Source organism: Uloborus diversus, chromosome 7 (genome assembly GCF_026930045.1).
Source record: "Uloborus diversus isolate 005 chromosome 7, Udiv.v.3.1, whole genome shotgun sequence".
Lineage (NCBI taxonomy): Eukaryota > Metazoa > Arthropoda > Arachnida > Araneae > Uloboridae > Uloborus > Uloborus diversus.
The window spans coordinates 52,222,219-52,366,397 of record NC_072737.1 but is presented as its reverse complement, the minus strand read 5'-3'; the positions used below and the strand labels follow the sequence as shown (position 1 = coordinate 52,366,397).

The 144,179-nt window shown below is 34.4% G+C and overlaps 3 protein-coding genes across 6 annotated transcripts; 2 read left to right on the top strand and 1 right to left on the bottom strand.

The window, feature by feature from the left end:
- Positions 1-25,178: 25,178 nt before the first annotated feature.
- On the top strand, positions 25,179-90,507 carry LOC129225608 (uncharacterized). Of its 3 annotated transcripts, XM_054860072.1 has the most exons (7): positions 25,194-25,265; positions 27,983-28,062; positions 62,619-62,948; positions 64,585-64,714; positions 69,291-69,402; positions 74,464-74,751; positions 86,818-90,507. In XM_054860072.1, the coding sequence occupies exons 3-7, from the start codon at positions 62,675-62,677 to the stop codon at positions 87,190-87,192; spliced, it is 1,179 nt and encodes a 392-aa protein (XP_054716047.1). In that variant the 5' UTR covers positions 25,194-25,265; positions 27,983-28,062; positions 62,619-62,674; the 3' UTR covers positions 87,193-90,507. The 3 variants fall into 3 exon arrangements, with proteins under 3 accessions (XP_054716045.1, XP_054716047.1, XP_054716044.1); XM_054860070.1 differs by lacking the exon at positions 27,983-28,062 and having other exon boundaries at positions 25,179-25,265; XM_054860069.1 differs by lacking the exons at positions 25,194-25,265; positions 27,983-28,062 and adding an exon at positions 56,534-56,679.
- Positions 90,508-91,827: 1,320 nt separating this feature from the next.
- Positions 91,828-124,686, top strand: LOC129225590 (uncharacterized). Its single transcript, XM_054860045.1, has 4 exons — positions 91,828-91,900; positions 118,726-118,823; positions 122,243-122,624; positions 124,076-124,686. The coding sequence occupies exons 2-4, from the start codon at positions 118,742-118,744 to the stop codon at positions 124,278-124,280; spliced, it is 669 nt and encodes a 222-aa protein (XP_054716020.1). The 5' UTR covers positions 91,828-91,900; positions 118,726-118,741; the 3' UTR covers positions 124,281-124,686.
- On the bottom strand, positions 124,682-143,403 carry LOC129225588 (opsin Rh3-like). Of its 2 annotated transcripts, none has more exons than XM_054860044.1 (5): positions 143,294-143,403; positions 131,424-131,671; positions 130,732-130,862; positions 127,925-128,316; positions 124,682-126,286 (listed from the first exon to the last, which is right to left on the bottom strand). In XM_054860044.1, the coding sequence occupies exons 2-5, from the start codon at positions 131,657-131,659 to the stop codon at positions 125,894-125,896; spliced, it is 1,152 nt and encodes a 383-aa protein (XP_054716019.1). In that variant the 5' UTR covers positions 131,660-131,671; positions 143,294-143,403; the 3' UTR covers positions 124,682-125,893. The 2 variants fall into 2 exon arrangements, with proteins under 2 accessions (XP_054716019.1, XP_054716018.1); XM_054860043.1 differs by lacking the exon at positions 143,294-143,403 and adding an exon at positions 143,125-143,213.
- Between the last annotated feature and the right edge of the window lie 776 nt (positions 143,404-144,179).

Genomic DNA, 144,179 nt, shown 5'->3' with positions numbered 1-144,179 from the left:
TAAAAAAAAAAAAACCTTCTGTTTTACGGTACAAAACATTTCGGGTTTCGGGGGGGGGGGGGGGGGGCCCGGGCCCGTCAGGCCCCCCCTCTGGATACGGCCCTGGTTCAAGTTACTCTAGTAACAAAAATACGCTGATACCAATGATTAAAATTTAGTAGCATCTAAAAGACACTTCAATATGTTACGTAAAAAAATTTGAGTAAATTTAGAGCATTCCCTCATCTTCAAAGTAACATCTGAAACAGAGGAAAAAATGAAATTTTTGGAAATTTTCGATTTTTTAAAGTACAATTTCGTCATCAAGAAATTCATAAACAATTACTAAATTAGAGCAGAAAGTTAGTTATAGATAGTTTTTCAATCTGAATCATTTTTACTGTTATTTTTTCATTAAAAGAGCTAGAAGAGTGATTTAAAATCTGAAGTAAATTGACAAAATTTCAATCTTTGTTAATATCTCAGATTCAAAAAAAGCTCCGAATAAATTTTACTTTGCTCTTTCTCAAGAGAGAATTGTTTATAGAATGCGGAAATATTTATTTTTTAAGTGTGCGTTTATAACTTATGGAATTATTGAGTCACAAACTGGTAGCAATGGACTCTGAAAATTTAGGCTTAGCGTAAGCATCAACTTCTAATTTCAATAACAAAGCAACAAACAGTTTTTAAACTTCCATATTTTGCATTCCCTCATAGATATGTATGGTTTACCTAAATAAAAAATTTCATTGAAATCTGTGACATGTCAGCCACAGCTGATTTGCTCATTTCGCATGGAATGACCCTTATGGTTTGTTATTAATTACAATACAGAAATAGAAGTTTGATTATCAGATATCATTAAAACTATTGTGCGAAGCCTAAAAAAAAGTACTTTATATGTTTTTTTTCTTCTTTTGCTTATTTCATTGGTTACACCCAATATCCAGTAAACCAATTTCAAATCCAGTTTTCCTTTTTTTTTTTTTTTTCTTTTCTTTTCTTTTTTTTTTTTTTTTTTTTTTGACTCAGGTTATCTACCTGAGGTTCTTTCACAGTAATTATTTCAACACTAAGGATCTGTAATTAAATCTTTAAAATAAAACAGAAAATTGGTAAAAACACTGAAAAAAAAAAAAAACCTGATGTGGTCTCCAAACTACTTGTACATGTTACGAGCAAAGTTTGAAATCCGGCATCCAAAATAATCCTTAGGTGTTGTACGCAGGGTGTTCTCGTTTAACCTGCAAGACTTCTATTTTGCAAAAGTTAGTCCTTATGTACCTAGATGCTTATGTACCTAGTTAAGATGTTGAAAGTTTGAAGCGAAAAAAAAAGGGTTCCTCTTAACTTACAGTTAGAGACAGGGCCGTAACTAGACATTTGTTTCGGAGGGGGTTTTACCAAACACATTTTTTGAAACATGTATATGGTCTATCAAATTTGGTTTTAAGTGTATTCTATTGAATTTTGTTACAATAAATTATCTAAATGGAGGGAGGGGATGTTCTTGCAAAACGTCATATTGTTACATAATAAATGAATTTCTCAATAACTACCATAAACTACCATGTTCACACAATAAGTTTGTACAATTTTTCGGTTATACTAATTTCATTTCACAAATAAAATTGAAATAATAATAATAACAACAATATTATTTTTGTCACCAAAATATAAATAAATAAATAAAATAAATAAATAATGGGAAGCATTCCTTTGGATGAAAAATTTCGGAGGGGGTTTGAACGCTATAAACTACCCCCTTGCGTACGGCCCTGGTTAGAGAAATAATATCCATTGAAAAATATTACTAACACAAAAAAAAAAGACATTTGTGCGACCGAAATTCAAGGGGATATTCGAGTTCAAAGTTTTAAGGAACGATGCAGAAGGTGAGATTGAAACTTGTTGCCCTTTCAGAAGAATGACAAGGTGAAGAAGAAAAAAAAACATTAATTTGAATTTTGGCATTTGGAATTCAAATTATGTTTTTCGCAATCACGAGAGTGTGTGTGTATGTAGGCATGTGTGTTTGTGTCTGTGTGCAGGCATGAGTGTGTGGGTATGTGTGTGTATGTGTATGTGTGTGTATGTGTATGTGTGTGTATGTGTATGTGTGTGTGTAGGTGTGTTATGTATGCGTGTGTGTTTAGGATATGGACGCAACCTGGTGACGGTTTTCGCTAGACGAGCAGCATCGGGAGGGGTCGGTCGACGATGGTGCTGCAGAGGGAGGCGGGGGAAAAATAAAATCATATGAATTCAAAACGGTCAAATGAGAACAATAAGTAATGTGATTGCTCAAAAAAAAAAAGAATTTATATTTTTTCATTGCTAAAGTAAATGCAAATGTTATGCCATTGCCATGACAGGCAAAATCACACTACAAAAGTTGTACAGTTTGAAAAAAACGTAGTCTATGCAATCATGATTTAAAACTCTTGTTAGTAGCTATTTCCCCCCCCCCCAAAAAAAGGTGGTATTGACGGCGAGTGTCAAGTAGTGTATGTCACAAAATGCTGCGTTTCATATCTAGGTGAATATTGGTAAGTACTAATGTTAAACGTTTTGTGTGAGAATTACGTATAGTCCAATGGAGATTATTTCCCTAAATATAAGATAGGGGACTTTAGGGTCCGTATAAAAAGTTAAATTTTATACATTTCTTGGCTCCTTTTTTCCCCCGCTTCAAGCTTCATATAGCTTAACTCTGCATCTGATTTCGAACATTTTTGAAAATGGAAGTATGCATCTAGGATTAACGGTTGCGAAAATAGATGTATTTCCAGGGTAAACGGGAACACCCTGTATATTCATGGAAATTTGGATCAGAATTCTTCTTTAGAAAATTAGTCATTATAATATTTTTTCCTGCCCCCCCGTTGGGGAATCGATCTCACAACCTTCTCATTATTGGTACGATTCTCTAACTAACCGTGTAGCTGGATCTCCAGTTCAAGATGCTTTGCATTAAACCAATTCGTAATTTTAAAAGAAAAAAAATGTATCAGTTTTCGGCAAAAAAGCCAAATTGTGGTTGTCTCTTTATTTTTCGCCGAAAGCGGTGAAAAAAAAATCCTCAAATGACTCCCTACTGATGAAGTTTGATAGTATTGAGGGAGTTATGGAGTTGTCACAAAAAATTACCTTTGAGAAATAATGTATGGTATGATAGTTGGACGTGCTGTTGCACACAAACTGAAAATTGAAAAAGTTGCAAACTTTTGAATAGTATCATAAAATTCATAGAAACTTATTTTTTGTATTGAATAAATTTTAAAGCATTTGTTTTTTTTTTTTTTTTTTTTTCAATATCAAGTCAATTGAACAAAATAAGTTTATTTTTGAGTTATAGTATGAGAAAGAGAAAGGTATTCTCATTGGATATTGTGAAATTTAGTGTCTGTGGGTTTCAACAGTGATTGGCATTTCTTAACTGTATTGAACGTATTCCTTAAAAAGTTCAAATTTTCTATTGCTGCGACTGTGTAATATTTATGTTAATCTGCAATTTTCTAGTATTTTGCTTTATCACTTCCTTCTTAAATACCAAAGTTTAAGTAGGCTTTCTTCATTATTTTTGACCATGATAAGTAATCTTCTTTCTTAAATACCAAAGTTTTCTAGTAGGAGAATGTGGGGCAAAGTGAAATAGAGAGACAAAGTGAAATGGTGAGATATTTATTCCGCTTTTAGTGCCACTTACCTTAATTTTGTAGTAACATATGGGTAATTCCACGTCAAATCAATGAAAAAAAAAAAGTTTTTGACCTCACCATTTTCGATTTTAACGACAATTGGTGGAGGGACACATGTGACAAGATAAGTAATCCTGCCAATTTTTAGAATTTTACTTTGGAAATTTTACGAAATACAGGGCTGTTAAAAAATTGAAAAAGTAGAAAAAAAAACGAAAAGTTGTGACCTTCAAATGACTGTAACTTCTCTCCTAATTATTGTAGAATAAAAATTCAAGAACCATTGTGATGCTAAAAAATAGGGCTTTCTATTTATATAAAACATGACTTTCATACGACAGGTTTAAGTTTCAAGGTCAATCACTGTGATTTTTGACCTTGAATATCTCAAAACATGCTCCCTTAGAATTTCTTCAAAGAAATATATTTTATAGCTCCAACACTATTCTTCCACAACACCAAAACTTAGACTGGGATCGCAATGGCAAGGGACTGCGAAAAAAAATCAGGAATATTTACATATTTTTGTTGCATGTTTTACTTTAATTCTGTCCAATTATTATTGTTTTAATACTTTTTACGTATTCTTCAAAAGTGCATATTTTGAAAAATCAACAGATTTCTTAAATAAGAGCTAGAATATGACAGAACTTTTATTTGATAGCCATAATTTTTATCCGTAATATGTAGTCTGCAGTCCATATATAGTCTGCTCCAGTCAAGAAAAAATTACAACTGAAAATCAATGCATATGACAATACAAGCAATTTTCAGAAATTGATACTCAAATTGTAGTAATTTGTTGTCAATAAAAATTATTTTGATATTATAAAATGATAAATTTCTTGTTATTAACATTTAAAGCATTAATTGGAACCTTCTAATATTCGCAGTAATATAGTAGTGTTTATTTAGTTAATATAAGGTCTTTTTTTACTTTTAATATTTTTCACAACTAGTCAAGTGCATGCGGGGCGAAGTGAAATAGTTCATTTCGTTTACTCATTCAATTATTTACTAAATCTCTTACGTATTCATTTATTAACTAATTTATTTACATTCCTTCCTTTAATAATTCACTTATATTAATTCATTCTTTCACTTATTTTCTTATTCATTCACTATTTTATTTACTCATTTACTTTTCCTCGTGTATTAACTAATAAATTAAATAATTTATTAGTTTATTGTGTCATTATGTTTACATTTATACAATTATCCTTATATTTGTTCATTATTTTGTTCAAAAATATTTTTCACTATCGGGGAAAAAATATTTTATTCCAAAAATACTTTATTTTTCACTTTGCCCCATGAAAAAAAAAAGTGAACATTTTCAACTTTTTTTGAAGGCGTAGTTTTACTGCCAAAAAAAAAAAAAAAAAGTTTCAATTTAAGTTTTATTATAAAATTAAATGTTCGTTCTTTATATACTGTAATTTTCAAAACAAATTTCTAATTTGCTCATTTCGAAAAAGCTCTTTATCTTAACTATTTCACTTTGCCCCACATTCCCCTACTTTGCTTCATCACTTCCTTCTGTAAAAACAACGTTTAAGTAGGCTTTTTTCTGTATAAGTAGAATGAATGACACATAATGACACATGACCGTGATAAGTAGAAGGAATGACACATTCAGTCTCCAGTGGAATTGTTTAGTTTGGCAATTTGTGTTCTTTGAAATAATCTTCTCGGAACGAAACGAAGGAAGAAGCCTAAAAGTCGTACCACGTTGAATCTTGTTTCTGATTTTTTCTGCTATATCACACCTTATTACATTGTTTCCCAATGAAGTAAATTTGATTGAAAAATTAGTGTTGAATAGACACATGTGGTTATTATATTGTAGTATCCAACGCTGTACTTCTTATAGATTCATGTATAGATAAGGGCAGGGCCGTCCAAAGAGCTGACGGCGCCCGGGACGAAAGTTTCGTGGCACCCCCCCCCCCCCCCCCTATACACACAGAAAAATCAAGTTAGTTATAACATCAATCAGGGGCGGCACTTCAGTATTTCATTTGGGGGGTCAAGTTTCTTAAATATACTACCACAGTGCGGTACCAAGCACACATTAGCTAACAGGAAGTGGTCATAAAATCGGTTTAATATGAATAAAAATTGGTGATTAGAAATAATTAAAATTTAGATTCATTTTCTAATCTTAATATTTAAAAATCTTTTGTGCGGACGTTTGTCACCATAAGGCTTTTAAACGGCTGGACCGATTTTGATCAAATTTTCTGTGTATAATTAAGTTGTGGCAAGCATGGTTTCGAAGCGCGATGGATCGAATCGGAAACGTTTTTGTTAATTAACTAATTTAAACTTTGGATGGTTATATCTCCCAAATGATTAATATTTATTTTAACCTATTGTTGAGCGAGAACTGAAATAAATATTCAACCCGTTGCCAAACAACAATACGAAAGCCATCTCGGCTTTCATAATGAAATTCCCTTCTGTGATATGTCAATTGAGAATAGATAAAACGTGAAGAGAGAGTGAAGCCTTCATTTCTTGAAGGCAACGATTTTAGGTTCCGTGTTATATTTTAAAGTAAAGTACTGGAAGATTCACGCAAAACGTGTGATCTGTCATCGTAGTTGAACCATGTGACTGGATCGGTGATTTAGGTTTTCCTAACCAAATGATCAGAAAGTACCGTACCTAGCAACATTTGTTTCTCAGCTGAAATCCATGTGAGTTTTGGCACCAATGTCAAGAATACTTTAGGGATACTAATCAGTACATTATTAAAGAAAAAGATGATAGAATTTAAAGACGAAACAAATTTTATTTCGCCCAGATAAATTACAACAGTGTAGTTCTGTACACAAAAGATCAGTGCAGTGGAAGATCTTTATCTTTGGTGGAAAGAACAAATTAGGCAATATATGAAGTTTAAAAAGTTTTCGTTCAAAAGATCGGACTGCTAATCGGTTGGAGTTGGCTTCGCGCACTGATCGGCTGGATTACAGTAACGTGGTGGCTTGGTGACTTTGGCTATAAACAATAGAGTTGCGTGATCATTTGTTTACACTTTAAAGCTACTGTTAAAGTAATTTATTGTATTATTTGTTTATTTGATGAAATATTTCAAATTGCAAAGAATTATTTTTTGTTTTTAAAGTGTTTTTAGTCATTTTCGTTGAAGAATGTGTTTATTTTACATCAGAAGGGGGGATAAGTGATTTTCGATTATTCAGAGAACTGTTTTTACCTTTATCTTTTTTGTAAACAATATTCTTTCGATTGTTTTATTCTTTTTCATATGGGGGATGTTACAGCGGTATTTTCCGTTTGTTCTAGATGGGTAGTTAATTTTTTACACTTAATATCTGAGAACGCTTTTAATCCTTTGAGTATGACTGAAAGAACAAACCATCCAGTACGGGAGAAAAAATTGTTAATAAAACAACTGCTCAGTGGGCATTAGATAAATTAAGTTGTAATAAATATACACATTCTGACACACAGCAGCTTAAAACATTTTCTTTTTACTTATTTTTTTCCAAAAAAAAAAAAAAAAAAAAAAACGGTTCAAACACTTGATAGTTTACTGAAATTTTTTAACTTTTCAATTTACAAAGTTTGAACAGAACAACGTCTGTCATGAGAAAATGTCTTCTTTAGTTAAAATTAACCATGGTTCTCTATCAGTTTTCGATGTTCTGAAAAGGCCGGAAAATACTTCATGAATTCCTAAGTCATAATCTAAATAACGAAAAACACTTTTTATACTCCAGTTATGTGTCGAGTTTCATCAAATAATTACTGAGAACCAGCAAGATTTTTTTTTAATGAACATTGATTTCCGACTTACATAAATTGAATTCACCCATTTTCTATCATTCTGCGCAAAAAATTCCTCATATAGGTTAGATATTTCATACTTGTGTGTGCCTAGTGTAATGATGGTATGTTCAATATGAGAGGCTCGTGCAAAGTGGTGTGGCTGCATGATTTTCACAAGAAAATTCCTTGATATTTTACATTCACTTTATGCTCATGTTTTAAGTGTATATTTATTTGATGAGTGTTCATCGCTTTCTTCTGCTAGAAAAACGTTTCAGCTACTCAATGCACTATACGCTTTCAAAGAAACTTCTTAAAAATGCATGTGATTATTGAATAAAAAAAAACATATCAACGAATACTTGTTATGGGTGTAATTATGCAATCTCGGAGTGACAGTGACACAAAATGGTTTTCAAGAGTTAAAACCATAAAAACATTTCTCTATAACTTCAAAGCAGTGGTTTGACGACTGGAAGAATTATTACAAAACGATTCTTTAAATGGTGAAAAAGCTCATGCCTTTTAGCATGTTTGACTTCGTTTGAACTTTTATTCAATTTGTTTGTACTGAGGAAAGCTTTTGTGAAAAATATTTTACTCTATCAAAACATCTTCAATCCGCTACCCTTAATTTTCCGACTATTCAAGCCACAGTTCAATCTACAACTGATCTGTGCACCATACTACCATAGTTCAATCTACAATTGAAACTGAAAATAGATTTTATATAGATGTATGTTTCAATCAAGCGTAAAACTTTTCAAAAAAAAAAAAAAGACAAAAATTCACATGATGGTGTGAAGTCAAGCATTGATTTTTCAAATTTTGTATGAAGTAATAGATTCAGTTTCGAATGAAATTAACACAAGATTTGATGATAATTATTTTTCTTTATGGTTGGCTCTATATTATCTGGATTGGATTTTTGAAACGAAAAATAAAATGTTTCAATTATGAGTAAACTTTTTAGCACGAGGCAAGAAAATTACAAGCAATATACCGACAGAGCAATTATCACACCCAGAGACTGCAGTTTCGTCATTGTTATGGACTCATCAGTCTGGAATAGTGAACAACAGAACTCGAGGCAGACGACATCTCATTGAAGCTGAGAGCGCTGACAAGACTAGATTATTCAATGATGAAAAATTAAGCCCCTCACAAATTTTTTGAAGTTGCCTGGGTGATTTTGAAGAGCAAAATATAAAAAGTGTTTTTATGCATCCCTTTTTTACTCCAATTATCTTAGCTAGTAGAGAAAGATTTTTTTATGTCTCAGGAGATTAAAGAATTATTTTCGAAGCACAATGGGCAAAATATTCAGACGAAGTCATACATGCTAAAGGTCATGAGCTATATTTAGCTGTACTGGCAAAAAGCACGACACTGGGCACTGATAGATTAGGAACATGATTCCCTGCTCTTCCGAATTCCAAAAATCATGCATTGAAACATTTCCAAAAGGTATAAAAACTTGAGTATCGAGATGTTTGATATAACTTACTAGAGGACCCGACAGACGTTGTTCTGTTCAAACTTTGTAAATTGAAAAGTTAAAAAATTTCAGTAAACTATCAAGTGTTTGAACCGTTTTTTTTTTTTTTTTTGGAAAAAAATAAGTAAAAAGAAAATGTTTTAAGCTGCTGTGTGTCAGAATGTGTATATTTATTACAACTTAATTTATCTAATGCCCACTGAGCAGTTGTTTTATTAACAATTTTTTCTCCCGTGCTGGATGGTTTGTTCTTTCAGTCATACTCAAAGGATTAAAAGCGTTCTCAGATATTTAGTGTAAAAAATTAACTACCCATCTAGAACAAACGGAAAATACCGCTGTAACATCCCCCATATGAAAAAGAATAAAACAATCGAAAGGATATTGTTTACGAAAAAGATAAAGTTAAAAACAGTTCTCTGAATAATCGAAAATCACTTATCCCCCCTTCTGATGTAAAATAAACACATTCTTCAACGAAAATGACTAAAAACACTTTAAAAACAAAAAATAATTCTTTGCAATTTGAAATATTTCATCAAATAAACAAATAATACAATAAATTACTTTAACAGTAGCTTTAAAGTGTAAACAAATGATCACGCAACTCTATTGTTTATAGCCAAAGTCACCAAGCCACCACGTTACTGTAATCCAGCCGATCAGTGCGCGAAGCCAACTCCAACCGATTAGCAGTCCGATCTTTTGAACGAAAACTTTTTAAACTTCATATATTGCCTAATTTGTTCTTTCCACCAAAGATAAAGATCTTCCACTGCACTGATCTTTTGTGTACAGAACTACACTGTTGTAATTTATCTGGGCGAAAATAAAATTTGTTTCGTCTTTAAATTCTATCATCTTTTTCTTTAATAATGTACTGATTAGTATCCCTAAAGTATTCTTGACATTGGTGCTAAAACTCACATGGATTTCAGCTGAGAAACAAATGTTGCTAGGTACGGTACTTTCTGATCATTTGGTTAGGAAAACCTAAATCACCGATCCAGTCACATGGTTCAACTACGATGACAGATCACACGTTTTGCGTGAATCTTCCAGTACTTTACTTTAAAATATAACACGGAACCTAAAATCGTTGCCTTCAAGAAATGAAGGCTTCACTCTCTCTTCACGTTTTATCTATTCTCAATTGACATATCACAGAAGGGAATTTCATTATGAAAGCCGAGATGGCTTTCTTATTGTTGTTTGGCAACGGGTTGAATATTTATTTCAGTTCTCGCTCAACAGTAGGTTAAAATAAATATTAATCATTTGGGAGATATAACCATCCAAAGTTTAAATTAGTTAATTAACAAAAACGTTTCCGATTCGATCCATCGCGCTTCGAAACCATGCTTGCCACAACTTAATTATACACAGAAAATTTGATCAAAATCGGTCCAGCCGTTTAAAAGCCTTATGGTGACAAACGTCCGCACAAAAGATTTTTATATATTAAGATTAGAAAATGAATCTAAATTTTAATTATTTCTAATCACCAATTTTTAATCATATTAAACCGATTTTATGACCACTTCCTGTTAGCTAATGTGTGCTTGGTACCGCACTGTGGTAGTACATATTTAAGAAACTTGACCCCCCCCCCCAAATGAAATACTGAAATGCCGCCCCTGCTGATAGCCCCTGAATGTAAAACATTGCTTAAATTTTTTGAACCATAATTTTGAACAATTTTCTTGGGAAATGCTTCAGATCCTCCTACCCATGAAATCTTCAAAGTTTGTCTAAAGTTGCGGTTTTGAAACTTCAATTTCGAAAACTTGCAGAAGGAGAAGGAATTGATTTCAATCTACTTTAAAAGATAATCGATCCGAAACAGTCTCTGAGCTCCCATCCTCTCCTTAAAGTCAATAAACATGGCCTATAATCGTGTTTTTAAGGCTAAAATTGCGTTCTTAAAACTAAAAGTTTCAAAAGTTGGACCGGACAGCTTTTGACCTTTTTTCCTATGCAAACATTTTTTTTTTTTTTTTGAATGTGCTCTCTTAAACCTTTTTCTGGTTACGTCACTGCACGCAGGGGCAAAATTCAAGAAAATTTGGTGAGAACTAGACAAAGGAGAAGTGCCTTTTGTTTGATTCTGAACAGTTATATTCTCAGAAATTTTATCTGTTTCAATGATACAAAGGAAACGAATGTTTTGGAGACTTAGAGAGAGAAATATTTTCGTGCCCTAGGAAAAAATAGAGAATCATTGCAATGATTCTCTATTTCGTGTGTCAATGACTTTTCACTCCAGAGTTCCCCGTACCTACCACTACTTGTGTATCTTTGATACACGAAATGAGGGGGCGCCGCAAGGCGTACCACGTGAAAATGTCGTTTTCGTTTGAATGTCGTCCATCGAAAAGAGGGGCGCCTTACGGCGCCCCCTCATTCGGTGGCGCCCGGGGCGATTGCCCCGCTCACCCCCCCCCCCTTGGGACGACCTTGGGTAAGGGCATGTTTCAGCTGAGCAGGTAAAATATTTTTTCTAGACGAAAATTTTAAGGCTTACTTTAAAACTTTGAAATGAAGTACATTTATTACTTAAGTAACAATTAGCTGAAATTAAAAACATAAAAAAACGATTGTGTGTGTGTGTGAGTCGCGAATGTGGAATCCAGAGGGGAAAATGAAGATCCTTTTAAAAGCCTTTTCTTTTAAAAATCAATTACAAGTACTTAATTTGTTTACAAATATAAACTGGAAACAGATAAACATTTTAAATCATTGCGTTTTCTTTCCTTGTCGACTAACAATGAGTTCGGTTAACACTCGCGTGAATGAAAGCTAAATCTGCTTTAAAAAAGACGTTTAATTTGAATTCTATACCTATTATAACATGGAAGTTCCAAACATATTCTATCAGAAGCAGAAAAAATTACTTTTCATTTTAATACACAATTTTTAAATTTTTAAATACGTTTTCTCTGCAAAAATTGCAAATGCCTTTTAGAGGTTTTTAACTAATATCATTCGAAGACACAAACAAGTTAAGAAAACTCTCGATCAACGCGCCTTTCGAACATTTTTTTTTTTTTTTTTTTCAAAATCGATCCATCCGTTTAGGCGATAGAGTGCCACTGACAAATACACAGACACACAAATACTTGATATAAAATTTTAAAATAATTTATGTACATTAAATGGAGCATTCATCTAAGAGTTGTTCTCTTCAGTCAAGAGGCACCAGATCTGGTGGCCTCAATCGTTTGGACTTTTGATAGGTTAAAAAGCTCCATGGACGCGAAAACAACAACAACAATGAAGCATAGATTAAAGAAATTGGCATCTGTTTTTGTCATTTAAAAAAGTCAAAAATATTTTTCACAGTATTATGAAACGTAATTCAAACAGATGCCAATATAAAATTTGAACATAGAGTTCATTAATCTTTTAAATGAAAATTTAATAATTTAAAGAATATTTTGAGTTAACTGAAGCACATATATGCTACAATATTTAGGAAAAAAACTGTATTCCAGTTCCAGTTTTTTTCGTACATTTAATACTGGAGGGAGGGGGTGAAGGGGGGAATTTCTCCCCTAGTTGTACAATAAGTTGTACATAATGAGCGAAAGCACTTTACGCATATTTATATTCAGATTGCATTTTTGCGCTCGTAAAATTTACATCCTAAGACAAATTCTGCTAGTCCATTAACCTTAAGGAGCGCTGTACTTTTTTCCTATTTGAACAATTATGACTCCATAGGATATCATTACTCCCATAGTAGTCAAAATAAAACTACGGTTAATGTTAAACATCTTCCAACCTGTGAACGATATTTGGGATCCATTAAGAACAGAAGCTAATATTAGATATGAACTGCTGATATTGTTGCTAAAAATACTGATACTTTCCTGCTCATTAATCAGTCTTTCTGCCAATTTGTGCAGAGATCTCTTCACATCCTCGGAAACTTCAGTGACCTTTGATGCAGTCAATGTCACCACCAAAAACGCAACCGTCGTCAGTAGGAAAACGATCAAATTGTGGAGTCCAGTTGTAATACTGTAAGGCTCTGTGTCTTTTGAAATCAGCACAGTCAATGTGTAGAATTGTCCACTGACCATTAACCCGTACATCAGCAGGACACAAGGTGAAAGGACTTCGTCAATCTCGGCAACAGTTCCACTAATGCGATTGTAGAACCTGAGGTAGAATGAAATAATTTGGGTATCAAATTTTCCCGATTCGTTCTGATACTTGACTTGCTCGTTTAGGGCGATGATAATACGCTTAGCTACCGTAAAAACAGTGCAGCAGAAAATGAGTATCATAACTGATATGCCATAAGCAAAATACATTTTGACAGGAACAAGCACCAGGAACATGTGGTACATCCATTTCTGGTGTTTTCTTTCGGTGTCATTCAATTTGATGAGGAACTGAATCGAATGCTCACCTTTTGCTTGTTCAACCTGAATTCGATGACCTTCCAGAGTAGATGCCATCGCAGTAAGAAGCAGCGTGGTGAAGCAACTTAAAAGGATGAAGGTTTTCAGAGACTGGTGGCTTTTCCTCCAGGTTATTTCTCCATAAAGCTGGATGAGGTTCTTCGCCATGGGTGCGATGTGTCTTCTGGACGCGAACATCACGAATCTCACCAATATCGCCAGAAATATTGTCAAGCTGGTTGAGAAATGTAACGTGACCGAACTGTATCTTCGTTGCCAGAAGAATATGTTGACGATCATGACGAAGATGGCAGCCAAATTGATGATGGCCTCAAATAGCTTGGCCAAAATTTTGAAACGCTGTTTTTCCTCGTTAAATGGTGGGAACACTAGTCCAGCTATGAAAAGAATTTTGAAAAGCAAGTTGAAGTCGTCAGAAATGTCCCTGGTCTTCGTGGGATAGATGTTACCTGTATTTGCTTCACGAACACGAACCATTCTACGCCTGTTTGTCATTCTGTTATCTATCTTTCTGTCAAAGAACAATTACTTTATACAGTAATTTTTAATCGAGAAGTCTTTAAAGCACAACTTTAGTTTCGGTCTTCCTGTATTTTTTAGTATCTTCTTGTACCCTTGATTTCTTTAATGCACTATGAAAAATAATAACCATAAATATTACTTGCTCTGCATTGCCACTAATAATTTTCATTTGTCATATTGTTGATAATATTGTCAACCATATTGTTCGAAGAATTTACATATGTCCTTTGTAATATTACCAGAAAATTAACGGCATGATTAGTTTTTTATTACATAGATTACATCTTTGTTTATAGTCGTTATAATGCAGCATTTATGTAAATCTTGCGAAACAAATCTTGAATTAGAGGAACATGGGAATGAAACAAAAGCTCCCAATTTTCCAATGTCATGGCAAAAATATTCAAATGTTACTATTTTTTTTAAACGGATTTATAATCTAGTAAGATTTCTTAAGAGTGTAAAAATTTTAAAGCTGGAAATCAGCTTAGCTTCATTCGATCGACCACTTAGAAAAATTGACTGTGTAATTGGCAATGAGATATCTTGACTTTTATTTTCAAAATCGAAAGAAAGCACTCACCCCTTTAAACTCTAACATTAATTATGGGAACAGTCTACGGGAGCTAAGAAATTGTTTGCTTTTCCAACATCAAACAGTTTGAACGTTTTCGGTCAATTAAAAATTCTATTTCGAGTGACAATTTTCTGCTAACTTTGATTATAAACCTGGAATTCAAATACCTGACAAACTACCGAGTTTTGTTTCCTGAACTCTTTCCTCCAAATTTTAACAGGTATTTATATATTATTTCAGAATGGATTTAACATTGATCCATGTATTTCTTTCATATATCCGGGGAATCGAAAACTACTTCAGAACAAAAATATGTCTCAGTTGGAGATTCTTCCGTTCGCAAGTTCTATGGAACCATCGGGTGATGTAGAAAAGAAAGCTAGTGGTAAGTGGCTCTTAAAATCCTCGGGGGTTCTGACGCAACAATGACGCATCTATTCTTGAATGATATTTATTCATTTGTTTGCACGAAAGAACGTTTCATGGGACAAAGACCTATTAATGCATTTTACGGGAAAAGGAAAATGCATAAAATATAGGCTTATCACTCAAAGTGAACTTGAAAGTATTATCCTGAATTTCATTTGCTTTAAAGTTTAATATATTTGCATTCGTCTTAATGCACTTGCACAGCCTGTACGGTTTTTCTGACATGAAGGTTTCTTAGTATCACACTTTAATAAAAGAGAAAATGAAATTTAAAGTTTCATTTTTTTTAGTTTTGTTTTAAAAAATTTTTTTTTATTTTATTTTTGTCAAAGCCCGATAGAGTGGTGTACTGCCGGGAAAAGGTTAAGGCCAGTAACTGCAAATTCTTCACTTTTCTTCTTTGTGCATTTTTGTCCTTCATTGTAGTACATTAGCTTTATTGTACAAAATTGCTTATTTGGTTTTCGCGAGAAATAAAGCACGGAAATAACGCTAAATTCTAACATTTTCCTATTGTTGGCATGGAATCCAAAACTCGTTTCTTCAAATATCTAAAACCTCATTTCTGCAAATACTGCTCTTTACCTTACCACGTGAGTGCAGTGGTTAGGCGTTGGTTGCGTTCAAAGGCGCTTGTCTGAGCCTGACTTCAACCAGTGAATTGTCTAAATACAAAATATCGTCAGCGTCTATGTATGGTTATACAACACGTAAAAGATCATTCGAGTATTCGTTTCACTTTGAATACACTTGGTAAAATAAAATATCTAGTGCAGTTCCGCGTCAAAGAGAACCTAGGTGTCTCCATCTGGTGGGGAAACTGGGCGTCAAAGTTCTCGTAGCCACATGAATGAATGGTTGCCTGCTTCAGGGGAATGCACTAGGTATGCAAATGGTAAAAGTAGCCACTACGCAGCCCCGTTAAAAAGAACACAAAGCAAGAATTTTGTTCTTGCCTCAGTTGGAATCGAAGGTGATCACAGCTGTGGCACCTGGGTGGAAATTGCACTGTATCAGTTGCATTGGTTTATTTTCTAATCATCGAATTGACTATGTTTTACATTGAAGAAACTAACATTTTGAACAGTCTGCCATATTTTTTATTTCTATAACTAGAAAGTCGCCCGTAATGGTATGACGGGTGAAAATTTGCTACTCTTCTGCGTTTGAACGCAGCCATCGCCTTGTTTGGTGATATTTTGGTGGTTTTAAGTTTTAACCCTAACTCCAGTGGATTAACCCTTAACTCCAGTAGATAGCGGTGATTATTGACCATTTTTTCGTTTCTTCATTCTCCTGAAATGACACAGTCTTACCAGAAAAACAGTTAAGTCACCGGATCGAGTTCAGCCTTGTCAAAATAAAGCATTCCCATGCATGTTAAAGTCTACCAAAACATATTATCAAATTATCATGCCGTGGCGCGAGTTTCATTGTTAAAACACGCGGGTTACTTTATCATCGATTATTATTTATATGAAGATGCTTCAGTACTTGGAATTTGGCCTCTTATAAATTTTGTTTTGCTTGACACAGGCCACAATTGGTGCACCTACCCTATCCTAGTTCCAATCACTAGAGTAGTCCTAATTTTCACTTTTGGGGAGATTTCAAGCTGTCCTTGTATTTATTCATATTAACATACAAAGTTCGACAATAAAGCTTAGAACAAGTGGGTTTGGAGGAATTAACCCCCTTTAACTCTCGCTGCTCCCCTGAGCTCAAAAGTTCTAAGAATCTATTTAAAGTTGTAAAGCTCGAAAACTACTGCTTTTGTCAGCAAATATAAAATGTTTAGTTCAACTCAAAAACTCCAGGCTTTTAGTACTTTTGTGCAAGTGGGTGAAGGCTACAAATAAATAATTCTGAACTCATTACATGTATTGCATATAATCTACTTGACGCAGATAGAGAAAGAGAACTAAACATTCTGAATGTCTAAAGAACTTGACAAGACCACTGCTTCAAGTCTCAAAATCCATATTTGGCTTTTGTGGCTTAACGGGGGAAACGACTATTTTAAACATAGGTTGTTCACCTCCGAATCGATTTGAAAATTCTGTATAGAATTCAATAATTGTACTGTTGACTTTTATAGATTAGAAAGTTGATGTTTACTGTTCTTAAAACATTTTATAGGTCACAGCATCAGGCAATCTAGAAAATGGCAAGAAAATTCAATAAAACGTATCGATTGCACAGTTAACAAATGTAAAACGCGTGAAAGGAAAAAAAGAAATGATTAAGCATAGTTGCTCTTTTCATTGATCAAAATTTCGTTAAAAGCAATTTTTTATGAATTTTAAAAATATATACAACAATATCACGGCAACTTCTGGCGCCGTCTCACTCTCGACGTTAAGTGTTTTCTAAGTAGAAGCAAAATTATGTCCTAATGTACTTAAACTCTACATTTTTTAATATTCGCTACATCATATTTCTTTTTATCTTGAAACGCAAGGAGCTCTGAAGTGCGTTGAATATCTTACGTGCGTTTAGTTATTCTTAACTAATCACTAGAACGAAGAGATTACAGTAATGTATAACTTTAAATGAACTTCGTGCAATGATTTGTTATTTTTATTAATTTGGATGTACTTCACATGCTTAAAGAAACCATGATGAAATTTTCCGTTTTCAAAGTGGCATATTCCACTAATTTTGTGAGAATTCATTATTATTGAACAACTATAGACTTTTAAATCGAATTATTTTAACTAAATTCACTTTTCACGGAAAATCATAGAATAATTCTGTTCTTTGAACCAAGCTTATTGAATTAAGCATATTTTAACTACATACTTATAAAGGAACCAAAAGATTTCTGAGACTACTTGGGATGCATAAACATCTGAACTCTTCCCATAGTCAAGAAGAATTATTATTAGAAAAAAAAGGCAGTAATTAGAAAGTGAATTTGAAAAACTTGAAAATCACATGTCAATGCAAATATTTATTGCCGACCAATTAAATGTAAAAAGTAGTTTTTGACTTGGTTTTATTTGAAACTTAGGTCAGGAGTCAAATGAAGATTAGAAGAAGATCTTTGGGCTGACGAAAATCAAATTATATTTCTTATTGAAATTATGACTCTAAAAAGCGTCCACATTATTTCAGTAACAATGGAAAATTATGCTGTTAATAAAAATCAAAAAAATAAGTCAGAGGCAAAAGATGCACCCCTCAATAAATTTAAATGTACTCAGCGAAAGACTGGAAAATATCGTTCCTTACTGATGGCTTTTTCCTATCTCGGTTTACATTTCGAATTGAACGTGAGTAAGAAGAAAATGGTGCAAGCTTTAAATGCTTTAAACATTGTACTTGGCATAATACATCTTTCGAACTTTAGTTATAGTATCCTGGTAAACTCAAAAAGATTGCTAGATTCAGTAATTTTATCTACTGCTGTGTCGAGTATTTTAGTGATCTTTGTAAAAATTTCATTGTTCTGCAAAAGAAAAGAGATTTCAGAATTTCTACATGCTTTGTCTAATGTACAATTTGAGACAAACGTAAGGAATAGGTATTTCCATCGCTTTACTTCATTCGTTTGTTTCATCTTCTTCTGTTTTCAAGTTGTTCGGTATGTCTTTATTTATTCCAGCTTCTTGCATCAACGGGAAAGTTTTTTGAAGAACTACTTGCAAACTGTTTTCCCGATGTTTCCTGTTTCATCCATGCCATTTTATTCATTAGTGATTCTTGCTGTTCTCGATTTCTTGATATATTTAACTTTTACTCCGGTATTTTGCTACTTCATGCTCCTGTATGCAATGCTCTGCAGAGAAATTTGCTACATTTTAAGAAATTTACGAGAAAAATTCAAAAACGCAAGAGACTTCATTGACTTTTCGACTGCATTTAGTCGCGTTTGTGAACTAGTTTCAGTCATGGATCAATGCCTGTCATTTCCTTTGTTCCTGAATCTTTGCTGCTGGGTTAATCTCATGTTCCTTTCAATTCACTGGATGATCAAAGAATCGTCAACAAGCGAAAGTCAATCAATTCTAATTTACATGCTTCTAACTCTCTTTGAATCTACTGTGGCTTTCTTTTTCTCCACATTCCAAGCGGCGAACGTTCACAAAGAAATGCAAGAGGTAAGGTGGCAAATTCGACAGATACGACCTGATTTCAAAGATGACGCCTCCGTTTTGCATCAAATATGGACAGTTATTAATGTTGATGGCAATCCTAATAATTGCTTGACTGTTTGGGGATCGCTTTGTATAACTAGAAACTTCATTTTCACTGCTTTTGGGGCCATTTTGACTTACGGTGTGCTGTTGTCTTCATTAACAAAATAACCTCTATGAAGCTTTAACTATACCAAGTGTTGTACAGTTTACAGTCCTAAAATTCGAACATCCAAAATTCGGGAAGTTCTAAAATTCGTGCGTTTTTATAATCGATATCATTCAAGTTTCGAAACATATTTTTTCAAAAAAGATTTTTTTTTTTAATGTTAAAATTATATTTTTACGTCAAAAAAATTACAAAAACTGGCTGAATCTATATTGGAATCAATCACTCAGCCGGAATTCACAGAATATAAATATATCATCATAAAAATTTCATAACCACCACATGTCACAGAATCTTCATTCATTACAAGCTGGGTTCACAGTCATATGCGCTGCTCCACCTCATATCTTCTCCTCAAATTCATAAATTTCTACTGGTTTTGAGGACGAAAAACGAATTTGCGCTTGAGTTTAAACTGCTTCTGAGTCGTACAGAGGAAGATAACTTGCCTACAAATCATCTGTTCAAAAAAAAGCTCTTTTTTTTAAATGATTTTTCGTAAAATTTTTCTTTGTGTTTTATTTTCTCTTAATTTTGTTCGCTACATTACATTTATTTTTCGAAAAAGGCCGGAAGTCAACTTGATCTTCAGTTTTCTTTTGTATCGTAGAAATTGAACATAAAATAGTAATGTCCCGAAATTGGTTTCGAAATTTCAGACTTTATACTGTATTTGCAAATAGGCAAAAAACGCTTTGCATAACAATGGAATAGTTGTTATTACTGTACTGTATAACATTAAGCTTGAAATAATATTTTCAATCTTTCAAAGAGTTGGAAAGTTCAAATACTTATATTTATGTTTCCAATGTACATAGTGAGCTTACACTTTGCTGTAGGAACGCCTCATTATTTTATTGATTGTTAGCTAAGTTACAATAATCTTTTTACATCATAACTCAACAGGTATAATTTAGTTGTGTAAGATCTGGAGGACGATGGCGGGGGGGGGGGGGACACAAAGTAACTTAAGCAGTAAATATATAAAGTACAATAAATATATACAGCACATATATACAGTACTTATATTGAATATATAAAGGAAAAAAAAATGTGTGCGTAATGAACTAGCCTTCGAACCATAGTAAATGAAAAAAGAAGCAAACTATGGCAATTGATAATACATTTTATTTTAATGTCAAGTCACTACAGTGAAACAAAATGGACTTAGCCTATGTACTATATAACAGCGAATCTCAAGATGCGGCACACGGGCTACATCAAGGGCGGGTCCAGAAATTTTTTAAGGTAGGGGCGGCTGATTTTTCACATGCCATTTACTACGTATCCTTGCTTCCAAAAGTTCATCCCAAATGTTTCGGACTTCAATTCTAAAACGTTTCCGGGGAAGAGAGTCTCACAAACCTCTCTTCCCTTAACTCTAACATCATCAGAGATCGTCTAAAATTGCGTTTCTTGAACTTAAATATCGAAAATTTACCATTAGAGATTCCCTCAATGGAGGGGTGATCTTTCCCATCGCGCCTTTGCATCCGCTGTTGAGCTACATGCAATTTCGATCCAGTCGAAAAAAGGTTGCATTGACTTGAAATTGCCATTCTGTGGCAGATCCGGCATAAGGACTATATCACGCTATAGTGGTGTCCTGGACCTACAGTGGTGTCTTGGACCTGGAGTTCATGCGCCCCCCCCCCCCCCCCTCTCCCATCAAGGGTATGAATTTGTACCAACTGCAATACAATTTTAATGTATTATTATAAGAATTTTTTATGCAAATGTCGAACCTCCATATGCCGAACTTCGACATATCAAAATTTTCTATATATCGAAATTCCAGCAAATTTCTATGTTTATTACATAGAAAAACTTTCTATATATCGAAAAAATCTCTATAGATCGAAATTTTTTTTCGAGACATTCGTAGATTTTTTTTTTTTTCCACTTCAGACTGTTTGTCTCATGAAAAATTAAGGTTACGGGAGAAAAAAGGTTGCTACAAAACTCATAAGGAATCTGGGGTTGAGGGGTGTGTAGATAGGTCGTTGTTCCGTTCAGAAGTTCTTAAATTTCCTCAAGTTTATTTTAAATCTTAGTTGTAACCAGTAGCACTGTAAAATCAGTTTCAAGTTATCCCTTTTTTCTGTTGATTATCATTCCTAGTCTTTTTAGCTTCAGTGAAAATCATTCAAGTAAAGTAGATTGATTTTCTACTTTTCTTTCGATTACATTGTAAAACGAAAATCCCCTAATGTTGCCGATCAAGTTGAATTGCTGAAGAACGAAGGCGCAAAAATATAATTTCTGTTAATTTTTTAATTATTAATTTTCATTTAATCCGATGCTCATATAAATTAGAAACAGGGTTTCATACACGAAAATTAGCTTCAATATTAATGTTTTAGGAGATTTTTATGATAAAATAAGATTGTTTCCACATATCGAAATTTCTATACATCGAATTTTTTTCCGGCAATTTATACTTTGATTTATGGAGGTCCGACTGTATATGAAGTGTTAAATTTAAACAACAAATAAAAGAGAAATAATAATAACAAATAAGTCGGGATGGATGGCGTTTTGGGAAGGTGTAGGGCTTCTGCACCCGGGTTCTGACCTATGGTGGTCAATTGATGGATTTCCGAGACGCAGAAAGTCGTCAGCGGCCCTGTCGTATGATTATGCAACATGTGATCTCGGCAAAATTAAATCTCAAGTGCAGTTGTGCATCGAAGATAACCCGAGTGCTTCAGTGTGGTAAAATTATGTGCCATTGACATCCGCGTCTTAGTGGTGTCACTGACTGATTGCCATAACGGGGGGGGGGACGCACTAGGTCTGCAAAAGGTTAAGGGGTCCCATTAGAAAGACAAAAAAATACAGAGAAATAAACGAAGAATAAATAAAAATCATTTTAACCTATTTTGTTTTTAGTAATTTAAAATTTGAAATCTAACGAATGCAAATTCTATTACATACAATGTAACATAGAAAAAAAATGCTTCTGAATGTGGTCCCCTGGGCCTTAGGCCCATGCCTTACTCAGAGCCTGTCCGACACTGAATTTCGCACAGGAAAAATAAAACTGACTTTTATCCCTATTTTCTCAATTTTTTTTCATTGCATTCCATACGTCACTTTTATTTTAGTAAAAAGGTTTTTGTTCAACATTAATTGATTTCTCATCTTTTTCTTTCTTTTTTTTTTTGTGTGTATATGTATAAATTAAATATGTCTGTTCGTTTCAATAACATTCATCATTAACTCCTGTAAATGAACTGCTTTTTTTTCCCCGAAATTATTCCTAAACTAAAAAATTGAAATTCACGTTAAAGAAATTTCATTTTTAAAGTGGTTTCCAATAATGTACCTGAAATGTTTTATTTCATGAAAGTGGCAATGTGACTATGCTCTCCTTCACTGTGGGTAATAAATTGCTTTTCTTTGTACAGAACAGCAATTATTAGCAGCAGTGAAAGAACAGCAATAGGGTTGTTTCCAAAAATTTTAAAAGTATTTTTTTCCGAAAGAGCATGCTTAAAAACATAGGATGCGACCATTTTTTAAATAATTTATTTAAGTTTAATATTTTTAAAAAATTACTTAAATCGGTGCGCTTGTTTTGTTTACACTTCTGTCGTGTGACATCACGAATGATGAAATGCCATTCTGTGTTGCCATTCACAGAACAAAATATTTAATTCGCATCTTTACTCACGTGTATTGGCAACGATATGGTTGATAGCAAGCGTAGAGCGCAATTTTAATTCGCTGCTTGATTATCCTAACGTGGAAACGTAGTAGAAAGATGCGCCAAATTGCATCATTTGTGACGTTATGAAGACCACGCCTTGTTTGAAAAATCGGACATTTAAAAAAATTAATTAAAAAAAAAACTGTTGTGATAATGAAAGTATTTTCTGGGTCCATGTAATTTTTTTTGCTCATTCTATCCATTTCAATGACTAAAAGTAGTACTTTTGACTGAAATAAACCACCCCATTACTACCCACAGGACAGTTGGTTAACAGTTGATTCGGACCTTTACCAACAGACTTACGAATTCTTCAGATTATACAACCTATAATGATATACGGAAAGATGTTTAGCTCCAGCGGATGATCTTGACGGCGTCTTTTTCCATCCTGACTTACCGGTTCAAGTGAATAAACAAACAGATCTTCCAGCCTATTTAAGACAAGTAGCTCTAGAGAGAATTGGAGAGATTCCAATTGACGCTATTCGAGTCTACACGGATGGCAGTAGGGACGATAATAAACACTCTGGTAGTGGAATTTACATCAAATCGCAAAACCTTGACTTGAGGATTCAGAGGAGAAACCCTGATTACTGCTCTGTGTTCCGTAGTGAACTAATAGCCATTGATGAAGCCCTAGACTCTCTGGAGCTTTTCCACCACGGAACCGAAATTTGGATTCTATCCGATAGCAGAAGTGCAATACAGCACCTGACCAGATGGCAAAGTGTGAGATATAGTGTAGGAGTTTCAATACTCACACACACAACCAACTAAAACAACTTTCCTTCTCTCATCAAATTCACATGCAGTGGATCCCTTCCTATGTGGAAATAGAGGGTAATGAGATCGCGGATACCTTGGCGAAAGCTGGTGCTGCTGAGGTCTCAGAGCCAACGGCATCACTCACCTTTCAGGAGATCCACACAAAGATTAAACACAGGGATAATATCACTTGGATTGTCCAGCCAGAACACCATTGGTACAAATGTTGACGACCTGGTGGCTCCCTGACCCCTGGGTTTGACAGACAGGAACAAACAACTCTTGCCCGTTTTCGTAGTGGACATCTTAAAACTTTAAAATTTTCGGAGGGGTCGAAGACCTTTCAGACTTGTTTCAAGTGTTCCGTTGAGCAGGCCTCGCCTGACCATATACTGTCGTGCCTGAGGCTCTCCAGGAGGGATCTGACTGGAGACTGATTTTTTGAGGGTAAACAAACTCATGGACCTGGTCTAGCTCTGCTGACCATGGGGGCATGCAACAACAACAACTATATTAGAATCGCTGTTCTAGTGGTCAAACACTTTCAGAAGAAACGGTCTCAAGAGCTATGGGATTCTGCGGCAGTTGATAATTCTTATATGCAGTTTTAAAGTTTGAATACGCCACTTTGCGGCGACTTAAGAAACTAACCGAAGACGTAAAACATTTCATCTTTGCGCGGACCTTATTGGACAGGTCATATCTTGCAAAAGCTGTTTTTACCTCTTTCAGTAGCCATTAGCCAGAGACTGCAGTGTCTCCTATAGTTTATTTGAATTGCGAAATGAATTATTCAAGAAACTGTAAACATTAACTATAAAATTTCGCATTTTACATTTGTAATTTTTCCAGTAAAATGTATTTTTTTCATATGGAACCTCTTGAAATAAATTTTATTCCAAGAACCGTAAAATTTGAACCAAAAGTAAATTCAGTATTTTTTTTAGATTAATTTGATTTTTTAATTAATTCACATTTTAAATGTTTTTTTTTTTTTTTTTTTTGAAATTTATTATTGCATGCATTTTTATGAATTTAAAAGCACAAGTATGATGCTTTTAATTTGAAAATAATTTGTAGCTTTTATTGCTCTTTAAAACTCATTTAGAAGTCATTCTTCGATCAACAAACTACTTGGTCTTAGTTATCAGAGATACTTGAGAAATCTGTGATATACGGCGAGATAAACTCTTTCTTTTGATAAAACTTTATTTTAATATCATGGTTTATTTTTGCTTGTATTTTTGACTGCAGTTGATCAACTAAATTTCGTGAAGGATAATAAATTTGAAAGCAAAACATTATATTTCAAGTAGACGAATTAACCAACACATACGCAAAATTACAAATAATATTAAAAGTTTTAGTCAAGTTGTCCCTCTTTCGTCAATAGATGGCGCTACAAATGAACCACTCGCAACATTTTGAACATGGCTTCCCAATTTTCGGAGGCAGAAGTTGTTTTGGTGTCAGATCGCACGTGCATTCTTTTTTTGCCGATTTCATAATCGAATTATGCGGGATCATTTGACGTTTCGAAGTAAGTTAGATACTTTCTAATATTTTTTTACTATTTCTAAAGATGATCCTTGAGCGAATGCTATCCTCATCAATGAACCTCAATTTTGAAGAATTCTAATTATTATTCGAATAGTATATTCTAATTATATGCTTGGAATAAAATACAATTTTGTTTTCAAAATTTTAATCTGATTACGGATATCGTCAAAAAGCATATTGATTAACTTTTCATCGCGTATAAAAGTTTTCGATGTAGCCTTAATAATTAAAAAAAATAATACTAAATTAAGTTTTACGAAAGCAGTTGGTATTTTTCTGAAGTTTAGTTAAAGATTTCGTACTGTCAACATTGTCAACATCGACGGATTTACCATGTTGCAAGTGTTGCAATTCGCATTTCAATTAAACTATGTGCGCGGAAGTCACTAGTCCCGGGTTAAAGGCGGGTTAAAAAAAAAAAAAAAAAAAAAAAAAAAAAAAATTAATCCAGCAATTTGCAACATAATGGTCCGTCTTTTAAAAGTTTCCCGGGGGGGGGTGAAGGATGTTTTATCAATGCATTTTCGCAGAAAAGATCAAAGTGCATGCAAAATTATATTGTGTTTTTAAAATTTAAGTGGGTCAATGGAACCTCCCCCCCTACCCCCCACCCCCACCCCGATCACCCAAATGACAACCCTGGCCACATGCTCGAAAGTTGAGTGAATGACGGCTTCCCATTAAAATCCTTTTGACTTGGATCTTTGAAGTCTTACGGATTTGTTACCTCTTTAGCAAATTTTACCTTTGGAATGTTTTACCTCTTATGCTGATTTCTTATATCTCCGCAAAAAAAGTGGCCTATTCTAACTCTATAGTTGAGGTAGATTTAACTAGATAGCGTAGTTGTGCTGCAAATAGGATATGCGTAGCCTTCACCTTGCTGACAGGATGGATTTGTCCCAACTATAGATATTATACAAAGGTCCGATAGATCAAATTTTTCTGGGAGGTGAAGGGTGGTGTGTTACTATTAATACACGCCCACTTATGTGTAAAAATCAGTAATTTTTCAAAGCTTTGTAAGATGGAGTATTGATTTAAAAAAATGGAATTATTATTTTATTCATTCACGAATGTACAGTTCAGATTTTAGGGACTGTTTATAAATGTTTTCATGTTTTTTGTCAACATTTTTGCCCCCCCTCCTCCTTCGTCACAAAGTGTTACACTTCACGTCACCCCTTCCCCCTATGTCATAGGTCATGATATTTTTTATAAATTCTCATAAAAAATGCGTGATATCACACTTCTTGCTTCCCAACTCCCACAGGCGGCTGGTGCAGCTAAAAAGTGGAGAGTCAAAAAAAAAAAAAAAAAAAAAAGAGGCTAGGAAGCGTGGTTCCTGAAGCTGTTTTTTTTTTTTTTTTTTTGCAAAAGTGCGCTACATTACTGGTTTTTAATATTTTTAATATTACTGCTTTGATAACTTCTAAAAATGTGGAATATGGCATCAAAAATTGCGGCACGGACGGCCACCGTAGACTTTCCCCTTCCATTTTAAAGTTCTATTCTTATTAAAAAAATTGAAAAAAGTTCATTTATTTGGGAATTTTTTTTATTTTACTTTCGTAAAACAAATCAATCCACCCTATAAAAATTTTCATCATTCATTAATTTTTAACTCTGAAAAGTGAGGGGGCAGTCGACCCCCTTGCCCACCGTTCGAGCAGCCTATGCCCTTCCCTCCTACAAACACACACAAACTGTCACGATTTCATGAATCTCTCCCCCCCCCCCCCACCTCCACCAAGCTGGACATCATTACTTGACAGTCCAGCCGCTCGTGTTATGTTGATTTTTTCGCAATCAGTTTTCCTCTCCAATTTTTCCATTCTTGCAATGAAAAAGTTGCCAAGCTTTTTTTTTCTCCGCAATTTTTTCCCCTGTAAGCCTTAAAATCTTTGACAGCTGAAAGTAACAAAGAGCAATCTGGCTCATTAGTGCGTATTTTATAGATCTTTAATAAGTATTGCATTTAGAAAGGCACGTAAAACGATACAATCACTGAAAACACAGTAACTATAAGAAACAACGTTAATTCAGAGGTGACTACCTTCATGGCACAGACAGCGCCATTTAAATATTTTAGGGGTTATTTTCTTTCTTTAGGGGGCTTTCACTCGCTCTGGGGAGCTCATGGTATTGGGGGTGCCCTGACGATTCTTGAGGGGGGGGGGGCACCCCTGCGTAAGTAATGCAAAATGGGGTCGTTTCCAATATTTTAAAAGTTTTTTTTTTTCTGAAAGAACATGCTTAAAAACATAGGATCTAACCATTTTTTAAATAATTTGTTTAAGTTTAATATTTTTAAAAAATTACTTAAATCGGTGCGCTTTTATTGTTTACATTTCTTGCCGATGACATCACAAAAAAAGAAATGCCATTCTGTGTTGCCATTCACAGAACAAAATATTTAATTCGCATCTTTACTCACGTGTATTGACAACGATATGGTTGATAGCAAGCGTAGAGCGCGATTTTAATTCGCTTCTTGATTATCATAACGTGGGAACGCGGTACAAAGATGCGCCGAAGAGCATCATTTGTGACGTCATCAAGACCACGCTTTGTTTGAAAAATGGGACATTTAAAAAAAAAATAATTAAAAAATAACTGTTGGGGAAAATAAAAGAATTTTCTGGGTCCATGTTTTTTTTTTTTTTTTTTTTTTTGTGCTTATTCTATCAATTTCAGTGACTAAAAGTACTACTTTTGACTGAAGGAAACAACCCCATTATCGGAAGAAGTTGCAGACACGTGTTTTGGAGATCTAGGTAAAACTCTTTTTCAGTACAGAAAATTAAGCTTTTTGATGTAGAGATATTATAAACGAGCTGATGTGTGCATCACATGACTTCCTTTTACTCCAATTTAATGTCATTTTCTCATTATTGGCAGTTTTAATATGACTCAATAGTTAACTCTCTAAATATCACCAACAGTGGATAAATTGAAACCAGATTTTAGAAAAAACTTTTTTAAAAAAATCGCAAAATTTGTCGTCAAGTTGGCGACAAAACTTGGCGACCAAAAGACTGGCAATATATTGCCAAGTGTCTGCCAAATTATAACACCACTTGAGTTTGCATCGAAATTAACAATGATTCCCCCCCCCCCCAAAAGGGGCAAAAGACCCCCTTTGGAGCATACGAATGCAACCAAAAAAAGAAGGTGCACAACTAGACCCCACTAGGAATCTACGTACCAAATTTCAACTTTCTAGGACATTCCGTTCTTGAGTTATGCGACATACATACACACATACACACATACGCACATACATACGTACATACAGACGTCACGAGAGAACTCGTTGTAATTAATTCGGGGATCGTCAAAATGGATATTTCGGATGTCTGTACGTTTCTAGGCACATATCCACGTGTGGTCAAGTTGAAAAAAAACTCAACATTCATTTGGGGGTGAGCAAAATGGAAATTAAGGCCGATTTTTGGGTGAAAATTTTTTCGCGAATACAATACTTCCTTTTTTGTAAAAGGAGGTAAAAAAAGTTCCTTGAAATTCCGAAACACGTGTCTGCAACTTCTTGCAACACTTGTGCATTAAGCACGTTCTTTCTCGTGGTTGCTTTATTGCACTAAGTACTAATTGATTCATAACTGAAAACACGCATACTGAAAACACGCATACCACGCACGAAGTATGTTCCCTGCCTCAAGTGCGTCATCTCTATCTTTGAATTTCCAGTAAATTGATTTAAGAGAGCTGAAAGTTTCTGTGGCTTATCACAAACGTTATAAATCTCCTCTCAGATTTCGCAGAAGAGAAATTCATAACTCTGTTTTATCGTGTTCTGTGAGTAGTTCAGATTGTTTTACGAGGATCTACATGATTACGAGGAAATCTATGCGAGTTTTATAAATAATTGGAAATTATTTGATAAAACATGATACATTTATATGCATTAATTTTAAAACATTGTCTAGTTTAAGAAAACACTCTTACAAATTTATGTTTGCATGGAATCAGTGTCGTACCTAGCATGGATGGCACCCGGGGCGGTAATTCGAGGCGTTACTCCCCTTTACACAGAAAAAAAAAAAAGTTTTTGTTCTATGCAAACATGAAATTCATACAATTTTCAGAAACGTCAAACATTTTTGTATTGCAACGACATTTTAAGTGCCCTAATGTACAAAATCCAATTTTTAGAAACAACTACATTTGAGTGGGCTGATGTGCAAAAAAAAAAAAAAAAAAAAAAACTATGAACGCTTTTTATGTAACTTGAGACCCATATGTGCGAGGCCGTCGCTATGTCAAAAAAGTAAGGGAAAGTAAGGTATGAAATTGATGACCCCTTTCAAACGTATCTGTAACACAATTAAAGATAACAGGGTTTAGATTTGATTACTAGGTCTAAGCATTGACAATATAAATCTTGAATATAATATTCACTCAATGATGTGGGTTGGGAGAGGGGAGATTTTTTAAATTTGTAGTCTTAAAAATGCATTTTAGCCTTATATTTTTCAAAACTTCCCCTTTGTGCCACACACACTAGGCCAGGCGGATGACACCCGGGGCCGAACGCCCCCCCCCCCCCCGTAGCGAAGCCACTGCTGGAATTATATGTGTAGTTATGTGTTACATTAAACACATCTACGTTGATGAAATGGAGTTATTTGTGAGTATGCATGTATATTTGTATGTACGCTTTGTACAAAGCTACACGACCGATTGGAATAAAATTTGACTCAAAATTCAGTCATGCAACGACAAAACTAAGACACACAAGGAGGTTAATTGAATCAATTTTTCGAAAAAGTTGCCCGTTAACAAGTTGACAATCGTTTTCCGCTGACTTTTCACCCGAGGCAACTTAGTTGTATCAACTTTTCTTCTAATAAGCCGAATTAATTCCCGCAGCTGCTTCACAACGCTGTTATAAATGATCCGAGTTGACTCAACTAGTTTACTCTCGTGTGTAGAGCGAACGCTTGGCAATGTCCCGATTAGTTGAATCAGCTAACAGTTTACTTTTATTCGGAACACATTTTTCCTGCCATTTCCGAGATATAATCGGACACCACAAAATTTGGCTCCCCCTTTAACCCGCCCCGCCCCCTCCAGGGTCGGGTACTTTCAGTATATTTACTTATTAATTACTTCTAACAAATTTCTTACTGAGGGAGTGCTGGTTTTCTGCACTTCCTCAGTTTACTTTGGGGCTGTCCATAAATAATGTTACACTTTTTTCAACAGTTGTGATCTCCTCCCCATTTGTCACAAAGTACTTTTCATAAACTAATTTTATAAACATATTCGTATTAAAAAATGCTTGATGTCACACTTATTGCTCTTTCCCTCCCTCTTGTCACAATTTTACGAACCTCGCCCCCCCCCCCCCCCCCACCCTCAACCCTTAAACATCATTTGTGTTGATGTAATCCACAAATACTTTTTTCTTGTTCATCAGGATTGTCGAATTCATTGAAGAAAGAGGAAGTGCGCGATCCTTTCGAGTTGGATTGAAATTTGTGAATGGCAAGTGTTCCATTTTTTGCGATGAAAGTGCGTGTTTGAAATTCTGTAACTTTTGATTGGTTGAACAAAATATAACACAATAGCATATCAAATTGAAGGAAATTTAAAGCTCTACAACTTTTTCATTGACACTTAGTCTAAAAGTGATTTGAAAACGAACTTCCATAGTGCATCGATTTATCAGAACATTGTCAATCTATCGTGTTTACAAAAGATGCCAAACTAAGCCGAACCTATTATATAAGGAAAGACTGAAACTGTCAGACATTTGACAAACTCAAAGCTTATTTACTCTACAACTATCAAACTGAAAGTTTTGTCAAAGTCGATCGAACATCAACAAAGAATAAAAACTGGGTTATTTTATTTTATTTATATTTTTTCATTTTATTTTATTTATTTATTTATTTATTTAATTTTTTATTTATTTATTTATTTATTTTTTGCATTAATTTTCCAGTTATCAGTTTAGTTTTTAGAAATATTTGTACTTCTACATTTTACAGTTATGTTTTTGTTCTTGTTGTGGACATAATTGCAAAATGTAGAAGTACAACTTCTACAATTACAGTCTTGGCTGGTTTTTATAGTGATTTAGTGGGTAATTATAAAAGCTAATAAATAAATGGTTACTAATTAAGAACCTAATACAATACCAATAATAAATTACTTAAGCATATATATTTACACATTTCATTTGAAACATGTTAATATTTGTGAGTTACCTAAGAAAGAAGAAACACTTGAAATGAGAATAAAAATTTGACCGTGATATTCACATGTACTTTTTATTGGTTTGGACTTTTTTCGAAAGTCGATCTTTTTTTTCTTTTTTTTTTTTTTTTGTCTTAACCTTGTTGTAAAAATGTTCACAAGCTAATCCGATGTCAGTTGTACGCGTCGAGGTGACAAATGCAAAAGTAATTATGCTAAATATCCCATCACGGTTAACTATTTTTACACTTTCTGCTCGCCTATAATCAAATTTATCATTTTCCGGGACATGAAGTAAACCGACCGGGACAATGGGATTTTATCTGAAAACCGGGACTGTCCCGGTTAAACCGGGACGTCTAGCAAGCCTACTCATAGTGAACTTAGCGTGTATTTTTACAGAAATACTGGCAGTAGTCATTTCTGGAAAATATATCATGAATCTGCTAACGACCAGCCCTGTCTTACTTATTTGATTTCACCATGTGAAGTCCAAATTGAAAGGCTTTCCCAAGCAAAGAATGACTTCATCAGTCACTTTTATTTATTCAAAAGCACTTAATGAACACCGTTCGTATGACTGTCACCAGAGAGAGCACTACCCTTTGGTTGAAGGTCGGAAGAAGGCAGAACTTGCGGTTGGGAAAAGCTCCTTTTGAAATGGCGCAGGTGATTCAATTGGGAAACTGTTTTCTCTTGTATTGGTATTCTTGTTAATGAGTATCTTTTCATCCAACTTCCTTGATGAAGGTTATTAAATACATATTACTAAACAGGTTTGCAAAGTATGGTTGAAAAACAATAGCCAAACGAAGAGTAGCATAACTACTAGCATTTTTACAGAATTTGAAATGAAAAAATATGTTTGTTATTTACATTTTAGAGTACAGTAGACCCTCATTTTACGCGGTTTCGATTATACGCGGTTTAAAATTTGACACCTTTATTTTATTTTACAAGGATGCGGCAATGCAAACAGATAAAATTTTCCCCTCTTTCAAAATCCAAACTCCTAAAGATTGCAGATTACGCGTAATCAACAGCATTTTGGCATGCTAATAATCGCGCTTGGGCCACTGGAGACATTTTATGCGATTGGTTCCAGAGCTCTTTCCAGAAGTAAAGTTATTGAACTCACACAGTTCAGAACTCATTGGATGAAGAGATTTTAGGAGTCACAAAGGAGACCAAAACCAACGAGGATACCGATGTCGTTGACGCACAAACAAAAACGTTCACATTGAAAATTTTGAGCCATTCGTAGACAATAGAAATGATTTTTCTGATTTGTTAGTGAAGGAAGATTCTGTCATGGAAATGACGCAAGTGATCATGGATGCGTTAATGCTCTGCAAAGAACAACAGAGACAAATTCTTAATGACTGCCAAAAGACTATCACAGCCACTCCTCTTTAGAAACGGAACACGAAATTAATGTTGTTTTTTTTATGCATGTTGTGCATAAAAGTCGATATAAGTACATATTAAACTTATTATGCAATTAGTCATCACTAGAATGAAGTATTTTGTTATCTACGGAACCAAACCCCTATTTTAACACTAGAATTAGGTCTCAATTTACGCGGTTCCGATTTATGCGGTATTTCGGTGGAACGTAACCCCCGCGTAAAACGAGGGTCTATCGTACTTAAATGCGGTCAAAAAAAATATGCAACTCTAAAATTCAAAAAAGAGTAAGAAATAAAAAATAACGAACTACCTTTGTGCAGAAGTGTAAAAGAAAAAAATTATTACAGAGTGAAATCACATATAAATTTGCAGAGCACTGCATGTACTTGTTTCGAGGTTACAAGGAACCCCTTTTTCAACTACAAAACAGGTGAGTTTACTGATGAAAAGATCTGACAAGAAAGACTTCCAACGGAGCTTTCGCATGTCTTTTCATCGTATTTTGCACTGACAAATTGGTTCCTTGTAACCCCGAAACACGTGAATGCAAATTTATGCGATTTAACGCTGTAATATTTACTCTTACAAAAAGGTGTAATTTTGCCCAATACAATTCCTTTTCAAGTTCTAAAATCAAGTATTTTTTGTTGCAAGTGATGTTCATGGCCCAATAGGGTCAGAAAAATGAGCAAAGAGGTCTTTTTTTTTTTTTCTTTCTGTTTTCTTGTTTTCTATTAATCTCTAATTTCGTGCGTTCAGAGCTTCAAACATAAATAAAAAGCTTTAAATATATTGAAAATATTTAGAAACAAATAGGGTAATGACGTTCACTTTAGGTGAAACGTGTAACTGGCAAATTTTGCACAAAAAAAAAAAAAAAAAAAAAAAAAAAATCCGTACATTTTTGTTTCCAATGAAGTGTAACTCTAATGCCAAAGAACAGTTTTCAGTCAACTGATTTGCACAAAAGTTTTTTATTTCTCTCTTTTTTTTAAATCGTTTATTTAATTACACCCTGCGTTGAACGGTAATGCACGACATGGTCCGAGACCCACGTGATAACAGGCCAGACAACTCCTTTCCCCCCCGCTTCGTTACGCCACCAGTCGTCGATCTATGAACTTGGCGCGAAACTTTGAAAGCAGTGCGTTTTACCAGTAAACAGTAGTGCTCTGGCTGAAATAGATGAAATAGGAAATATGTAACTTCGAATGCACATTTTTGAGTACAATACTGTTGTATTTATCTCATCCTTTCCTTGTACCGGAATGTAGAGGCAACTAAAAACATATATAATTAAGTATTGCAACTGTCTGCCGAAAGAAAGTGAGTCAGCGATTTCAGCTTCCGAACAACCTGCATGCGAAGAAAAAAGTTGGGCTTCTCATGAAATAAATTTTAAAGTTCGGAGGTAAGTACTTTTCTCAGATAAACAAATTTACATTTTATGCTTTTAAGTTCATGCAGTTAAGGTTACTTAATTTTTCCTCTATTACACAAACATTTGTCAGTTTCCTTTCTGATATCTTTGTCTGTAATTTGTAATTTCAGCGTACTGCTTTAATATTTGAAATGGTTAACTTGCAACTTTTTATTTCTTTATTTTTTCAACCTTGTGCACGCATTTATTCGAAATGGATTTTCCAAGCTGACAATATACATATGTCAAAATTTTCTGCAAATATACTTGTTGCTATCAGAAGCAACGTAACTTGGTGTTGATATTCAGTTAATATGTATGTAAACAAGTTTATTGAAACAGGCTTTTAACTGAACTAATCTTATATTTTCGGTTTCGATTAAATTGTTTCATACGCTAGCATGTGTTATTTTGATCAAAAAACATTCCTTGGTGGGCTTCCGTAGTTCTGAGGTAGAAGATTAGCTTTGAACGCCGGAGGTCATGGGTTCGATACTCAAACATTTCCCCCCAACTACGCCCCTGCAATGTTATTCAAACAAGCTGGTTCTGTGCGTAAATTTAAAAAAAATGTTTTTTTTCCACTGTTGTCTTTAAGTTTTATGATATTTATGCACAAATTGTGGTTGAGTTAAAGGTATTCATAATTTCTGGGCTTACGAAAGATTACTTTTGAGCAGTGGATACGCAACGTGTTTTTGCCAAATGCTCTATGCTTGTTTGTTTATGCTTAAAAAGGACAAAATGTCTTGAACTAAATATATTTTGAACTCCTTGGGTTTTCTGTTAATACGCTTTCAGGAACTCTGAAACTGTAACATAAATTGAATTAAGGGGCTGTCCATAAAGTGTGTTGCAAAATTTTGAACAAATGCCCGCCCCCCCCCTCCTCCTTGTTACACGTAACGCTGTTCAACATGAGCATATTGTTATAAACAACGCGTGATGTCATACTTCTTGTTATCCCCTCCCTTCCCCCTGTCACAAAACTGTCACACTGAATTCCTAAAAGAGCATACTCAGCAAAATGTTGATCTAAATTTAACATATATGAGGTTTTAAGTATTGAAGAAAGTTGCTAAAATGGTCATTCTATGAAAAGTTTTTTGAAAAAGGTTACTTTGTCATCAATTAATGCTTTTTAAAATAATTTTTCAAAAGCCTAAAATGATGAACTATTGAAGCCCCCCCCCCCCCCCCCCACACACAAGAATCATTAGCAGCAGAAAAAGCTGAAAATGGAAAAGTAGCCAAATTCCAAAAAAAAAAAAAAAGTCTGCTTAGATATTGAATACATTTTTTTGGATGTACAACATGCAGTATTCATGATGTTGTATAATTCCTTCTTTAATTAACGTTTTTCAAGTTGAATTCCTGTGTAATTTTTCGAGAGTGCCCACCGAAGGGGGGGGGGGGTTGGAATCATAGTCTTATATTAATGGTAGCTTTTCAACGGCTATAGTTAAATAACTGTGCCCTTGAAATTTTAAGGGAGATGGGGGAGATGTTTTTGGGGTATTTTTTGAAGTTTTCATAATTGAAGGGGGTAGGGCAGTGTTTACTTTGGGGGATGGCATTCAAGCATTCATGTCTTTTTAAAAGCATAAATTTGCTCAGCTAAGTTAACATTAATAATCTGGTATTATGTACTTTAATTTGATGTTATGTCTTTGAAACATATTGCAGTCATGTTTCCCATTTACTTAAGTAAAAATGTTTATTTATTTTTTAAAATTTCATTTAATTCTTATTCAAATACAATGGTAAAATTATTTTTTGTTTTGATGTAATTGTAAAATGAAAGTTCATTTATTTATTCGAATACTTCTTAAGAGTTAATGTTTCAATACAATATACAAGTAGTTGAAATGCGATTAGGTTTTAAAAAAAAATTCAAATGAAAAATATAACTGTTTATTTATCACTTCGTTTTAATATGATTGTAAAATAAAATCGTGCTTAGTTATTTGAATACTTTGTAAGACTTATAAATGTTTTTATGTAAAATACTATGAATTAAGCTCAGTGCATTTTTTAGTGTATGATTATCGGTTCCTTTTTATGTTTTCAAATGAAAAAGTAGAACTTTTAATGCTACTAAAATAATAGAAGACAATAATAAATAAACCAAATAGTTTAATTAAACCAAAATACTAATCGAAGTGCTCACTTTCCAATATCATTGTGGATCGACGAACGATGACGTCATTTGCTAGTTGGATGGCCTTCCTATCTCGAAGGCCTCGCATGGTCGCGAAACTGCGCTCAAAGTTTTAAGTACGTAGTTGTGTGGACTGATAAGACCCCTACGTATTGTGTGCGACCAGTACATGAGGCTTTACATGACCTTTCTCTACATATTGTAACCACATTACTGAGTACAGCGAAATCACTTTTCGTCATGTCTCCCTAGTTCTCCACGAAAACAGCAGATTTCTGTCGGCATATTCAATGGGGTTGTTTACTTCAGTCAAAAATAATACTTTTTGTCACTGAAATTGATAGAATAAGCAAAAAAAAAAATAACATGGACTCAGAAAATAGTTTTATTTTCCCAACAGTTATTTTTTAATTATTTTTTTAAAATATCCGATTCTTCAAACAAGGCGTGGTCTTTATGACGTCACAAATGATGCACTATGGCGCATCTTTCTACCGTATTTCCACGTTATGATAAATTGCGCTCTACGCTTGCTATCAACCATATCGTTGCCAATACACATGCGTAAAGATGCGAATTAAATATTTTGGACCGTGAATGGCATTTCATCATTTGTGCTGTCATCGGCAGAAGCGTTAAACGATGAAAGAGCACCGAGATTTAAGTAATTTTTTAAAAATATTAAACTTAAAGAAATGATTTAAAAAATGGTCAGATTCTATGTTTTTAACATGCTCTTTCAGAAAAAAAATACTTTTAAAATTTTGGAAACGACCCCATTCGATTGGAAACAAATCATCTGGATCATTATTATTATGATCACACCACAAAGACTCGTCAATGTATGCTGATTTCAATCACTTAGCTGGTGTCATATACTGTAAAAACATATTTTCGCGAGACTAATTTTCACAAGGCCTTTACAATCGCAAAAAATGTAAGTCTCACGTTTTTTTTTTTTTTTCCAACGTTTGATTCTGGTTTTATTGAAATTCGCGGAATTTTCAGCAGCGCAAAATCACCGATACCTTTATTTTCGCGAAAATTACGGCTCACGAAAGTAAGCGCTTTTACAGTCAACTCATCAGTTTGCGTGAGCGCCATTACTCTTCTTCGTCATGTTGGACTTGAATGGCGTAACAAAAGCACTGCAAAAATAAATAAAACATAAACATTCCTGCTAAAAGTACACTGGTGTGCAGAAATTAAGGACGAGACGGTTTTTTCAATATAACTTTGTACAAAAGCTTTCCAAATCAACACATTTAATACCGTAAGATCCCCAATACGTAAGGACATGTGTAATGTAAGCAACACTTACTAAAAGAGAAATCAGAGGGATAAAAAGAAGCTTTATTGAAAAAGTAGCATGGAGCGCAATGCGACTGAAGGCCGAAACATCCCTGCAGGGGCGGCAAATAGGGGGAGCACACTCTCAGAAATGGACTTTCAAATTTGACGAAATTTTCTTCGTTTTTGACGAAACCACTTCCAGGGATATGCTCCGAGCGAACATTTCGTCAAATTGAAGAAACTGCTTTTGTTAGTGGTTTGAGGATGCGAATTTCGTCAAATGTAACGAAATATTTCTTGATTCTAGTTTCATCAAATTAACAATCATTTTCGTAGTTTTGAGAGCATTAGTTTCGTCAAATTAATTTCGTCATATATGAGGATGTTAATTTCGTAAATTTTTAAGAAAATTTATTTCCTTTTTTTTTCTTGAGCACATTAGTTTTTATTTTTATTTTTTAGAATGCAGTCGAACCTCGTTAATTCGAACACGCTTAAAACAAATAACTGCTGAAATGAACTTTTTTGCAATCCTTGTCTTATTGTTTATTGTTTTTTGGATAAAGCGAACCACGTTTTATAATAATCGATTTTAATGCTCCCTTTAAGTTCGTTATAACGAGGTTCGACTGTATTTTATAAGATTTGTGTGCGTGTGATCAAATTCTAACTTCAGAATCTTACCACCGTAGTTTTCCACTTTATTGCGTATAGTCACTTTCACAGGCCCGTTATTTACGGGGTCAGGGGGTAAATTGACCCCCCCCCCCCCCCTCCGTCTTGATTTTTGAACATTCATGTTTTTACACTTGACTGTCCGTTATTTTAGTTGGTTTTCTGTAAAAATTTTATTGAGTACTGGATCTTTGTCATATTTGGGAAAAAACTGAAACATCGGGTCTGCAGCCACACCCCCCCCCCCCCATCAAAAAAAGACAAGTAATTGTTAAAAAAAGAGGCACATAAAATATGTCAAGCAAATTTTTATTTATGTAAAAATGCAAACAAACAACTTCTTGAAAAAGGTAAAACAAATCATTGCAAATTAAACTCCCCATGGTATCTAATTAAACCCCTCATAATGGGGGTTTTCCTTCAAAAAATCTAATTTTTGTCGGATATTTTCCAAATTAGGCACAGAGGTTCATTATTGGAGGCTCGGGAATTCACACAAGGTCGTTTATGTCCCTCTATGTAGGAGGCGGGGGGGGGGGGGGGGACAGACAACCTCGCATTGGGGGTTCTCCGTATTAAAAAAAGTTTTTGTCCGATTTTTTTAAATTTGCCATAGAGGTTCTTAGATGCTCAAGAATCACGCAAGGTAGTTTTCATCACTTTATAAAGGGAGGGGGAGGGGGGGGGGTTCCTTGAAAAAATTCAATTTTTGTCGGATCTTTCCAAAATTTGGCACATAGGTTCTTTGATGCACAGGGATTCACGCAGGGTAGTTTTCGACCCTCTATGGGGGGGGGGCAACCCCTATAGGTAGTTTTCCTACAAAAAATCCAGTTTTTGTTGGATCTTTCCGAATTTGGCACAGAGTTTCGTTATTTGATGCTCAGGAATTCTCATAGGGTGGTTTTCTTTCCGCTATGGGGGGAAACCCCCATACGGGAGGGGGGTTCTTATAAAAAATCAGTTTTTATCATATCTTTTCCAAATTTCGAACAGAGGTCCTCTGATGCTCGGGAATTCACACATGGTAGTTTTCAACCCTCCATGATGGGGGGTGGGGGGGAGCAACCCCGCATTGGGGGTTCTCCTTATATAAAAAAAAGTTTTTGTCCGATCTTTTCTAAATTTGCAATAGAGGTTCTTTGCTGCTCAGGAATTCAAGGAGGTTAGCTGTCGTCAATGTTGGGTGGGTGGAGAGGGGGGGGGGGCAAAACCGATGGGGGTTTTCCTTGAAAAAAAATTCATTTTTTGTCGGATCTTTCCAAAATTGTCACAGATGTCCTTTGACGCTCGGGAATTCCCGTTTTCGTCCCGCTATGGAGTGGGAAACCACGTGTGTGTGTGTGGGGGGGGGGGTCGTATAAGAACCCAGTTTTTGTCTGATCTGTTCCAAATTTGGTACATTTGTCTTTTGATGCTTAGGAATTTTCATAGTGTAGTTTTCGTTCCGCTATGTGTGGCAAACCCCATAGGAGTTTTCCTTATAAAAATCCAATTTTCGTCGGATCTTTTCCAGATTCGGCCTAGATGTCCTTTGATGCTGGAAATCCACATAGGATAGTTTCCCATGGGGTAGTATTCATATGGGGTTCTACCCCATGTGATTAAAGAACCTATGTGCCAAATTAGAAAAAGATCTGACAAAAGTCTGGATTTTTGAAAAGGAAAACTCCCCTAACGGGGGAGGGAGAGAGCTGCCCCTAAAGCGGAAAGAATATTTCAAACTGTTTGAACTATATCGCTACGTGGCGATGTAAGGATGGCGATGCATCACGATGTAGAAATTCCAACATCGCCCTACCCTACTGGGAATATAAAAGTGCTACTTCTTTAGCAGTCATTGGGTTCTGGAAAAATAAATCATGTGCCACTTTTATGCACAGTTAGATCGATATTATGCTAGAGAGAAAATTGCTGAGAAGTTTCTTCTTCATTGCATCGCATGAAAAAATTCCAGAAAAAAAAAAAAAAGATTTTTATCCAACTTATACCACAAATTTCAAAGAAAAAGTACAATAAAATGGGCAACTTTAAGTTAGTATATATTTGTTCTAAAATTGGATACAGAAAATAAAATTAGATAATCTTAAGAAAAGCTTACCTTTTTCTTTTTCCAATCAATTATTTGTTTTATTAATTTTGCTTGTATGTAGAATGTTTATTTGGCCAAATTTATGTTTAATGCAGGAACTTTATTATTGCATGCATTTCATACTTCATACATTGAAAACAATTCTCTGCCAAAATTGCATAAGGTATTTGAAAATATAAATCTTAAAAAAATGCAGATGCGAAATAAATCTTTTGGTAAAATTAATTTAGTGTAATGTTTGTTAAATAATTATAAAAATATACCTTTGCTTTTTACCCCTAAGTTTTTATTTTTATTTCCAAAGATGTGTAACATGAAATCAATGTATAATATACGAACATTTAGAATATAGTTATAATTATGAAAAAGTCTTCGTCTGTCCTTGTTCTGATTATCTTCGTGATGTTGGATCCATCCTAAAAAAGTTTAAAAAAGAGAATATATACATAATAAGTAAAGGTTTAAGTCCATGGGTGTATGCCCTCATGCACATGGATCTTTTTTCTATTTCGAGGAAAGTTTTACGATTAAATTCAGCAGTTTATTTCTGAAATAAAACATGTTTTCACGATTTCTTTCAAAATCTAAGTTTTTTTTTCTTAAGTTATAAAGCTACGATTCGCTTGTGACTTTGAAAAGCATCTGATTTAATTCTTATATTTTTCAAAATATATGATTATTTCGATGGTGACAGCTTTTTTTCAAGCAGATTGCAAGAATGAGTTATTTTTACAGCGGATGAACAAAATATTTATTTAGGCAGCTAGACCCTCATTTAGTTTCTGAAATTCATTTCTGAATAATATTCTAGAATTAGAGTTTCTTCAATTTATCGAGAATCACCATTATTTAGCCATTAAACGAGTTAATTATTTTGCACATCAAGTCGTGATTTTTTTTTTTTTTTTTTTTTTTTTTTTTTTTTTTTGAGCTATAAAAAAAAATCAAGGGTGCGAAAATTGTTGATCTGTGACTTTTTTTAAAGTTTATTTTTTGTTTTAACCAATAGCCAAAATACACCGGTTTTTTTTTCGATTTTCGTGTTCCGTTTTCTTTACGAATGTTTTCTGAAGTACTCCCCCCCTACCCAAATTAGTTCCAATAAAGTATTTATGAATTAAGTAGTACTGAAACTGGTGATTATGATTTTATTTGCACATTTTTCTGAGATTTTATTGTGCTATGTTATCAATAAACAACATTTACTTACCGAGCTTTACCTCCTTAAACCACTATCAAATTCGAGTCAAAAACCCAGGGCTCCAACACTCGAAGCCACACTCCATTTCATAAGTTAACTAGTAATTACATAAAGCTATCTTCTAGCTGATGGATAGGGATTTAGTAGAAAAAAAACTGATTTTTCTGCTATACTGGGGGTAGAGTACTTAAAAAATGGGGCGTAGCTTAAGGGCGTGTGTACTTTGGATTTTTTTACCTCAGCTGGTAATGATTTTAAGAGGGAATGCTGGCCAAGTAAAGTTGATAATTGATAGTATACTACCTTGAAATCTTTAAAAAATATTCGAACAAAATCATAAAATCATCAGAATCAATCACTAGTACAAAAATATTCAAACGTAGCTCTACTAGTTTGGGACGGAGACGAAGGGAGTATCACCTTTTAACTAAGCATATTTGATTTTTAAAATATGCAATTTTCACGCAGTAAATAAAAAAACGCCAAGGGAGAAGAGTTGCCAAAGATAGGGGAAACCCAATAACAAAATGCATTTTGTTGTTTGTTTGTGTCTTGAGAACTAATTGACTGATATCAATGGATTTTTTTTCAAAGGTATATAATGAAAATAGGGACTAGTGTGATGAGCAAAGCTTGTTACATATATAAAGCTTATCATATATTTTCATTATCCTTTTAATTTTTCATATATTTTCCTTATCCTTTTAATTTTTCATATATTTTCCTTATCCTTTCAATTTTTCAATTGATGTTTGGTTAAATTTTCAGACATTTTACTTTATATCCAGCAAAATCACAACTCCAACTAAAAGATTTGGATTTATTGGAAGTTCATCTATAAAATGCTTCTTAGTCTGATTTAATGTAGACCGGAATTTCTCACTTTTTGTTGATAATATCTTGAGGCGGCAAATATGGCAATAAAATTAATGCTGCATTTATTTTAGCTGTAGAAACTATGTATAATGGAAAAATTCATAATTATGACAAATCATGTAACACAAATTGACATAGAAAAACTTATAAATTTAGTGCATGAAGTCGGAAAATAAACAAAAAATGCTTATTATTGTTATTACAATTTTCAAACATGCTATACTAACTTTTCTTTTTTTCTTTTTAAATCGAGGTTAAACATTAAAAGTTCACTTCAATAATTTATTTTAATTTGTGGAAAAATTGAAAAAATATTGAAAATATTCTGCTGAAATATCAAGCACAAAGATAGAGTTCTTTATGGAAATTAATATTTCTCTATCTTAAAATGATTTTATCAAATTCATATTGACTTTACTTTATGTTTTATGCAAGTAAAAAAAAGGCTGCACAAATAACAAACATAAGCACTTATTGCTAGAAACATCTGCCGCAGGGAAAGAGATTATATAAACAACACGGAGTAAGCTGGTAAGCATATTGGGGGATTGGTGTATAGTATTTGTTTAAGAAAATAAAAATGCAGAATGAAACAAATTTGAACTATTAAACTAAAAAATACACTTCGTTTAACAGAATTATTTTCGTAAAATTCATAGAGAAGAATGAAAACACATTACCATGTAATATATTCCATGTTGAAATTAAAAGCTTCAAAGTTCTATGCCTTTTATAAAAGCGCTGTATTTATCATCTGTGTTAGTTAAGATACGGTGTAGGGTTTTTTTTGTAAGTTTAAATTCGTACAAACTCTTTAGTCATGTTTAATTTTTTTAACGAAATAAAGGAAGTACGCTTTTGAAAACAAATGTCAACGAACCAACATTTTCTTTTACAAATAAAAAAAAAACAAGCTAGCTAAGCCTAACGTGGAGATAACTCAATGTTAACACACACAGAATTCTAAACCTAATCGAACCGTTCGTTTTCAATTTTAATGTGTTTTAAATAGAACTATAAACACAACACTAAACAAAAATGTAACAATACATAAAAGAAGGCAAATTGCACATACAAATTTCAATAAATACTAACCTTTTTTATGAATCCTTTAGAATAATTGAGGTAAGATAATTTAACGAGCAAGTACAAGACTGTAACGAAAACTCCCAGAATGCACTGCAATGTGACGAAATCGGGACGAAATAATTTCGTGAAAAATTTGAGATTTCTGGTTTCGTCAAATATCACGTGATTCGGTGACGAAAGGATCGTCGAAAATAACGAAATAGTGCTCGAGGATTGCCGAATCGTCAAAATTGAACGTTTCATTTTTGACAGTGCAGGAGGGGGCGGTTGCACCCCCAAATATTTTGCGCAAAATATTAAGAAATCAGGAAATTCAATTTACCTAACGCGCAAATCAGTGATCATATGCAATAGGAAGTTAAAAAAAAAATCTGCAGATGATCTTTAGTAAAAGTTGATGAAACTGGAGAGCTGTCCATCCACGAGCAAGTGTTTTTCGCTATTTGGATAAAAACTTTGAAATTCATGAATCATTTTCAGAACTTTCATAATAAAAAAATAGATGGAGAATAAGTTTGTTTCAACTAGTGATGTAAAATACCTGGGTATTTATTTTTAGGGGTAAATACCCAGGGTATATACCCAGGTAAATACCCAAAAGGTATTTACCCGGGTATTTATTTCAAAAATTTATATTCAACTAAAATACTTTTCTGTCTATTCCACTATATATATAACCAACCATATACAAAACAATAAATTTTTGAATCACAAATTTAAAGAATTATTGTGTGAAACAACTTAGCAATCTAATATGATATTCACATTAAATGTGTTGGATATGCCTAATCAATGTCCCCATCTTTCTTTTTTGTTTTTCACTTTTCAAAGCAAAATTTAAAGTTTTACCAGTAAAAATACAAGGTGAGTGACAAACTAACGCCTCCTAAATACTAAATGCCTATCACGTTCTCCCTTTTAACATAGAGCAAAAAGATCCCAGTTAGCATATTTTCGGAGTTCTGGCTAGTGCCAACTATCGAAGATCAAAAGCATTAGAAATTAAAAGCGGAGAAAACAATTGGTTAACTTCTAAATTTAAATTTTAAAATTAACCAATTAACGTTTGGAATTGTTTGGATCCATCGTCATAGCAACACCATCCATGTATTGCCGTCAGGTAGTAGCGTTGTTTGTGTACTGGCGGAGGATCACTTTTAAACAAATGTGATTGGCATTTAGTATTTAGGAGGCTTTTTACAAACTGATTATAACTCAGAGCCAAAACTAACTAGTAGCATGATATTATGAAAAATCAAAGATGAAAAGTTGTGCTAGTGCCATCTATGTGGCAAAATTAAATTTATATTCCTTTGCTTTACCCCATAAAAAATTAAATTATCCTTCCATCCTATTTAAGTTTTAGAATAGTACATTCTAAATTCTGACAGTTTTTTTGATAAGATTTCATTACGCCTTTAATTAAAGAAATTATAATATATAAATTTTTATATTTTTAAACTTTCACTTTACAGTTAATGTTAAAGAAAATCATCAACTTTTGATACCACCTTAAGGTTTTTTTTTTTTTTTTTTTTTTGGCAAAATTCGCAATTACTAAGGGATTTACCCTGCCTTCTGATAAATACCCAAAAAAATATTTACCTTCCCACATCACTAATTGCGTGTATTAAAAATAGTTTGAATACATTTTCATCATGAAATACCAGGGAGCAAATGCAAATGAGCAAGGCAGCAGAAAACAATATTTTTTTTTTTTTTTTGCTTATTAATGTGAAAACTGTTTCTATATTTGCCACGTTATCATTTAAACAGCAATAAAATAAATAAATAAACAACATCATAGTCTTAATAACGTCTTAGTAAATTCTTCCAAGCATCCCTCATGCTTCTTTTTTTTTTTTTCATTTTGGATATAACTAACTTAGATTGTGATTTTGAAATCCTGAAGTTCATCATTGAATTGCTTATACTTGCCAATTATGACATTGAAAAGAAAGATTCTTTGGTTCACGATATGTTTCTTTCATAGTTTCATCAAGTCTTCCAATAAAAAAATATTTTCAACTGTGTAATACATAATGTATGTATCGATTTTACCAATTATTTCATATTTAGATTTTAAAAAAAAATCAGACTCACTTTTTGCATTTTTTTGTAAAATACCCAGTTTTTGGGTATTTACCCAGGCCTTGGGTAAATACCCGGGTAAATACCCAAAAAATATTTACCTACCCACTGGGTATTTACCCGATCCACATCACTAGTTTCAACCAGGGCTGTGGAGTCGGAGTCGGAGTCGAAGAGTCGGAGTCGGACTGATTTTGGAATAAAGGAGTCGGAGTCGGAGTCGTTGGAAAACATGCCGACTCCGACTCCGACTCCAGGCTTCTTTTTTTCTTTCCTTCTCACTGACTCTCCTTGCATTTTTTAAAAATTGATTACCAATTGGTTCGATTACATGTATAAAAAGATACTAATGAGAAAATAACTGCCATTATGGCAATCAGCTAGCTTGAATGCTTACCGAACTTTCTGTAGCCGTCCCCTAGTTTGCTTGCTTTTTAACTTAACTAATAGCAACTGTCAGCAAACGGTTTTGTTGAATAACATTTTCAAGTAATCACTTTCAAATAAAAATAGAAATATAGTGTTTTGTTCTATCTGAGTTTAAAATAGTAGAAGAAACGTAACAAATTAATAAGTCGACGCCTGTAGCTAAGGTTGAAACGTTTAAGTGTGATCGGCAAATTCAAAGAAGTTCTGGCTCGAAAGCACGAATCCAAAAGATTCGATGAAATAATCTAATGTTTTTTTCTTTATTAAGACTATTTCTGTAAGCTTGGTTCTCACTAAAAAGTATGGAACAAAATAAGTGTAAAAAATTTCTTGATTACAACACTCAAGAATTGCAGTTAATCTTAAAATCTTCATATTTAGGTTAATTCTAAAGCAGCCAATAAAATTTAAATTAAAAATTTAGCGAAGAAGAAATATAGGTATAGTAAAAGCTATTCGTACAAATTTGTATACCGCCGCGTTTTGTGTAAAATTAGCTCCTGACGCATATGTGCCCTATTTTCGTTGAAATTTTATTGATGAAATATAATTTAAAATATATTCGTGAAAATTTTCAGAGTTAAAGTATTTATATTTTGTATAAACTCTGAAATTAACTTTGGGTGTCATCTACTAGATGGATGTAACCAGGGGCAAACCACTCCCTCTCAAGAACTTGGATTTAGAAAAAAAAGTTTTTTTCTCTCAAGTTACAGCTTTCAAAAATCGAAAGCACACGATTTAATCAATATATATTTGTTAAACATTAAAGGGGGCAAATTACAGATAATCATTTTCAAAATTTTTAAAAGGGATTTTTAAGTCATCTCACTTTTTAACTCGTAACTATTGGAAAGTCTGATTTTTAAATTGAATTTCTAACGTTGTATGACGTCTTGGGTTTATAACGTTGTATGACGTCTTGGGTTTACAATAAAAAACAAAATGCTAAATTTTCATAAAAAGGAATTAATATTTCAATCTCTGTTAAGAGGTTTTCCCTCTTCCCTTGAATGGAGAGAGGGAGTTTAAAAAATACAATAAAAAAAAATAAAAAAATCCGGAGTCGGAGTCGGAGTTGGAGTCGGAGTCGGGCGTTTCAAAATCCAGGAGTCGGAGTCGGCCATTTTCCTTCCGACTCCGCAGCCCTGGTTTCAACTAAAGAAGAAATTTCCTCATATGGTTTAAATGCCTCATACTTGTAAGTGCAGTGTTAAGATGATGCTTCTGCTTCCAATGTGAAAGGGCAGTGCAGTGTGACTGGTCCGATTTTTACGAGAAGTTTCTTGGTATTTTGAGTTCATTGTTGCGCTCATATTTTAAATATACAGGGTGATTATAATTAAAGTTCCAATTTCAAAACGCTGTAAAAATAAAGCCACTGGTCAGAATGACGTCAAACTTCAACGGAATATTATCGAAGAAGGGGGAAAACGAATGGCAGAAGAAAAATAAACATTTGGAATTTTTAGCAATAGATGGCTCTGCAGGTGTCAAAATATGTAAATCAAAACACCTGTCATACGCACTACTCATTGAAGTTGCCATTTTCCTACAGCCAAAACATCCCGATCACCTGATCTTATACCGCATGACTTCTGGCTATGGGGCTATCTGAAAGCTGTTGTGTTCAATGCTCCGATTGCAAATTTTGCTGAGCTGAAGGCACGCATTGCGCAACACATTCTAAACTTGACCCCGGAAACACGTCGATCAGTTGTGGAACATGCTGTTTCTCGATTTCAACTTGTTACAGAAAACAAGCGGGGGACAGCATATTGAACATCTTTTGTGCCAGTCTCACGAAAATTAAAGACCGATTTGATTTTTACTGATGCTTTTTCTGCGGTTTTTGGCCTCAGGACAATTAAAAACCGATTTAATTAAATTATGATGCTTACAGCGCCATCTATTGCTAAAAATTCCAACTATTTATTTTTCTTCTGTCATACCCCTTCGTCTTCGATAATATTCCGTTGAAATTTGATGTCATTCTGACCAGTAGTTTTATTTTTACAGCGTTTTGAAAGTGGAACTTTAATTACAATCACCCTGTACGTTCAGTTAGTGAGTGAACATTGATTCCTCCTGTTAAAAAGCATATTTGAGCAGTTCAATACATTGTATACTTTCATGGAAACTTCTTACAAAAGACACGCTATTTTTGAAAAAAATTCGTGCATCAACAGATACTTTTGCAGGATGAGGTACAAAATGGTCTTCAAAAGTTAAAGCTAGAACTCTTGATCGAGCTCTTATTAAGAGCTTCTTGTTAATTTGGATTTATTGGACGTATTAAAAAATAAATAAATAAAAAAGTGACAAAAATCCACATGATGATGCAAAGTCAAATGATTGACTCAATACTTTGTATCAAATAATAGATTCATTCAGTTTCTAATGAAATTAACACAAGATTTAGTGATAAATCTAAGTTCAATATTATATGTGCAGGTTATTGAACAAGATAAATAAAATATTTCAGTTACAAGTAAAAGTTGTTGAACGAAGCAAAAAGAATTGTTTTGCGAAGAGCCAGTGTACTTCAATGATGAAAAATGAAGATTAGAGCACAAATTTTAAACTTGCATGTTTTTTTTTTTTTTTTTTTTTTTTTTTTTTTTTTTTTTTTTAAAGAGGAAAATTTTAAAGATGCGTTTTCTAATATAACTTTGTAGCTTCAATTATTTTTTTCACCGATTCCAATCAACTCAGCTAACTGTGAAAGATCATTTTCATATCTCAGAAGGTTAGAGAATTTTTTTTTTTTTTTTGGTGCATGATGGGACAAGCGAGACTTTCATCTTCAGCTATACTGCCAAGAGCGTGCCGCTGTATATTGACGGAATATAGTACCAAGATTTCCTCTTCTTCTGGATTCCAAAAATCGTGCATTAAACATTTACTTTAGAAACGGTAGTATTAAGATCTTTTCTGTTATAGCTGACTATAAAATAAATTAAACGTGTGGATATTAAAATTTGAATTTCTTTAATGACCTTACTTTTAAAAAAAATGTACTCGCATTTTATTCCACACTGAGAAAATTCATGTTTAAAAAACTCGACCCCCCAAATGAAATGTTGAAATGCCGCCCCTGCATCCCTGTGATGGGTGTCCAGCAAGAAACATCCGGTCTTTAGTAGGGGATATGATCTCCCCCGACTGCTAGGCAGATTTCACAGCGTCTGCCCATACTGAGAATGAGGGTGTCAATGAGTTGTTGAGGCATTGCTGCCCATTCGTCTTGCAGCGCCAATCGAAGCTCCCGAATGGTTACTGGTGGTAAGGTACGAGCTGCCAAGCGTCTGCCTAGAAAATCCCATACATGCTCGATGGGATTGAGATCCGGAGATCGTGCCGGCCAATCCATACGTTTAATATCCTCACTCTCTAAGAGCTGTTCGGCAGCTACTGTGCGATGACATGGTGCATTGTCGTCCATAAAAAGGAACTGCGGACCCATAGCGCCTCTAAAAAGACGCATATATGGAAGAAGAATCTCGTTACAATAACGGGTCCCGTTGACTGAACCTGCGTCGAAGATGTGAAGGTCTGTACGACTACCAAGCATGATGCCTCCCCAAACGAGAACACCGCGACCTCCATACCTGTCCCTTTCAATGATGTTCGAGGGATGATTGCGGCTTCCCCGCTCTCTCCAGATGAGTATTCGATGAGAATCGCTACTCAGACTGAATCTGCTCTCATCTGTCTCTCCAATTCCAATGTTCCCGGCACCACAGAGAACGCCTTCTCCGATGGGCAGGCGTTAGAGGTACACACCGTATAGGGCGTCGAGCAAACAGACCACCACCGTGCAGTCTTCTGGTCACGGTAAAACGCGATATCGGTCGTCCAGTCGCCTGTGTCGTGTGTCTAGCGATTTCTCCCGCTGTCTGCCGCCTGTTTCTTCTGGCCTGTCAATGATTTTGGAATGTACACTTGCCCCTGAAAACATTGAATGCCTCCCCAACGTTCTTAATTCTTTTGAATGTAATAATTATGTTTTCCCTTATATATTTGAAAGCATAAAAGCAATAAGTGAACCCAAATGATTATTAACGCAGCTTATTTTTAGCTTTCTATGTTCCTTATTTCACATCTTTTCACATTCATTTTCATTCCTTCATAATATTTGAAATTCACTGCAAATAAATTAGCCTCATCTATACTTTGAGTCTCATTTTCATTGGTAGAACTAATATGTGTTGTATTTTGTCAAAACATCTTTTGTTCATCAATAGATTCAATTTTTTTAAACAATGACAACTGGTCTTTCCTGTTATGGTATGATAAATTTCTAATGTCTTCAAAATAGTTTTCAATTCATAAAATTTTGTATCTATATGTTTTTGTCAATACAGTTATACACTTTATTTCCTCAGTATTCCTTATAGACACCTTTTTTTACTTAGTATCCTAGCTTGGAACAGTGTCCCAAGTTTGGAGGCGTATTTGGAATTTCTCAAAATTATGATAAATAGGTTCAATTGAATTAGTTGGGTGGAAATGAATTTGTCCAAATAAGGTGCGGTACATAACCGAGATGAATTGTGAAACAAATTTAAACTAATGCTGCTCAGTTAGCGTAGGTAACCAAAATTATTTCCATACTTAAAAATCGCATATTTTTTCGAAATTTTCAAAATCATAAAAATAACTAATAAAGCTGATACATCAGAGTTCAACTCACATAGCCTCAAGGGCGCCCATATGGGGGGATGGCAAGGGGTTTAAAGCCCCCCCCCCCTCTGAAATTAGAACTTCCTTGCTTTTAGTACTTTTTTCTTTGCAAAAATGTAAAAACATTTCTTCTCGAGCAATTAATGAATAAGTTATTAAAATTGTCAAATTTTAATATCTCTAATCTGTACTGAAATCGGTTTCTATGGGGAAAATATCTGAGCCCCCCCCCTTAAAATTTTGTATATGGGCGCCCTTGCATAGCCTGATAAGATAACTATTCATTTATTCTGCAACAACACTCATTTCTTACTGGTGAAATACCGGTTTGGTGTCGAAACTTCGCCGATGCATTACTTCGCGTGGTCAAACAAGTAAAAATGTCTTCTTTTTTTTGGAGGGGGGGGGGTAGTGTTCAATAACTTCCAGGAACGCATTAGACAAACACTGTATAAAAAACTATATTTTCATAATGAATTATTTGATTTCAAGTTAATTGTGTAAATCCTAAATGAATTTAAGTATAACAAGTTAATGAAGTAATAAATTGATATAAATTTGAAGATTAGATTCAAATTAATTGATCACTTTTCCTAAAACGATCAATTGGCTTTATAATAACAATTTAATGTTCTATAGCTAACTAACTGAAAAAAAATTTGATGATTAATAATTTTGTATTTCATTTTAATTTTTTTCATCATTTATTCCTAATTCTATTTTAAAACTAGTTTTTCAAAATTTGTGAGTAAAATTCAGAAGCGATCCCCCCCCCCCTCCTCTCCCAATTTGTTTTCCGCGGTGCTACTCATAATTCGCTCGCCTCTCCATTTGAACAAGGAACTCAATGATCGAAAAAAAAATTTAGAATTTTTAAATCCTAATTATGAGGAGAAGATGTCCTATGATATATGGATTCAGGAAAAAATAAAATAACAAATAAAATTTTAAATTACGAACTGCCATAAGAGAGATGAATTTTAGAAATTTGATGTTTTTTCGCAAAAGTAATCTTAAATAAATTTTAACATAGAGTATATAGGGATAAAGGGATTTTTACCACTAGTCGTTATAATGGAATGGACTTTATAATGTGTGATCCTTATAACGAGCGTCCACTGTTTATGTAATTTAAAGATTTTTTTCACATTAAAAATAAAATAATTTTATTTTAAGAAGTTTTATTTCAGATGCGAAAAGTAATCCACGCACGAAGTTTTGTTTGTGCAAAGTTTTGTACGCACGAAATTTTGACTACGCAAAGTTTTGTTCAGGCGAAGTTTTGGCCGCGAAGTATTGTCCGGCAAAGTTTCGGTCGCGAAGTTTTGACCCATTACCGAAATACCAACAGGTGTACCAGCCCTCAAAACTAAATTCGGCAAAATGTCCCAAGTTAGGGTACTGTTCCAACTGCGCACTTGACTTTATCAATTTACGATGATGTTTTCTACATGGCAGGACCAATTCCATTCTGTTTAGAGATATTTGGGGGCAAGCGAGATTGCTCTACTATCCACTGGACTCGTTTCTGAGTGGCAAATAATCATGAAAAAATTTCCACTATATTTTGCATTACTTGCGTTTTATGTCATACAAACTACATCTTAGCCAACTTAAGCGTCTACATACCATCCGTCAAAAGTACTACTTTTAGTCACTGAAATTGATAGAATAAGCAAAAAAAATAATAAATACCCAGAAAATATTTTTATTTTCCCCAACAGTTGTTTTTTAATTAATTTTTTTAAATGTACGATTTTGAAAACAAGGCGTGGTCTTGATGACGTCACAAATGATGCATTTTGGCGCATCTTTCTACCACGGTTCCACGTTATGATAATCAACAAGCGAATTAAAATTGCTCTCTGCGCTTGCTATCAACTATATCGTTGCCAATACACGTGAGTAAAGATGCGAATTAAATATTTTGGTCTGTAAATGGCAACACTGAATGGCATTTCATCATTTGTGATGTCATCAGGCAGAAAATTAAACAATGAAAGCGCACCGAGTTAAGTAATTTTTAAAAATATTAAACTTAAACAAATGATTTAAAAAATGGTCATATCCCATGTTTTTAAGCATACTCTTTCAGAAAAAAAAAAAAAATATTTTTAAAATTTCGGAAACGACCCCATTCTTTTATTCAAGTTATTATTTATTCTCTTATTTATTTATTTTTAGTTTATATTTTGATGGAAGATCGTTATTTGTACCTCGGTTATCTCTGACGTTTTAATCATACTTGCTGTAATTGGTTTTTGAATGACATGTTTGATAGTTAGGGTAATCAGTTCAAGATAACAAAAGGAAAACGTGGAAATAACCGCTTACTCACGCTATCTCTGATCAACCATGTTTTTTGTGACGAAGGAAAGATTATTTTGACATCAGGTAGACGTAATATAACTAAAACCTCAGCGCTGTTTCTTTAAAATGCCATTTGCTAAACACCTATAGTTAAATGTATCTTGCTTAACGTTTGTATGTATATCTTTGTGAGTGAATATGTGTGCACGTGTACATACAACAAAGACATACACTCACGTCTAAATAGTAATATATACGTATATATATATGTTACCGTTAAAGTATATAATGCAGTTCTTTTATAGAATACCTAGTTATTCCATGAAATAACTGATCGTGTCCGTTAAAGTGTTTAATATGTTATTATTTGACACTTTAGCTAGGTATAGAGCAAAATCCCGTAAGGATTTTAAATGCAAACGTTTCTCTATTTTTGCTTTCCATAAAACGACTATCTTTACTAGTATCATCGTTTTAAGCACCTTCATGTACATTCAGGAACATTGAAAATAGCACCCCAAGAAAGAAGAAAGATACAATCGCGAAATTTTGCATATGAGAAGAGTGACATCTGATATGCAAATGATCCAAGTTTGGTTTCAATGCGCATGACTGTTTTTAACCTACATTATCGGTGATATCGGGAAAAAGGTGTTATATAAACCAGCGCATAATTTAAGATTTGTAAATGTTACGATTACATGTCGGAGAACCTTAATGAGTGAAAGATGCCAGGTAGACGAGTTAGAAAACTCCCTTTAACACCAAAACATGGCAACTCCGTCTGCAATGGTGCGAAGTCAGAGCGATGTGGGATGTCACTGATTGGCAAAAGGTGGTGCTCATTGATGAATCTCAATTCGTTTTGAGGTCAGATGGTATCCGCGCACTGATGTGGAGGCGCCCTGGAGAAAGGTACCACTCCACTCATTCTATCACACGACACACTACCCGCACAGTGGGCATAGTGGTCTGGGAGGCTATAGCCTATGATAGCCAATACACTCTAGTTGTGGTACGTGGAACCTTAACGGGCCAGCGTTATGTTAATGACATTCTGCAACCACATCTAGGACCGTTCCTAAATGGCCTCCCAGGAGCAATTTTCCAGCAAGATAATGCCCGCCCGCAGACAGCTAGAGCTGCTCAAGATTTCTTACGTCCTTTTGAAACTCTTCTATGGCCAGCCCACTGCCCCGACTTGTCCCCTGTAGAGCATGTATGGGATCAGCTGAAGCGCCGGATGTCGCCGTGCTACTCTGTGCAAGATTTAGAAGTGGCTGTTCAAAGTTTTGGGGTTTATCTGTCTCAGAACGACATCAGACGTTTAATTAGCTCATTTTCGGATCGTATTGCAGCAAAAGGGGGGGGGGGGGAGGTCCAACGCGCTATTAAAGTAACCCTGTATTTATCTCATTTCTTAGCCTGTATAGTTTAATTGTCTAGATTTTCGCATCAAGTGTATCTCTCATCTGTATTATTCTGTACATTAAATTTCACTTCAATCCAATGGTTTCTTCTTGGGGCGCTATTTTCAATGTTCCTGAGTGTATATCTGCTAGGAGAGCAAGGAAAACTTTGTCTGGTTATGATGAACGGTATATTTACTATTCAAGAAAACAATAAAAATAGATTACATTTTTCTGACAATGAATTGGGGTTTTCATTGGATTTTTCGTTCGGGGTTTCAATGTTCATACGTTCAAAAATTGCGAAAATGCGTAAAAATTATAAGCCTTTTCGAAAACCATCACTAAATATTGAAACCCAGAAGATTGGCCAAAGTAGCCTGAATGCAATATTGGAACGCTTCTGTAAACTTAAGGAATGTGCTCGAAACCTTTAACTTACTAAAAGCTGTACTTTTTTTTTTCGAAAAAGAAAGCAATGACATTAGTTTTTATTTATGCTCTGTAGAAAGTGCCTGCTCGATGTCTTTGTCATCGTGAGGTTAATACAATAAATATGGATTTACCTAGGGGGGGGGGCTTTACCTAGAAAATTATGTTGGATGGATTAGCTGAGCAATCTTTAATATTCGACACGACTCTGAAAGAGGTGACAGAAACTCGGATGAAACACTAGATGACTCGCATGGCAGTGCTGTTAAGCACTGCCATGCGAGTCTGTGGTTAAGCTGTTCAAGTTTTTTGATTGTCTCTTTAAAGTGAGAGTTAAAATTAGCGAAATTATTCAAAGACTTTTAATGAGACTGAATCAATCAGCGTTCACCCCCTGCTGTAACGAATCAAATGACCAACGTTCATGAAGCAAAAAGGCAAATTAAATTGGATAGAGTAATACACAAATCAAACAGACATCGTTTTCGTCATAAATTTGAAGTTCTTCAGCAAAAACCTCTAACATGATCCCCAAAAGAAAAGATAAATCTAAATGGTGGTGAAGTTTTGGGAGATTTTTTTCTAAATGTCCACAATTATTTGACCTCGCAGTAAAACCAACAGCAGTAAAAGCCACATCACGCGTTTTCATCAAGCACATTATTTTTTGCACAAAAATCTTTTCCCATCCCATACAAGCGATGCTGCATAAAGACGCATTAGACTTTTTTAAAGTGCACTTTTGCGCACCAAACGGTAGTCGCTAATTGTGATGTAACTTTGTAGTACTCTACAATTGTTGTACGGAATTCAAGATAACGACTAATACATCCTAACAAAAACAGTCCTTCCTAAAAGCACAACTTTTTTTATTTGACATTTAACTTTTAGAAGAATAAAGTCGATTCCGCGGGATTGGCTCCTTACAATCCCGAAATCCCGCGGGACTGAAATTGGTACGCGATTGGAAACCTTAGTATACACACACATACACAATTTCTTGTGTGTCAATCCACACAAGTTCTTTAAAATATACGACTCATCAATAAACATCTTACAATCTGAATGCGTTCACCCGTACCTGGTTAGCTTACATACGAGTACAGAAAAAATAAATTTAAGCACTCTGCTTAAGAACTTATACTCTTTTGAAATCTTGAAAAGAAAGGTTAACTTTTATCACCGTCTTAAGGTAAAATGAGCGCGCTCTAAATCACTTTTCATCTTGACTTCTTTTCGAAACGTTCAAAAACAAGTTCATCTTTCATATCTCGAAGTCAGATTTTAAAAAATCTCTCCATTATCAGTGGTTGTTTTTTGCGCATGCACGACTACACAGAGCACCATACCTTTAGCCCTGTTATCATTCCTTTATCGGTGTGGATTTTTTTCTTTTTTTATTTTTGAACAGGAGTGGCATCTGACGACAAGTGTCTGCATTGCAAAATAACGAGAATTGCGCGATTTCTACAGCCAGCCGTACTGGATGATCAATTTTAAGCAAATTTGGTAAAACCGTAACAAGAAAGATGACTTGTGCGGAATGATATTGAAAATTTCGCCACCGTATGCCTCATAATTCTCAATAAACTAAGGTATTTGTGCTTATTTGTGTTTTTATGCAGTTAAAAATTGAAATTTCAGGCAGAGAGAAAAAGCTAGTTTGTATTTCTTTTTTCGTGCGAAAACCTCATTTCTAGGAGAGATAATGCAACAGATTGACAAAACGTAAAGCGACAGTTTAAAGATTTTTGAAAATGTTCTTTTTATTTGAGTGAATTGTTTAAAAATTAATTCTGTTCAATGTATCTAATCAGAATTAGCATAAATATTCCAAGGATCGCAGGTTATTAACCCTTAAGTGATGAGGTGGGGGGATCTTATGCCCCACAAGAATTGGACTGTTGCATTGAAACATTTTGTGATGTTTACATAGGATAAATGATGACTAGTTATGGGCATGCTTAAGGGTTTTTTTTTAAAATAATTTGGATAGAAATGTTACAGTTCTAGTTCATGGAAAAAACTAATTCTATCGGTATTAGAACTTAGAAATGGTACTTTTATAACTGTGATATTTTCATTGTTTTTGAAATAAGTTAGAATTAACTAAGTAAGGAACCATAACTGCTCTGTCAGTTATGGTCCCACTCGTTTAGTTACTGTTCTACCAACAACTAGCAATGGTCATTCTAGCTGAGTTCAATAACTTTCAGGAAATATAAAACAAAAAAAATATTAAACAACGTTAAGACATTTATTTTTCTTACAATATAATCACATTTCAAGTATCTTGACTTTCCAATTCGACAGGGGTGCCCCCCCCCCCCAAATATCGCACCCCCTCCAAAGCAAGAGCCTCCCCCAAAAAGGTGAAAATACCCCTCTAGACAACCCTCTCTTAAAAAATTGCAATGGTGCAGTCTGCGCCATGACCTCCCCCCCCCCAGGTGGGTAGCCATGAGTTCGAGCAACATCATGATTATGAAACGCATAACTGACAAGTCGCTTTTGAAAATTTCATCTGAACAGCAACAGAAATTAATGAATTAATAAAATTAATTTAATTATTCTACTGCTGCATTTTTTACTTATCGTTTGAGCAAAATTGAGCTAATGTTTTATCATCCATTCTAAATAATAATGTTGAGTAAGAATGGCCAAAAAATAAATTACGATCATATCTGCCCAAAACTAAAACTCTTACTTTTAAATGATTAGTTATTGGCACATTAATTTGAAACGATCTTAAATAGCTTAATTAATGGCGTAAATATCCGTATGTGAAGGGGAAAAAACTAAAGTATGAGTACATAACAATAAAACTGCGATCTGATGGGGGGGGGGAACAGCAATTTCAAGTCTTATCTTAAGAAAGAATCCCTTCAAAAATCTTAAATGCAAAGAGAATTCACTATTGGTGACTAAGAAGCATTAGCATTATAAATCATACTGTAGATAGAAACTTATGTTTGGAAAAAATGTTATGGGGGTGTTCTTGAACGATGTTATTTTGAAAATCCTCTGATGGTGTTCCTGGAATATATGTACAGTCGACTCCCGCTACAACGCGATTTGACTTACGCGAAATGGCTATAACGCGAATTTTTCAGGAGTTTTGAATTTTCGAGCTAACTCGAATTTTTCGTCCACAACACGATTTTTTAGAAGGAAGTATCGGCTTCGTTATTGGCTACTAAATATTGATTTCGGGAATGTTATTACATCCCTTTAAGCATCACTTACAGCGAAAGTTCTCACACCAAACTAGTCTTCGCATCGAGTTGTTAGCGCATCAAATAACCACTCAGCATCCTTCATTTATTTATTTTTTTCATTCTAATTATTAAAGTTGATGAAATATAATGGTACCTTATTGGCACCTTCATCTAAACTTTGTGAAGATCGGAAGAAAAAGTAAGCTTTTGATAGAATAATAATAAAAAAAAGCTAAGCTTCTCGAGATGCTGGAACAACTACAAAACGTCGACGGTAGCGCGACAATAAATATGAGTGAATCTTCCATATGTGCTATTAAAAGTCAAAACAAAAAGATATCCGTAAAAGTTCAGAACTTAGTTTCAATATTTAAGCTTGCAGTCTAGCGAAGTAAACATTATGAAAATTGAAGCTGCTCTTGTACTGTGTATTAAAAAGATCAGGAAGAGGGGCTGTTGCCACAAATTGAAACGTTGTAAAAGAAAAAGCGAAGCAACCGTATTTAAAAACGTATTAGACAAGATTAACGATCTGGTCATAGAGCATAAATTATCATTATCTTCATTTTTTTAAACCCATAAATATGTTACTGTATCTACTGAACAATACTATCATAGTGCAGCATTTTATTATTACTACATACTATGCGTACGTTGTTGTTTTATTTTATGTGTCCCCCCCCCCCATTGATCATTCATTTTGGGCATCTTAAAGTATTTCATGTTGAATAAACAGTTTTTTATATTTTTTTAAATACAGTAAAAATTCAGTTTTTTATGTTAGAAACTGAAGTGTATGGTTGAGGAATGCTTTAAAGCAGTTTAATGGGTGTTTATAAGTGTCTAAAAGAATTTGGTATGCTTCTAAAAAATTTGTATACATATATTTTCCACAACGCGAAATTGCAACTTACGCAAAGAGTCTTGGAACGCATCCCTCGCGTAAGTCGGGACTCGACTGTAGATTATTAACTTGATATTGACAATACAATTATTTGGATTTATATGGTCGACTCGGATGAGTACTATAAATGTTCCTGCAAATTTGGAAAAAATAGAATTTTTCACTTTTGTTAAAAAAATTAATTGGAAAGAAGACATATTTTTTTCTAATTAAATAAAATTTAGGAATAAGAGTTTAAAAAACATTGTCAAATCTTAACATTCTTCAAAAATCGTGATAACACTCGCACTTTTTTTTTTTTTTTTTTGATATTTCCTTCTTTACTTTGCTAAACCTTCGGAAGAACACGAGAATTTTTTGTTGGGGTTATATAAATGCCACCTCACCAATCACTTTACGAAAAAGAATCCTCACCGATTTAGGGTTAAGAAGAAATTAAAAAATTTAATCTGCTGTAGTGTCCATATTTATTTATTTATTTAAATACAATATTCAAGACCGACGAAAGGCCATGTCAGCAAAGTCGGAAACTAGGAGCCTGGCCCTTGAAAGGACCTGACTTAGAGTCAAAGTGGTATAAATTTTATAAGTTTTATGGAGGGAGGGGGCCTTGGCTTGGGGTCCAAGTGGTATAAATTTTATAAGTTCTATGGGGGGATGGAGGCCCGGCAGCCACAGTGACCGGCGGCCCTGACTATGTTATACACCAGGTTTCGTACGCTCCCTCAAAACTCCTCCAATACTCCTTCATTTAGGAAAAAATTTTGAAGGGCCCTTCAAACTCCGTCAAAACTCCTTCCTTTTTAGTTCAAAACTCCATAATCTTCCTCTATGACAGTAACTTAAAATACTTCGCTCGACAACTTAACTTCTCCACAAGGGCGAAGGTATGAGAGCGATTTCAATGCAGTAATTTCGTATATCTATTTTATTTATTTATTTATTTATTTATTCATAAAGATGTGATTTACAAATTGATCATAGAAGTCATAAAAGTTGAAGGTGAAAACATTATTAGATAACTAAGACATTTCATAAGTAAAGTAAAACATGCTTAAATGGTGCTTGGCTATTTTTTCAAGTTTTATGATAATTGTTTTTTCCTCCACCACACTCTCAGCAGCAAAAGTCAGTTTGTCTAATTATTATTTAACTATTTAAAAGTGCTTAAATGGGCGTACTATGTTAAGTGATAGTGTTTAAAAAAAAACAATTGTTTAGTAAATCGTAGTTATGATATTGTAAAAAGGGTTATCCACAAGTAATGCCATGCCTTGAGGGGAAGATAGGTTCATGAAATTGTGACAAGGGGAGTAGAGGGTGGAAAAAAGTGACATCACATTGTTATTATAGCAATATGTTTATAAAAAATATGACATGTGACAAGAGGAGGAGTAAGGTGAAGTGTGTCACTTTGTAAAAAAAAGGGGGAAAGGGGGTCAAATATGTTGAAATAAAGTGCGACATTGTTGGACAGCCCTTTTGTACGCCTTCAAAATCTCGTTTTACTCCTTCAAACCTCCTCCAGAACGCCTTCATTTTATTTCTGAAATTGAGTACGAACCCTGTAACACCTATTGGAGGAATGTAAATGTCTTAAAAATCCTTATGCATATGTAAATTAATTCACATACTAAGGGTGAGAATATGGCTTAAACTCGAGGATTCTGGCTGATCAATCCCCAACAACCCCGTGCTGCTGTTTGTGAACTATTTTCAAGTCACTTCCGCTTGAAAATTTACACAGGAAAAAAAATCAACAAAATATTTTTATATTTTTAAATAGCCATTTTTAATGCCAATTTGTGAATATTTTTCGTAAATTTGTTTCTTTTGAGTATTTTTGTGAGATTTTGTGTGTGTACAGATTTAGTTGTTTATGCATCATTTTCGAAATTTGCCGCCATTAAAAGAAGTGAAGTGAAGTTCCAAAAATAAGTCAATAAATGAGTCCATTTTTTTCGCAGTAAAATATAGATGTGGCTTTTTAATGAATTAGTGTTTAGACAGAAAAATGAAAATTGATTTTTGGATTTTTTATTACCCTCGAAATTTATGCATTTAAGTTTATCACAATATGAATCAAATGGATATTTAATACAAGTAATCATGTTCTCTTTCTGTAGTAAAGTTTTTTAAATTAAAAAATTAGTTTAGAGAAATTCCTTTGTCATACTTGTTGCCAACTTTGTCACTTTTTACTTCCTTTTACAAGAAAGGAAGTATTGTATTCGCAAAAAAATTTTCACTCAAAAATCGACCTTAATTTCCATTTTACTCACCCCCGAATGAATATTGAGTTTTTTTTTCGACTCGACCACACGTGGATAAGTGCCTAAGAATGTATAGACACGCGAAATATCCATAAGAACGATTCCCGAGATAATTACAACGAATTTTCTCGTGACGTCTGTATGTACGTATGTATGTATGTATGTGCGGATGTGCGTATGTATGTCGCATAACTCAAGAACGGTAAGTCCTAGAAAATTGAAATTTATACGTAGACTCCTAGTGGGGTCTAGTTGTACACCTCCCCTTTTGGTTGCATTCGGTTGTCTCTAATGGGGACTTTTGCCCCTTTTTGGGGGGAAATCATTGTTAATTTCGGTGTAAACTCAAGTGGTGTTATAATTTGGAGGGGACACTTGGCGATATATCGCCAGTCTTTTGTTCGCCAAGTTTTGTCGCCAACTTGGTGACAAATTTGGCGATTTTTTAAAAAAAAAATTGTTTTTATTTGGCCACTGTTGGTGATTTTTAGAGAGTAAACTATTGAATCACATTAAAATTGCCAGTAATGGGGAAATGACATTAAATTGGAGTAAAAAGAAGTCATGTGATCGACACATCAGCTCGTTTTTTTCTCGTTTAAATTCGATTGTTCCGAGATTTGTCTTTTATGTTTTTCCTTTAACTCTTGAAACTACCTCTTCAGCTAGGGTTTATTTTCTATGTTAGGAAAATCATAACTGGACAACACCTACTCCATATCTACGTGAAATAAGATACGATTTGACATTACTCCGTGGTTCCCACGAGAGCAAACTGCACGATTGAAATTTTTAAGGGGTGTTTTAAGGGGTAGTTTTCTTTTTGGGGGGAGAGGGGAGGCTCTCATTCTAGAGGGGAACTCCGTAGCAACTGAGAGGGGTAGCGCCATTGCTCTTGGGAGCATAAACATTCCTGCATTACTTGTAAACATTTTTGTTAAAGTTGTGATTTTTGATCAGTTCAAAAATAGGAGTATTTTGACGTCATTCCTAAAATCGTGGACTTTTCAGATGAAAAAAACAAAACAAAAATGAGAGAGTAAGGAATCTGCTGAAGTTAATTTTTACCACGAGTAATTAATTGTTGTACCTGAAAGAATCACCTAAACTTTTTGCTAATGTCAATTAATTAATTTCAGACTGCAGATTTGCAGGATGGATCTCTGAACAGCATCTCTAAGTCCACAACCCTGTCATGCGTCATCTTCTGTCATTATTTATATTTGCTTTCATCAGTCTTACAAGCGGCCAGCAGTATGCTGAACGTAATCCCATTCCCGCCGACACGTTGCCCATTTTGGACGATTACGATTACGATGCAACGGATGGATACGATTTCAATGACGAACAGGATATTTACCGGTGGAACATCAACGATTACCCCCATCCAAGAGAAAATCCACGGTATTGTAACCGGTTAAAGCCTTCCAATATTTGTGATCCAGATTCAGTGCTGGAAAAAGAACAAGGTTGGTATATTGGCTGATTTGATTGCAAAAAAATAAATAAATGGAAATAGTTAATGGCCACATTCACCAATTAGATTGGAGTCTTTTAGTTCGATACCTGAGCCGTCGATCAAAGCCTTCTTCAACCAATCAGAGAACTTCAATCGGCAGTTCGGGTGCCTGATTTATAGAGTTAGAAATAAGAGAGTTTTTTAGGATCTTAATTTTGTAGTCTGAGAGTTAGAAATAGTAAAGTTCAGATCTTAATTCTACGGTTTGACTCACTGAGTTAGGAATAGTATTGTATCATATAGCGCTATGGCCTGACAGATGCAACGCGACTGTTGAATACTGTCGTAAATGCTTGAAAGCTGCTATTGTATATCTAGTTAAGGTATGATTGTTTATTATTTGTTGAAACTATACTTGACAAGCTTTTATTGTCAAAAAATAAAGTAAAAGTTAATACGACTGCTTATTAAATTGAAAAAAAAAAAGGAAAATGTGTATATAAACTAAAAGATGCGCCTGAACATCGGTTCAATTAGATACAGCTATTTCGGTAAAAATTAGCAAGATATACCATGAAAATATTAATAGTAACCTTAGTGTAGTAGAGCCTCATGTGCCCCTCTTTTGTATTTTTTCAGTTCATGAAAAACATTCCTTCTTTAGTTTCCTTAAAATCTAATTTACCCACAGTGCCTATTATTCTGTATTGGAAATAAGGAATTTATAAATTCCTTTGAACTTTGATATTACACAAGGAAATGTTTTGTGAACGAACAGTTTAATTTTCCATGATAGATCATTAATTTTGTATCGTTTCAATTGATTTAAGGTAGGCGAACACTCTAATTTTCGAAAAAAGTCGATTTTGAGATTTTGATAAATTTAGAGAGCCCCAATGATATTCTTTCTATATGCAATTTATTTTAAATTTATATATCAATTATTGAGAAAACTAGAGGAAATTTACTATGCTCAAATGCAGCTTTTAATTGAAATTTGTTTTTTCTTTCTTGATTTTCACATAACCACGTTTTCGAAGTTTTTATTTACATCGAAAGCTCAAGAGAAAAAACTATAAATTCTATTCATTTGAAACTTAGCAAAAACGGTAATTGAACATATTTTTTTGATATAAACTATAAAAGCTAATGTAATATGTGGTAAATGCAATATGTGGTTTTGAAATAATGATCAATTAAAGTTATAGGACAAAAAGTACGTTTTTCGGGGGAAGTTTTCAAACATTTACTCATAAAACCTGTTTTTAGTTAATTATTTCCAAATTGGAGGTTCATATTGCTCTTTAGTATCTAACGAAGATATGGGCACAAATTTTTTTAAAAATCATGAAAAAGTGAATGCACTGGAAGTGTTAAGAAAATTGCAATTTTTGCTAAAAAATGTCTTTTTTACTAAAATAAAAACCTTTAGAAACAAAATTGTAAACGAATAAATAGTCAAATTTTGTTATTTAGCTCATATTTGATTATTGTTTAAAGTTTTAGAAATGGGCAATGAATATTGAAGGAAACAATATTTAGGGTGTTCGCCTACCTTAAAGAGTGTATTGGTATAGAATGCAACGATATTAGAAGTAAGTTCTTTTGCATTTTTCTTACAAAATTGATTTTTCTTGTAATTCCAGCGGACAGATTAGATTCATTCATTAAATCCCTATACCAGGAAACTCCTTGCATATGTGACACTTGTGAGCCAGGCGAAGGAGGAATAGTGATAGGCATCGCTTTGCTGAAACACATGTACCAGCCATACAAGTAAATTGCTTATGTTTTGTATTGTGACGATATTTTCTGTTCCATAACGTGCTATGTAAGATAAAATCTGACGTAGAATTTGAAAAAATATAATTTGCCGAAAATAAACAAAATTGTAAAAATTCTAATGATTGAAAAATAATCAAAATGACTATGAAAAAAAAAGACCTGTTGAAAGATCAAAATAGAGGGTGAAAAGCAAATGGGGAAATTCCAAAGAAGTAAAACCATTAAATGAATGGTTAAATGAATGAAATACCAACGTTTTGATACACAAAAATTCCAAATTAATGCAGACATGTGTTTCGATATTGCCAGGAACACATTTTTCAATGCAACGAAATGTGAGCTTTTTGATACAAATTGTCCCGCTCGCACCATCCATCGTCTCGGGCAGCCCTGATGTTACATGCGCACTCTCCAGAGAGTGTTACGATGTCTGGAGCATGTGCAAATGATGTCAGGGTGGCGTGAGATGGGAAAGAAACGTTTTCTGAAATTTCGAATAAGGTAAAAATCTAATTACTGAGGAGAAAGCGCTATAACCAAAGAAAAGATTTCAACCTTTTTCTTTCAGCGAAAATCCAAATGCACTGAGGCATTGTTTTTTATTTAATGACTCAGTGTTTCAGCTATAGCCCATTAGAGCGAGTTTGCAAAGTTTGTGCTAAACTAAGCTTCATGAAGAGTGAATGAAATCCCGATGACTCCCATCGTTTAATCCTCCCCTAACTAAAGAATTACCTCAATCCTCGTTTTTCACAATGGAAACTCAGGAACTTCCGTTCCGACTCCGAAACAAATGTGCTGCCTTTGAGCTACGAGACCGGACAGTGGAACACGAAGAACAATTACTCTTCTCAACAAAAAGCGATTTCTAATAAGGGAAGGATTGGGGCTGTGTATCTCTATTTTTTTAACAATGTCACTATAGATGCTATAGTGACGTTGCTCTAGAACACGATCCTGCTTTTGGAAAGAAGCTGTGTTCTAGATATCGGGACCAGTTACCGCCTAACACCCACCAAGTACATGTGACTTACTTGCTATAGTTGGAGCACACCTAACCTGGCAACTTCATAATGCTGTGATTACGATCAGTGTAGCCATCAGAACACTGCCAAGTTAGGTTTGCCCCAACTATAGTTTAATCTGCGGGTGCGAAAGTCCTGTGATCAATCTTGAGCAGTTACTACGAGTGCAGGATTTTTGGTTATTTTCCCTCCCTTTCAAAACTATGCTTGAATTGGGGAAGTGGCAATAGATAGTGTTGCCATCTTTCGATAGAGACCAAAGTCGAACTTCTGCCCTTATGGGAGGCTTTATACTCTCGGGAACATCAAACTTCCGCTCTAAATCATTTCGCTATGCGAAAGAGACTTGAATCTCCCCAAGTAGCATTAGTAACAACAACAACATTACCTTAGTAACTACACATATATATTTGCATCACTGACCCAGCCCAGGTAATGGATTATTCTTTGCTGCTGTTTTTCTTCCGTTTCACATAAAAAATCGCTCTGGCAGTACCCCCTGTAGATTCAATTTCACAAAAACCTAATATATTTTTCTGTTCGTACTAAAGGGAAAAAACTTCGTCTTTCAAGAAAATCAATACATTTTCATCACGCATTATGAAACACTTTCTTTCCGAGTTAAATTTGGACACTCACTTCATATTTATCAATGTCCTAGCGTTATTGGCAGTTATTGCATTTTGTGTCAAGTAAACTGGAATTACGGCATAAGGTGAAGTGATAAATAATAGATTTAATGCATATTTTAGTAAGTAGGTTTGTTTTAACCTTTTCTTTTAGTGAATAAATATTTTCTCCTGTGCTGTAATAATCAATATTTTTTTTTTCGTGTAAATGCATAAAAAATGCGATGTCATCAAAGGGCGGTGATGACGATATTTTTCACCCATTGCATTAAACAATTCAAGGATAAATGTATTTTTCGAAAGTTCACTTATCCGTTTCAGCGACATATTTCTTTTATTATTATATTTAACACTAGCGGCGGTACCCGCAAGGCTTTGCCCGTAGTAGAAAATTAAAAGGTCATTTGGTTCACCTGTATATTTACAAATAATGGATGATGAATTTCTTTCCAATTTTCTATATTAATCTGCTCGTCCACGTTATGGTAGTTTGCTCGTCCTTGTTATGATAATTTGCTCGGTAAAATGTTCTTAAAATTGGAATAGAAAAAGAACAAAATCGAATTTTTGAAAAATCTCTTCGAGGTGCACACCTCCAAGCTACAAACTAATTTTGTGCCAAATTTCATGAAAATCGGCCGAACGGTCTAGGCGCTATGCGTGTCGCAGCGATCCAGACATAGAGAGTTCCAGACTTTCAGCTTTATTATTAGTAAAGATATTTTAATCATTAAGTCCCTTTTGTTCTTGTACTTTTGTTGTTTAACCATCTTATGCATCTGTATTCGTCCCAAAGTGCCCCTTACCATAAAACCTCACCATAGTGCAATAATGGTTTTTTTTTTAATGAGTAGCAATTGAAAGAGCATAGTGTAACATGTTTTTTGACACATAAATCATTTGTCCTTGTGCCTTCGTGCCCCCGTTTGCGAAATATAAAGTCTTGAAGTTGGGTGACATTTTTAGAAAAGTCATCTAATTTAGCGCTGGAAACAATGATCAGGTTGTCGATATCTTTGAAAGCTAACGAAACTACAACGGCTGTTTACTAGTTCATTAAGTTGGTTCAAAAATACATGTAAAAAAAGTTTCTCTTGGATAACGGGCCACTCTCAATATTTTTAGACTTGAGGATAGTATTATACTGGAAGAATTTTAGCTTCCTATTTCAAGACAAAACGGGTGCTCAACCCCCTCCCCCAAACTTCATACGTATGGGGAGGGGGAGTGAAAAAATACACTGAACTGAAAAAACATGCAACATATTATACTATACACTAGTAATATGCATATAAATTGCAATAAAATAATTGTTTCAAAAAAAAAAAAAAAAAGCTGGGGAAATTAAATATTTCTATACTTGTGGCATTTTGATACTTCGGCTAATGTTAAATTAAGGGGTCATTAAGCGCCCTCTTATAATTTGAGTAAGAAGCTAAAACTTTTACAGCATAACACTATTAGTAAGTCTAAAAATTAGGGGGTGGCCGGACTTCAGCTCGAAAAAAAAAATTGAACCAACCTATTGTTCATGTTTAGCGAAATTTGGTGATTTTTTTTTTAATAACGCCAGACTTTAAGATCTTTTATAACCTCGTGCTTATATTACCCTTGTACCCCCATAACGGGGGGACGAGAGCAAATGATTCATGCGTCAAAAAAATGTTCCACTGCAGAATGCTTTCTTCATTGCTACTTATCTATTTTTTTTCCATCCTAACCTCAAGTCTTTTGCATTTCCTTGTAACCCTGAAACATGTGAAGACAGGGATGTGCTACTTCAGTGCGCTATTAATGTTGTTTTTAGCAATTTAGACTTAAGAAATCGGATTAAAAAATTTTAGCTCTTTTTTTCAACCTAACTTCAACCAGAGCTTTGTTTTTAGAAAATGTTGAACAACTATGCTCATTTTTTTTTTTTTTTTTCAGTTTGGGCGGATCATTAAAAATTGCTTAAGGGGTATTCTAGTCTAGAAGCTTAATTTTAAAGTGATTTTACAGGCGTAATAGAAAAAAAAATACAGCAGCTAATTTCACTATCCATTTTCATCAGTTTTTTATTAATACTTTAAAAGTATAAAAATGCATAACAGTTGAAAAAAAAACTCAAAATTGTAGTTGGAGGAGGCTGTCAAAGTGGGGACTCTAAAAAAAAGGAGGGGGGGGGGGCTCCTGGTTGACGTGATTCCAGTCCTCCAGGTCATCTGAAACATAAAGTCAAGGTTAATTCTTATTAAACAAGGATGTAGAATTGTCTGGACATAGCCGATTTAATTTTTTTTTTCTTCACAAAATGACGTCTTTTTGAAAAAAAAAAAGTTTATTTTTTGGCTCCTTTTTTGAACTTTGATATTTTTTTTAAATAATAAAAATCAAAAATTTAAAAAAAAAAAACCCTACGTGGGGACAATTTTGATAGTACTAAGAAAGTCTATACCAAATTTCAAGTTAATCGGTGTATTAGAACTTGAGATATCTTGTCAGCCGTATCGAAAAAACTAGTTTCGAGAAAAACGCTTTTCAAGTTTGCAGTCTCATTTAAGCAAAAGAGCTTATTTCAACAAAATTAACTGTAACTCCAAAAATAATTTGAATTTCCATAAATCCTCTTAGAAACTTATTCTTAAAGGTCTAAACTCTGAGAATATGAAGGGGAAAAAATCTATTTTTAATAATTTCTTGACTAGAATACCCCCTTAATGTGAGTGATCAGCTAGTGGAAAAAGAAGATATTATATGTTTAATTGAATTAGAGAATTAATAACATGCTTATAAGATACCTTTCAAAAATTTCCGTTTCTTAAAAAATGCCACAAAATGTATTCCTACAATAAATTTTTAAACTGCAGATGAAATAAAAAATGTTTATTCTTAGTCGTGAGATTTCACTCATCTTTTCGATTTCTTTTGCAGCGAGCATCCGTCAAAAATTATTCGTCGTTTTTCGGAAAGTTTAAGAGCCAAATGGAAACTTGGAAAATGCGACAACGATATCCTCATCGTAGTTGCGGTCACGGATAGATTGGTAAGAGGTGTTTTTTTTTTTGCAATAAGGCCGCTTATGTAAATCACTTGTAAAACAATTGAATATCTATTGGTAATATTATATTTTTAAGCTTGAAAGACCAATATTTTGCAATTTGTTTTGTAACCCTCCTTCCAGGGTTGTCCTATTTTGTCCACCCCGGAGAAAAACCTGGAAAAAGCCGTCCCGGACAAAATGTCATTTTGTCCCTTTTTTCGGTAAACTGAAAGTTTTTAGTTAAAATTTTGAAGTTTGAAAATACTAAATATTTATATAGATTCTTCCTATTCAAGTACTATTTTAATATAAAAATAGCATGCATAAATATATATATAAACAATTTGAAAAATATTTTAAAGTGAAAATAAAAAAAACTAAGATCAGTTGAAGTTTATGTAAGTGTAAAATAAATAAATAAAATGAGTGTTAATAAGTTATAATGCATGTAATAACATTTATAGAAACAAACACATCAGCTAGGCATTTCAAGATGTTTATCTGTGATGTGGAGTTTTATTGAAAATAATAAATGCATTTATAAAGTTAAAAAGTAGAAATAAAAAGTTTTTAACGGTTGGAGTCTCTCAAAACATTAAAATCATATTTAAAAAGAAAAAGTACTTGATATTAATAAAGGAAATGTTCAAATGAAGTGAAATCTGTTCTTGTAATACAAATACAAATGTGATGATCAGCAACAGGCTCTGAACCCAGCTAGGCTGTTCCTAGTCAATTTATTAGTCCCCAATGAAGATTAATGGTCATTTTAAAGCTATCCACCCTTTTGCTCATTATAGTCTCTTCCGGTACACTGTTCTGAGTACCCACAACCCTACAAAAGTAGTAATTTGTATGACATTAACATATCCATAAAAACATGCAGAGTACATAAATATTTTACTATGGGGTGACATCAATAAAAACTCAAAAAATATAACAATAAAATGTTTTTAGTCTATAAATCCTCGTTTTGCATGTATGTCTCCAAGCATTTCTTTTGACTTTTTCATTGAGTATAATTTCTACTGTTGTAATATATAATAGTGTAATCACGCTCAATAGCTTATTCACATTGTTATATTTTATTAATTTTAAGTAAATTATGATCTAAAATTAGTTGCACCAATGTGTAATAAAAATTTGTTTTGGATTTATTAAATTCTAAAGTTAACAATCATTCTATTACGATTAAATGATTAATTAATAATACATAATGTTTTTGAATTATATACTAATTTTATTACACCATAACAATAAATGTATGTGTGGATAATTAGTTGATTTTTCATTTCGTCCATTTTGTCCAAGTTCGTCCGACTTCCCAGACTTTTTACAAAAAAGTAGACAAAATAGCTACTCTGCCTCCTGCACACGAGGCAGCTGTGTTGAATCAACTTTCGAACAGTTAGTTATCAGGATGTGTAACCGGGTAGAAAAGAGGAGGAATCACCCAGAATCCTTCCCATATCAGACACCTCGTCAGGCTGGATGAGTTGAATCCTTAGAGCAGGAATTAAAATAGAGGGAGCAAGTCCAATTATTAGCTTGACAAGAGCTGACCCTAAGACCCCAAGTCACGTGACTCAACAACGACGAATGGTTGGCATGTTTTGCGTGAAACAAGCGAAAGACGCCTGATTTCTTCAAATGCTTTGCTTTAAAGTCTATCACGTGACTTGGGGTCTTCTTGCAAGGACGGATACAAGGGAGGGGCGATGGGGGCGATCGCCCCTCCCTTGAAGGACCCTAAGCTGGTAATTTTTCCGCACTGAATTCTAAAACAAAAGAGTAGGCCTGCTTTGATGACTTTAAGGAAAAGAATGGTGTTCAACCCCCCCCCCCCCCCTCCGGAAACTTATCGGAATTGGAATTTCAAAAAAGCATTAAAAATGCCTTTTAGACATTAAAATGCCTTTTAAGGCGATCTTTAGTGATGTTATGAGGAGGAGTTTGGAGACCTTCTCCCGGACATTTTACAAAATTTTAAGTTTTAAAGACGCGATTTCAGACATTTCATGTAGCTTTAGGGAAAAAAATGGATTCAGTGACTTTCCTCCGATAATTTTTCATAACTGAAGTTCCAAAAAGCCCAATTTTATACTAATACAAATGTGACGACCAGCAACAGGCTCTGAGCCCAGCTAGGCTGGTCCTAGTCGGTTTATAAGTCCCCAATGAAGATCAATGGCCCTCCCTCTTAAAGCTATCCACCCCCTTGTTCATTACCACCTCTTCCGATAAGCTGTTCCAAGTGCCCATAACCCTACTAATGTAGTAGTTTTTCCTTATTTCCAGGTTAGCCTGAGATTTTTGAATAGCTTAAAACAATGACCCCTCGTCCTGCTTTCGATGCAAAAATTTAATCCGTTAACATCATTCATTTTGATAAATTTAAACAACTGAATCCTGTCACCTCTGAACCTCCTTTGCTCCTCTTTTTAGACAACCTTTCCCTCGATATCATCACGAAGTTGAGTTTCTTATATGTAATTTTAAAATATCTCTTTCAACGGAAAAGGAAAACCTAAATTTCTGTATTTTAGTTGTTTTAAATAAAAATAATGAGGCAGCCCCACCCCCTCCCCCCAGCACGTGTAAATCAGATACGCAGTAAGAGGTAAGGTAAAAAGGAATCGCTCCCTCCTTGAAAGAATTCTGGATCCGCCCTTGGTGTCTTTTAGAGATGAGACGGGCTCAGCACGGGCCCGACAGCCCGAGCCCGGGCCCGAAGCGGGATCGGGCTCTAGAACCGAAAAAAGGTTTCGGGTTCAGGCGGGCTCGGGCTCAAGCACAGATATTCAATCGCCAATCTCCATACAAATTCAAAGCAAATAAACATTTTCCTACTGTGAGAAAATGAAAGGAACATTTAAATCAGTTCAATCAATGTCAAATTACTCCCCCCCCCAAAAAAAAACAAATTAATTAACGCTTATTTATAGTGTTTTTTTTTTTTTTTTTTTTTTTTTTTTTTTTTTTTTTTTTTTTTTTTTTTTTTTGCGATTACTATTGCAATATGTCATACCGTGATGCATTTGAAGTGGAGCATTTTGAGAAAATTTAGAAACTTCTCTCTGTTAAATGAAGAACATTTGACGTAACATTTTTCATTAACAGAGAGATCATGTCAGACTGTTGACGGCTCGGTTTTTGAAAGTTACCTTCGGGCTCGGGCGGGCTCGGATTTTGGTCCGAGACAATATCACTCGGGCTCGGTTACAAATTTTCGGGCTCGGGCGGGGCCGGGCTCTCAAAAATGAGCCCGAACTCATCTCTAGTGTCTTTACGAATGAAAAAGTCTTCACTCCCTCCATTTTATCTCATCTCAATGGTTAAATCAATTAAAATGACTTAATTAAGCTTTAACGCTTGGCAATGGTGTTCTACAACATTGCCAAGCGAGCTAGACATGAGTAAACTAGTTGAGTCAACTTGTTTCAGGTTTAACAGCGTTGTAGAAAATTCGGCTTAATCCAGTGGTGTGAGACATGAAATTCTTTTTTTTTTCCTACGTAGAGTTTTCTTTCGAGAGGAAAAGGTGATTCCACCAAGTTTAGAGACACCCCTGATAGTATTCCGTAGTACATCTTTTGTGCAAAAAAAATTAATCCAATACCGGGTCTTATTCTCGTGGTGACACTAGTTGTAAACACAATCTTTGAAAAAAAAAAGTTAGAAGTTTTTTTGACAGAGAACGTAATGGAATAAAAAAACATGAGAAATCGTGCCATTTTGAAAACATTACATACCACATAATTCCTGCTGATTTATGTAACAATAAAATCAAAACATACTCGTAATGAATATAATTTTAATCTAATATGAACTGACGGGATTATACGGGGCTGAACTCACATAAAACAATAGTTAAACAATAAGAAAGATGCTGAGTTGACACCACAATGCGAAAAGCTACCAATTGTGCATTGTTTCGAAAGTCTCAGTTCTTCTGTCTCGAAATTTCACTTTGCGAAGATTCCCTAAATTACGCTCATTTCGTACGCATTAGAGCGATTCATGACAACTTATATGTGGCATGGAAACTTCGCGCAGAACTGGTGGAGGCTAATTTCTATTCTGTAGCTTCCTATGAAATTTATATCAGGGGCTTTTGCGATTCGAAATTTCCGACATTTTCGAAACTTTTGGTCTGGCAACATTCTGAAACCAAAAAAAAAAAAATTAAATAAAAACTTTTAAAATGTTCTTTTTCAATGATTTTTGTATACATATTTGAAAAGTTTTTACGGAGGAGGGAGAAGGGGGGTCGTGCTTCCGAAAGTTTCAGTCTTCAGAAAATTTTACTTGAGTCCACTTGCACCCCTGATTTATATATACTGTTTAGAGTCTGGATTAACTTCAGATGTTCTTGGCAATGATGACTTCTTATTAAAACAGCAATTTTATTTACAAATATTTACCACGAAATCTGTTCAATGGGGTTGTTTCCGAAATTTTAAAAGTTTTTTTTTTTCCTGAAAGAGAAATCCTTAAAAACGTAGGATTTAACCATTTTTGAAATAACTTGACAAAGTTTGATATTTTTTAGCAATTATTTTAATTGGTCGCAAATTGAAGTTAATTTTTTACGCTTCTGCCCATGACATCACAAGTGATGAAATGCAATTCACTGATAAAATTAACGCACAGTGCAAATTATCATAACCTTGCAACGTGGTTGACAGTAAAGTGTAAACATTTAGTGCGGCAATGTTGTAGCGCGCCAAAGTGCATCACGGATGACGTCATAATGACCACGCCTTATTTCCAAATCAGACAGTTAAAAAAAATATAAAAAATAACTGTTGCGAAAATAAAAGTTTTTTTCTGTCTTCACGTTTTTTTTTTTTTTTTTTTTGCTTATTCTATCAATTTCTGTGACTAAAAGAAGTACTTTTGACTGAAACAGACAACCTCATTGCTAAATGCTTCCATCAAATATCAATGAACAGCTTAAATACTACGCTAATACATTGTCAAGGTCATAGCTCAACTTACCAGAGCCGCACTAAATATGTTTTGGTTTCATATTCCACAATTTACTCTCTGTTTACTTCGCAGTCGTACACCGATGTGGGCAAAGCCACTTCCTCCTACGTGTCGCTGAACGAGGCTCACCGCATCTTCCTGGAGAACAAGGCCCACTTCACCGCGGGCCACTTCTTCGAGGGCCTGAGGGCGATGCTCGCCGACTATCACGAGAGCACCAGGGACATGAAGAGGCCCGTCGAGAAGGGGCTGGACATCGCCCTCATATCCGGCTCCATCATCGGGGCCGTGGTGCTGCTGGGGGTGGTGCTGTTCATCGCGTTCATCGTCTACAGGCGATGCAAGATGGAGAAGCCCGAGGTGAGTACATTCCAGTCCAAAGCGTAGGGAATATTGACCTTAAGAGTCATTTTTTTTTAACGTTGGACACTTGTGATGGTTGATGTCTTCAATTTTCGTAAAAATTTCAGGATATGTTAGTGGTACTATGATAAGAAAAATGGAATTTTCTTTTTCTAAAAATACTGATTTGTTTGTTCTTGAGTAGAGGTCAAAGTTTAAGGTCGTGAAAAAAAAAAGAGCTAATATATGATTGTTTTACTGCAAAAGCAATGAGTGAACCAACTCAATTTTTTCAGTGTGGATGATACTTGATACTAGGCACATGCGAGTATAAATATTTTGGTGGCACATTCATGGCTTTGAGGGCAAAGGTCAATTGAAAATGTTTTTTTTTTTTTTTTTTACTTTTTTTGCCTTGTTTGGACCCGGATATCTGCTAAAGCCGTGAGTAACCCTCTGAAATAAGTATATGATTAACTACTCATCACAGTATAGTACCAATAAAAACATGAAATAGCATGAGTTGCTCTTGGCTTTAGTAGTTAAACGGTCTCAAAGTCGATGATTTTTTAAAATGGCCAAGTTTAGAGGTCAATAACTGCGCACGACAGGTCAACAGCTGTAGTTATAGTCCGAGTGGCGGAGGCACACAAATAAGAAATAAGCCGTGTGAGCAAGAGCTGGGGAACCAAGTTCTGTATTGAATTCAGTAGCAAGCGCTCCGGTAGTTCTTATCGTCCATAGCCGATTGGAAGAAAAGTACCAACTAAGCGTATTATTTCACCTCAGAATGCATCTGGCTGCTAGTTGGCAAGGGCCACTGCGGCCTGGTTGGTAAAGCGATGAACTCGCAACTGGGGTGTGGCGGGTTCGGTGCTTGCAGGTAGAAGATCCTCCTTGTACGCTAATGGTGACTGGTATACTTTAAGTCTGGGAGAGCGGGGCCACAAAATCATCCAAGTTCCCATTCCATATCAGCAGGGTAACAGAAATTTTTGAGTATCACCAGGGGCCGATACAGACTACCACTTTAGGGGAGTATGGAAAAGAATGCCTAATCCCTCCCTCCTTCCTTACGAACGAAGCTACGGTTTTAAATGCGAAAATTTTGCTTGGGTTTAAACGAAGACAGAACGAAATAATAAAAAAAGAACCAAATTGGCCCGGAATAATGAACCTAATCAGGCAAAAGCGGTACTAGGTAATTTCATAAGCAATGAAAAGAAGTAGTACTTGAAATGTTTACTTTTAAAAAATATTAATGAATCAAAACGATCACTGCAATCGTTTACATTTTATTCATAAATTGTTTGGACACAATGTGGATGTATAGTAATGTCGACGGTTTGAGGGGCGAAAAAGGGAATGATGACCCTCCCCGTGTTTCCGTCCCTGGATCTCACAGCAGTTGCGGAATTGGATCTTTTCATCTGATTGCAGCAAATTATTAAGGCTTTCCTCCTAACTACAGTTTGGGCAAACCTAACCTGGCAGCATTGTGAAGGCTACGCAGATCCTAATCACAGCATTACAACGACGCTGCCAGGTTAGGATTGCCCCAACTATAGAGAAAAACACAAATCTCGACCGCACTAAAACGAAGTCCGCTACCACGATTCAAATTTGGAAAAAGTGATGTAACAATGCAGCCCACATGTTTGAAATGACTCCGTTTTGCGGTATGTATAAAAAAGGAATTGGTCTTTTTGTAATATAACTTTGTATCGAAATATTATTTTTAAATTTTGGCAGCAACCTTTAAAATAAAACTGCAAATCGCGGCAAACTGTAAATATTTTAACATTTCACATTGACCCGTTATTTCACTTTCCTCCACTTTCCCGTATTGCTTTATCGTAAAGGCAAGTGCATATGTACTGGTTTAAGATAGGTCATGAAGTGATTGACCTTGAAAATAGATCTCATTTTAACGAGATGATTAAAAATAAACATCATCTTTTAATTAAAAAAAAGTCACATGAAACTAAAAATTTACTTTTTTCTTTTTTTTTTTTTTAACTGTACAAAAACAAAAAGAAAATTTCCCCTTCCTCCCCTAAGCTGCTAGATATTCAGCGCTGAGAATGAGTTGTTAATACTTGACCTCAGTTCAACCCTGAAAAATCGAAGCAGCGTTGTTGTGGTGTTTACTATTTTTCAAAATCCAAGTTTCAACAACAAAATTGACCTTCCATTGTTTTCAAAAACCATTTTATGTTACTTAATTGTACGCCTGACTCACGCAATAAGCAACTGAATTTTCCTTATTATCAGTATTTTTTGACTCATTCCATGCTTTACATCAGTCCCTTAAAATGTACCGTTTCGAACTTTAAACCAACAAATAGATAAACATATAAGAACATACCCACGCGAACACTCTAAATTTAACGTGTTCCAGTACTCCTAGTCGCAATGGCAGTGGCGGAACTAATTGGGGTTAAATGAAATGTCAGGCCATCATTGTTTCTCCCTTATCAATCTCGTGAATCTTGCCTGCAAAGGATGTCAAAACAAAATTTTGCTTTGAGTCATCGGGGCTATATTTGTTGGCGCACGTTTTTCGCAGGACATGAAATGGTGCACCAGTAACCCTACCGAGGGTTACTGGTGCATCATTTCTTGCTTTTTTTTCCCAGCACATTATTTGGTGTAACCTCGTTTAGTATGGTTATAATGAGGATTTTTTTTACGTCTATTCGGTGTTGATTGCGTGTACATAGAACGCTTATTTTAAATACGTGAAATGCCATCATTTAAAATATGAGTACAGTAAACTCCCGATTATCCGCGGAATAGGGTGGCATGGTAGCCGCGGATAACCGAAAACCGCGGATAATCCGAATAATAGTTAAAATACGGTGCTACTGTATACAATAGCTAAAAAATATGAATAACACTTACACATAAATTTGAATTTTTACTAAAAACATTGCTGCATTGCATCTACTATCATTGAATGTAAAAAATATACATATGTAAAAGCTAAAAGCGAACAAAAACACAATCATAAGTTTAAAAAACATTTAATGACCGTTAAAAAAAATAGTGAAAAGACCCGCGGATAATCCGAGCCGCGGATAAACCGACCGCCGATAATCGGGAGTTTACTGTATGTAGGTGATCTGTGACATTTTAATGATCATTTTGTGTTATTAGGGGCCATTCATTAATTACATAAGGATGATTTTGGAAATTTTTGACCTCCTTCCCCCCATGTAAGGGTACGTAAGAGTTTTCAACCCCCCCCCCCCCCCCCATTCTTACGTAAGATTCCATTTCGTTTTTCGAAATAATAAAATAACGAATCTTACATCACTGGAATCGTTATTCAATTCACTTTTATTAAATTAAACCTTTTTGTGCAAAGAAATATTTACTAAAAAGTTAGAATCTAGACTGCATGTTTTTTGATATTTTTACTTTCTTCTATATCTAATATATAGAAGAAAGTATTGGATTCGTGCAAATTTTCGAATTTCGAATTTTGACGGATTCGAACGTTTTGAGGTGTGCTGAGTCCATTTCGACCATTTTTGGAAAATGTCTGTCTGTCTGTGTGTGTGTGTATGTGTGTATGTGTGTGTGTGTGTATGTATGTGTTTCACGTCTGTGTGTGACCAGTTTTTTGCGGCCGCTCTACAACAAAAACTACCGCATGAAATCGAACGAAATTTAGTACACATATGTGCCCCTATGTGAACTTGTGCCCATTAGTTTTTGGCGCGAATTCCTCCAAGGGGGGTGGAGCAATGGGACGTTTTTCGAGTTACGCGTGCTTGCTATTCCTCAAGAAGTAACTGGCGCAATCAAACAAAATTTGGTCCATATGTTGGTATTAACAGGAACAGGTGCTGATTCAATTTTGGTGTCAATAACTCAAACGGGGGTTGAGCTATAGAACGTTTTTTGTCGTCAATTGTGAGTGCTGTATCTCCAGAAATAATGAACGGAATGAAAGAAAAATTTATCGGCAAGTAGCCCTTAGTGGGTATAAGAACTGATTTTATTTTTGTGTCAACAGCTAAAAAGGGGGTAGCGCAATCACCCGTTCTTTTTTTCCATTTTGAGTGCCCTATCTCAAGAAGTAATGCTACATTCTGGTTGAAATTTGGAATATATGTGAATCCATATGTAAACAGGCTTTGGTTCAATTTTGACGCCGATCGCTCCAAGAGGTGTTGATTTTTTTTTTTTTTTTTTTTCCCCGAATAAAAATAGTTTTATTAATGCAACAATAAGAAAGATAAATCGTAATAGATTGTCGTCTGCGTATTTCTCGTGATTTTAATTGTATGGAAATGATCGGAAATATTATCTCAATGATTTAAAATTTTTAACTGTTGCCATCTTATGTTTGTTAATAAATAAAATATTTGTAATTAATTCAAGCAAGGCTTTTAAAGTAACTTTCAGTTTTCGCTCTTTGTTTTGTTTTTACAGTAATTCAGACATTGGGATGGTCGTCAAGTTTTTGCATGTGTAATTTTGTTTTTGTTAGGAATATTGCTTCCTCGTCAAGCATGGGGAGGGATCAGAAAAAGGAAAAATATAGAAGAAAGTTTCGTGATGGCCACAACATACTAGTTTCGTATTGATGCGATACTAATTAAAAATAAAACATGCCATACATAGTGCGATTCGTTTATTATATTTTTCACTATTCATTCTTTATAAAATAAATAAAAAACAGCTAATCCTAATACGTTTTTTACCTTTCAGACGCAAATGAAATATGATCCCCGCCAAACCACTTGACCGCGCGATTTCTAATGTAAAATATTGACTCGGAAAATATTACGTAAGAATGGGTTTGACCCCCCCCCCCCTAAAGTAAAGGTATGTAGAGATTTTTCCACCTTCCCCCTCCCCCTTGAGATCCTTACGTAATTAATGAATGACCCCTTAGAGCATTGCTTCGCAGTTGATTTTAATTTCCAACATTTTTTTTTTGCTTCTTATGACGTTATACAAATAATTGCGTAAAAACGGCAATTTTGTTTATAACTGCATAATACTGTATTTTTCCTTCGTGTTAAAAAACAAAAAATCACAAAAGAAAGATTACGGTGGGTTTTTCTCTGGTTGCTCAGATTTTTTGTGCATAATATTAATGCATACGATTTTTTTTTTTTGTGCATATCATCACCAAACATTAAAATTTGTCACCCAAAATATAAAAAACGCGAGAACAGACGACTGTGTCATTTCATATCTGAAGAGATATGAAATCTTCTATTTATGTAAGAGTAAAACTTTTTAATGCATGTTTTTTGAGTTTTTAATGCACATTTTAATGGTTATTAGCACATATTTTCATGCATATTTTGATAATTTTCTGTGCATATAATCTATAATAGAAATAAAGAATATTTTTCCAAATGCCTTCATCGGAATAATGGTTGTGACATCATCTAAAAGATAGTTAAAACAAAAGAGGAAGGGAAAAAAACTGCAATTCATTTTCTTGCAAACATTTCATAATACTCATTTTTCCCTTCTAAACATAGTGACAAAGTAGATAAATCCTATTATCGGTGAAGAAACTGTTTGTAAATTGACATTTCAAGCTGTTTTTCCTGTGGATTTTCACCACCATCAATATTATTTTCCTTAATTAATTTTTTTTCTCACTCACACGTGTTAATTCTGTTCTTTTATTTAGAAAGCGAAGCTATTTCCAGTGTATTTATAGACCCTTGTTTGTCTTGTCAATGTTTGACGGATTTACCACGCGACTGGTTTCTTGTTCTTTTGTCTTTTGTTGCTGTTTGTTTCGTCTCAATGTTTCAAAATCACTTTATTGGTTTATTTTCAGAAAACGTTGTATGAAAGTTAATTTCAGTTCAGTAGTTTATTTTTGCTTATGGTCTTAATTACTGTGTTGTTTTTTAGGAGGTTTCACAACCGGTTATTGTGTCACGCACACTGAGGAAGATTTTCATTGACTTATGAGAAAGTAGCACGTTTTGTGTTGTGTTTGAAATTTCTTGGAGGTATTCAAAACCGGCAACCACATTTCTACCTCACTAATCTTTATTGGCAAGCGTTTAGATACTTTCCACAAACTTCTCCAACTCTAATTTTGGTATATCTGGTTATTTTTAATAAAATTCCATTTGGTTTTCAAATGAAGCAGTGAGACGCACTTACATTTCTTTGCTTCTCACTGCCCCAATGCCTTGTTATTTGGTTCTATTTAGTTTTGCTCTTTTAGGTATCATGATTTCAAGTCCTTTATTGATTAATTATTTGTATGTCATAAAGGAAGGGGGCCTTTTTTTTTTTGAAAGTAAAAAATTTTTCGGTCTTACTCTGTTATTTCATTCCATTTTGAGGAAAAAAAAACAGCAAAAAAGTTCAGTCCATTAAAAAAGATTTTAGAGATTGCTTTTCTTATCGTTTATAAACTCATTCAGCATAGTCTCTTGCTATAAACTTACTTCACTTTTTTTTTATTTAAGTTTCGCTGATTAATTGGTGAAAATAATCCGATTTGCCGATTAATCGGTGAATCTCCAATAATGAAGTAGCTGCAAGTTTTGCATCAACTATCCATTTTATGGTGACTTTAAATTACTAAACGAATACCCAGATCATTCAGTCATGCATACCGACATTCCCGCGATCCCTGAAACTAAAAAATCCTCTTTAGAATAATTATGTCCGAAGAGCTTGTTTCAACAGATGTAACGTGCCCCGTTTTTGGAAACGACTATGCAAAAAGCTCAATGTAAAAAGTCCAAACAATTATCGAAAACGTTGCTTCTATCAATCTTAAATCTTACAAAGTGGAAGGTCTCAAGGATTATGCTGCCGGAAGACCATTCATTGTAATTTTTAACTGATAGAAATTCCAGCTAGATACCTTGAGGCCGATCCACTTGAACGGAAAGATGGATAAGATTTCTTTCAAGCTTCAAAAACCGTGAAATCTACGGCAGTTTTAAATGTTATTCCAGAGTTCAATGAATTTTTAATAAAATAACGATTTTCTTTTAGCTAAAATTCCGAATGCTAGCGGTTGAGGGGCACTGGCGTACATATCCAGACGGTCATTAAGGTAAACGTTAGGCTCAGACGCATCTGAGATTGAACAATATTTCTTGAGCAATCACAGATTGATTGCTTATTGCTGTTCTCACTTGACCTGAGTTGATGTTGCTTTGATCTTTCAGATTACCAAGCATGGCAACGAAAATAAGTCTAGCTCGTTGTTGTAATATTTATCAAGAGGGCGATATTTATAGCCATGGTTACAAATTGTTTACGTTCATTCAAGGTTTAACGAAAGCATAAAACTTAACTCTGCAAACCCCACTGTCCACCTGTCTCCGCGAGCGGGATCACTCCTGGGCGGTGGCGTCTATGCCCTATGCACGCAAACACACATGCCTACACGTCTACACACACGCGTCTACATAAACTCACACAAACACAACTATACACATACTAGTGATGTTCCGAATATTCGTATCCGTATCCGCGGATATCCGAGGGAAAATTAAGATCTGTATCCGTATCCGTTACTTTTTTGACGGATCTTAAACGGATCATTTCTATTCTAAAAAATTTTAAATATTTAAATTAAAGACTCTTAAATTCCGTTTAAATTAGGTTTTATTCCCTATTTAGATTATAAGGTATCATTTCAGAAGCCAATTTGTACCCCCCCCCCCCTCCCCATTGCAAAAGGGAAGGGGAAATAAGTTTTAAAAGTGTGTATCAGTGTATCTTTTTGTGGCATCGTAGCTCCTAAACAGATGATTACCAGAGATATTAATTAAAAACCGACTTAACATTTTTCACAATTATGGTAGTAAAAATTTACCCGTACGTTAAAAATTTTGGCCCTAATTGAAAGAACGAAGTTTTCTGCGTTTGATATTTATTTGAAACTTCTAACTGATATACATACAGTAGGAGCTATAATCTTGTTAAGTAAATTTTAAATGCAATCCTTAGCCTTACGCGTGATTACTAGCGATTTCATAGTCGGAAAATAAGGAGAAAAAGCTCATTGATTTAAAATTTTTACCTGCTGTCAGTTCATATTTGTTAACAAATGTGTGTTCTGACCCGCGAAATTCATCTTAGTTCTTAATATGAGGTCGGCTCTCTGGGACATGTTTTGTTTTTTTAATTTTTAATTTAATATTAGTTTTCGTTATTGATTTGGGGTTTCTGTTATTCTTCATTTTTGTTTCTCTTGGCCTCCTTCAAAAAAAGTGAGACTAAATTCTCTATTTACTGTTTGTAAAGGTGTTCCCGGATCTATATTTTGTCGGTTGGAGTAAGTTCGGTGGAATTGGTCAGCGCTGCATTTATGCTGAAATAAAATGCGAAAAAATATTTCTAGCCTGTCCAGTAGCAGCTTTGCACTCTTGCTCCTGCATCCTACATCTACCGAGTAAGCTAGAAATAATTTTTCACATTCCATCTAAGCATTAATGCAGCGCTGGCCGATTCCTTCCAACTCTCCCTCAATTTTAACGGGGATTTCTTTAAAGAATAAATGATAGTCTTGATTATATTTTTGTCGCAGTTGACATTTTTTGAAGAAACTACCATTATTCTGACGGGAATACCTTCCGTAACAAATTTTACACTTGGATAGTTGGAATTGGGTAAAAAAAATGAAATCCGTATCCGCGGATCTTGACACTAATGATCCGGATCCGGATCCGCGGATCTACTTTATTAACGATCAGGCACATCACTAACACATACACGCACGCTCTTACATACACACACAACTACATACACACAAACACACACACTCGTGCTTGCGAAAAACATAATTTGAATTCAAGATGTCAAAAATTCAAATTTTCTTTTAATTCTATTTTTTTTTTTCTCTTAATTTCACGTAAACCAAACTATGTATGAATTTTCTTTGTCTTTTTTAGTCAATTAAAATCTCTGATTAATTAAGCAGAAAGTTGAGAGGTCACGTAAGTTCACTGTGACCCTCCAAAAATTTCCTTTTTCGATAAATTTTGTCTGACGATGCGGAAAAATTATTATGATTCGGCAAAATCTGAGGAGTTTACTTTCAAAACAGATTATATCCAGAATTTTGAATTTTTCACAATGTTTTGGTAGAATAACAAGTGACTATTGGCATAAGTCTAGTAATTTTTCCTAAATTTTATCAGATCTAAATTGCCAATTTTATTTTGGATACATTCCATTTTGGTGTGAAACAGTGGATATTATCCTTTTGCAGAAAAAAAAAAAAAAAAAAACGCATTTTCTTCAGAAATAAACTTCATTAGATTGAAACAAAATTTTCAACATTTTTTAATACAATATTTTTTTTACTCTACTTTATTCTTTTCATTGAACATTTAAAAAAAAGGACCTTCGATCCAATTAAGTATGAACAATAAAACCACCCAAGCCGATTCAAATAACAACGTGGTAGGTATTAATAGATCACAATTTTTATGACAATTAATCAATGACAATTTTTATCATAACTAATGACAATTTAATCATTAATTAATTACAATTTAATAACAATATTTTTTTTTATTTCCAATGGCACATTTAAAGACAGTTGAATATCAAAAGGATAACAACAAAACTATAAATGAAAACGAGCAATCCAATAGCGTTCCCAGATGGATGTCCGAGGGAGAGCAGGACATCTGGACAAATGAGGCATATCCATTACTTCGTGGAGATCACACAAAGTGCAGAAAGGGTCAGGAACCACGTTGATACGACAGAGATGTTTTCGTAGGCAATCATGGCCAGATAATAAAGGAAACATGGCGACAGATTTCATCCTAGGCCAATTAGGGACATTCAGAATCAGCTCAAACCATGGTTTATTGCTGTTGCGATTTTTGAGTTCTTCGTGGAAAGTATCTTTGAAGATTTTCTTTATTAAGCTTTTGATGTTACTAAATGGAAGCTTAGGATTGGTTCTCTGAAGAACCGATGCTCCCTTTTTGGCCAAAAAATCGGCCATCTCATTACCTTGGATTCACAGTGGGCCGGAATCCACTGAAGAACAACTGTCTTATTATTTCTGGCAAGCCGGTTAAGGAGCTTCAAACAATTATCGGTGGTTTAAGTTCGGGAGTGGCTAGGTGTATCGATAGCTTGGAGTGCAGCCTTTGAGTCCGTTAATACAACTGCTTTTGAAAAAGAGTCTAAATGTGGCTGGAGCTGTGACAGGGCCTGGCAAATGGCAGCAATCTCGCCATCGAAAGCTGATCTATGGTTGCCAATGGGGGTGTAAAAGGAAAAAAGTTCAGAGTAAACACCAGCACCAGTATTAACACATCCATTCACTTTAGAGCCGTCAGTATATATTCTCAACCATTTCTCTCTGGGGTAACAGGATTCTATCGTTTCGAGAGCAAGAGCTCTTAACACTACATCATTTGTCTCCGCTTTGGACACATTCTTGATCAAATTAAGGCGAATGGAGAAACCTTTTTCAGAAATGGGGTTTATGGAGGGAGGAAATTGTTCAGTCTCATATTTTAAATCTAGTTTAGAAGAAATATCAGCTACTCCCTGGAGAAAACCTTTTTGTGATTTTAAGTTTCTCCCGCCGAGCAGAGAGTCCTGGTTCCACAGGGACAGACACCCAGGGATTCTAAGTATTCTTTCCCATAGGAGAACTGCTCTTTCTTCGAAGATCATCTTTAGAGGTCTATTATCAGTGCTGAGTAACATGCAGTCAGTGGGTGTTGTCTTCACTGCTCCGGTAATCAGTCGTAGAGCCTGATTTTGAAAAGTCTCACACTATTGAAGGACTTGCTCTGATCCTGTGATCAGCGGCTCACAGCAGTAAGTAAGGATGGGTAGAATATAAGTTTTGTATGTAAAATTAAGCGTGTCTCTTGAACAACCCCATTTAGAACCCGCTAATATTTTTAGGAGATTAAGTCTTTTTATGGCACGTTGGGTGATGTCCTCCACATGGGACCCCCATGTAAGTTTTCTATCAAAATTTAATAACAATATTAATCAATTAATATTAATTTAGTAATAACAATTTGAGGTCGCGTTTGCCTAACGGATAACAGACTTGCACAAGACCGCAAGGTGCTGCGATCTCTACGGACGGGTATCACGTTTAATTGGAAAGGCTCGGCCAGTGCTTCGCTCCGCTATTTTATTGGTGAACGACTTCTGAATTAGAAGTGTTAAATACAAATTTGTCAAAGTTATCATCCTTCGGCGAAGTTTGCAATTCCATTCGACAAAACTTGGAGTTCCATTTGGCAAATCGAGAATTTCCGCCCTCTCGAAAATTTAATTTCAAGCCGCACCTGTTTGGAAAAAATACTGAACGGGAGTCCCAGGTTCCTATTTATGCCCGAATGTAACAGTTGTGGCCCCTGCTATTTGTGTGATCATATTTTAATAACGATTTACTCCAAAACCAGAAACTGCTACCCTTCTTTATTATGTTATGATTCTGTATGTATACTTATAAATTGAACAAAATAGCAAAAAAAAAATTGTAACGAGTTCGGTGCAACTTCAAATTTTCTTCGAAATGACGATTCCAATCTTGATAAAAACACAATGAATTTCTTTACAAATATTAACAACAGAGCAGGTAACAATTGCAAACATCCTGCAATTAATCGAATATCTTTAAACACTGTACATTACTCAGTACATCACGCATTCAAATCCAAAATACGTGAAAAGAACAAATTCGAAAAGCACAGCGCAAGCGCTAATACATTCACTGACAGCAGTGAAAAACAAGACTAAACAGTTAGAAAGCAAACTGACTAACGCTCCCATTCACAAGATGCCCAGCGTAATATAACCAGAGAAGAAACATCCAGAAAATCCTACAATATGTTCTACCAATTTCTCAAATTTTCTTTTTATTCCATTCACAAATCTAATCATTCAGAAATGGAGGGACCATATACTTCAGTCGAATGTTAGGGGGTTGTATGTACATCACAAGAAACTATTTACAGATTACGTTATAATTTTAGATGAAAAATAATGGAATTTAGCCAGATTACAACAAATTAATCATAAAAATAATTACTATTTACAAATATTGTAACAGTATTATCTGTCTTTCTCTCTCAGAAACGGAACCCAGACGAGAAGACAGACAACAGAGAAAGCGTTTCTTCGAGTTGGACCAAACAGGACATAAAAGTCATGTTCAGTTCCTTGAAAGGCACCGCCGGCAAGCAAATGTCGTCGCCAAAATACCAGCCATGCGAGACCGACGAAAAGGACGCCAACCCATCCAAGGGATCCGACGACGAAATCATTGACGTCACGTTGGCCATCCCAGAAGACAACAACGAGACGCAGCTGACCACAGTGTCCGGCCACGACGAGTCCACGTCAGAGATGCTGGAGAAAGATTTGAACACGGCCACTGAGGACTTGGCGAAGACATTCGCCACCGTCACACCCAGGCCGACATTTCGAGGACATATGACGGACTTGTGATTTGTAGTTAGTTGTTTATTTTGTCAAGAAATTGCGATATTTTTTTTCTTTTAACCCTTTGACTACTAATGCGCTGAGCTATATAATTAACTGGAGTGTTAGCTAAGTTTACCGTTGTCATCTGCTGGAACCATTGGTAATTTGGCACGGATAACTTGAACTCCATAAAGCCAAGGATTAAACATTTTTTTTTGCTAAAATAAGAACAACAAAAACTGATTTGCGTCGCCAAAATCGATTATTGGCATCATGAAAATATGAGAATTTCACCTCTTTCAACTCAAACAGAAATGAACTTGCTCCAGGTCAATTTCAGTTTCGGCAGTGACCGAGCCCTCTGAGACCGAGACTTGCTGCATCACGTGACAAGGGCCTTTCAGTTTCGACCAATCAGCAGAGGAAGAAAAGAGCTACCGGAGCATTGACCACTTACTCTGGTAACTTTTAATACATAAACTGATTTTCGAGGTTATGTTCGTGTGTCTTGTTTGAATGCTATCGAATCAGTCCACATGGGGTGTCTAATTTTTTGAGCAGAGTAACAACTCGAGGAAAAAATTTTCTCCTGAAATGAAACTCAAGATTTTATCGTCATTGGTGTTTCATTTTATATACAGAAGCTCTCATGCATGGATAAGTTAAATCACATACGGAGATTGAAAAGTTTTCTATTGAAAATTTGTTTTTGACTCATTCAAAGCAACCACTTGCAACTTACTTTTACATACAAGCACCACATAATTTTACTATTGTTAAGTTTCAACGAAAAGCAAAATTTTAAATTTCATTTCATTTTATCATTGAGTTTGATAGGTAAAACGCAACGTATTTAACCTCAGTTTTCGAAACTTGGGTGTATCCTTCCGCCTCGCCAGACTGCATACTTAAATATAAAACCTATGGCAGATAACACTTCAGTATTATTATGATTCAGTGCTGATGGGACATAGTGCAGTGGGTAGGTTGTATTTCATCTTTCGTTACCTGAATGGAGTTAAAAATTTATAACGAACGCATTCTAAAACGCTTTGTGAGCTTCAGCACATCATTTACTTCGCATGGAACAAGTGCGTCTTAACTAACTGGGATTGGAATCTATGCGCCCCAGTCTGTAGATTGGATACTGTTTGGTTATCCTGCGACGCTGTCGATAGAGTACGTTCCTCCCAGGCTTTGTACCCCAGGCTCGAATTTCTGGGCCAAGGGTATGGATGTACACAATCGGTATTGCACTTCTTTCTATCATGTCTCAGTGTTTCGAACTTCACGTAAATCTGATAGTCCCCCTCTCTCCCCGGCAATGCATAGGTGCTTTTCGTGCAGGTTCGATTAGTCTGTAAATTGTATAAGGGTCGGTCGTTCGGGCTAAAACGCTTTATAAGGAATCGAAAAGAACGAAGAAAGAAATTCCCACGAATTATTATTAACTAAATTTAAATTATTTTCGAGCTCGAATATCCTCATCTACGTAGAAACGGGAATTATATACAGTCGAACCTCCATACATCAAACTTCCACATTTCGAAATTTTCTATATATCGAAGTTCCAGCAAATTTCAATGTTCATTACATAGAACAATTGTTTCTATATATCGAAAAAATCTCTATATATCGAAAAAAATTTCGAGACATTCGTAGATTTTTTTTTTTCCACTTTAGACGGTTTGTCTCATGAAAAATGAAGGTTAGGGGAGAAAATTATGATTACTAAAGGTTGCTAAGAAACTCATAAGATATCTGGGTTTGAGGGGTTTGTAGATGTAGGTCGTTGTTCCATTCTGGAGTCTGGAGTTCTTAAATTCCCTCAAGTTTATTTCAAATCTTAGTTGTAACCAGTAACACTGTAAAATCAGTTTCAAGTTATCCTTTTTGTCAGTTGATTATCATTCCTAGTCTTTTTAGCTTCAGTAAAAATCATTCAAGTTAAGTAGATTGATTTTTTACTTTTCATTCGATTAAATTGTCAAAACGAAAATCCCCTCATGTTGCGAATCAAGTTTACCTGCCGAAGAATGAAGATGTGTGAAGGCACAAAAATGTAATTTCTGTTAATTTTTCAGTTATTAACTTTCGTTTAATTCGATGCTCGTATAAATTAGAAATTGGGTTTCATGCACGAAAATTAGCTTTTATTTTAACGGTTTAGGAGATTTTTATGATAAAATAAGATTGTTTCTATGTATCGAAATTTCTACGTATCGAATTTTTTTCCGGCAATTTGCTACTTCGATATATGGAGGTCCGACTGTATTTTTTTTTCCTAAATTGTAGTCAAAGGGTTAAACTTATTTCATCACTCGAGCCAAATGACCCAGTTCTTCATAACAAGAGAAAAGGATACTTTTGTTTTGGAAAAAAATCATTTAGTTTCACTTGATTGGCTTACTTTTAATGTTGGTTTCACACCAATTACGACAGCGGCGAGATCTTCGTCACCGACTTTCTGCGCTCGCATTGTGTCTCATCTTTCAATTAACATTTTCAGCTCACCGCTTACTGATTGGCTGCCGTTTACAGATGAGGAGACCAACCCTTCCAGAAACCTCGAGCTCTGTTGCCAAAACTGGTGTGCCAATATAATAGTTAGAAGGAATATTTTAACTGCTTTCCTGAGAAGAAGTACATCGTGTTGCGCAGCTGGTCCATTATTAAAAATTTCTTGATTTTTTGAATGCCCTATGATGCAAAATGAGAAAGGGCAGTTGCCGATGTTGGTATAAAACTGTAACAACAGTGACAGCAATATATTTTTGTGGCTCCCGTGACCAGCGTGAATCAGTCTTAGTGATTAGCTCTTCATTGTAACTGTTGTCATAAATCTATAGCAACATATTCTACGACTCTCGAGACTGTTGTGAACTAACAATGGTGATTGTGGTAATTGTTGACGGAAAACTATAGCAACAGAAATGAGAAAAACATATTCTGGGACTGTCGTGACTGGTGTGAACCAAAGTTAGGGACTGGCTGTTCTTAGAGAGTGCCAGTGTAGGTATAAATGTATAGCAACACAAACGACAACAGTGTAATTTGTGGCTATCGCGGTGGGTGAGAAATCAACATTAGTAACCGGCTGTTCATAGTGACTGTCGCGAAAAAGCAACAGCAACGGAGATGACTCTAACATATTTTATGGCTGCCGCGGCTGGTGTGAAATCAGCATTAGAAACAGATTTCTAAATAAGAATACAACTCCTGTTGCTCGAGATAGAATGTACATATTGTTGATTCTACAAAAATCCTTGCATTTTTCTTCCTATGTCCATATGCTAAAAATATATGTCCACTTCCATAAGTTCTTAATATTGTCTATCAATTTATTGTTGCCATTCTTTTATTCTCATTATAACAAGTAAATTGGTGAGTTTTAAAGCACAGTATTTGCACTAATCTGACAAATAGCATCCCGAGACACCGATGACGACTCTGTTCGCGAGAGATCATTGCTAAAAACAAGTACAAGGACAATAATGTTGAAAACATCCGGAAGTAGTAAGTAAATATAGAATGCATTCAGTGGCGCAGCCACGGGAGGGGTTTTGGGGTTAAAACCCCTCCCAGAACACAAGCACATTCATTTCCTCCGTTAAAATCAAGGGAAAAAAGCAGAGTATTTGAGTTTTTCCTAGGTTTCAACAAAATATCTTACTGCTTTTAATGATTGGGAAGCAGTCAGAAATTACTTTTCAATTCTTAAATATAAAAGTTGTATTTCATGATGAGCAACCCACGTCCACCCTGTATAAGATAGCTAAAATGGTGTCAATAAAGCTCTACAGGGTATCATGGTCCCTCAGCACTTCCATCACTGCACAAATCCTTTTTAGGGACATCTAGAGAGAGGAAACCTTCCGCACCGGCTTTTCTGAGGCTCTTAACCAATTCTCATCGAAAGATCGAAACCGTTATTAGCTAGAATTTGACATTCATAAAGACATGAATGTATTTGAGGAGGAAGCTTTAAATGATCTCGCAAAAAAACACACACACAAAAAAAAGGGATATAAGATTAAAGTAAAACTAATAGTAAATATTATGTGCTTTTTTCCACTTTCTTCGTTTCATAGTGATATCAATACGAATTATTAATTGTTTTTAAGCAGTTACTTTGAATGAATAATTACTAATCTGTAGAAATTCTTCGATATTAAATAATTATGCATTGTAAATGAATGGAAAGGAAAGCAACAATTTTCGATTTTGAAAACCCCTCCCAGACTAAATACTTAAAAAAGAAAAATTTGATCATTTCTCGAACACATAATGAGCAAAAGCATTAATAAATAATTTAAAATATCGTTTTAAAGAAAACGTTTATGAACTTATTTCTCAAATTCAATGTAGAAACTAATGCAATTAAAAGCATACACGGTTGTGCAAGATGATAAAGTACCAAAAACCAATTGATCAAAAATTGGATCAAATAATTATTGATTAAAGCTCGCAAACTGTGAATGCTGGTAACAGTTACTTATTAATTGTTAATAAGTAACTGTTTAAATAGACCAAATTAGTTCTTTTCACAGGTCAATCTTATTTTTTTTTTTTTTTTTTTTTTGTGAGATTTCTGGCGAAAGTGGCAACACGAATTATTTCAAGAAAATAGTTCTTGTTGATGTTTTGGTGCTGCAGATGGGATGTAATAGTATTTTAAGTAATGATATTTGACGAGTTTTCTGACTTCTTTCATCGTGGAATATGCAACAAGGTACGTGTATTGGTTGAAGAATGTTGGTCTGAAGATAAATGAATGGCCATTTTATATTTGTGCAAAAATATACTTGTTTACAGTTTTTATTTCAAAAAGACTGCAAACAGTTTTACACTTCTAATGCATCATGCAATGCTTCCTCTCCCCCCCCCCCCCACCCTCAATTGCAAAGAAGCACAAAAAAAAACTTCTGATTTACTAATTCAAGAATGAAATCAAAATGGGTTAGTAAATTTTAATTTTGGAGCTCTGTCGTTGTACCTATGTTGCGATCAGTAAATGAAACACTCATTTTATAAAATTCTGACTGGTGTTCCACATGTATGACTAGACATTCTACTGAATGCTCGCGTTGAACGCACTGACAATAATATCCTGGGGTGACTGCTTCAACTAGGTAACAAGGTATCTACACACAATTAACTTTTTTTCATACTACTTCCAGAAAAAATCAACAAATGTTTTTTCACGATTTCGGAAAATGCGGAGATTTGATTTAACTGTTATTAAACTACCATTTCGAAATTTTATTTAATTAGAAAGTACAGTGAATTGATTAGTACATTGAATCGATTATCCGCGGAATAGGGTGGCGCGGTAGCAGCGGAAAAGCTAATTTTGCGGATAATCCGCAAAATAGGTAAAACACAATACTAGTGTATGCAATATATATATATATATATATATATATATATATATATATAACAGGTTGAAGCAAAAGCAAAATCGTTAAATTGCTAAAGAAGTACAATTAAGTTCGTCACTTTGTGGAAGTTGCAACAGGAAAGAAACAATTTATTTATTTAAAAAGTTTACTAGAGTGACTAACTCCCTATAAAATGTCATGGTTTCTGAACACCATAAAATGCTATCACCTAGTTTCGACAACCACTGAATGCGAATTTGCTATCAGTTAGTACACCTGCTTCGTATTTAAACATCCTGCATACTTTAATTCTGAATTAATATTTTTGTCAAATCAGCTTTTAGCAAGTTTTACAGTACTAACAGCAAATGAAAATCATGCTTATACCTTTATTCCAGTTTGGTAAACGTAGTAGCAGACTTTAATATTTAATTGGATGCGAACGAGTTGCCTACAGTGGGTTCACATTTGCGACAGATGGATTTTGGGGGGGTGCATTTATTAGGGCGAATATAAATTGTGTATGCGCTGGTTGCTTAATAATGTTTGAGAATTCTGTTAACAGGAAAAACTCATATGTACTGAAACATCAAAAAACATTTGGTTTCAATATATTTTTGCGCTTAATTCTATTTAAAAACTTAGCGTTACGCTTCAAATATTGCCATTGCATAAAAAAAATTGTTTGCCACCATTTCCAACTTCATTTATTTATTAATTATTATTTTCGTGAGCCGTAATTATTGTAAAAATGTAGATATCGGTTGTTTCGCAAGCTAAAAAGTTTGCGAATTTTATATGAACTAAACCAAAAGTTGAAAAATCAGCCGCGAAAAAATGTTTTGAGAGGTTGAAATTTTTGCGATTGCGGGCGTGCTTTCAAAATAAGTTCTTTTACAGTATTTTATTTATATTTTTTTTGCATTTCAAGGGGGGGGGAATCTTCAAATTATTTGATGCAATCTTTCATATCATTTACACGTTTAGTCTCATCTTATTGTTTTTTTTTTTTTTTTTTTTCTGGCGAATCGCTCCTTTTTACTATCACTTTTATGGGAAAGAAAGAAAATAACATAAAATTCAGTGGTATTCAACTTGTAGACTGCCCCAAATAGCATTTTTTATAGCAATTTCATTGAAAACTGTAAGTGTTTATTTATTTACCATTTAATCACTGCTTTTGCAGCAAATATACGAGCAGCGTTGATAGAATTTTACACAGCTCTATAAAAGGAATTACGCAAAGGTAGGATTTTTGTAGGATAAGAATAAGAAACTAGAAATGCTTGTTAAAAGATGGCGAAACATGGAAACAAATTCTATTACCCCAGTTATGGTAATTTTTGAAACTAAATTATTGGTGAATGGAGACAAGGTAACTTGCAGAAGAGATTCTGGGAGTCTCACGTATTTCCAAACAATTGTGTTGGTGTTAAAGCTTGACCGCACAGAGATGGCGGATGACCATGAAGCGGAAACATCATTTGTATTATTTGTAATAAGTTGTTTGTTTTTATTTTGTAACTAGAAAACCACCCCTCAAAGTATGACGGGTGAAAATTGCTTCTATATTTAAACGAAGCAATGGCGTCGTTTCCAAAATTTTAAAAGTATTTTTTTCTGAAAGAGCATGCTTAAAAAACATAGAATCTGACATTTTTTAAATACTTTGCTTAAATTTAATATTTAAAAAAAAATACTTAAATCGGAGCGCTTTCATTGTTTACGGCTTCTGCCGGTGACATCACAAATGATGAAATGCCATTCTGTGTTGCCATTCACAGAGCAAAATATTTAATTCGAATCTTGACTCACGTGTATTGGCAACGATATGGTTGATAGCAAGCGTAGAGCACAACATTCAATTCGCTTCTTGATTATCATAACGTGGAAACATAGTAGAAAGATGCGGTAAAGTGCATCCTTTGTGACGTCATCAAGACCACGCCTTGTTTGAAAAATCGGACATTTAAAAAAACTAATTAAAAAACTTTTGGGACAGTAAAAGTATTTTCTGAGTCCATGTTTTTTTTTTTTTTTTTTGGCTCATTTTATCCATTTTAATGATTAAAAGTAGTACTTTTGACTGAAGGAAACTTCATTGCCTGTTTAGTAACGTCTTGATAGTTGAAATTTTAACCCTAACTCCTGTGGATGAACCCTAAACTGCAGTGGATAGCGCTCATTGCCGGAACACTTTATCGTTTCTTCATTTTCCAAAAATGCCTGTCTTATTAGTAAAACAGTTCAGTTATCAGATCCAGTTCAGCCTTGTCACAATAAAGCCTTTCGCTGTATGTCAAACATTACCAAAAAATATTATTAAATTATCATGCTATGGCGCGAATCTCATTGTTGGGGACGTCAGGAACGTTACTCGATCAGTGATTTTTGGCTATTATATATATCAGGATTGGTAGTGGGAGGGGGATCAGCGAGAACGCGCCTCTTACTACTTGGCGTTTTCTAGCTGATTCTTTTAAGTCATCTCTCCGTGGTCAAGCTTTATGATTGTATAAGGTAGACACTGGAAAAAGTTTTCCTTTGAAAGTTAAGTGAGCTTGCATTTTCCTGCACAGCAGAGTCTGCGATTGCGAAATAACTGATTTCAACTTGTTTTACTTGTCGTGTGGAAGGATTTACTAAAAACATTTATTTATGAATTTCACCTTCTCGGCTGTTTTTGATGTGCAATTGAGGTGTTTTCATTTACCCTATAAATAACGCACTCATGGGGTAAATGGGAACAACTAAGTTTTTCGTCTTCCTAATGTTTTTGAAAAGATTAAATTTTGATGTAAATGACTTTTTTTGTGCATTTTACTTAAATTCAGCGCATGATTTAATTTTAGGTATGGTTTTTCTTTTGAAATGATTTCAAACTACATTCGCAGGATTCAGCGGGTCACATGAGACCCACGGGCAACAGATTGAGTGTGTCTACGTTCGTCAACTTAATAGAGAAGTAAATAGGGTATTTCCATTTACCCCCTTATGATTGGGGTAAAAAAAACACTCTGGGGTAAATGTAAACTCGATTTCATTTGCTACCAAAAAGCCATCAAGTCAAATTTTTCATAGTCTGTTACCCTCAGAGAGAGAGTCGTCTCGAACACAATGCACAATTTTTTTCGTCTCAATTCTTTCAAAAGAGAGGGAAGAATCTAAAGTTCAAACACTGTGAAATTAAGTTTCTCTTTACCGAGCTGACCCTATTTTCTTTCATCTCTTCTGTAACATTTTTTCCCAGCAGCGGATTTTAGGCAGGGGGCCCGGGACATTCTCAAAGGGAAAAATTAATTTAACTATTTCATTTATAGATATTCAGTTGAATTTTTCATAACATAAAGAAATCCTTTTACAGTTATTTAAAACGCACGCAGAACACATAAGGCATGTTAAATAAAAGTTTTTCTGTTTGCTAAAGGAGTAACACTAGAGTCAAAGGGCAGAGTGGATGAATACATTTAACTCACTGGTTTCGAATTCAAGGGAACGTAATATCGTGATTCGTCCATTAGTTCTTCTTTGGTGGAATCAATAATTAACATTTAAAAAAAAACTGTACACACGTACCTAGAAGAGTCACTTCGAGCCAAGAAGCTCTATTTGCGAAATATTAGATTTCTTTTTCAGCTTAAAATAGTTGCAACAAAAAGGAAAGAAATCACATGGAACTTTCTTGGCAAAATTCTATTATTAATGGAAACGTCATGTATTGGCATCAAAACAAAATGTTATCCTAAACTATATCATGGCTAGAACAAATCACCTACTGATTTGAAATTTGCAGAAAAGTAGTTTCTGAATTCTTCAATAAAACTTTTATGTTCTGAAGCTATGAATTTCTTACTTACATAATATTTTATAATTAAAATACAATTTAATTTATAAAAACACAAATGAGGTATGGGTTTATTGAATAACCTTGCCCTCGTGTTATAATCATTATGACAATGTTCCAAATTAAAACCGCTCATTTTATAGCATCTCTGTGAAATTATATAATGTTTAGTATTTAATTGGCTTGAAATGTTAAAGATATTTAACGTCAACATTCGAAGTATGTTAGTGTATAATATTTGTGCAGATAAAAGTAGATTAATCATTGCCTTGAAGGTATCCTAAAAAACATTTAAATTAAAGTCATGAAAACTTAGTTATGAAACATTGTATTGGGGAAGGGGATGCATTTTGTTTTTTTAATTCGAAGTCTTCTCCAAAAATTATTTCTGCATCCGCCTCTGTTTTTCCCCCCTAAAACTAGACGGGAAATATTTGTAAGAATTTTGAAATTCAGTAGGTTGAATTTATATCAAAAAAATTCGCGATCGTTTTTATTTGCGGTAATATTTTTGTACTTAAAAGTAGATTAATTATTAGCTTTAAGGGATCCTAAAAAACATTTAAAATCAAGTCATGAAAACTTTGTTATGACACATTTTATGGGGGAGGGGTGCCTTTTTTAAATTTTCATGACCCCCTCTAAAAATTATTGCTGCATCTGCCCCGTTTTTTCCCTAAAACTAGACGTGAAATACTTGTAAGAATTTTGAAATTCAATAGGTTCAATTTATATCAGAAATAATTTTGCGCACATTTTTATTTGCAGTGTTTACTTTTAGATTTTTGTTTTTATTCCAGTGCATTCATCTTTCAAAGACGAATCACAATGTCGAATGGTTTATTGGAGTCAATATTACGGTTTAAACGTATGTATGGACTTAAATTACAATATTGCGGTGTGATCACACTTTCATCTCTGCATGAGTTATCCTTTGCCTTTCTGTTAATTACAGCTTCAGTCCATTTCATGTACTTTTGTGCCAAAAGGTTTCCCCCCTCCCTTTTTTTCAGCAATCAAGATTGCTTATTGATTTGGCTTTACCGTAACTAGATCTAGAGTACATTTCTCAATCTAATGTCTTTCTGCTTGGTAGATAGCGAAACACGTGATTCATCGCTTTTTGCTGCCAGTTGATGTTGTTGTATTGCTGTGACTTTGTGTGTGTGTGTGTGTGTGTGTGTGAATGTGTGTCTCTGTAGACAAAAACTTTTTTCCATTTTATTGATTCTCCCCCCCCCCCTCAAATGTTATTTATAAGCGTTTTGTTCAAGCTTAAACAATCTCAAAAAGGTGCTGTTTTGTACTACTCATTAATGATTTTATTTATTTATTCATTTCTTTCTTTATTATTTATATTTTTATACTTATTCATTTATTTACATTTTGCAAACAAAATATCTCTTCGAACATTATTTATTTTAGGTTTTTTTCGGGTGTTTTGTTGAAGTTTATACAAGATAGAAACATGCACTATTTTAAACTACTCAACGATTTTTTTATACATTGCAATTTTTTGACTACGCATCATTCAATATTACTACTGGGCACATTTTTACTGCAGAGATAATATGCATTATGATCTAACTTTTAAAAATCTTCTGATTTATTAGCGCTCTTTCGTGCGGTATTGAATATTAATATGAAACGATATGGTGCGAAATTTAGGCAAAACTATAATTTTTAAAAACGTGGAATAATCAACTGTAGAACATAATTTCGAAAAAAGAAAAACAACTTTCAAAATAAATAAAGAAATAATAATATTTCATAATGGGGTTGTTTCCTTCAGTCAAAAGTAGTACTTTTAGTCACTGAAATTGATAGAATAAGCAAAAAAATAATAAATAACATTGACCCAGAAAATACTTTCATTTTTCCAGCAGTTATTTTTTAATTAATTTTTTGAAATGTCCAATTTTTCAAACAAGACGTGATCTTGATGACGTCACAAATGATGCTATTTGGCGCATCATTCTTCCGCGTTTCCACGTTTTGAAAATCAAGAAGCGAATTAAAATTGCGCTCTACGCTTGCTATCAACCATATCGTTGCCAATACACGTGAGTAAAGATGAGAATTGAATATTTTGCTCTGTGAATGGCAACATTGAATGGCATTTCATCATTTGTGATGTCATCGGCGGAAGCGTAAAATACAAAAGCGCACCGATTTATAAGTATTTTTTTTTTTAATATTAAACAAATTATTTAAAAAGTGGTCAGATCCTATGTTTCTAAGCATGCACTTTCAGAAAAAAAAATACTTTTTAAATTTTGGAAACGACCCCATTGTTTTCCTTCAGTGCAAAAACTTTAGTTCGTTAGGAACGCATTCTTTCTTTCCTTTTTGTTTCTTTCAAGCATTTTTTATTTTCCTTTTTTCCCCATATAAAGTCAGAAGTTGAAAACTAAATTGTACATCGATCGATCCCAGTAATGCCCACTGGGGGGAGTCATGCCACAGACTGCACCATTGAAATTTTTAGGGGGTATTTTGAGGAGTGGTTTTTTTTTTTTTTTTTCTTTAGGGGGACTCTTGATGGGGGCGGCGCTGCAGAGTCTCCGACTGCTCAGCATTGGCAAAACTGGACTTCGAGGAGAAACGACAGACTAGAAATCTTGAATTTAAAAGCCTTCGACTCCTGACTCTGATCAGTTCAACTAAGATTCAGCATCACTGGCAGAGTTGACTCTGAGGGCAAATGACTAATTCCGACTCTTGACTCTTGAATTTTAAAGTTCTCGACCTCGACTACGACTCCTTTAACTCGAAAGCAGTCGGACTCCGACTCAGCAGCTCTAATCACCAGATTGCAAAGATTAAACATTTTTCAATTCCTACTTTTAGTTAACACTTTTCCTATTTATATTTACATATCTTGTTCAAATTTTCAATCTTTACTAATAACAAAGCTGAAAGTTTCTCTGTCTGGATCTCTCTCTCTCTCTCTCTGTCTGTCAGGATCTCTGTGACGCGCATGTCGTCTAGATCGTTTCATGAAATTCAGCACAAAGTTAGTTTGTAGCATGGGGGTGTGCACTTTGAAGCGATTTCTCTAAAATTCGATGTGGTTCTTTTTCTGTTCCAATTTTAAGAACAAAATTCTCATAAGATGAACGAGTAAATTACGAAATCATCATAACGTGGAACCGTAACATGGGCACAAGCCAATTGGCGAGAAAGTTCACCATACTTTATTTGTAAATATACAGGCGAACTAAAAAGCTTTTAATTTTTTATTACGGGCAAAGCCGTGCGGGTACCACTAGTTGTAAATAAATAGTTTTCATTCATCCACTCAAGTTCAAATACATTTTTTAAAAACTTGTAGTGGATGACATTTGATGTTAATACACTTTTTTCAAATATATTAATTCATTAATTAAATTGAATTAATTTTAGGTAGGAATTGACTTTATTTATTTTTCTATTTCATATTACTTGTTTATAACCAGTCCTGAATGTTGCAGGATGTGATTACACTTTTATTTGCTTGGGGCGCACTTTTCGTTTCTGTTGCAGTTTCTGTCCATTCAATTGCTCCTGTTACAAGATTTTTTTTCTTTACATTTTCTTATAGACATTGTTTACCACTCACTCTATATATAGCTAATAATAATCCTTCATCGCCTTCTAAAGAGCAGTCACATTTCGGGCATTCAGCAGATTATTCTTTTCTCTGATTCTGTGTTTTCGGATCATTTCCCCCAAGAACGGCACGTACAGAATAGAAAACGAACCCAGTCCCTGTCAAAGGTCATTAGAACAAAAGGATCATCAAAAGGAGACATCATTTTTCCTTGTGTCACAGATTTTATCGTCTGGTAGCGGAAGCAGAGACAAAAGCTAGGAACTGATACTATCTAGTTCATATGTCAAGAATTGCTTTCATGCAAAATCCGAAAATGGTGGCACAAGTTGTAAAACTTCATTGATTTCGGATCTAGTTCTTCGGGGAAAGTAACTTCCTTTTTTCTTCAAACAGTCGTCACAGAAAAAAAAACTAATTACGTCACAAAAATAAATAAATAAATAAATAATAAAAAATTAATTTAAAAAAAAGATAATTCTTAAGGAGAGTAGAATATTTCTTATTATTCAATTTTATTTTTCTTAAGATTATCCGTTGGTGAGATATATTTAAAAATAAAAGTTGCTGTATCATCTGAGTTGTATCATTTTATTGTTTTCTCAACTTTTCTGAATTGCGAGAATCCATCGATTGATACGAACAATATTTTTTATTCATCATAGATGAATCGTTTAAATGCTTAAATTTTTTGAACAACATTCTGAAAATTATTCTTGCTCCCAGAAATTGTTTCTAAGAAACATTCTTAGCACAACTGCCTATTCCCCCCCCCCCCAACTCCTAAAGCTTTTGAAGGGCCCAAAACTACCCATTCATATGATTCGCGATTGTGAAAAGAATCAAATGCAATTTGAGTTCCTACATTCTTGTATTTTCTCTCCCCGCTCCCCCGTTATTATTATTTTTTTTAATTAGTTATCCTAACAAAAAAAATTTTTTTTGGAAATACCTCAGAATCACACTCATCTGAAAAGGTACACTAATTCTTGTTGAGTAAACTGCATGACATAGCGTTATATTTTAGTTTTGGAGAAAAAAAGGACACTAATAAAACTAGAGGAAAAGTAGCATTTTCTACGATTTTATACAAGCATTTTTTAAGTATTCTTTAAAAAGTTTCAGCATAATTATGTTGCAAAATGAGAAATAGTTTTAACAATTATTCTAGAGCGAATTATCATTCCCTAACTATTTTAAATAATGATCTGTGGCTAAAATTTCGTCTGACATGAACCTTATGAATTTTTTTATTTCTTTTACCTGAAAACAAATGTTTCAACAAAAAATTTTGTGAGGAAAAATACTGGGGGAAAAAAAAAAACTGTGTTAAAACAAGGTGATAATAACAATAAAAAATACTTTTTGCAAGTATAAAACAATTCATGTTTTCGACTAAAATGAAGGGAGACGCTACTGCCCTGGCCTATAAGTTAATATTTTTGCTGGTCACAATTCATATTAGTGTTTTGTTTATTGCTCAGCAGAAAGCTGTCTAGTAAAATACGCGAAATAAAATATGAAATTCAAGCTTTGAATAAAATCGTATCGAAAATGTTAGAATCAGCAGATTTACAAAAAAAAAAAAAAACTTTTCTACGAATAGTGCTGCCATCTATTGCAATGTTTAAGAACTGAAACGTTATCTCAAATATGAACTACGATATTTTAACTTGGGGTTGCCCATAATATTTAGTGATGTTCTGGATATCCGTATCCTCGGATATCCAAGGAAAAATAAAGATCTGTATCCGTATCCGTTACTTTTTTGACGGATCTTAAACGGATCTTTTCTATTTTAAAAATTTTGAAATATTTGAATAAAAGACTTTCAAATTTCGTTTAAATTAGGTTTTATTCCCTATTTAAATTATAAGGTATCATTTTAGAAGCCAACAGCCCTCTGAGACATGTTTTTTTTTAACTTTTAGTTTAATATTAGTTTTTGTCATTCATTTGGGGTTTCTGTTTTTCTGCATTTTGTTTTTTCCCGGCATCCTTCAAAAAAAGTGAGACAAGTCTCTATTTACTGTTTGTAAAGGTGTTCCCGGCTGTGTTATTCCGTCGGTCGGAGTAATTTGGGTGGAATGGGTCAGCGCTGCATTTATACTGAAATAAAATGCGAAAATTTATTTCTAGCCTATCCAGTAGCAGCTTTACATTCTTGCTCCTGTATCCTACATGTACAAGCAAGCTAGAAATAATTTTTCACATTCTATCTAAGCATTGATGCTGCGCTGCCCGTTCCTTCCAACTCTCCATCAATTTTAACGGAGATTTCTTCAAAGAGTAAATCATAGTCTTTATTATATTTTCGCCGTAGATGACATTCTTTGAATAAACAGTGTTATTATAGTGACGAGAATACCTTCCGTAATAAATTTTATACTTGGATAGTTGAATTGGGCAAAAATGTTTTGAGATCCGTATCCGTATCCGCAGATCTTGAGACTAATGATCCGGATCCGTATCCGTATCCGCGGATCTACTTTTTTAACGATACGGCACATCACTAATAATATTTGTCACTTTGTTTCAACAAATTTGACCCCACCCCCTCCTCTGTCATAAAGTGTCGCACTTCACCTTACCCTTTCTCTTGTCACATATGTTGCTTTTCATAAGTATTTGCTACCCCTTCCTTAGGGGTTAGGACCGTCGCACAGTGGGGCGAAAACGCCAAAAAGCGCTTATGAATGGGTTTTTTTACCTATAGTAAACCAATTGAGGATTAATAAATTTGCACAGGCTTATCTCTTAGGCAATCAGAACTGGAATTTTAGAGCCCTTCGTCCATTACAAAGCTGAAGGGAGCCTTTAGAAAGTTGAAGAACCAAGAGTGCGGGAATTTACAAAAATTACTTTTAAGCAGTCTATAATTTTTTTTTCCTATTAAAGGTGAGAATATTTAATTTCTCGTGTGTCCAACGATAGTAATGGGACAAAAAAAATGAGTAATCGAATTCTCAAACCAATAATCGGTTTTGATCAGCACCCAAAACTTCGGAATTCAAAGTTATTTTTTTCAAAACAATCTACAAAAAAATGTCCTCTCATGTCCTCTTAGAAATTAATATTAATTAGTCATAAATGGTCTGTAGAAAGACCCTGAAAAAGAATTAGCTGCGTAAACCTGCGAACTTTGGACCCTGAGCACAAGCAAATCGAGAAAAATCCATTATAACATGCCTGTGTAAACAAAATAGCGATAGAGGATTAAAAACACTTTTAAGTGCTTTTTGGCGTTTTCGCCCCACTGTGCGTCGCCATGGTAGGAGAGGGCTGCACTCTCCTCCCCAGTTTTGCAGAAATGCAGCCGCCAATTTCATTTTAGCGATGAAAAAAAAGAAAGAAAGAAAACTTTCGTAGTTGAAAAAAAAACTGAAATAAAATAACAGTTGATGAAAAAGAAAAGACCAAAAGTTACTTTTCTGGATTTTTTTTTTCTTTTTTAATGCAATCTTTTTGAATAAAATTTAGGAATATACAAGTATCTGCAATATAATTTACCAAACAAAAGGCCGCCGAATTGCACGTTTGACCAGGGCCGTAACCAGACTTATGTATTGGAGGGGGTTTTACCAAATACATTCTTTGAAACATTTATATGGTCTGTAAAATTTGATTTCAATGTGTATTCCATAGATTTTTGTTACAATAGAATATCTAAATGGAAGAAGGGTATTTTCTTACAAAACGCCATATTGTTACTACATAAACACACAATGAGCTTGTACAAATTTTCAGTCCTACTAATTTCATTTTACAAATAAAATTGAAATAATAATAACAATATTATTTTTGTCACTAAAAAATAAAAAAAAAAATTAAATAAATAAATAATGGAAAGCATTTCTTTGGATGCAAAATTTCGGAGGGGGTTTGAACCCTATAAATCTTCCCCTTGCATACGGCCCTGCGTTTGAATCATGTTTTAACGAAGAATAAGTACATATTTCGTGCATAGTAGAACCAATGATAAGTTTCAATTTAATTTTAAAAAATGAATGGATAAATAAACATGATAGTTTCACAGTAGTCGCCCCGATATAATTACATCTCTAATCTTTTAATAAAAATGTAATCATGAAGATCACAGCTAAATGGTGAAAAATTCATAGGCCGCCGAAATATGTTTTAAGTATGGAAAATTAAAAATACAGTGAGCAAGATTTAAAATATATTGTAACCGTCACACTGATATTTCTTAGTGCTTAATATAACTAAAATTATGGTCATCACGAATTTCTTCTATACTTATGTTATGAATTCGTGGATCTAACGTATTGTTTCAAATTTTGTAAATAGTAATTACTCGTATGTTTACGTGGTGTGCTTGATGGGGTTGTTTCGATCAGTCAAAAGAAAAAATTTTAGTCACTGAAAATGATAGAATAAGCAAAAAAAAAAAAAAAAAAAATGGAGCCCGAAAAAAAAAAACTTATTTTCCCAATAGTATTTTTTTATTTATTTTATTATGTCCGATTTTGGAAATAAGGCGTGGCCTTTATGACGTCACAAGTGATGTACTTTGGCACGCTACTCCTTCGGCGAGCTGAATATTTACACATTGTTGAAAAAAGGTAATTATTAGCAATCATAATGAGAATTACGAATGTAGGCTTTTCTGAAGCAAACATGCAATTCATTTGTATTATTGCGCTGTAATATTTTTATCTGTATCTAATGCCAAAATATTACGCTCTGCGCTGATGGCATCAGTGAATGGCATTTCATCACTTGTGACATCATGAGCAGAAGTATAAAAAATGAAATTGAATCTGCGCACCGATTAAAAAAGATTTGAGTAACTGTCGATGTCCTAGTTTTTATCAAAAAAAGAGCTTGCAATTACCTTTTTAAGATTTCAATTTCAAAAAAAATCTTGGTGTATGTTGCTCGAATCTCTCCTTTCCTTAGCATGACACAAAATCTTTTAAAACCATTTTTTCACAGCTAATATTTTGAAATTTTCCCGGACCCCATCGTCCTAACAGAGTTGAAGATAATATATAAATGCAAGTTCAGAATTTCACTGCCGAAAAATTGCCGGAGGAGGACCCTCGAACCTCCGCTCTCCCTAACATCACCAGAGATCATCTTAAATTGCGTTTTTAGGACTACAATTTGAAAAATTTTTCCGGGGGAGAGACCCCAGGACCCCATATTTATGACTCAATGTTAAACTTACAATTAGGTTTATAATGCTAACATTTAATGACTCCTATATGTAATAAAATCAATCTACTCCCTATCTCTCTCTGTATTGATAAATGTGTTTGACAAAATTAAGGGGTCACACACACCCCTCGCCTCCCTATTCTAACTAAAATAATGTTAGAAGATATCATTACGGAAATAATCAATACAGCACCAGGTACTTAAAAATACTTTAAAAAATTATTACAATCACCTTTTTTTTTTTTTCAAACAAAGGTTTAGCTTGTCTTGTATGAATTGTTCACCATTAAAACACAGAAAAAGAATCCCATCTGTTAAATTTTGTTTAAAAGAAAGTATTTAATTTTTTTGAGTAATTTCCTCATATTTAAATGATATCGCTTCCCAATCATTTTTGTAAAAATTAGTATCTATAGAAGCTATGGGGCCGCGACAACCCTTTATGCCAGGGCCGATTTCTTTAATCAATCCGCCACTGGCCGCCAGTTTCATTTTAGCGATGAAAAAAAAGAAAGAAAACTTTCGTAGTTGAAAAAAAACTGAAATGAAATAACAGTTGATGAAAAAGGAAAGACGAAAAGCAATCTTTGAATAAAATTGAGGAACATACAAGTATCTGCAATATAATTTACCAAACAAAAGGCTTCCGAATTGCACATTTGACCAGGGCCGTAACCAGACTTATGTATTGGAGGGGGTTTTACCAAATACATTCTTTGAAACATTTATATGGTCTGTAAAATTTGATTTCAATGTGTATTCTATAGATTTTTGTTACAATAGATTATCTAAATGGAAGAAGGGGATTTTCTTACAATACGCCATATTGTTACTACATAAACACACAATGAGCTTGCACAAATTTTCAGTCCTACTAATTTCATTTTACAAATAAAATTGAAATAATAATAACAATATTATTTTTGTCACTAAAAAATAAAAAAAAAAATTAAATAAATAAATAATGGAAAGCATTTCTTTGGATGCAAAATTTCGGAGGGGGTTTGAACCCTATAAATCTTCCCCTTGCATACGGCCCTGCGTTTGAATCATGTTTTAACGAAGAATAAGTACATATTTCGTGCATAGTAGAACCAATGATAAATTTCAATTTAATTTTAAAAAATGAATGGATAAATAAACATGATAGTTTCACAGTAGTCGCCCCGATATAATTACATCTCTAATCTTTTAATAAAAATGTAATCATGAAGATCACAGCTAAATGGAGAAAAATTCATAGGCCGCCGAAATATGTTTTAAGTATGGAAAATTAAAAATACAGTGAGCAAGATTTAAAATATATTGTAACCGTCACACTGATATTTCTTAGTGCTTAATATAACTAAAATTATGGTCATCACGAATCTCTTCTATACTTATGTTATGAATTCGTGGATCTAACGTATTGTTTCAAATTTTGTAAATAGTAATTACTCGTATGTTTACGTGGTGTGCTTGATGGGGTTGTTTCGATCAGTCAAAAGAAAAAATTTTAGTCACTGAAAATGATAGAATAAGCAAAAAAAAAATGGAGCCCGAAAAAAAACTTATTTTCCCAATAGTATTTTTTTATTTATTTTATTATGTCCGATTTTGGAAATAAGGCGTGGCCTTTATGACGTCACAAGTGATGTACTTTGGCACGCTACTCCTTCGGCGAGCTGAATATTTACACATTGTTGAAAAAAGGTAATTATTAGCAATCATAATGAGAATTACGAATGTAGGCTTTTCTGAAGCAAACATGCAATTCATTTGTATTATTGCGCTGTAATATTTTTATCTGTATCTAATGCCAAAATATTACGCTCTGCGCTGATGGCATCAGTGAATGGCATTTCATCACTTGTGACATCATGAGCAGAAGTATAAAAAATGAAATTGAATCTGCGCACCGATTTAAAAAAAAAAATTTTAATACTAAACTTCGTAAAATTATTTAAAGAATGGTTAAAACCTATGTTTTTAAGCATGCTCTTTCAGAAAAAAGTACTTTTAAACTTTCGGAAACATCCCAATTTGCTGTAATCTGGCTAAATTTGGCGTTTCTTTTATTAATTTTCGTTTGAAATCACGTTTTTTTAGAATAAAAACACCTCCCCCCCCCCCTAAAGATGAACTTAAATAGTATAACTTCATCTAAATACAAAAATTTCAAGATTACTAACTCCCATCATTAAAGATTGATAAAAAATTAAAAATACCTTAATGGTATACGTTGTAAATAATCTTTATAATAAGTGTATTGGTGGATATCGGCCATAAAATCTTTATTTTTATTACGACATCCTAATCACCATTTCTTTTTTTATGGATATGCCACGTATTACCTAATCTAGAAAATCAATGGTGCGTTTTTCTTCTCCATTTCCATTCCGTTTGTAGAAACAAGAAATCCAAAGAGAAGGGTCCTATTGGAATTCGTTTGATTGCGAAAAGCATAACTTGAATTCAAGACTATCAAAATTCAAATGAAGGCCAGGGACTGAATGCTGGATTTTTTTTTTTTTTTTTTTTTTTTGAGAAATCACGATTGCTTATTGTTTTTATTTGACTGTTATGGCGTTACGCTGATTTTATTTTCCCGCCAGCACCCTCTGCAGCATCACCGTCGACCGGATCCTCGCGATGCTGCTCCTCTTGCGAAAACAGTCTTCAGGTTGCGTCCATATCCTACACACACACACACACACACACACACACACACACACACCTACACATACACACAGTCGTGCCTGCACACAGACACAAATACACATGTCTACATACACACACGAACGCCTACACACACACACACGAACGCCTACACGCACACGCGCGTACACAACACTCACTCACACACATGCACCCACACACATGTGCCTACACAAACACACACGCGCATACACACGCTCGTGATTGCGAAAAACATAATTTGAATTCAAGATGCCAAAAATTCAAATTAATATAATTTTTTTTTAAATCTTACTACTATTATATATGCAAAAGTTTGTCTGTATGGATGTATGGATGTATGGATGTATGGATGTTTGTTACTCTTTCACGCAAAAACTACTGAACGGATTTTGATGAAACTTTACAATAATATAGCTTATGCATCAGAATAACACATAGGGTAGTTTTCGTTCAGTTATGGGGGACAAAACCCCATTAGGGGGGCAATAAAACACAATTTTCGTATGAATTCTCTTATATGGGGATGAAAAAATACTTGCACATATTTACTTTATGTGTCCATGGAAAGCTCTGATTTTTCTGTTGAAGATGGCACCGGTTCGAAATTTCTAAGTAGAATAAAAAACGAGTTATGAGCTTTTTAGATCCATGTTCGAAGGCTTTCCTCAACTCAATACAGTATTTAGTGTATCATCTCAACTCCCTGTCGATAGCGACAATTGTTGTATTGTTGACTAGCAAAAATACCCGGCGTTGCATGGGTCAGTAATAATTATTAGAAAAAATCGTTACTTGCTTTTGTTTTCTGTTTTAAGTGAAAGAATTTAAAACACATCTTTTTGACGTGAGTAAAAATCGAGTTTCTTCCTTACCCATAAAACTAAAATAGCAATAAGTATAAAGAACAAAGTAGTATTGATTTAGAAACGAAAGCACTATATTTAAGCATATACAAATTTAAAAAACATGAAATTAATCTTCTCATGTTTAAAAAGATTAATCTGTTGATACTTTTTTTTTAACATGGAGTCTAAAACCTTCTCTGTATGGCTAATGAAGTACGAAGTGATTAAAAAAAAGTAGCTGCGCTCGTAATCCCCTTATACTTGCTTTAGTTATTTCGGGAAATTTCAATCATTGTGGCTCTTGGTGCGATTTTACCGAATTTGCAAAAGTCGTTTCGGGGTACCTTCGATGATGCTCCCCCATTCTTTCCTTACTTTGTAAAACGATATGATATTAATTTTCGTTACAGAGATATCGTCGCCAGATGCTGAGATATTTTTGGTCACCATAAAATGGCGCTAAACAGTTTCATCCGAAATGTTACCAAAATAAGTAATAAAATTAGGTGATTGTTTGAAATTGTGCAAAAAGGAAAATTAATGGAAGTTTTTGTGCTGTTTATGGATTTGCCTAATTTAGTTGCTGGATTATTTAACACAGTAAAAAAAGTCTTTTGAAAATTCTTTGATTGGCGATATTTTGTTTACATGGTGAAAGCTGAGAAACATTATGACGTAGTCTTCGGCTTCAAAAACAGCAACGTTGAAAAAACTGCCAAATGCATCAGCTACGGAAATCTTTCTGCAAAAATTTTGACGATCTGCTGGTTGTTTGGATAATGAGTAAGTGTTCAATCAGCATAAATAATAATAAAAACCATTAATTACATTAAAGTTCCGTTTAAATGGAAAATCATCAGCCAAATCATGTATTATTTGCCAATCTTGTGCAAAAATCTTACTTCAAGATTTGACTTGCGAAAAGCCTTGAACAATCACGAAAAGCAAAGAAAGTCAACAATACAACAATTGTCGCTATCGACAGGGAGTTGAGATGATACACTAAATACTGTATTGAGTTGAGGAAAGCCTTCGAACATGGATCTAAAAAGCTCATAACTCATTTTTTATTCTACTTAGAAATTTCGAACAGGTGCCATCTTCAGCAGAAAAATCAGAGCTTTCGATGGACATATAATGTAAATATGTGCAAGTATTTTTTCATCCCAATATTAGAGAATTTATACAAAAATTGTGTTTTATTGCCCCCTAAGGGGGTTTTGCCCCCCATAACGGGACGAAAACTACCCTATGTGTTATTCTGATGCATAAGCTATATTATTGTAAAGTTTCATCAAAATCCGTTCAGTAGTTTTTGCATGAAAGAGTAACAAACATCCATACATCCATACATCCATACAGACAAACTTTCGCATATATAATATTAGTAAGACTATCTTTGCTTTTCGTGACTGTTCAAGGCTTTTCTCAATTCAAATCTTGAAGTAAGGTTTTTGCACAAGATTGGCAAATAATACATGGATTTGGCTGTTTATTTTCCATTTTAATGCAACTTTGAGGCAATTAATGCGATTATTTTTTTTATTTTTTTTTTTTTTTTGTGTGTGTTGGCTGGGTATTTAATCGATCAGCAGGAATCTAGCCAAACTTTTTTTGTGGAATCATTTCAATACCTAAGGCGTTTGGCAATTTTTTTAACTGTCGCTGTTTGTGAAGCTAAATGTACGCAATACTGTTTCTCGGTTTTCACCATGTAACCAAATATCGCCATTTCTATAATATTTCTTTCATTAAATTTGTTAACGCGTAAAATATTTCGCCAACTAAATCAAGCAAATCCATAAACAGCACAAAAACTTCCATTAATTTGTCTTTGTTCACAATTTCAAACAATTGCCAAATTTTTACTATTTATTGGAAACACATCGGGTAGCAACATTTTATAATCACCAGAAGTATCTCAGTATTTGACGATACTATCTTTTCGATGAAAATTAGTAACACACAGTTTTTCAAAGTAGGGAGGGGGAGCCTCATTTAAGGTATCCCAATACGATTAATGCAAATTTAATAACATTTTAAATCGCAGTAAGGGATTACGGGCGGCTACGTTTTTTAAAAGTTTGTACTTCAATAGCAATATTAGAGAAGGTTTTAGAGTATGTTCGAAAAAAAAAAGGATAAAACTTTTTAAACAAGTGAAGTTTAATTTCATATTTTGGAAATTCCTCATATTTGTAAATGCTTAAGTATCGTTTTCTCGTTTCTAAAAGAGTACTATTTTGTTCTTCATACTTATTGCCATTTTACTTTTATGGGTTAGGAAGAAGCTCTATTGTTGATCACGTCAAAGCGGTGTGTTTTAAGTTATTTCAATTACAGCAGAGAACGAAAAAAAGTAGCGATTATTTCTTATAATTATTACAGACCCCGGTAACGCCGGGTATTTTTGCTAGTTCAGTCATAAAGCACCGGCATCGAAGAAACATCGAACGCAAAATCATACCCGTTACAAAAACATCTTCTTCAATATATCTATAGTAAAAACAACGATATTTCGTTAACACCAGCATCGTATCCCTATTGCAAAGGAATCCCGAAATGACTCGATTTAAATTCTCTATCTGTAAAAACATGTACTAAACCCGTTTCGCCAATTCTTGAATTTTCCCAACTTCATCGAAAAAGATCGCGTGATTACATGAAATGATATTTACTATTTGTGAAATTCATTTTAAAAATCAGTATTTTAAACTGACTGCCGAAAATATTGCTGCTAATCAAATTTCAAAATACAGTGATTTCAATTATGTTATTTCAACCGAGAACATGACATATTTTTCGATGAATGCTGATGTATGCATCGCATGAAATATTCTGTTATGATATCGGATTATTTAATTGACTATAAATTCCCAGCTCGTTATGATTAGTAATGACAGAATATCTCTATTTCAAAGAAAAACGAGGTAGTTATTGAAGTTTAAGTTTTGTTTGCTAACATATAGTATTTATAACAGAGAAGTTGTATTTAATTTTACTTTTCGATGAATTATAAATGTTAAGTTGTTTCTTTTTTCGGAGAATTATGTATAAACTTTTTTCAAACAGAAAAGAGAAGTTTCTATGTTATTTACGATTTGGCTATTTAGGAAAACGTAAATAACGTGGTAACTTTTTTTTGTCCTTTTCGAAAAAAGTTTGTAAATATTAAAAAAAAAAAAACTTAACATTCATAATTCATCAAAATGTTAAATTCAACATAACTTTGTACTATCCGTAACCTATGTAAAATTATAATAATAGTTTTTGAGAAATTATGTTTTATTTAACCTGTTGATGAATTTTAAGTGTTTAAATGTCTCTATTTTTAAAGAATTATTTAAGCATTTATTTATTTATTTTTCTAAACAAAAAAATAAGTTACAATGTTATTTACAACTTGGCTATTTAAGAAATCGTAAATAACATAGTACAGGGTGCGGCAGGGAGACATGCTGATTTAAAGAGTCAACAAAAGAAAAAGTACTTCATATATCAATTTATTTCTTTTTATATGAGATTGTATACATTCTGAATTTTTATTTTAACTAGATTTAAAAATTACATGGGTCAAATGGCGGCCCCCATTAATGATGCACTGATCTACCTAGATTTGAAGTTTTGTTTCACCCTTTCGAGCATATCGACAGGAATGTTAACGAAGGCTAGCCGAAAGTTGTCCTTCAGGTGTTACAGGGTTTAGGGCTTGTCGTTGTAAACGACAAGCCCTAATCAAATCTAGGGTAGAGCAGTGCATCATTAATGGGGGGGGGGGGCATTTGCCCGATGTAATTATTAAATCTAGTTAAAATAAAAAATCAGAATGTACACAATTTCTTATAAAAAGAAATAAATTGATGTATGAAGTACTTTTTAACCGACTACAAAAAAGGAGGTTATGATTTCGTCTGTGGCTTCTTATGTATGTTTTCGTATTACTCAAGAATACTGGATCGATTTGAAAAATTCTTTTTTTGTTTGGAAGGGCATATTTTGCAGATGGCCCGGTGTTAATTTTGTCTGAATCTGATGAGGGGTATCGGAGAAATGTAAAAGACTTTAAATTTCATACGCGTTGTGGCTACGTAGACCAGCTTTCGTCAGCTACGCGATACGTCACAGGTCATGTGGTTTTGGCGTGAACGGTGCATTTTTTCGACGGGAGGAATCTTGTCTAGAACAATATTTAATTCTCACGCATCGGGATGTTTGATTTTCACTGTGCCGCCTGTTAATTTTAATAATAGTCTTACTAATGTATTTATTACTCATGTAGCAAATCAGTAAATTAAATGAATTTTGCTACGTAAATAGTTGAATTAATTTTTTTACATTTTTTTGCTAATAAATAACTTTATTTAGTCATTAAAGTTTTTTTTTTTTTAATATTTCAGCTCTGAAATATATTAAGTGTATAATTCAAGAGGAATTTAAGACCCCCCCCCCCCCTCCAACGATTAAATTTATATTCCTTAACAAATATATCGTAACTGGTGTCCGATTTCAGAAGTTTGACAAGTATTCTAGATTTAATATTTCATGACGCCGTCAGTTTAATTTACAGTTATGGCGATACTAATTAACAGACTTCGCTGGAATTCTTTTATTTATTATGCTCCCCAATTACTAGAAAACGCCGGGACCAATTAGGAAAATTCTTTCCTGTTTGAAACTGTATACTTCTTCCGGTCGTCTAATGGTCTTCAAGTCCGGGTATGAGGGATCCTGGAGTCATCAAGGGAACTCTTCAAATTTCATATTCGCGCTTTTTTGTTTGTAAATTCATAGTACCTCACTTAGTGAAGCGATCTTTGTGATTTTTTTGTTTAATGGATAGGAGTGGTCTAACTTAGGTCCCAAACCTTTGCTTCACCATATTTGTTCTTTAGAAAAAGGTTATGGGCAAAAACCAATAAACTTCATTTAATTTCAATATTGAACGATTAAATTTTAAATCCATTGTTAAAGAAAGACCTGAGAAGGTACTGTCTGACCACGGATTGTATGGAAAGACAAACATCCGTTTTACAGCCGGAAATGGACGATTCTATTATTTTTTACCGATGTATTTTACCTTTTGTAGAAACAGCGGAATATGCGTATCAAATTTTTACTTTTCCCCCTTATTCACATAGATTCGTTCTATCTGGACGTTTGAAAATGCCATGCAATCCGTGGTTGGACAGTATATACTTCCCAGGTGATCCCATGGTCATCAGGTCAGTATCTGAAGATGGGATTCTTGAAAAATTAAGAAAACTCTTCAAATTCTATAAGCAAAGTTAAAACGATTTCTGTTGTTTTTTAGTGACTCGTTAATTATTTTCGGAAAGCATACTTTGATAAAGTCAAACTGATGATGAAGACAATTTTCTTTGTAAATAATTGCGCATTTGAAAAAGCCTTTCTTCACAGTCTTCGAAAGTCTCCGAGAAGCTGTGCTCTATTTCTTTCTCTATTTTGCTCATCTTAGCTGTTTTCTGACTGCTGTGCTCAACGCTTTCTCATTCGAGATGTACTTAAGGAGTGTACCAAATACTCTACCCTCTGTACTTATTTTATATTTACACCACTAAAAAGCAAAAAATAAATCATTTTCAAATAAAAAAAAGAACCGACTTCAAAAAACAAAGGGGAACTAAAAAGTAAAAAATAATAGGTCATACTTACATAGTATTTAATACCCAAACGTATAAAGCAAATTTATTTTACCATTCCAGTACAAAAATCAACTAAACTAAACATCCAATTATAAAATAAACACTGATTTTAATTACTATACGATGAATTATTCTAATACTTACGATCTCTTAATTTTAATAACCATTTTAAGTCGGGGCCTCCTATAAACTACACTACCTAACGTAACTGACAACCCACCGAATCCTGAATTAAACACTAATTTAACTATACGCGAAATTAGTCTTTAAAACTAAACCTACTCATTTAGCTAAACCTACAGCATAACAACAGACAAGAGGTTGGATATTATTGGAGTTACCGAGACATGGGCTACCGAAAGTGATGATGATTTATTATCTATTGCTGGGTATAATTTGTTTAGACAAGATAGAGTAGGTAAAAGAGGTGGTGGGGTTTTATTTTATGTCAGAGACACTTTAACTTGCAATGAATTGGTAATTAATGATAAACCTAATGAGATTGATATGATTTGGCTGGAGTTGATGAGCAATAAAGGCAATAAACTACGTTTAGGGAACATTCATAGGCCACCCAACTTAAGCCAGGGTCAAGATGAACAGATGTTTAGTATTATTAGTGACATTTCAAGCAAGGGGTCAGTCATTATAATGGGAGATTTTAATTTTCCAGGAATTGATTGGAATAATTTTTACCATAGTAATAGCAGAGAAGAGGAATTTTCGAAAGTAATTGGTGACCGTTTTTAGATCAAATTGTAACTCAGGGTACTCGACAGGACGTGATTTTGGATCTAGTTTTCTGTGATATGGAAGGTTCTGTTCAGGGGTTATGTGTAGGGGAACACATTGGAGACAGTGACCACAACAGTATTAGGTTTGGGATTAAATTTGATACGCACAAAGTAGAGAATTTTAGGTTTGTGCCCAATTTCAGAAATACTGATTTTGTGGCACTTAGGCAGAGTTTGAAAGCAGTTTTTTCCTCTGGATTGGACAATATCGATGTGAATCTTCAGTGGGCAGAGTTTAAGGAAAAGCTAGCGAAAACGGTTGGGGATCATGTTTCTTTTAGGAGAAAGGGTGTCAACACTAAAATTTGGCTAATGTGGTTCTCCAGGGAAACTAAAGACGCTCTAAATTACAAGCAAGCTGCTTTTCATAGGTTTAGAGAAACTGGTCACAGTGCAGATAGGCTCCAATATTGTAATCCAATGTTGGAGCAAAGACTGGCAGATAACATAAACAGGAATCCCAAGAGGTTTTTTGCATACGCTAATTCGGGGAAAGTTCGAAATAGTCATATTGTGCCACTGGTTGATGAGCACGGAATTTTAATTCAGGACAATAGTGATATTGCTAATGTTCTTAATAACTTTTTGTCGAGTGTTTTTAACGATAACTGTATCTCAACAGTTGACACCAACAAGACACAAGCTATAGTACAGCTTGAGGACTTTGTATTTTCCAGGGATGACGTTTTACTTCATTTGAAAAAAATTAAAGAGACTAAGGCTCCGGGACCTGATAACATTTATCCAAAAATTTTAGTTGAATGTGCGGAGGAATTAGCAGATGTAATCGTAAATATTTTCAATGCTTCTTATAACTCGGGGACAGTGCCAGAGGACTGGAAGCTGGCTAACATTACACCGCTCTTCAAGAAAGGGTCTAAAGGGAGTGCGGGAAATTATAGACCTGTGAGTGGTTTGCAAAATTTTTGAAACATTGATAAAAATTAAGATAGTAAATTTTCTAGAGACTAATAATCTATTGACTAGTTTTCAGTATGGTTTCAGGAAAGGTAAAAATCTTGTGCAACTAATTTATTGCATTTCTATGATAAAGTTACCATGGCTTTGGACAATAAGAAGCCTGTACATGTTGTTTACATTGATTTTCAAAAAGCTTTCGATAAAGTACCGCATGTTACTCTACTTAGCAAATTAGCTGATATAGGAATAGGGAAAATTTTCATTTGGGTAAAAAGCTGGCTGACCGGAAGGAAACAAAGTGTAGTTGTAAGGGGAAATTATTCTAATTGGACTGAGGTTTTAAGCGGGGTTCCTCAAGGATCAGTGTTAGGGCCTGTTTTGTTCATTGTTTTTATGAACGATATTCACAAAAATATTTCTGGGAACATGGATTGTTTTGCTGATGATGTCAAAGTTATGGGGACTGTAGAAAATGAAGAACAAGCAAAGCAGCTGCAAGAGGATCTAGATCATATTACGGAGTGGGCTGATAAATAGGGTATGGCTGTTAATGTTGGGATATGTCAAGTGCTACATTTAGGGTATAGAAATAAGTGTACAAATTATTATTTGCAAGGTTCAGTCATTAGTCAGGCAGACAAAGTTACTGATCTGGGGGTCTTAATTAGTCAGTATTTAAAGTTTAGCCAACAGAGCAGCATTGCTAGTAACAAGGCCAATAAGATTCTTGGGTTTATCAATAGATCTATTTCAAACAAATCTAAAGAAGTTCTTCTGCCCTTATACAGAAGTTTGGTAAGACCTCATTTGGAGTATGCTGTTCAGTTTTGGTCTCCTTATCTTAAGAAAGACATAAGGCGAGCTACAAGGCTAATAAATGGACTTTCTCACTTAGACTATGATTCCAGGCTTAGAAGGCTAAAAATGTACAGTCTCGAGCAAAGAAGAGACCGAGGGGACATGATTCAGTTGTTTAAATTTATTAAAATGAAAGATGTTACGAGGCTGAAGTTTAGCACTGAAAACAGGACAAGGGATCATTGTTTTAAGCTATTTAAATCTCAGGCTAACATGGATGTTAGGAAAAATTATTATTTTAGTTGGGTAGTGGAACCTGGGAACAGTTTACCGGAAGAGGTGGTAATGAGCAAGGGAGTAGATAGTTTTAAGAGGGCCATTAATCTTCACTGGGGATTGTAAATTGACTAGGACCAGTCTAGCTGGGCCCAGAGCCTGTTGCTGGTCGTCACTTTTGTATTTGTATTTACGTTAGGTAGCAGTTTATAGGAGGTCCCGGTTTCAAATGGTTATTAAAAATTAAGAGATGGTATATAATTAGTTAGGTATTAAAATAATTCATCGTATATTAATTAAAATTAGTGTTTCTTTTATATTTGGGTGTTTAGTTTAGTTGATTTTTGTACTGGAATTGTAAAATAAATTTGAATTATACGTTTGGGTAGGAAATCGTATGTAAGTATGACCTATTATTTTTTACTTTTTAGTTCCCCTTTGTTTTTTGAAGTCGGTTCTTTTTTATTTGAAAATAATTTATTCTTTTATTGACTTTTCAAATCAGCAAGTTTTCCTGCCGCACTTTGTATCTTTTTTTCTTTTTGAGAAAAGTTTATAAATATTAAAAAAAGGAAAAAAAACAGAAACATCTTAACATTTATAATTTATCAAAAGGTTAAATTCAACATAATTTCTCGTAAGTTATGTAAAGTTATAAATTAAGCTACGTAAAATTATAAAATAATATTTACATTTTTTTGAAACAGAAAATAAAAAGTTACAAGGTTGTTTAAGATTTGGCGATTTTGGATATCGTAAATTTGAAAATGACTTGCATCGTTATCGTTATGTACCTTGATCTTTAAAACAATTTGTTTGGCTCAAATCATCTATATGTTTCGGAAAATTGTTACTGTAGGGAATGTGGGACAAAGTGAAATGGGAAAATATTTTCAGTTTGCAGAGCCACCTATCTAGCAATATGTTAACTATGTTCTTAAACATGTATTTGATTCCAGTCAAACAATAAATTGTTTAAAGATCAAGGTATATATTTATAAAAGTGCTTTTCAAAATTTGCTACCTATGTGTAATATTTTTTGATTCATCGAAAATATTTTTTGTTATTTTAAAATGATAAAGCTTTTGTAATTAACATTTTAAATATCAAGAGCGATCTACGAAGGGCAGGTCCAAAACATTTTTGAGGAGGGGGCTGTTGCTGTTTTTTTCCTCACCTCTTACTACCTCTGATTCACACTTGTTGGGGGAGCGGCGGGGGGGGGGGGGAGATGCCACACCATTTTCATTTAAAACAACTAAATTATAAAGATTTAGCCAAGGAGGGCCCCGAACTTATTTATGTCCTTTTCCGTTGATACAGTTACTCTAAAATTGCGTTTTGAACTTCAAATGCATTTCAGAATTCCAAAGACTTTGCATAATAAATTTATCTTCAAAAGATAATTTTGCTATGTTACTAAATACATTCCAATCCTATGAATGGTTTTTCTTCAAGTATGAAACTAATTTCCAATACAAGACCTTTCTCAAGATCAACATCAAAACCTTTTTTTTTTTTTCTTACTGCTAATGTAGTTTAAGAATGTGTTGCTTTGTTTAATGCAAGTTAATGCTTATAGTGCATGACATCTTAGGATGGTGGATAGCAAGAGAAAAATTCTTCTCTGTTTCCTGTTGAGTGGCGCCATATTGAAAATTCAAAGCACTCATTTAAAAGGTAATATCAGTTTGAATTTGTTTATCATTTCAATGTTTCATTCATGCAAAAACAAAACTTATGCGCAGTCGAGTTATGTTAATTCAGAGGTCAAAGTGAATGCAAAACATCGAAAATTTAGGATTTGTTTTTAATAGATTAAATGTTCATCAATCAAGGATTATTTGCTGGGTGAAAAGAATGGTTATGTCAATTTTGTAAACTTATTTCGTTCAAAAAATATGGGTAACACTCAAGTAATTAAGTCAAGGGGGGGAAGCGGAAAGTATATAATTTCCTTCAAGTGATATTGGAGTTGAGCAATCCTTGATCATTATTCTAATAGCTTAAAAATCTTTTTATTGTTATCATTGTTATTCCAATACTTCAGACATTGACACGGAAGTAATGGTCATTTTTGAAAGTTTACCTGATAAACGACCATTGTAGTAATGGTCTTTACACATTTCAACAATAACTAGCTTAACCATCGATAGATAGTGCCATCAGTTATAGTCACCCCTACTATTTAGACAGGAGGCTGAAGGGGAGAGAAATTTTCTGCAGTCTCTTGTGCCTTTAATAACTGTCCAACATCCGACTACAGAGCTTTCGGGTTCACAGTACCCACGTACTCTACAGGTACTATAACGTACTGTCAAGTACTACAACTATCACGGACTTCACATGAGTGTTTAAGGCAACTTGACAACGAGCATCAAATCATCCGAGACCAATGTCCGCACGAGAGACTTCACAGCCGCAAAGCAAAACTTTAGTGGCAGATCAGACTCTTTGACTCAGAGCAGGAACCCGAGCAACTCCTGTTTCAGTACCCCTAGAGGTATTAAATTGGAATGGGACTTTGGAAAACTTTTTCCCGCCTCATTGTAGATAGAATGGTATAAATACCTATTCTGGATTTTGCAAAACGTACACAGAACTTCCTTTCACTACCGCCACGAAATTAGTTTGTTATAATCATCCGATAAACCAGCGGTTAAAATGAGAGTTATCCTTAGTTCGAGAAAGTAAAAGTTGTCTAAAAGCATCAGGACTGCGTAAATTTTAATTTCAGCAAAAGGATTCATATTTAAATATAAATTTTTGTTTTGTATTACGCTTCAGCTTTTATAAAAAGTTACCTGTAAAATGAGTTTCGCCAATAAATTTAAGTAATTTTAAATGACTTACATCACTGTCATTCTATAGTTACGATGGGTTTACTGAAGTAAAATCAAGTTAGACCCAAAGACTGTTATGAATTAAGATTAGGCTTCCTGATTGAAAATTCTGGCTGCTGGTACAATCCGCGGCATTGAAATTGACGTACATTACTCTCATTCACACCTGAACATCACTTCAAGTTAATGGATAATTTTTGCGCTGTATTTTAGTACATTTTTGCACAGCTTGTGCACTACATTGAGGAACTACAAAGGAACCTTAATCAGCGTTTAACTCAGATATCAGTCTTACACCTTTGGTTGAAACTTGTACGTATGAACCATGCAATGAAGTATTTTGTTGTTTTAGTTCAATACATCATACTATTGAACGAATATTGTTGCTATAGTAAAATTTGTCTTTTTCCTGGTAGCACAAGTTTTTTAAGTATGCGACGAGGAGTAAAAATCAAAACATATAGTCTGCAAGACAAAGGGACATAAGATTAATCGTAAAATCCAAGAAATACTTTAAAATAAGATGTTACATGCAACCGGTGAACTATTTCATAGAAAATAATTATTAAATAAAAACAAAAAACCCGACTGCGTAATAACCAAAAAAAAAACTAAAAAGAAAAATGTATAAGCCCAGTAGTTTAGAATGCAATTAAGTACTACTGAATAACAGCACCATTGAAATAGTTTTATATTCGTACACAAATAAGACATATCATAAATTCAAAAACAGAATAGAAGGATCAACAGTCGGGGCCCATTCAAATTTTACGGGGTTCCTTGATTGAAAAGGGAATGGGCCCCGACTGTTGATCCTTCTATTCTGTTTTTGAATTTATGATATGTCTTATTTGTGTACGAATATAAAACTATTTCAATGGTGCAGTTATTCAGCAGTACTTAATAGCATTCTTAACTACTGGGCTTATACATTTTTCTTTTTAGTTTTTTTGGTTTTTACGCAGTCGGGTTTTTTGTTTTTATTTAATAATTGTTTTTATTTTACACTTTTTAGTTAATTTTCATTGGCTTAGTCATTATGATTATAAGACTCGCAATCTTGTCCTTTCATTGAGAGAGTTTGTATCATGAGGTTTATTAAGTAACTTGCGGTGGTTTAAACTACAGATAATTAGTCCCTCTAGGGACCTAACTCGGCTTAAAGCTACGTGTGCTTGACCTTTAGCAAAAATGCGAGAACTAAGTCAACCACAGCACAGCTATATAAACTGTATAACTCATGATGACGCGAGCTAGCAAACATCGTCAGTCAAATCTTTCTCGCAAAACTAAAAAAGCCTGTCGCGAAAGTACACGTAGCGAAACTCAGTCCCCTGAATCACGACAAAAACAAATGAGGGTAAAGTACATTCGGAGCGAGGGCCTGCATTTGCCTCACACTGGGTCGCACGCAAGTAGTGAGCGACACAGCGACTGCGTGCGACACGATCCCGAACTAACAAAATGGCAACTGGTTGTTGATATGGAGAGTTTTGAGTACTGTCATGTGTTTAGTGACACTCCCAAGGTTAAGACAAATCTATTGACGTAAGAATTACCAAAATTTACCAAGGCGTTTAGCCTGTAGAACGCTACATAGAAACGGACATACATACATAGACTGATAAACACACTACCCTCCTTTGCGTCGCGCACGCGCAGTCGGGTAAAAATACGGTACAAATCTTCATTAGCTTACATGTTAAAAAAATTTCTTTAAAAATTAAGTTTTTTTCGCATTTTCGGATTGCCAACTAAGTAATAGTCGACACTGTTAAAAATTCAGGGAACTTTTATGGTGAATATGATTGTGAAATGTGGTGTTTACAGTACAGAAAAAATGAACAGTTAATTGTACTGAAAAATGTTAGCGATTGCAGCGTCAATTGATACACCACGTAACTTACACTGCGAAGCACATAAACCGCCTTTCCCCTTGCTCGATGTGTCCCAACTGGTACGGTTGTCAGCAAAACCGCCTGCCTATAGGAAGGTCCCGAGCTCGAACCTGCTGCTCGCATGTTGCGTTGTTTAACTCTTGTTGATTCTACCGTAAAATTTTACAGTATTGTACGGTAAAAGTTACTAGAAACATGGATGGCAGTAACTTTTACCACAAAATTTTGGAATTCTTTCCACAGTGTACAGATATTCTCAAGAATCAGCGTCGCGTTGTTTCTGCTACCAGGGTCTCTTTAATTAACACCTTTTCCGTACATCTAGTTGAGTATGCTTCTTTTTAATTTTTCTTTGTAGACCAAATACGGAAAGACGTGTGTAGTCCACCACAGAATGCATGTGCCCTGGCTGATCATGTTGACAGAATCATAGTCGAAATGAGGAACGTGACCCCTGACAAGTTTATTTTGGAGTTAGAACAACAAGCGAGTAGGGTTATGCCCCTTCAGAGAATAACCAGTGGTTACATCCTCGGTATTACGACTCTGGGAAGAGAAGGACTGGTGGACTTGCAGTGCCCTGCGCCATTGCAAGAACCCGGAGTTCTACGACTGACGTTGTCGACGAACAACATGACAGTCGTTCACAATTGGAGGAGGTTGCTGTTGTTTGCATTTAAGGGAGAAGCCATCGTGAAGATTGGAGACTTTGCAGCCGATGTGAAAGTTATGTTTGACAGGTGGGTTTTATCTGCACTTTCTTAGAAAATGTTTAATTGATTTTGAAATAATCGGAATGAAACTTTAAAAACATGCATACATGATTATCCCTGAAAGTGTTGTAAACTTAGAAGAGAACATAAAAAGCTAGTTAATGTATAAAATGCAATTATTTTCTCTTCGAAATTTTACTTTCTGTTTTTACCACTTTGACAAGGGTCTTCTGTTTTAAGTACTTTGACAAGGATCTTTTGTTTTTAAACTTTGACAAGGAACTTCTGTTTTTTGCTATTTTGACAAGGATTTTTGGCTTCTTTTCCCTCGACAAGGATCTCGTTTTTGCTATTGTACTTGGACATGTCTTCTGTTTTTACTTACTTGACACGGAACATCTGTTCTTTCTTCTTTGACGAAAGTATTCTCTTTTTATTACTTTGACAAGGACCTTCTGTTCTTTTTATTTTGAGAAAGGATCTTCCGGTTTTACTTCTTTGACAAGAATCTGATGTTTTTAGTAGTTTGATGATGATTTTTTGTTTTAAAGACTAAGACAAATATCTTCTGTTTTTATTCATTTGACAAGGATCTTCTGTTTTAAATAGTTTGGAAAGGGTTTTTTGTTTTTCTGGTTTGACAAGAAAAAATGGTTTTTACTATTTTGACAAGGATCTACCTAGACAGGCATTTCATTTTTAATACTTTGACAATGATCTTCTGTTTTTACTTTTTTTCAAGGATCTTCTATTCTTTCTACGTTGACAAGTATATTCTCTTTTTACTTGTTTGACAATCTTTTAAAGTGTCCGAGTTTAAGTTTCGTAATTTTGAGATAAATCCAGGAATATGGATGCCAGATTTTGGGATGAATTATGTAAACAAATTCAAAATAATTTATCATTATTACTGTGTATGTTTTTAGTAACGGACCAAACTGTTGATTTAACATTAACTTTGGAAACTAACTACTTATATAATAATGAATGATACATCTAATAAATGCATTTCAAACAACTTTATCAAAGCGCATTCATAACTTTCGAACGACGTCACTTATAAAATCCTCAAACGTGAAATAAAAATTTATCGTTCGGTAACCCCCACAACGTTGCCATTCCAACTAAAGTCTAGCAATTTTGGACTTTTTAACACTAACTGATTAACAGATTGTATTCATAGAGAATGAAGAAAAATTTAATTTAAAAAATACTTTATACTTTTACAGAATTTCGAAAAATGAAAAAATTAGAGACTTTTGCCCTGCTTTTAGAATAATAAATGTTTTACTTTAATGACTGTACTAAACATCGAACGAAAATTTAGAGCACAAAGTTCAAAGAGCGTAAATTGCAGAAGTATTTGTGTTCAATAAATTCAAAATTCTGTTGTTTTCTGTTTCTGTTGTGATCTTAATTTCAAACTTTCCATTAAATTGTTAGGGGGGAAATCTTATGTGTTTTCTTTTTTTCCCCAGATTGATGGCAGATCCCCCTGAAATAACATCATTAGAAATAACGAGGTTGACAATCACAGAAGTTCTAAATTCTGGAAGTTTCTCTTCATTTCTAAATTACTTCAACACTTTTTCAGCGAACATTTTCAAAGAAACCATTAAATCCAAAATTAAATCTGCATTAAAACCTCTCTTCAACAAGCTAATTAAGGAATTTTATGCTTAAACGAATTTATTTCAGTGGTTTATATAAAAACAGTTCTTATAAAAGGGTTCAAATGCATGCAAGTACAAGTGCTCGAACTTCTCGTACTTAATTATATTTAGCTTCATATAAAAGTTCTGCTCACTTTCCATATAATTTGCATTCTAAATGCAATCTATATTTTACACCAGGCTGCGGCCCATAGGCTTAATATTGTACCAACCAATTCTGATTTCCTCGTTAAATCAGGGCTCGATATAAGCAAGTTCGATTGTTATAATATGAAGTTGTTTGATTATTTGTAATCGAAATACATGCATTTATACGAATGAAATAAACATAACTAGAATACAAGGTGTGAATTACTTTCTTCCACAATACCATGACAGCAAACATACAAGAATCAAACATAATCAAGAAGTTTGTTTAATCAAGATGGACATTTAAAATTGGAGATATATACACACATTTGTACAAATCAACAGTTTACAAGAAAAAGTGCATGGAACCATTAACTCACAAGTTAATACTAAAAATAAAAATAATGCAAATTTTAATTGTTTGAGAAACTGTCCCACGAACGTCAAAATCTGCTACATTAGGCCTCTGCAATTAACGACCCGCGGTGACTCGTTTCAAAATTTTTCAATAGCTGAAAATATTTAGAGCTCCAAGAAAATAAAAATATAATAATAATTTAAAAATAGTTCACATTTAAAATGTCCGTAAAATGAATTATTTTGATTAATTTGTACGGTGTGCATATATATATGAAGACAAAATATGTATATAGATTTTTGCAAATGATAGTATTGAAAATTTCATTAGGAAAGAAGATTTTCCTTTATTTGTGTTTGATTTTTTTTATTTTTTTCAACCATGAGCTACAAAATTTTTAGCTTGAACCTGAATTTACCGATATTTTATACATTTTCTGAAACGATTTCATAAATCAATTTTAAAATAAGTGTAAAATACACTTTTTAGTTATTAATATCAACTTTTATTTTTTAGGAATGTTTCTAAGGAACATCCTTTTTTTTCCAATTTGTCGTACGTAATTCCAATGATGCGTTCTGGAATTTTAATTGACTTAATTTTTTACACTTGTGATCAGTATCGAAAATCGGTTAATTATTTTTATTGAAAATTGCTTACTTCAATTATTGCATTTTCAGTTTAAAATCAGAATCGGTTATTGTATTAAGGTCATTCAGCAATTTACAATGCGTAACTTTTAAGCGAGGAACATAATACTTCTGTAGTTTTAGTTTTAATTATGATTAAACCGGAAATCAGGTGATTGGTGCAAACACTTTTTTTTTTTTTTTTTTTCAGTTTCTCTGTCCCGTGCTTCAAACAGTTTTAATAGGAGCTCTATTGTGGCTCTTATCTTCATCGATGATATTCGATTATCATCAGGCTAGTCGTTTCGAATTTCCCAGAGAACGGGTGCAAAGGATTTATCACCAATGTATATTGTATTGGAAAACAGCAAAACGCTCGCCCACCATTTATTCATCAAAACCAGGTGGTAAACGCACCTCCTGACCCTTTAACTGACGAGCCAATTTACCATCTGCATTTATCTATGACTGTTATGTTTATTATTTTTGATTTCTTTGGTGTATGATTTATGAACTTATACTGTCAATGGTCTTAAGTTCTGAGGCTCCATTCGAGGTGGCTTCATCCGATCGGCGAGTCTGCGCATGCTCCTTGATGCACAGCCAAGGTAGCTTCTTTTGGAGCTCCATCCGGTATTTGGGGTGGCTAATGGCATAAACGAAAGGATCGAAGCATGCAGAAGCTTTCAGAGTCATCGCAGGAATCATGGACAGCAGTGGTGTGATCATGCGGTCTTTAGGGTCAGAGAAGCTTGCGATGAATGCAACCGTGATGTAAGGTATCCAGCTGAACAGGAACAGCAATATGAGACCGAACGCTGTCTTCGCTATCTTCACTTCTGCTGACGAATTGTTGAGAGCCTGGTTCGATCGAATGCTGTCCACGTTCATTTTCCTAGCCTGTTGGTTGGGAAGATGTAATGCATATTTAAATTTCTATTGACTTGTGCATTGAGAAAATACACAATAAATAAGTACAGTTTAAAATCAAATTCGTTACATTGTCAGCGAACAAAACCAAAGGGCAGATCAAATTTGCAAGGTGTGTTCACAAAGTTTCAAGACTGGTCTGAGAATACAGAATTTGCTGAACACTTTTGTACAGCGGTTATAACCGAATGCCCGTACAACACAGGTTCGTGAAAAAAAATCATAAAAAATTATACATGCTTGCTTTGCTATTTTATATTTCTCTGCAGTACCAAAGAAGTTGGTTATTTGATTTAAACTGTTTTATCGTCTCTTTCGTACTATTGCTTTTGAGGAACGTGGGGTTTGAAAAATATCGTCATTCGTATCCATGGCTTCAAAACAGTTCGAAGTTTTTCTGCACTTTGGAAGCCAAGTATGTCGAGGGCTGTTTAACTTCAAATTCTTCATATTTGTTGTTATATGGTCGCTTTCATTTTCTCTCTCTCTCTCTCTCTTGATTTTCAGCTACTATATATCCTCAGAAATGACACCATTCTCTTCAACAAATGTATAATTTTTAAATACTGCTCTACTCCACGAATTTAAAAAAAAAAAGGGCAGTGCCATCACTTGTTCTCATGATTCACGTCTTATCTGTAACTTTCGGTTAAATTCAAAATGTTAATGGAATTTTTCCAAAAACAGAATAATCTTTTCTGGGGAGGAAATCAACAGACCTTTTATAAATTACAAAAATATTGCTCGCTTTAAGCAGGATTCGCTCGTTAAAAGCGAGTTTTGTTCCTTTATGCTTAACATTGTACTTCCAGGGAGCCTATGAACAATGGAAAAAAAGCTGGGAGCGATCTGTGTTGATACCCAATGGTCGTATTTCGAAGATTTTTAGTTCGCTGTACAAAAACCTTTAGTAAATTTTGTATTCTCAGACAAGTCTTGTATTTAGTCAAATTTCTGTGACACATGCAGCGAAATTTACTTAAAGCTACATTTTTGTACCTTTGTGCAACTAAAAATAAAACAGTAAAAGCAGCAACTTTGAACCAGAGAACTAAAATTTAAAAACTCTCCATTTTTATTTCACAGAACCACAGGACTTCTATAGTTTATCATAATGCAAAGAATTTTGCACAGTAGGATGAGAGTTTGCAACAACTTCAAATCAGCATGTAAAAGCAGCTATCAAGCATTTGAAACGGAACAACTTTGAAACGGAAATATGAAGTTCGTTCTTGTGGCACCTAGGGCTCCGCCCTAGTAATGTTATAGGTAGAATTTCCCCGAAGGGAGTAGTGGCTGTTATTGGCCGAATTTGGCCGGTGAGTGAGTCCTTGGCGAGATCCCGCAATGTCGAATGAAGCCATCGGAATATACAATATGTGTTCACGTTCAGTGTTGCCAACTTATTTTGTAAAATAAAAGGAAGAAAACTGATATTATGACCTATCACACACAGGGCAGCATGAGGCCTACTACAGTTTCGTTTGAAATCAAACGAACTAAAAAATATCAAGTGGTATACAGTTAACCCAAATAGTAGCCTTAAATGATTGTTAGTCTGATGTTGAATGAATGCATTTTGAAATGATGAAAATGACTGTTCCTTACCTGTTCCTTGATTTTTATTTCATGGTTCCTGACAGCCAAAAATATGTTGAAATAGCAAATCATCACAAGGCTAATCGGGACAAGCCATCCAAAGAACCAAGTGGCAACGATGTACGATCTTCCGTTGAAGTCATGAAGAAAAAAATCGGCTGCACAGCTGGTGAGGAATCCTTCGGGCACGAAGCGACTCCAAATATGGAAGGCGGGAAGCAGTGCAAACGGTGAGACGTAGATATAGATGAATACGAGCACTGCAATGGCCTTCCCCGTTGTCATCTTCGATGTGCTGAAAGGATGAACGATGACTCGGTATCGATCGTATGAGATGATTGCATTGCAGATTGCGGAAGACAGACCTGAATAGCCTCCCAGGACGCCGTAAAGTGTGCAGCCTGAAAAGAATACAAATGGACAAGTGGTTGAAAAACATTATTGATACTTTAGATTCATTAAAAGCATATTTGTGAAACTTTTATTTTGGCAAGGAAAGAGATTATTACTATTATTATTATTATTATTATTATTATTTTTTGTCTTTCAGTTTTATTTTTAATTTCTCACCTGAGCTTTGCAGATACCAGGGAAAAAACGAAAGCAAACGAATCATGGGCATAATGTGGGCCGTATATTATACTTACTGTTGTTACATATCGTCGTTTCAGAGCAATAGTAAAACATGTAATACCAGAAATAACAATAAGCATACTGTTGTTCTGAGTCGACGATGTAGAAAAACGGAAATCAAGCCATTAATAGCTGTCGGCCTAATACTAGCAAAAGAAACAAGGAACAGAAATGCACTGAACAAGATAAACATGATACACGCACTAACAAAAGAGAAAAGAAGAGGGGTTGAGTTCAGATCTTAAAGTACTCATTCGAGTTCCGTCTGTCCAATATATATAACTTGTGTATTTCACCAAATCTCTGAGTCTCTGAATCTAAGCCTGGGTATTTTAGAAAGATCCACTTTGCAGATTTGACAAGTATTTGAGAGTAGTATACCCATTTTATAAAGATGTTCTGACAAGCAGTCGTAACTATTCTCTAATCTGAATATTGCCACCGATTCCTTACGAGGCCCATAGCAACATGTTTTCTAGCTGTTTTGAATATTTGCCCGCAATTCCTCTATTGACTTTAAAGTTTGGTCTGCCTATTATTGTCTTATATACATAGCTTTTAAGTGAATCTGGAGGAATAGGTTTGTTGTTTTCCTGTCTAAGAGTTCCTCTCTTAGCCAACGATTCTGCTTTTTCGTTGCCGTCGATTCCCACATGCGCAGGAATTCATTGTAAAACGTGTTGTGATTTCGTACAGAATTTCAAGTCTGCTTAAGTTTTAATACGGCTTGAGTTTTCATTGAGTGATTTACGCCAGCAGCCTGAAGGCAAGGGTCAACTAAGAGTCAACTAAGATGTGTCCTCAATGAACAGTTGATTTTTGACATGAGATTTTCTAATTCTACTGAAATAGCAAAGCATCAAAATTTGACATGTAATATCGTACAAGTGCATGAAGGTATACACCAGCTCCGGCGTTATTTTTTCTTATAGAGTCGTCTGTGCAAAACATTCGGGTTCAAAATATTTCTCTTGTAACATTCATAATGAGTTTGTTCAATATTGCTTCAGGTAAATCTTTCCAACCCAAACTTTTGACTTATAGCTAGTTCTCAATGTCCATCTTGTCCAGAGGTCTAACTAGCTACTTGTTACAGTCCATCAGCTTGCTTGCATCCAATTCTTGGAGTAGTTTGTTACAATCTTCTAGGGGAGAGAAATTTGCGGCTTTAAGGAGCTTGATCAGCATTCATTAAGCTCCTCATCATCAGCATTCAACTACTCGAGGGAAAAATGATGCTCTGAAGAAGGGCCCAGAAGAGAGCCCTTCGCCTTATTACTGGAACTCCATTCAATAGCTGCTTTGCAATGCTTTACTTCTAACTTCCAATTGCTACAGAAATTAAGATGCAGGCTGTTGACTGATGCTGTAAAATGAAGGCGTCACAAAGGGACTCTGGATTTTACGCTTACTTTCATCGACCAAAATGGACCTTATTCACGGATTGGCAACGGTCCCATCAGCTGTCCGTCTGCGGGTATTTTGACCAATTACGTAGTGTCAGTAGTGCTAAAAAAACTCGTTTTATTTAAGGATTACTGGACTTCATGCGCATAATGAACATGTTAAGGGCTTAAAAAGACTTACGAATGCATGGAAAATGCCGAGAAACAGGGAAAATAAAAAGAGAATTCGAGTTTTCACCATGTTTCTGATCAGAAACCAAAGAGGCTTAAACCCATGAAAATACGATAATAAAGAGAGTATTTCGTATCAAATGAATCGTTCATCATTCTTTTACAACGTTTCTTAGTTAAAAACGTAAAAAACCTCCCATTTTTAAATAGAAAGAAGAGTTTATAAGCCACACAAAAGCAAGTGTTATTATACGCTGTAGTGCCGGATTTTCGTCTGCTACAGTTCCCACAATGCACTGCAGTGAGGGGTTTTTACCCGCAGTGACGTCAGGTGAATACTGTCCATTTCTCTGTACTTCCTACTTCACTAGTATAGTAGGAAAAATAAAATTCGCGGGATTAATTTTCAAACGAAAGACCTACTGTTAAAAGAGCTATCAACATAATCTATGTTCTTGAGTTAATGAGAAGAACAAAGACTTTTGTATCATGTTATTGCCATTATAACAAAATTGAATTGATTTAGAAGGATGATGATTATAAGATCGAAAAGAACCAAATGGTTTTGCAGTATTTTTTTCTGAGAAAATGCACTAAAAGTATTACCCAAGTTTCCAAATACAGGTCCCAAGTGAAAACAGTTGTAGATGAAAACAGGCGTTTTAACCATCATAAGGAGATCTGATATTGCCAGTCCAATAACAAAAATATTTGCTGGTGTTCTTAAAGCTCTCGACCTAAAAGAAAGTAAAATTTTACTACGTTAGGTCAGTTTTTATGTGCAAAAAATTTACATATTGCCGCAAACTTTGTAAATAAGATAATCTTTTAATGTTTTTATGTTCTTTTGATGTAATCTTGCAAAATTTGGCGAATAAACGCCAAATGTTGCCAAACTTGGCATTGTTTTAAACCTAGTAGATAAATCTATCTCTCACTGAAATGTTGCTTCATTTTCTACCGAGACTTAAAGAGCTGCGCCGATGTCTTGTGTTCGGTCTTAGTGACTAGCGAATTTTGTTGTTAGTTAGCAGTTGAGTTAGAGAGTTGCGAAGCCTATGCAGTGTTTTGTTTCTTAGTGTAATGGTTTCCAAACTTTTTATAACTACGCCCACCTTTTTTATGAAGGGTTTGTTCTGTTTCTTAGTTTTCATTGTGATCCAATTTCCTAAATGCTATCCTGAAGTTACAATTTATTAACTTACAGCCTTAACTAGCACGTACCCCGCATACACTCAGTTAGTCTCTCTGGAACATGAAATACGACCGTAAAAAGAGTTGCTAATTAAAGTACTCACGCAGCAAAGACGTAGATAATTATTCCATTTCCAACGCATGCTACGACCATCAATACAATATACAAGGTGCCAAGTAAATAATGCATAAAGGGTGCAGGTGCTCTAAACTGGCGCCAGTATGGACTGACATAGACATCTTCTGGTGTATTCCATCCGTTGAAACGACTTTCGTAGATCCAAGTTGGCGCATCATCGTACGTAAAGGAGTCGTCATCAGCGGCTGATGAGTTCCACATTGGCCAATGATGCTGCATTAAAATTAACGAATAAATAAGCAAAATGAACAAGTATGCCAAAGCCAAGAAGTTTAGAGATGAAAATAATCAGGGATGTGCAAAGAAATTTTGGGACCCGTCAGAAATTACTTTTACTGCCCCCCTCCTCCCTCCGTATTGTTTAACCCTACGTGTAATTCACCCCTAATTTCCGAAATCTTCAGGCGCGAGCCCGGGCCAATCGATGTCCTCCCCCCACCCGCCCTGTGCATGCCTCTGATAATAATAAAATAGTCCAAAAGTAAGTTCCCCTACATACGATAAGCCCAGGCGTCCTATCCCGCTGAATCAATCGAGACAAAGTTTTAGGTATGCTTTTTTGAAGGTATGCTCTCGAGATTGTGACGAATTCAAACATCGTAGTGCTCGCGGTTACGGTTAGTCAGGGCCCTAGGGGGAGACCCTAGGCCAAACCCCTTTTTCGGGGCCCAATCGTAGTCAAAAGTTACAATTTTAGCCATTGGCTACAACAATTTTAGCCATTTGGGGGCCGCTAAAAAGCAGGAGTCCCTAGGCCACGGCCTATTCAGTAATCAGGTCCTTACAGTGAACCAATTTTGAAATTTGCGCATGGCAACACCTATTTTTTCTAGCGTAAACGTATCAGCCATAGACTAATAATAAGAGTAGACCGAGCTATGGCAACCCTTTTGCTGCTCATAAACCAAACCATGTGACAGGTGGATATCCTAGCAACAGCGGGCGTTAATCGTAGCAGACGATCAACGCCAGCGCGAAATAAAATAAATAGAATTGATGGAACACGGAAGAATGATCTTTTATGAAGTCCGATTTGTAAATTTGTTATTCTAAGTTGTAAATATTTTGTTAATATAGTGAGTTTTTCGTTTAGATAGTATTGTGCATTTTCTTTAGTCAATTTCAATAACTCTCTAAGCAATAAAAGATGCAAGCGACCACGAAGAATCAGCAAACGGTAAGATTTTTACCTACAGTTTCAATTTAAGATACCGATTAGTACATTTTTGCGTTAACGCAAAACGTTTACGCCATTTCGTTCACGCCAACGCTGACAGCTCCAAATGAAATAAAAGTTACCGAAAACTGATCAAAAACTATTACTAATGTCAAAATAATGCAAAACTAAAAGAAAAACAGTTTAATCTCTGTACCTGGAAGTTTTTTTTAATGAAAACACATTGTCTTAAAATACATGTCGAGTGCCAAACTATAGATAATGCTGCCATCTAGCAACCATGCTGCCAAAGTCTTCGCCAAGCCCTTCCACTAGTCACATGATACATCTATGAACCAATTTTCTTCATCAGCAAGAATGAGAAAGCTCGGTCTACTCTTATTATTGGTCTATGGTATCAGCAGTTGCAAAAATGATAACTTTAGGCCTAATTACAGCGTAATAGAGAATTATTTCAGCGAACTTTGCCTTACTTAAAAGGATTGGACAGTAGTAAAAAAACACCACCAATAAAATTATTAAAAAAAAAAAAAAAGATACCACGTGCAAAGCATTGCATGTAAAAAAAAAATAAGAACTTCACAGAATTTCCATTGTCAAGGCGTAGCTCACTTTAACAGAGCCAAACTATTCGCAACTCCAACAAACTATAGGGGGCGCTGCAGTCACTGTCTAATGGTGGATGAAAAAACTAAAACAAACGCACGCTGTAACGTATAAATTGCTTCTAAACTTAGGAGATGACAGATATTTTTGTTCGCATGTATGATTTTTTGTTCTTTATTCATTTGAAAAGTTTTTCAAAGTCTTTTGGTTATTCTGACCCATGTAGAAAGAGATTAGAAATCAAAAAGTATTACGAAAGTAAAAAATTAATGCAGAACACACAGTAAGTTGTTCTGATGCAGCCATTTTCACGATGTTGAATTCGGAATTCATAAATTTTTGGTTCGCTTCGAACGGCATTTTCATTTTGTACCGTTTTTTCTATACATTAGTACATATTAAGTTCAGTTTCGTGACATTTCCGGCATTTGTTGACATTTTTGTCACATAGTGCACATACGTGACAGACTGTCAAGAGTAATGTTTAACACTAAATAATTTATTTCTATGACTATATGATTGGATATCAAAAGAAATCATCATGCATTTAATTCATTCGTCATGGAAATGTTTTAACTGATATGCGAAATCTTGTCAAGATACATTATTCTTTCACACAATTTTAAAACCATAACCCTATAAACAGATAAATAAAGTTGGCGCGATATTTTAGCAATAAAAATTCCTAACTTTTATTTTTTATTGTTCAAATTCTTAACGTTCTTTCTGTATTTTTCAATCTGTTCTGCGATAAATATTTTCAAGAAAATTTATTTGCATACTGTCTATTTCAGTAGGATACTGTAGTAACAAAGGTTATTTAAATCATTTATGTGGAATTAGGTTAAGGAAAAGTGTCCAGTCAATGTTGTTAAGTCCGCTTTTTTTTCATCGAATTGAAAAACTGATATTTATTCAAATTCACTCAGAACAAGTTAAATAAAATGTGTACTCACAGTTTATATCAGATATTTTTGATGTTACGCTGTTGCGAATGACGATTCCAAATGATGAATTACGCAAATAAAAAAAAAAAAAAAAAAAAAAAAAAACACATAACAAACTGTTTGTTTTGCCCAAAATGAACACATGGAACGCAAAGTTTTATTTTTTTCGGCAGTTTTGAAAATATCCGCAAGGTAGCGTATTCGAGCTCTGGAGTTGCGAATAGATTTATTTCCATTTTCTAACAAGAGAACACTTTTATTCCTGCAGCGAAAAGTACATAGAGTGTTATTTAGCTAAAGACGTTCAAGTTACGGGATAACTGCGCTTTCTTATGACGCTTTCACAAAAGAATAATAAATGAGCCGTTGAGAGCAAAAGTGATATTAGACTTTTTTTTTTTTTGTATTGACATCATCAGAAATTAGTTTTAACCTCATTCCACTTCATGCGTAAGTGGTAAGTTTAGGGTAGCGGTTCCCAATCTTTTAAAGGCTCCATGGGCAATATCTGAAAAACTTTCGTTCTTCGTTTTTGTATTTTTGTCATCTATTGTACTTAATCTTCATTGTCAGGGCCTGATCAAGGATTTCGGGGCCCAAACGCATTAGAAGTTTTGGGGCCCTCTCACACATGTATTTTGTGCATAATCTCATATATTATTTCTCTAGCTGGTATTTCTGTCACCACGCAAAATCTTCCTTACTCCTTTATCAAATTTCATAATTTACCTCTCATTTTAAAGCTTATAGTTTTAGGTTCTGATTACAATTTTAAGTATTACTAATAATGTTTATTAACAATTAATACAGTAACTAAAATGTGTTTATGTTTATTTTTCATTTTAGAGCTAGAAAAAAAGATTTATATATCACTAGCACAAATACCAGGCGTTGCCTGGGTGAGTAATAATTGTGAGAAACGATCGCTACTTTCATTCGTTTTCTGTTTTAACTGTAAGAACTTAAAACACCCCGCTTTGATGTGATTCACCCATAAAAGTAAAATAGCAATAAGTATAAAAACCGAAATAGTATTCTGTTAGAAACGAAAACACGACATTTATGCAAGAAAATTTGAAGAATTTCCAAAACATGAAATTTCACTTGTTTATAAAGATTTATCAGTTTTTTGTTATTTGAACAAAGTCTAAAGTTTTTTCTGCATGGCTATTGAAACACAAACGGTTTTAAAAAATGTAGCCGCCCGTAATCCCGCTATACTTGCTTTAGTTGTTTGGGGAATTTTCAATTATTGTGGGTTCTTGGTGCGATTTAAAATGTTAGCAAATTTGCGGTAATTGTTTTGGGATGCCATAGATAATGCTCCCCCTCCCTACTTTGTAAAACTGTCTGTTGCTAATTTTCGTCAAAGAGATATTGTCGCCAAATACTGAGATATTTTTGCTGACCATAAAATGATGCTAAATATTTTCTTCCGAAATAAGTAGAAAAACTTGGCCAGTGTTTGAAATTGTTAACAAAGACGAACTAATGGAAGTTTAAGTGCTGTTCATAGATTTGCCTAATTTAGTTAGCGGATTATTTTACATTTTAACAAAACTTTAAAGATTATTTTAATTGCGATATTTTGGTTGCATGGTGAAATGAAAGCAGAGAAACATTATTACGTAGTCTTTGGCTGCAAAAACAGCGCCAGTTGGAAAGATTGCCTTCCGTTATAATTAGATCGTTATGAATAATTATTACTAGACTGGTGTGCAAAAATTAAGGACGAGACGGTTTTTTCAATATAACTTTGTACAAAATCTTTCCAAATCAACACATTTAATACCGTAAGATCCCCAATACGTAAGGACATGTGTAATGTAAGCAACACTTACTAAAAGCGAAATCAGAGGGATAAAAAGAAGCTTTATTGTAAAAGTAGCATGGAGCGCAATGCGACTGAAGGCCGAAACATCCCTGTGATGGGTGTCCAGCAAGAAACATCCGGTCTTTAGTAGGGGATATGATCTCCCCCGACTGCTAGGCAGGTTTCACAGCGTCTGCCCATGCTGAGAATGAGGGTGTCAATGAGTTGTTGAGGCATTGCTGCCCATTCGTCTTGCAGCGCCAATCGAAGCTCCCGAATCGTTACTGGTGGTAAGGTACGAGCTGCTAAGCGTCTGTCTAGAAAATCCCATACATGCTCGATGGGATTGAGATCCGGAGATCGTGCCGGCCAATCCATACGTTCAATATCCTCACTCTCTAAGAGCTGTTCGGCAGCTACTGTGCAATGACATGGTGCATTGTCGTCCATGAAAAGGAACTGCGGACCCATAACGCCTCTAAAAAGACGCACATATGGAAGAAGAATCTCGTTACAATAACGGGTCCCGTTGACTGAACCTGCGTCGAAGATGTGAAGGTCTGTACGACTACCAAGCATGATGCCTCCCCAAACGAGAACACCGCGACCTCCATACCTGTCCCTTTCAATGATGTTCGAGGGATGATTGCGGCTTCCCCGCTCTCTCCAGATGAGTATTCGATGAGAATCGCTACTCAGACTGAATCTGCTCTCATCTGTCTCTCCAATTCCAATGTTCCCGGCACCACAGAGAACGCCTTCTCCGATGGGCAGGCGTTAGAGGTACACACCGTATAGGGCGTCGTGCAAACAGACCACCACCGTGCAGTCTTCTGACCACGGTAAAACGCGATATCGGTCGTCCAGTCGCCTGTGTCGTGTGTCTAGCGATTTCTCCCGCTGTCTGCCGCCTGTTTCTTCTGGCCTGTAAGACAATATACCGGTCATTTGCGGGTGTGGTTCCTCGTGGACGATCACTACTGAACCCCGGATAGCTGTTCCTGTAGTTTGAAATTGTCTCCAAAGTCGTGAAACGATGCTGTGAGCAATTCATGCTCACTCACAACTCTGCAGCCACACTTGTCACACTGCGGCTTTCCTCCAACTTTCCAATGATTCGACCTCGAGTAAAAGCATCCAGGTGTCGTCTAACAGATTGATTTTTCGCCATTTCTCGCTGAGGCAGCAACTCGGTGTGATTTTAACTGCTATACGGCGTGCAATATCTTTGCCAGAAATACTGATCTTACACCAACAACATGCTTTCTACTACTCAGACACTCCCCCATTACGTCTGCCTGCATATCTGCGCATGTGCTACCGTACATCACCTTACTTAATCTCCTGATTGGTCTTTCTGTCCGCTCTGCCTCTTCGTTCAGCTGATATGCTAATTTTTCGACTTCGTCCTTAATTTTTGCACACCAGTGTGTGTTCTTATTTCTATGAAATTAATATAAATATTTAGTAATTGATTTCCAATTGTATGTTTGATGCAAACTCGTTTGTAAGTGTAAGTAATAAACTTACACATATTTTGAAAAGACTCTTTCTCTCAGAATAAAAAAAGATAGGTTTTTCTTTTTATATCTTAAAGCCCAATTGGTTAAAATCTCTTTATGATTGAGAAAAATGGATGTATACTTGAAATCAGCGCATCCAGTAGAATAAAATTCACTCAATACCGTACAATCACTTTTTCATGACCCAAATTTTGCAGGCCTGTGTAATTTTTGCCAATAAACACTTTCTGTTTTCCAACTGTTGCTAAAATCAACTGTCAAAATTACATGAAATTTACTGTTTTCCATCATAACTGTTTTAAACTGAGTTTTTTAGAAATAAATTATAGCCTATGTTGCTTCCTGATAATGTAGCTATCTATGGTGAAAAAAGTGTTAATATCGGTCCAGTAGTTTTGAAGTTTACCCCGGACATACATACAGAAGTAGCCATTTATGTATAAATATGAGGATACAATTCCTAAGAAAGCAATAAACTTCATGCTTGCTCCAGAGAAGTCTTAATTCAAAATTTTCATTATGATTACTATTAACCCTCCTTTCGAACTTTTTTTTTTCTTTCAAAATCGGTCCACCCGTTTAGGCGCTAGAGTGCCACAGACAGACACACAGATACACAGACACGTCAAACTTATAACCCCCTTCCTTTGTGTGTCGGGTTGAATGAAACTCATTGCGTTCATATTACAGCATTTATATGTGCATATATTTCTGGTTTCTGTGTTCAGTTTTCATATTCAATTCTTGTAATAATATGCTGCTAATAAAGATTTTTTGAAGATTTTGACTGTGACTTTTTCCACTGTAAACATATTTTTAATTTTTATTATTCATTTGTTTCTTTATTTATGTGTTTTATTTATTTTTATTTATTTATTTACTTATTTATTTTGTAAATGTTGGTTTAAAAATTTGTTCTAAAAAAGTGTTTAATGCAAATTTGCGGGGGTTTTTTTTTAATGAATAAAAATTGTATAGAATTTTTTATACATTGTAAGAAAATTAAGGAAGAAAAGGGGTACAAAATAATACTTCAACTATTGTGTTTATTTTATTATCTAGCAGAATATTATTACAAGAAGTGAACATGAAAACTCAAGAAAAAAAAATAGCATTTATTTCTGACAGATTAAAGTTTTTACGTTTAAGAATTGCTGCAGTTGATTACTCCGTTTTTATAAAAGTTACTTGAAAAGAAAATTTATGTGAAAGTAAGTTTATTTCATTTATAAAAGTCACTTTCATATTCATAAAAATTATTTCACAAATTTTTTCATTGTTAATATCATTGGAAAAAAAATAACGGTAGGGTCTAGTGAGGTAAAGTAATCATAAAATCCAAGTTTTTCAATGTAGGTAGATATTAAATACAAGAATTTCTTTGAAAAGATATAATTGTTTTGTTATTTTTTCCATTACATTAATAAAGAACACGTTGGATTGATTTTAAAGAAGAAAAAAATGATTTAAATAGTATTATGACATTTTCTTTTTCAATTGAATCCGGGTGGAGTAAAGTGGTCATAAATTTTTTTTTTATGTACTCAGAACACCTAGTTCTTTTATAGCACTGACTTTATTCAAATAAATTACAAACTTATGATGTTCAATTATGGTTCAAAGTTGGTTTACCAAGAGATTATGTATTTGACTTCTTAATTAAATCAATATCATCAGGGAAGATGAGAAAATTTCCAATGCTTTATTTTTTTAGGAATATATATAATGTTAGCATCTGAATAGAGTGGCTAAATTACCAAAATAATGTAATCAGAAATTATTACGGGCAAAGAGAGTTTCAAAAATATTTCTTTCCTGAAAAAACAAAGCGAAAAAAAAATCAGGGTGTATCTAATAACTCAATGTATTCGAAATAACTTCTAGTTCTAATCTTCTATTTTTTTATCGATACTTAACAAAAGTGTTTTTGGAGCATTAATTATTCCACTGGAACAAGTTGAAAGCTGTAATTAGTGCTAAGACTTCCACGAATATTATAGAAATACAGGTCAGATCTCGATAAAAGTCACTTCGCTATAAGGTCAACTTTTCTTAAGTCCCTGTTCATTCAATGGGAATAATATGTTATGGATTATCGGGATACATGGTCGGGTCTTAAATACTGAAATCGCTTATAAGGTCACTTTTGTCGGGCTTTGATTGGTTGATTTCACTGATACATAGATTAAATTTCAAGAATATTTCATGGTATATGATGTTTTATCAAAAAAAAAAAACTCTCCTACTAACGTAATATAAAGTGCATGGAATGTTGTAGAAAGTAGGGGTTATAGTAGAAATTAGAGACGTTTCAGGTCATAAATGTGATAAAAAATTTATTTTAAGCCATGAAAGAGCAGAAAATCTTCAGAAAACATTCAGAAAAAATATTGCACATGAAATTAAAGAAAAAACAGGACAGTCCAAAATTGTGGATCATTTTGCATAAAATAAACTGCACATTTGTACTTTAACTGAGCATATTTGTAAACAACTTTATTCTGAATTAAAATTAAGATAGAAAACAACACTACAAATTTTTAAATTTCTCATTTGTCCAGTAATTCTAATTGCTACAACTCAACTAAAAATCATAAATTATTATTAAGTCAGCATTTTTGAAGGTATTTAAGTAAAAAATACATACTACTATTATGATAATGTTTATTTGTTGACAAATGCATATGAGTCGGTTATAAGGTCACTCCGCTTATAAGGTCATTGAGAAATCCGAGGGATGACCTGATATCGAGGACTGACTGTGTAAATTTGCACTAATTCAATCTTTACATTGTATTTAAGCTCAGTTGTATTCAATCCCGTTCACCTTGAAACAGTACATGTTTAATAAAATTAATCTATCTGCCTGATAAGTTAAGATTAAGTGATTTTAAATGAAGGATATATATTAAGCCTAACCTTCGACCACTCCCCCCCCCCCCTCTTACTTGAGTTGTTCTAAAAATGAATCTAGCTTAGCTTTTAATGCAGACGTGTTCTTGAGAAGTGTGGAATACTTCTAGCACAGTAAATCTCATGAAAGTTCTAATCGACAAAATTTTACTGAGAAGAGAAGTTAAAAGAGGCACTCAGATTTAAAAAAAAAATTATAAACAAACAAAACGACTTTTTTCACTAAATAAAGCATTGTCAGTATTAAAATTTTTAATTTAAAATTTAATTCATTCATGTTAAAATCTTTAATGCACATTTTATCTCCATTCCTCTATTTCTTTCAACGTTATGGCCTTTTATTTGACGTACAACCCCTCTACCTACTCACCACTTTACCCCACCAGGTTTTAATGAATCGTATTGGTTTTTTTGAGCAATCATATTGCTTATTATTCTCATTTGACTGTTTTGAATTCCTATGATTTTATCTTCTCCCGCCTCCCTCTGCTAGCACCATCGCCGGATCGCCTCACGATGCTGTTCCTCTTGCGAAAACCGTCTCCAGGTTGCGTCCATATCCTACGTACACACACACGCATACATACAAGCACCTACAAACTTGCACACCTACACACAAACACCCACTCCTACATACACACACACATACACACTCTCATGCCTGCACACAAACAGAAACACACACGCCTACATGCACATACACACTCGTGATTGCAAAAAAAAAAAAAAAAAAAAAAACATAATTTGAATTACAGATGTCAAAATTCAAATTAATTTTTTTTTTGAGCAATCACGATTGCTTATTGCTTTCATTTGACTGTTTTGATGTCCTATGTTTTTATTTTCCCACCAGCACCCTCTGCAGCACCACCGTCGACCGGCCGCCTCACGATGCTGCTCCTCTAGCGAAAACCGTCTCCAGGTTGCATCCATATCCTACACACACGCGCATACATACACACCTACATACACAAGCACATACACACACGCATACATACAGACACCTACACATACACACACACAAACACATACACACAACTACCCACACATTCGTGCCTGCACACAGACACAAACACATATGCCTACATACACATATCCCTCCCCCACGCACACAAACACTCATACACACAACTACCCACACACTCATGCCTGCACACAGACACAAACACACATGCCTACACACACATACACAAACACACATGCCTACACACACATACACATACCCAATACACACAAACACACATACGCCCGCACACAAACACACACGCCTACATACACACACACACACTCGTGATCGCGAAAAACATAATTTGAATTCCAGATGTCAAAGTACAAATTATTATTATTATTATTATTATTATTATTTTGTTGAGCATTCACGATTGCTTTTTGTTCTCACTTGACGGTTTTGAATTCCTATGATTTTATTTTCCCCCCGCCTCCCTCTGCTAGCACCACCGCCGGCCGGCCTCACGATGCTGCTCCTCTAGCGAAAACCTTCACCAGGTTGCGTTCATATCCTACACTTACACGCATACATACACGCATCTACACACACACACACACACACATACACACACGCCTACATACAGGCACCTACACATACACACAATTACCCAAACACTCATGCCTGCACACAGACACAAACACACATGCCTACACACACATGCACATACCCCCCCACACAAACACACATGTCTACATACACATACCCCCCACACACAAACAAACATACCCCCCCCCCCACACACACAAACACGCACGCCTGCATACAGACACACACTCGTGATTGCGAATTCAAGATGTCAAACTTCAAATTATTATTATTTTTTTAATAATTCAACAAAGCATGAAGGAAGCTCCAAAGAATAAATCATCAGCACAAAGAAATGAGCGCAATTGTAATATTTAACAATAAACTTCTGTTAAATGTCATGCGGACAGTTAAACGTTTTTAGTACAAGAAATTCTTAAAAAAAGATATGATTTCAGCAGTAATCGTTCATAGTTACCGTATCTAAGCATTTGAAGTTAAATAATAAAATTGCATGCAAAGAACATCCAATCCGAAGGAAATGGCCAAAAAATAGTTTCGTAGAGTTATTCAAAGAAATTAACAACGGATCACGTGACTCGTGTCTGCCAATCACGAAGGCAATAGATTTGAATGATTTGAGTTAAAAGTAAAGCCTTAGGCAAAGTGAAAACAATAAGAAATCTTGATTTCTACTAAAAATTGTTGTGCAGAAAATCAAGTTGTACCAATTTGATTTAAATTGCATTCACATATAGCCAAAAATGTATAAGAGGAATACGATTACTAGTTTGTTTTTTTCGCATAAATTCGTGGTATAAGCTTGTGGAGTTTTCTTCTAAATTATGAAATTTTTAGTGATGAGTCACAATTTATTATTTTATATGCCATCACACACCAACTATACGCACAAACTTTGTGCCAGTGCAATGACAAGAAAGAGCATAAAATTTAGAGTTGAAATAGAAAATGTAATATATTTTTAGAATATTTTTCACTTCTGACGTCAATGATAAATGTGTAAAAATTAAAGAATCAAACGTTTGAAGATTTTATATCACATAATAAAACGAAATGCAAATAAAACGTTAAGTACTAATCCAGTCATTTTCAATTTTCATCTCGCATACAAAAAACGCAATAAAAGACTTACCTTTTTACAGATAATATACTTTTCTACAAGTAATCTTATATAAATATTGTTTATAAATCCCTTGCGTAAAATATTTCATTAAATTTTCTTTTCACAAGTTTCGGCTATTAATTGCTATCCAACGGTAGACCTGCTCTACCAGCTTTACAATTGAGAGCGATGAACTTACACTTTGGCCAGAAAAATGGAAATATTTCTTGCGTTCTAAAGTTGCATGTGATAGAACGCACTAATAGAGTTAGTTTTGCTGAGCGTTGAATTTTGCCCACTGGATTTGGGGACAGGAGGAAGCCTTATCGAGGCACCTCACACGCGAGCCAGTGTCACACTCTCGCAAGGTATGGAGCATGTTTTTCGAACTGTGAAACCAGCGCTTAACCCTTTCAAGGGCGCGTCATTAATTTTTGAGAAATCTTAAGAAAAAACACCACAAATGGGTTCATTTGCTCATCTAGATGTACATTTTTCAGTTAAAAAAATTTTTTTCAGAATTTTTTTCACTGGGGGTGGTGTCCTCATTTATTCACACCCTCCACCTGGGGAAGGACAAAAACATGTTTATGCATGTAAAAATGAATTTGAATATTTTCTAACAATATGATTGACTACCTCAGGAAAAAAGAAGAAAAATGATTCACTCTTTCAGCGCTAATTAAAAATTTTAAAATCTGAAAAAAATTCCAATTTTTGGGGTAAATGAAAAATGAAAAATTTGATGATTTGAACACGAAATTGAGCCTACGAAAAAAAATTTTTTTTTTTGTTATTCTGCTATCTAATGTTGTTCATTGAAGAAGAGGTCTCAAGCAATTTTGATTCAAAAAATTCGGAAAAAAGACAGAAAAAAATTCATAAATTAGTGGTTTCACAGCGCAACTACCGCCTCTGAAAGGGTTTGCGTGATTAAACGGAGGTGCCAATTGGGGGGGGGGGGGGATCATGACAATGGGGTTGCTTCCAGCATTCAAAAGAATTACTTTTAGTCACTGAAATTGATAGAATAAGCTAAAAAAAATAATAATAATAACATGGAGCGAGAAAGAACTTTCATTTTC

Coding starts and splice junctions, on each gene's coding strand:
- LOC129225608 (XM_054860070.1), top strand. CDS start 62,675: ATGCGTCATCTTCTGTCATTATTTATATTTGCTTTCATCAGTCTTACA. Junction 64,715..69,290: donor CACATGTACCAGCCATACAA/GTAAATTGCTTA, acceptor TTTCTTTTGCAG/CGAGCATCCGTCAAAAATTA. Junction 74,752..86,817: donor GCAAGATGGAGAAGCCCGAG/GTGAGTACATTC, acceptor TTTCTCTCTCAG/AAACGGAACCCAGACGAGAA.
- LOC129225590 (XM_054860045.1), top strand. CDS start 118,742: ATGGTGGATAGCAAGAGAAAAATTCTTCTCTGTTTCCTGTTGAGTGGC. Junction 118,824..122,242: donor TCAAAGCACTCATTTAAAAG/GTAATATCAGTT, acceptor TTTTCTTTGTAG/ACCAAATACGGAAAGACGTG. Junction 122,625..124,075: donor GTGAAAGTTATGTTTGACAG/GTGGGTTTTATC, acceptor TTTTTTCCCCAG/ATTGATGGCAGATCCCCCTG.
- LOC129225588 (XM_054860044.1), bottom strand. CDS start 131,659: ATGTGGAACTCATCAGCCGCTGATGACGACTCCTTTACGTACGATGAT. Junction 128,317..130,731: donor ACCTGTATTTGGAAACTTGG/GTAATACTTTTA, acceptor TATTCTTTTCAG/GCTGCACACTTTACGGCGTC. Junction 126,287..127,924: donor AAATAAAAATCAAGGAACAG/GTAAGGAACAGT, acceptor CCCAACCAACAG/GCTAGGAAAATGAACGTGGA.